Source organism: Podarcis bocagei (assembly GCF_964188305.1).
Source record: "Podarcis bocagei genome assembly, chromosome: 16".
Classification (NCBI taxonomy): Eukaryota; Metazoa; Chordata; class Lepidosauria; order Squamata; family Lacertidae; genus Podarcis; species Podarcis bocagei.
In genome coordinates this window covers 36,481,083-36,622,882 of record NC_138142.1, presented here as the reverse complement: position 1 = coordinate 36,622,882, position 141,800 = coordinate 36,481,083, and the positions used below count along the sequence as shown (strand labels likewise).

The 141,800-nt window shown below is 49.2% G+C and overlaps 2 protein-coding genes across 10 annotated transcripts; both read left to right on the top strand.

Annotated features, from left to right (window-relative positions):
• Positions 1-934: 934 nt before the first annotated feature.
• DENND4B (DENN domain containing 4B) lies at positions 935-57,354 on the top strand. 3 transcript variants are annotated; one of them, XM_081173456.1, is made up of 28 exons: positions 935-1,045; positions 12,965-13,281; positions 15,378-15,630; positions 16,296-16,365; positions 18,139-18,308; positions 19,453-19,694; positions 20,491-20,557; positions 22,578-22,636; positions 24,401-24,545; positions 26,084-26,259; positions 27,612-27,712; positions 29,300-29,515; positions 31,115-31,260; positions 32,329-32,462; positions 34,484-34,607; positions 35,813-36,019; positions 37,011-37,139; positions 38,489-38,642; positions 39,695-39,865; positions 41,190-41,620; positions 43,374-43,478; positions 44,782-44,957; positions 45,689-45,878; positions 46,910-47,155; positions 50,587-50,692; positions 52,495-52,660; positions 54,603-54,667; positions 55,773-57,354. In XM_081173456.1, exons 2-28 carry the CDS (start codon positions 12,983-12,985, stop codon positions 55,916-55,918), a joined length of 4,494 nt encoding a protein of 1,497 aa, XP_081029582.1. In that variant the 5' UTR covers positions 935-1,045; positions 12,965-12,982; the 3' UTR covers positions 55,919-57,354. The 3 variants fall into 3 exon arrangements, with proteins under 3 accessions (XP_081029582.1, XP_081029580.1, XP_081029581.1); XM_081173454.1 differs by having other exon boundaries at positions 32,323-32,462; XM_081173455.1 differs by lacking the exon at positions 935-1,045 and adding an exon at positions 8,818-8,905 and having other exon boundaries at positions 32,323-32,462.
• A 10,863-nt stretch (positions 57,355-68,217) lies between these two features.
• GATAD2B (GATA zinc finger domain containing 2B) lies at positions 68,218-135,236 on the top strand. 7 transcript variants are annotated; one of them, XM_081173593.1, is made up of 11 exons: positions 68,218-68,365; positions 109,529-109,858; positions 117,347-117,479; positions 118,084-118,215; positions 118,953-119,084; positions 121,652-121,822; positions 122,679-122,994; positions 123,563-123,765; positions 125,092-125,205; positions 126,531-126,648; positions 127,537-135,236. In XM_081173593.1, exons 2-11 carry the CDS (start codon positions 109,530-109,532, stop codon positions 127,668-127,670), a joined length of 1,782 nt encoding a protein of 593 aa, XP_081029719.1. In that variant the 5' UTR covers positions 68,218-68,365; position 109,529; the 3' UTR covers positions 127,671-135,236. The 7 variants fall into 7 exon arrangements, with proteins under 7 accessions (XP_081029719.1, XP_081029720.1, XP_081029721.1 ...); XM_081173594.1 differs by lacking the exon at positions 68,218-68,365 and adding an exon at positions 88,185-88,437; XM_081173595.1 differs by lacking the exon at positions 68,218-68,365 and adding an exon at positions 94,589-94,606.
• Positions 135,237-141,800: the final 6,564 nt, after the last annotated feature.

The window sequence follows — 141,800 nt, the reverse complement described above, 5'->3', positions numbered from 1 at the left end:
CCTGCTTATGAGAAACAGTTGCGGGAGCTGGGTATGTTAAGCCTGGAAAAGAGGAAACTGAGAGGAGATATGATAGCCATCTTCAAATATCTGAAAGGCTGTGCCAGGGCCGGATTTAGGTTAGATGAGGCCCTCGGCTACTGAAGGTAATGGGACCCTTTATATGTCCAGCTGTCCTTTGTCAACAACAAATTGTTGCTTTTTTGTGTTGAATATATGCTATATTGTAATTTATGGACCTACACAACACAAAACACTGTGGCTGTATGTAGGTTTTATTTTATTTGTTTTTTTATCTTATATTTTGGAAATGTACATCCAGGTTTGTTTGTTTTTATTTATTTATTTCATTTTATTTTATTTTATTTGCGGCGGCGCAAGACAGTGGGTTTCCTAAGCTATAGCTTGTTTAGCTTATACGTAAATCCGGCACTGGCTGCCCCACGGAAGAGGGAGCAAGCTTGTCTCCTCCTGATCTGGAGGGCAGCACTCGAACCCAGGACTTCCATGTTGCAAGGAAGGAGATTCCGACTGAACATCAGGAAAAACTTTCTGACAGCAAGAACTGTTCCAAAGTGGAAAGGTCTCCCTCGCGAGGTGCTGGGCTCACTCCTTCCTTGGAGGTTTCTAAGCAGAGGTGCGGGGGGGGGGGCGCGTCTGCGATGGATGCTTATAGCTAAGACTCCTGCGTTGCAGGGGGTTTGTCTGGATGACCCTGGGGTGTCCCTCTCTCTCCCCCCCCTCCCCCGCCACTCTGAGATCCTACGCTTCTATGGAGGGCGTCACAGGTCTCTCCCGCCCGGCCGCCCCCCGCCCCTCCCCTCCTGAATCCCATGCATCAAGTGCGGCGGCGGCGGGGGGGGGGAGAGAGCTGAGTTCTCTCCAGGGTCCTCCTCTGCGGCAGGTGGCGCACTTTCCGCCTCTGCGGAGGCGGGGGGAGGAGGAGCGGGCTGAGCAGCTGAGCGCAGGCAGGCCGGGCTCAGGCTATGGCGTGGGCTGGAGGGTAGCAGGAGCGGCAGCGCAGCCACCGCCGGAGTTTGCCCAGGTAAGGAGACGCGTGCACTGGATGCAAGGCAATGCAAGGCGATGCGATGCAACGCGCCTCGCCTTTCGCCTCCTTCCTTCCCCTCCCTCTCTCTCCCTCCCTTAGCAGCGACCCCTTCATTTTCTCTCCCTCCCCTTTCCAAGCCCATCTTTCTCATCCCGGCCCTCCCCCCATCCCAACTTCTGACAGAGACCCCCCCACCCCCACCTCTCCCCCCAATCCAGCCCCTGCGCTCCCCTTGAGGTCTGTTTTTTTTTTGCAGAGAGGAATTTGCCTTCCCCTCCTTCAAAACAACAAGACTCCCAACCCAACTCTGCTTCTCTCTCTTTCTCCTTTAATTTTTAACACCCCCTTTTTTCTGCGGGCACACTTTCCTCCTCCTCCCCCTTCCCCACCCCCCTCTTCTCCTCCCCCACCCCACCATAAATAAGAATAAATTGGCAGTCCCAGCCAGTGATTGCATCACTTCTTCTCCAGACAGGGGCCAATTCTGCTAGGAACTGGATCCTCTGCCGGTTCTGAGTGCGTCTTCCTGGGATTGATCCTCCTGTTGTATTTTGACCCCCTTTGAGTCTTATTTATCTCCCCCCCCCCCGGGAAAAAATGCACTTTCAGCCCTCTATCCCCCCCCTCCCAGTTCCTAGTCTGCTTTCCTCCTCTCTGACACAGTAGACAGGGGAGGCGACAGCAATGGAGACCTTGAACTGTTGTTTTGTTTGTCTGTTTGTTTGGGGGGGGACTGCAATGGCTACTGGCTTTCCACCCGCCCACCCGCTGTCAAAACCAGTTAGAGGCCGCAATTCCCAGTATTTCCAAGTCCATCCCCAAATCTCTCCCTCTCACTCGCACATGATTGTAATCTCAGTTCTGGCTCGCGTTCCTTTATACCTCCTCCCCATGATATCCTGAACTAGAAGGCTTATATTTTTTGAAGGTAAAGGGACCCCTGACCATTAGGTCCAGTCGTGGCCGACTTTGGGGTTGCGGCGCTCATCTCGCTTTATTGGCCGAGGGAGCCGGCGTACAGCTTCCGGGTCATGTGGCCAGCATGACAAAGCCGCTTCTGGTGAACCAGAGCAGCGCATGAAAACGCCATTTACCTTCCCGCCAGAGTGGTACCTATTTATCTACTTGCACTTTGACGTGCTTTCAAACTGCTAGGTTGGCAGGAGCAGGGACCGAGCAACGGGAGCTCACCCCGTCGCGGGGATTCGAACCGCCGACCTTCTGATTGGCAAGTCCTAGGCTCTGTGGTTTAACCCACACGCCACCCAAGAGAGGGGAAATTCCACATTTATTTTACCCCCACTCCCACTCTGCAACACCCACAAACTGCCTCGCACCCCCCACACTTTTCCTGGAGCCCCTCACAATATTTATTTCTTCTTTTCTGCCAATTAATTTTTTCTGCTTTTCGAAAACCAGCATCAAATTCATTCAGATTTTCCCCTCGCAATATTTTGACTGGCCTTCCCTCCCCTCCTTCTCTGCTTTCACACACCCCACAGAGCGTCTCCTCTGCCCCCCCCAGCCCCAGTTAGGAGTTTCACAGCCCCCCATCCCTCTTGCTCCACCTCAGAGACGTGTTGTTCCAAATCTGGCAGGTGTCTGTGGGCTGAGGGGTGCGTGTCCTCTGTTTCCGGAGTGCGAATTAGGTTCCGCACTTTCGTTTTTGGACGCTTATTCCCCCGCCTATTATAATATTTTGGTGCTTTTTAGAACATTTCTGGTTTCCTCCTCTGCGGTTCTCACTTCCCGATACTCGGGGCAACACCTGGCTTCTCTCAACAGCTGCCGCAGATTTGTTTTATTGTTATGTATTGAATTTATATATGTCTCACTCCCCTTTCCCGTCTTGCCCAGAGCTGAGCTGTATCCTCTGCACTCCGCTTCTGATGGAGGGGGTGCCGAGACCTCTTCCCAGCTCTCAGCATCAGAATAGAAGAAGCAGAGGCCGGCGGCAGGATCAGGCCTAAGGCCCATCCAGTCCAGCGTCTTGTTCTCACAGGGGTCAACTCAATGCCTCAATGGGAAACTAGCCATTGAGCTCAACTAGCTCAATGGGAAACTTGGCCATTAATATACACAGAACAATAATTATGCATACTTTATCAACCTTCTGAGAAAAATGGAAAACGTTAATAAAAGCCACAAAGACTTGCGAACTACCCAGCCTAAAATGAACTTCTGGTTTCAATATTTTTTTTCAAATGCTTAACTCCGTCTTTTAGATAAGTTTCAGCGTTTTGCACCTGTTCCGCCCTGGCAGTCCAAGTAATCCAAAGGCCGCTGTTCGCCCCGGATGGGGCCCTTTAACTGGGCCTTGCAGGTAGCACACTCCCAAGATAGTTTTCCGGGCTTCTTCAGTGGTCTAATCTCAAAGTCTTGATACGTATATTGATATTCAGTCTTACAGAGAATACTCTTTCTTGGCTTAAGCTTAAGAGACGGATTTGCTTAGCCATTGGGGGTGAACAGTGGTCTCTTGATTACTTGGACTGCCAGGGCAAAACAGGTGCAAAACGCCAGCACCCTGTCTCTATCTACAACTCTACTAGCATCTCTCGGTATTGTGAATATCACTGAACTTACTTTTTGTTGGTATCTTCATGAACTTATCCAAAAGACTGAGTTAAGCATTTGAAAAATCTATCCAAACCAGACATTATTAAGTTCATTTTAGGCTGGGTAGTCCGCAAGTCTTTGTGTCTTTGTTTAAAGTTTTGTATTTTTCTCAGAAGGTTGATAAAGTATGTATAATTATTGTTCTGTGTATATTAATCGCCGACGTGTTGCATGAGTTGCACTACAGCAGCAGCAACACAGGTTGCATTTTTCTAGCATTCCTGCGGTTTCTAGCAACTGGGATTTAGAAGCAGGGAGGTTATGGGATTCATAATGGCTACTAGCCTGCTCCTCCATCCATCTGTCTCATCATCTGAAAGCCATCCAAGTTGGGAGCCGTCTTCCTGCAGATGTGAGTTCCGCAGTTACACGAATAAGTCCTTACCTCTGTTTGTCCTGAAACTTCCCTTTTCAGCTTCAACAGGTGCCCCCCAAATTCTAAGGCTCATGAGATAAGGAGGAAAACTTTTCTCTAACTGCTTTCCCCCTCCGCCAGGCAGAATTCTATAAGCTTCTGTCCTGTCGCCTCGGTTCTCTAAACTGAAATCACTTAACTCCTATCCCCAGCAGTGGCATCTCGCCGTCTAATACCCAGATTAATATCTGGCCCGATCTGTTCCGTGGCTTCTCCCCAGACAGCTGTTGTCTCAGGGAAAATATTGGGGGCGAGGGGGGGGTTGCAGCTGCACAGAGAGCCCATTGTCGTTGTCCTCCAGCTGTGTGTCAGTTTCTTCCCTGCAATTTCTTTATTTCGTTTATTCCATAAGATGCATTTATTTTTTTTTATTTTTTTATTTTTATAAATTTTATTAAGTACAACAGAAAACATACATATTTACAACAAAAGAAAATACAAAAGAAAAAGAAAATACATATAACCAAGGAAACAAATTAGAGAATACTTTGTCTCTTTTCATATTTACAGTTATTTATACCTCTATAAAATGCTATTCACAATAAAGGAATGAAATGAAAGATAAGATATCAGGAAAAAAAGAACAAAGAAAAAATAAAGAAGTAAAAGAAAAAGATCATAAGTGAAATTTTTAAAAAGTAGATAAGTATTCACTATACATTTAGATGCATTTATTTATTTGCCTTTGCTAGGAGTTTCCGAGACGGGATGCAGCAAACAGAAAATGCAGCTTTTGAAACAGTTTTTTTTAAAAAAAATAATAATAAAATGCAATTTTAAAAAATGCATAAAAGCCATTCCAAAAAAATGGAACGGCGTAATATAAATTCAGCAAAGGAGGTGGGTCACTTTTCACAGAGGATGAGGTTTCTTCGCGCAGCGTGTTGTTAAACTGCAGAACTCACTGCTGCAGGGCCACCAACTTGGACGTGAGAAGACGGTGCTGGACTAGACCAGGCCATTGACCTGATCTGTTTGGCCACTGTGAGAACACGATGCCTAACCCAGCTGGGGTTTGGGCCTGATCCTGAAGGGTTACTCTGATGTTCTTCTTTCGTTAATAACGATACGATGAGGAAGATGATTGAGGAAGGGCAGGGGCGGTTGTTCTTAGTGGTTTCCTAAGGGGTTTTTGTACTTCTGCAAACCTCTGGGTTCTCCCCAGGTGCCTCAGCCTAACAAACGGCTGAGAGGAAAGAGGTTCAACCGCCGTGTTAGAACTCAGATATATAAGCTCGGTGCCAAATACAGTGGTACCTCGGGTTAAGAACTTAATTCGTTCCAGAGGTCCGTTCTTAACCTGAAACTGTTCTTAACCTGAAGCACCACTTTAGCTAATGGGGCCTCCTGCTACTGCCACGCCGCAGGAGCACGATTTCTGTTCTCATCCTGAAGTCAAGTTCTTAACCCAAGGTGCTATTTCTGGGTTAGCGGAGTCTGTAACCTGAAGCGTATGTAACCCGAGGTACCACTGTTCCTCCTTAAACCAAGGTTGCAGTTCCCCAAACTGAATGCCTAGTTGCAACATTTTGGGGTAAGACAACCCTAAAGTCTTATTTGTCAAATGACGGACTGGCTGTGATTGATGATCAGTGAAACATCTGGCTAGTTCAGATGACCGCCTTGAGTGAGGTTAAGAGCTTTGAGAAAGGAAAGTCATGTGATCCAGGGACAGTCCACATATATATGGGCCTATTGCGACCTCTTTTTCTTAATGGTGACATTCATAACGCAGGGATATTCTTCACAACCGTGAACAGGGCAGAGGAGTGAGGTGAAGACAAGCGACCACAATTAGCTATAAGGCTTTTCACTGCTCCTGCTCAGGCTGCACAGAAGAAGCATTTTGGTTCCCGAAATTCATTCCGATTGTGCAGATAAAATATATAATGGATAGAATTCTACAGGATGGGTTGCTAGTGTGCGAAAACAGTCAAGATCCAGTGATCCCCAGGGCTGCACCTCCAGATGGGGGAGATGTCAGCCCCAGGAATCTTAACTTGGTCACAAGCGGACAATAGCCAGGTGCAAAATGCGCCTAAAGGTAAAGGGACCCCTGACCATTAGGTCCAGTCGTGGCCGACTCTGGGGTTGCGACGCTCATCTCGCTTTATTGGCCGAGGAAGCCGGCGTACAGCTTCCGGGTCATGTGGCCAGAATGGCTAAGCCGCTTCTGGTGAACCAGAGCAGCGCATGGAAATGCCATTTACCTTTCCGCTGGAGTGGTACCTATTTATCTACTTGCACTTTGACGTGCTTTCGAACTGCTGGGTTGGCAGGAGCAGGGACCGAGCAACGAACCGGCGACCTTCTGATCGGCAAGTCCTAAGCTCTGTGGTTTAACCCATAGGGCCACCCGCGTCCAAAATGCGCCTAGCGCCTGGCTAATTTCGAACACTGCCTGTTTGTGGAGTTCTTGGCTGCTTGGCCTGATCCAGCTATAGGACTCTCACGTAGAACCTCCAGGTCCAGAGTCAGTCTATCCTGGGTGCTGAGGGGCAATTGTCTGCTGTGAGGACAGGACGCTGTGTTGATGGGCTCCCTTCAGCACTTTGCAAGGCACGATTCAGGCCTCTTTTGAGTTGGCAGGATCCTGCCTTCTCTCTGGGCGCGAGGGAGCCTTCCGTTCGCACTCTGCTCAGCAAGAAGCAGAACCGGGACTTCCCAGTTTCTTCCCCCTCCCTGGCTTCTGCTCAAAGAGGGTGTCTCCCACCCCGGTCTTCTCCGGTCACACTTCCCTTTCCCAGAGCTCTGGGAGTTTTCGCTTCCTCCCTTCTCCCTCACTTTCTCTGCCCTCATCCTGGCACTGCAGACGGGAAGTGCAAATTCTTCGCTCCCTTCCTGAGTTGGAAGGCGGCACTGAGTGTTCCTCCGCTGGCTGCCCCCGCACCCCCCCCCCGCTTTCAGCAGTGTGATTATCACACCTACAGTCCCGAGACTTCGAAGGGCCGGATCCTGCAGCAAGTCGCCCCTGTCGGAAGCCACATCCCTGCTGGGCGAGTGCTTCTCTGCGTCGGACGGCTCGCTCCCTGTTCAGGAGGGTTGTTACAGCTGGGAGAGGGGCCGTTGAAGGCTGGATGCGGCCCTCTGGATCCCCTCTCCGGACCTCGGGAGCCTTCTCAGGCCGCACCCCTCCCTAAGCCACGCCGCCTCCCTGCCTATTAGCACCGCCCCCTGCCTAGAATGTAGCCTGTAATATGGAGCTGTTACTCTGCCCACCCGTGGCGTGTGGCCTCCAGAACGTTGCTTAGAAAGGATTGTGGCCCTCGGGCCAAGAACGCTTCCTCACCCTGTAGTCTGGGGGTGCTTATGGGACATCCCCTACTCTCTTCCAGGATCACTTTCGCTCTGAAAGTTGGCATAATTTTTCCCTTCTCTATATTTTTGAATGCACATATTGAAATATTACGGATGTTTTTGCTTGCACCCTGAGGCTTTTGAGGACCTGGCAGCGCCGCTGCTGTTTGCGGAAGGCACCTTAGCTCAGTGGTTGGGCCCCTGCTTTGCTGGCAGAAAGTCTCCCAGAAGCTTCAATTCCCGGTGTCTCCAGGCAGAAATTTCCCCCTGCCCAAAATCCTGGAGAATAGCCACTGCCAGTCAGTGTATACAGTACTGAGTGACCTGGCTCAACCATCTGGCTTCCTGCAAGGCAGCTCCCTATACATTCTTTTGCTCAGATTCATGAGGACTAGAACCTTGCGTTGCTTTTTTGAGACGGAGGCTGCAGTTCAGTGTGGAAAGTTCTGCGTGCAGGAGGTCTTAGGCTCCAACATCTCCAGGCCGGGCTGGGAGAGAGCGCCGCCTTGGAAAGGCGCTGCCAGCCAGTGTATGCAATATTGAGCTAGGTGGGCTACTGGCCTGACTCTGTTTCATGCATTTTCCTGAGGTCCCGTGAGAAGGGAGCTCAGCCAAAGACTTTAAGTGGTGCTTTCGACAGCAATCTGGTGAATGGAAAAAGCAAACCAGGAACACCCGTCTCCTGCTGTTTCCTGTTGTTGCGCTGGGTAGGTTTTTTTTTTGTCCTTGGGGGTAATGGATGGGGGACGGTTGTCAGAAGCAGAGTAGAAACAGCAGCTTTGCAGGGCAGCTGCTGCTTGTTTCCATTAACTGGCCTGCCGGGCGCTCCCTCCCTCCCGCGTTCAGTGCTTGCCAAGCCTTTTCCTTGACCTGCTAGCTTTCTGCATGCAGGGGCTTTCCCCGCTCTATATGCATGCCTGCAGCGTGGGAACATTAATAGATTCCTAGAACCGAAGAGTCGCAAAGGGCCCGTTGCAATGCAGGAATCCCAGCTGAAGAATCTCCGACAGATCCTGCCTCTGTTGTTGTTAATTGAAATTATATAATCTGTTTTAAAATCTCCGGCGCAGGAGAGCCCACGGCTTTGAGAGGCAGTCCGTTCCACTGTCTGTTCAACAGTTCAGCTCCTCTTCCTCCCCCAAAGTGGTACAGTCCGGGCAGGCCTTTTCGCCTTTTAAGAGGACCAGAGAGAAAGCAGTTCTCTGGAAGGGGGCAGCGGTAGCAAATGGACAGTTGACCCCACACCCTGATTTGACCCAGCCGTCAAATCCTGGCGGGCCCCCTCCTCGCAGGTCAAAATGTGGTTTAGAAACAAAAAAGGCACTTCCGCAGGGGGAGTAGCGTGTGCGAAAGCCGCCACAGCTGTGCCGGGGGGGGAACGGGACAGGGGACCTTTCACCCGAGTTGCGAAACGGCTTTTAACTTTCAGTTTTAGGGCAGAGGGATCGTTAGCCGCGTGCTGCCGAGCCGTAAACCGGTGTGTGTGTCCGGTCTTCCCTCGATCCTAGTTGACAGGCGGAGAGGTACGTTGGGGGGCAGCGAGTGTGGGGCAGCCCTTGGTAGGCCGGATCCAACTTATTGGCTGCCTGCCTATCTAATGGCATTCAGAGGAGGTATGTCCTTTCGAGGCCTCGTCCAGAAGAAAAATAAGGAGAATCGACTGCCCCCAACCTCGGCAGATGCTTCCCTAGCCCCACACCGGCCGCCTCGCAAGGGCATCGCATTCAGTGGGCACAGCTAGGTGGTGACAGAGGTGGGAGTCGTGTGTGTGTGTGTGTGCGTGCGTGTTTTTGTGTGTGTGTGCAGCCAAATCTAAAAATAAATCAGCTGAGCATTGGAGGGAAGGCAGGAGAGACCAGCTCCTGCGTTGGAGGGCATTTGGGAAGGACGCTGAACCCCTGAGCAGCTGGATATCAGCCAGGCGGGGAGTTGTGGGTGGGGGGCTCATCTAGGTCCACCTTTCCCACGCTCCCCCCCCCCAAATTTCTGTACAGGAGAGAGCAGCTGCGAAGGGAAGCTGTCAACCCATGCATTTATATGCATGCCATCTCAAAATGTGTTTTTTGCCATGTGTAAGGGGGAGTAAGGTAAGGGGGGGTTGCAAAAACCAACACACACCCCTGCAACAACAACAACAACAAAAGCATCTCTTTATTTGGGCTTTTGACCCTTGGCTGTATTTCTCATTGAGGTGGCAAACCGGCATCTTTGACAGGCACCAAGTTCAGGCACATGGAGTTCCCGCAAAAGGGACGGTTCCCACGTGTGTTGATAATAATAATAAATTTTATTTATACTCCGCCCTTTCCAGTTCAGAAAACCAGGCTCAGGGCGGCTAACAACAAATTTAAAGCACTTAATTGTGATACAACAAAAAGCACAAAATACAGTATTAAAGCGTGAATAACAATAAATTCAAAGTTCTGAAATCAATTTGGGGAAAATCCATCCGATAAACATTAGATCATCGCCAGGACTAGCTGGCTAAATTAGTCCTATTTGGGCCAGCGAGGAGACCAGGGGAGAAGTAGCTGTGGGATCCCAGAGTGCGTAATCTTCATAAAAAGAGGAGAGGGAGGGAAGGAAGAGGAATAAAAAATCAGGCGAAATTCAGATTAAAAGCCAGGTGGAATAGCTCTGTCTTACAGGCTCTGCAGAAGGAGGTTAAATCTCATGGGACAGAGCATTCCACCAGGTCGGAGCCATCACTCCGATGGGACTAGAGGCGAAGAATTCCCGCGCACGTGAACGCTAGCATTTCTGGATGGAGGGCGTCAGAACAGTGCGGCGCTCCGACGTCATTTGACCCGGCAGCCAAGTTGCGGCGGAGAAGTGCCGCCTTGCAACTGCAGTTGCAGCAGGAAGCTCTTGAGTTCTCCCTTCCTTCCTCTTTCCTCTCTCTCGGCACACAGATCTTGGGTCTGTAATATGCCTAAGAACAAGGTCATGGAAGCTGGAAGGGGTGGAATGAGACCGTACCACTTCAGGCTGTGGGTGGGAGGGGGCGATACCACTTTTGAATGCTCCTACAATTACTGATACTGGTTTTTTTATTTTCTATCCTGCAAGCAGAAAGCTAGCACATCGGGGGGAAGGCTGGCTGCTATACTAGCTTTCTGCTTGTAGGGAGGTTCGAGGGCGTGATTTCCTTACTGTCACCTACATCTGGAAGTTGGGGGGGCATTCTTACCATGGGCAACCATTCCAACCATGTTATAGCCAGTGTTTATGCTTGTGTTCTTGCTTGTCTGGATGCTGGACGGAGAGAAGTCTGAGTGCAGAATCTAGCCTGCTGTTGTCCCGCCCACTTTTGACCCTGGCCCCTCCCACCACCGCCCTGTGTCCCAGACCGCCACGCCCTCTCTGAGCATGTGCAGAGTTGTCACACCGCCACCCCACCCCCCAAGAATTAGCACAAAGGTCGCCTGCAGGAAGTGGCGTTCGTGGAGAGTCCCTCTTGGGATTTTTTAAGAGCTGTGAGTTGCACCCAGTTCCTCCTCTTTGCTTCCGTGGGCCCCAGCACCCGTTTCCTCCCGAAAGAGCCCCCGCCCTACGGGTTCCACCATATCAGCAGAAACGTGACTGCTGACACCCCCTTCTTCCGCTTCCTCCTTCCCCTTTCGACCTCAGAGACCCAGATAGACACGCAAATACACAAACACATATGCACACATATGAACACCCACACACAAACCTTTTTCACTCTCGCTCTCTCTATATATACTCTGTAGCTGTGAATTATTATTATTATTTTGTTGTTATAACTTACACCCCACTCTTCACCGGGTTAAGACAATGTAAAGGTAAAGGGACCCCTGACTGTTAGGTCCAGTCGCGGACGACTCTGGGGTTGCAGCACTCATCTGGCTTTACTGGCCGAGGGAGCCGGCGTACAGCTTTCCAGGTCATGTGGCCAACATGACTAAGCCGCTTCTGGCGAACCAGAGCAGCGCATGCAAACGCCGTTTACCTTCCCGCCAGAGCGGTACCTATTTATCTACTTGCACTGGTGTGCTTTCGAATTGCTAGGCTGGCAGGAGCTGGGACCGAGCAACGGGAGCTCACTCCGTCGCGGGGATTCGAACCGCCGAACTTCTGATCGGCAAGCCCTAGGCTCTGTGGTTTAGACCACAGTGCCACCCGTGTCCCTAAGACAATTTAAAACACGTTTTTAAACGTTTTAAATTGTTTTTAAAGACAATTTAAAGCACAACGTTAAAAACAATTTTGAAAACTTAACAATTACAGAAATGCATGATCACACACACACACACACCCCGCTAATAAAAATAACGACACCTAATGATAAGTCACAAAAGTTCATGCAATTGCCTATCCTAGGTTTAGCTCTCCAGTCTTTTTGCATTAGAAATCATCAGAGAGAGAGAAGGGGGCAGGAACCCCACCCTTCCCAGAGGCCTTCTCCAATGTCTGTCTCGAGACTTTGGGTGCTGTGGGTGGGGGACCATTTCTGGCCTGGGTGCTTCCACCCCCGCAGGACACGTCGCCGGTTTTCATTCTTTTAGGGAAGTTTTCTACAGACCACTATTCTGCGCGGACGGCAGAATCGAGGACTGCCCCTAACGCGGACCAAATCGGTCAGTCGCCTTGGGTGGGCCTTTGGGGGTGGCGATGGTTTTTGTCACCGTTGGCATGGCAGAGGCTCCCGGCTGACACCCTTCCCTCCTGAAACACTTCCATTTCGCTGCCCTGCCGGTTTGTTTCGCTGGTTCTGGCATTACGAGAGACGGGGGACACGACCCAAGGCTGTAAAATGGCGCACGGCAGAGGGGAATTCCCCCTCCCTCTCTCCTATCGCCAGAACTCGGCGGCATCTGATTCAGAACAGATAAAAAAGGCTGTCCTCTTATCTGTTCAACGGCGGAACTCCCTGCCACAGGAGGCGGGGTGGCTTCCATTTTGGATGGCCAAGTCACAGTCTGACCTCCTCCTTTGGTAATCCTCATAGAACTCTAGCCCAATGGTTGCCATTAATTTGATTCTGAATTGATTTTAGAATGAATTGATTTTAGAATGTATTTCAACTGATGGATTGTGATTTTATGTAAACTGTGTTACTTTTGTTGTTGTTAGCTGCTCTGAGCCCGGCTTCGACTGGGGAGGGTGGGATAGAAATAAAATTTTATTTTATTATTACAGTCATACCTCGGGTTGAAGTAGCTTTGGGTTGAGCATTTTCGGGTTGCGCTCCACAGCGACCCGGAAGTAACAGAGCGCATTACTTCCGTGTTTCACTGCATGCGCAGATGCTCAAAATGACGTCACGCGCATGCGCGGAAGTGGCAAATCGTGACCCGTGGACGTGGGTTGCGTTCGCTCCAGAACGGATCCCGTTCACATCCAGAGGTACGACTGTATTATTATTTTAGAAGAGCGGTGGACAAATTCATGCAGGAGAAGCCTAGCGATGGTACACGATGGCCATCTTCTGCCTCCACAGGTTTCATGTCTCTCGCCGCGGCAACAGGCCGCCGAACATTCTGTGCAGGCCGCCATTGGCTGGGAGCTTCCGAGGAGGCGGGGCTTCTCACACTCCTCTTCTTCATTTTCCCCTGTTGCAGATGCCGTGAGCCGCCGCCATGACGGACGAGTGGGCCCCGCAGCTGGTGGACTACTTTGTGGTGGCCGGCTTGGCGGACACTTCGGCGCCGCTGGAGGATGAGAGCCAGCCGCCTCGCCCGTCCCGGCCCAGCGAGCCCATCGTGGACGTGGCCGTCATCGTGCGCTCGCAGGGCGAGGAGGTGCCTCACGGCTTCACCTGCATCGACCGCACCACCTCCGGGAACCCCGTGGAGCTCAACGCCGGGCTGCTCAACAACCCCCAGATGTACATCTGCTACAGGAGGGGCCGGGACAAGCCCCCCATTGTGGAGCTGGGGTAGGTGACTCCAGTCCGTTTCACGTAGGGCCGCCTCTGAAGAGGGTTCGGAAACTTCAGCTGGTGCAGAATCCGGAGCAAGACGGTTTGAGCCTATTGCACTGATCCCGGTCCGAATGCACTGGCTACCGATCAGTTTCCGGGCCCAATCCCAAGTGCTGGTTTTGACCTATAAAGCCTTAAATGGCTCAGGAACGCAATACCTCAAGGACTGCCCCTTTCCGTATGAACCTGCCCTGACCCTGAGATCACCTTCTGAGCCCTCCTTCATGTGCCTCCTCCTTGAGAAGTCCGGAGGGTGGCAACTTGAGAACGGGGCCTTCTCTACAGTGGCTCCCCGTCTGTGGAATGCTCTCCCCAGGGAAGTTCGCCTGGTGCCTTCATTGTACACCTTTAGGCACCAGGCAAAAATGTTCCTTTTTAACCAGGCCTTTGGGTGATCTAATTTACATCTTACGCCCTTTTAAACGGTGCTTTTTTGAGGGGAGGGTCTGTTCTGTTGTTGTTGTTGTTGTTGTTGTTGTTGTTGTTGTTGTTATTTTTTTATTAGGTATTTTGTGTTTTAGTTCTTGATTTTATTCTGTGAACCACCCTGGGTATAAAGCGATAAATACTGTATTTTTCCGTGTATAACACGCCCCCACCAATCGCCCCTCCCACATATGCACTATCCATGTATAAGATGCGGACACCCCCCCCCCCGCGATTTTTAACATTATTTTATAGCAGCCTTTCTCAACCTGTGGATCCCCAGATGTTGTTGAACTACAACTCCCATCATCCCCTAGCTAGCAAGGCCAGAGCTCAGGGATGATGGGATTTGTAGTCCAACAACATCTGGGGACCCACAGGTTGAGAACTGCTGTTTTAGAGTAAAAAAAACCCTCGTCTTCTACACAGAAAAGTACGGTAAATTCAATATATAATAATAGGTTGGGAGACAGTTGGGAGAGCATGACACTCTTCATCTCAGGGATGTGGGTTCGAGCCCCACGTTGGGCAAAAGATTCCTGCATTGCAGGGGGTTGGACTAGATGACCCTGGGTGTCCCTTCCAACTCTGCGAATTCGCAGAGAAAGCTATCGACAGCTACTGTCTCGGGTGGCTGTGTTCTGCCTCCACTGTCGCTTCTGAATACCAGTGGCCGGGAATCTCAAGGCAGGGAGTCCTCCTTGAGAGTTTCCCAATGGTTGTCCATTGTAGGCTTGGTGAGCCCGTGGCCTCTTCTGATGTCCTTAGGTAGGGTGGTTGGTTGGGTATGTGGGCGTTCAGCACGCATGAGATGGGCCCCAATATATTTCAGAATGCCTTTCCCCTTATGAAAGCACACGGACCCTGTTAGATCTTCATCTGAGGCCCTCTCCCCTTCTTGAGAGAGGTTGGCAACAAGGGACGGGGCCTTTTCAGTGGTGGCACCCTGCTCGTGGAAAGCTCTCCCTATCAATAATGTCCTTTCAGTGCCAGGGCATCTGGCAGATCAGGGCAATTTGCTGTCTGGTATGTTTCCCACTGAGCTCCTTGGAGGAAAACGGAGCTATAAAATGGAAAACGATCGCGGTCCCAACCAAAGAATGGCAGCATAAGTTGACAGAATATGCACAATTTGCAGACTTGACATATAGAATAAGAGAACAAGGAGAACATATCATTAAAGAAGATTGGAAAACATTTATTGAATATATGGGAAATAATTGTGTACAGCTAAAAACGCTGGCAGCGTTAAGATAACTTCAACAGAGTAAATTGATGGATGCAGTAACGGAAAACCGATTGTTATAGTTTTTGTAAAACATGCAGGGATTTAAGATATGTAAAATGAACCGTGGAAAGAGGAGAAGGGAAGTCGTTGCCATCTTAAGGATGTAAAATGTTTATTTGAAATTCTTGAACAGGAAATTTAATAAGAATTATATTAAGAAAATAAACGGAGCTGTAAACACAATAAATAAAGGGAAAACGTGGAACTGAGAGTACCGCAAAGGACAGGTCCTTAGAATCGTATCGTTGGTAGGGGGCTCCAGGGGTCATCTAGTCCAACCCCCCGCAATCCCTGTTCCTCATAGTGAAACGCACACTCTCTTTTGCCGTTTGCCTAGGGTGCACTACGACGGAAAGGACCACCCGAAGCCCGGCTACAAAATCATCGACACGACTCCCTATAGCCATTCGGCTAACCTGGCCTCGGGGGCCCCCGGACACCAGCGCACCTTCCTGACGTACCGGCGAGCCAGCGAGAGCCAGGCCTACAGCACGCTGGGCATCACCGACATCTGCCTTATCATGCCCAGCAAAGGGGAGAGCCTCCCGCACACCTTCTGCCGCGTGGACCGGAACCTCAACGCGGGCATGGTGAGTGCCGGAGCTCAGGTGCTGCCCTGACGCAGTGGCAGAACTCATGGCTTCGTACCCAGGAGGTTCCAGGTACGGTCCCTGGCATCTTCAGGGAGGGATGGGGGTTCCTCCCCCCCCATCTGAAATCCTGAAGTGTGGCTGCCAGTCAGTGCACGCAGTACTGATCTGGATGGAGCAAGGAGCTGGCAAATTGTCCCAGCTCCGCTCAATTCCTGTTTTGTCCTGTATTCATAGAGTTGGAAGGGACCACAAGAATAATCTAATCCAAGTCCCCTTCAATGCAGGAATCTTTTGCCAAATGTGGGACTCGAACCCACAACCCTCAGATTAATAGTCTCATGCTCTGCCAACTGAGCCATCTCATTGCTCAGAACCAGGAGGGCTGGAACCTTCCTGTAGGGGAAGGCAGCCGAGTGCAGAAGGTCCCAGGATCAGTCCTTGGCGTTCCCAGTTGAAGACCCAGGGAGCAGGTCACGGGGAATTTTTTTCTGCTCTTCTTAAGACCCTGGAGAGCAGCTGTCAGTCAGTGTAGCCAACGTTAGGTTAGTTGGACAAAAACCCTTGACTTGGCCTGGGCAGATTTCTCTGTTCCTGAGGCTGCTTTTTCTGTGGTCCAGCCAATTGCTTTCCTCCACCTTTTCTTGCCTATCTCTTTTCTGCAGTGGGGACCAGCCCTCTACATCTGCTACAAGATGGCGTTGGCAAAAGGGAACACTCTGGTTTACCAAGCAGGTATGTCTCGGACAGAGGACACGGGGCTCTTGGGGGCCTTACTGAGCTCCCTGTGTGTGTTGACTTATCGTTTTTAAGAAACTGCCATCCTGTCACCCAGCTCTAACACAGGGGCAGGGGGACATTTGGCCCTCAAGGTGCCAGTGGATTATAACTCTCCTCCTCTCCACCAAGGATGCTCTGATCAAAGCACTGTAGCTCAGTGTCAGAGCATCCGCTTTGCCTCCAGAAGGTTCCAGGTTCAATCCCCAGCCTCTCCGGAGAGAGCCCCCTGCCTGAAACCCTGGAGAGATGCTGCCAGTCGTGCAGGCAATACTGAACCAGGTGGATCAGTGATTGGAGCACTCGCTTTATATTGCCAACTTGTCTTGATATACAAGGTGTGACCGGAAAGTTCGGTGAACGGTCACAGAAATCGGACAGCGAGAAATATTCGAACATAATCAGTCGGCATCGGAAACCCACAAAATGCTCACAATTGTGTACAGTGATGAAGCTGCAACTCGAAAGACAGTGTGTGAGTGGTTTAAGGGTTTCCGTGAAGGGCGGCAAACCATCAAAGACGACCCTCAGTCTGGCAGACCGTTGACAAGCAGAACGGCGGCAAATGTCGACAGAGTTTGTGAGTTATTGATGTGGGAACCACATTTGTCCGTCCGAATGATGGTGGAAGAATTTCATATTCCGCATGAAATCGTTACTGAGTTGTCCCACCCTCCATATTCTCCCAATCTGGCCCCACCGAATTTCTTTCTTTTTCCAAAACTGAAATCTTCGCTGAAAGGGCACTGATTTTCCAACATTCCAAACGTCCAAGCTGTTGTGACGAGGGAACTGAAAGCAGTACAAAAAGAGGACTTCTCCAGAAGTTTCCAACAGCTCTATGAACGTTGTCAACAGTGCATTGTATCGGAGGGGGCCTACTTTGAAGGCCTGTAAGGCATGTATGTTCTCGCTGTCTGATTTCTGTGACCAATCACCAAACTTTCCAGTCACACCTTGTATATTGGCCACCACAATGGAGTTGGTCCTGATTTTTGAGGAGCGTCCCTGCCGGGAGAGATGGCGTGGGGGGAGGACGTATTTGAGATGTGTGGGTCCTGGGATGCTGAGTTTCTCAGGTTAAAACCAGCACCATGAAACTAGGCCTCAAAGCCTGTGAACTCAGGCGAAATCTGATTGCACCTCCCCAAGGTCCCAAAGGAGTCACAGAAACATCTGAGTAGTCTTCAAGGGCAAGTCCCATGTAGCGCAGAATGCAGTAGTCAAGCCGGGAGGTTGCAGGGAATCATGGATCAGTGGAGCAGGATCCCCTCTTCCTCTGAATGGGTAGACCCTGAGGGATAAAGTTAAAGGGACTCCTGACCATTAGGTCCAGTCGTGGCCGACTCTGGGGTTGCGGCACTCATCTCGCTTTACTGGCTGAGGGAGCCGGCGTACAGCTTCCGGGTCATGTGGCCAGCATGACAAAACCGCTTCTGGCGAACCACAGCAGTGCATGGAAACGCCGTTTACCTTCCCCCCAGAGCGGTACCAATTTATCTACTTGCACTTTGATGTGCTTTCGAACTGCTAGGTTGGCAGGAGCAGGGACCGAGCAACGGGAGCTCACCCCGTCACAGGGATTCGAACTGCTGACCTTCTGATCGGCAAGTCCTAGGCTCTGTGATTTAACCCACAGCGCCACCCGCATCCCTTACCCTGAGGGATAGTTGTAATTAATTGACAGGGAGGGACTGAAACAGCTTTCTCCCATTTGTCTTCCCCTTCCAGGTCTCCTTAGTCGCTACCCAGAGGAGGACAACGAGGCGTTCCCCTTGCCGGAGTCCGTGGCTGTTTTTTGCCTGCCCATGGGAGCGACCATCGAGAGCTGGCCGGCCGACACGAAATACCAGCTTCCTGTCTTCTCCACCTTCGTATTGACCGGGGCTTCGGGAGACAAGGTAGTTGGATTGCATGGTGGTGGGAACTACTTTTTGGGCTCGGTCAGAGAACCTGGGGTGGGTGATAGATAGATAGATAGATAGATAGATAGATAGATAGATAGATAATTTATTACGATCAAAGACCAGCTCGCATAACACAATAAAAACAGCGTTCATAAAGATAAAATATGCAATCAGAGCAGATTGCAGCAATACCTCATGAGTTAAAATTGAGATACCATAGATTCCGGTGTATAAGAGAGAGCCAGTGTGGTGTAGTGGTTCAGAGTGGTAGATTCGTAATCTGGGGAACCGGGTTCGCTTCTCTGCTCCTCCACATGCAGCTGCTGAGTGACCTTGGGCCAGTCACACTTCTCTGAAGTCTCTCAGCCCCCCTCACCTGACAGAGTGTTTGTTGTGGGGGAGGAAGGGAAAGGAGATTGTTAGCCGCTTTAAGACTCCTTCGGGTAGTGATAAAGCGGGATATCAAATCCAAACTCCTCTTCTTCTTCTTCTTCTTCACCCCGGAAAAGAGGTTAAAAAGTTGGGGGTCGTCTTGTACACCGGGTATGGGCAGAGCGGAGGCCCCCCCCCTGCTGCAGCGGTGGCTCCAAGGCGGCGGTGGCTGGCTCCGCTTCGTGCCGGGAGAGAGCCGTCAGAAGCAGCAGCAGGGGCGGAGGGCTCCACTCTGCGCTGGGCGGCTTTCTCCTGGCGCAGAGCTCCCCACCGTATTAGGCGACTGGGCTTAGAAGACGAACCCCCAAATTGCAGCTTTAAAAGACCAGCAAGTGAGCTATTCTGGTTAGCGTTCATTTTTCATGTTAGCATCAATATTATTCTGGCATTCGCTCCTTCACCATGTGTGCACAGCGTGGCAATTGGCAAACAAGTCCGCAGATGTTTCTCGTCCGCAATATTTATTACAGAAGCCTGTCCCGCACACATAACACACCTATAAACATAACAGTGGCAAATACCCTTTGTTTGGCCAGCTTGACAACAATAAGAAGAAGAAGCATTATCCCTGTTCTCCAAAGATTCCCTTCCAGGTCGCCTGGAGTTACTCCTCACTCACCCCAGTTGAGCGACTGTTTCACCAAGGTTGCACAGGACTCTGACTTTCCTCCTTCCCTTCTTTGGCTTCTCTTGCTCTCACTCCCAGGTGTACGGCGCTGCCATCCAGTTCTACGAGTCCTTCCCGCGGGAACACCTCTCGGAGCGGCAGTGTATGTGGCTAAACCTTCTCACCGTCGTCGACCGGCGCCCCATCACCAGCAAATCGGTTCAGACGCGCAAGAGCATCTGCGTCCTGTCCCACTGGCCCTTTTTCGACGTCTTCCGGAAATTCCTCACTTTCCTGTACCGCTACAGCATCTCGGGGCCTCACGTTCTTCCACTCGAGGCGTAAGTTGGGGATGCGGCCGATAGGATCGGGACCTCTGTGTGTGGTTGCAAAGCCTGAAACGTAAGCAGAACCTTAGCTAGATAACAGCCACAGCTCCCTCTAATCTGATATGGTAGATGGCAGAATGTCTCGCCAGAGTGGCGCATGCTCTATTTATCTCCCGCATGGACTACTGGAATGCGCTCTACGTGGGGCTACCTTTGAAGGTACCTTTGAACTACAACTAATCCAGAATGTGGCAGCTAAACGGTGACTGGGAGTGGCCGTCGAGACCACATAACACCAGTCCTGAAATACCTACATTGGCTCCCAGTACGTTTCCGAGCACAATTCAAAGTGTTGGTGCTGACCTTTAAGGCCCTAAATGGCCTTGGCCCAGTATACCTGAAGGAGCGTCTCCACCCCCATCGTCCAGCCCAGACACTGAGGTCCAGCGCCGAGGGACTTGTAGCAGTTCCTTCACTGCGAGAAGTGAGGTAGCAGGGAACCAGGCAAAGGGCCTTCTCGGTAGTGGCACCCGCCCTGTGGAACGCCCTCCCATCAGAGGAATAGACAAATTCCTGGAGGAGACGGCTCTCAGTGGCTTCTAGCCACAATGTTTATGCTCTGCCCCCACAGCTGGAGGGCAGTAATGCTTCTGAATCAGGCGGCTCATTGGCCTGATCCAGTAGAGCTCTTCCTATGCCTGTAAGCTGCTGTTACAGGGCAGAGATGGCGATTGTGGTTTTATTTGGTGTGGGCGGGTGTGTGGAAGGGTGTTCTTCTTCCCTGTGACTTCTCTGTTGCTCTTTCCAGGCACATCTCTCATTTCATGCACAATGTCCCCTTCCCATCTCCACAGCGGCCTCGGATCCTGGTTCAGGTAAGCAGAAAGCGGAGGAACCCAGAGCCTTTGCTCATCCGGTTGTTGGCAGCGGGGGGGGGGGGAAGGGGTTGCAGGTCGCACCTTCCCCGGGTGACGGGGAATCAGCTGGGCAATTTCATTGTGTTAGCAGTAGTGTTGTGGCTAACTCAGAGGTGCACATTGCATTCATAATAGTCACAACCGCACTTCCTTGGCACCGTACCCCCTTCTAAGATTATACATAAATATGCATTATTATTAGTTGTTGTTGTTATTGTTATATTATTTCAATTTATATAATGCCCAGGAGGTCCCAGGATGGTGTATAACGTTATAAAAACACATTACAGTACATCAGTGATAAAAACACAATGAAAAGCATACCGACAGACAGCCTAATAATAAAATAAGTCGTCATGATAACAGTCCTCTCCCCCACGGTTTCACAGGCCATAGATCAGGCATAGGCAAACTCCGGCCCTCTAGATGTTTGGGACTACAATTCCCATCATCCCTAGCTAACAGGACCAGTGGTCAGGGATGATGGGGATTGTAGTCCCAAACATCTGGAGGGCCGGAGTTTGCCTATGCCTGTCATAGATGGCCATCGGCCTAGGTAAAGAGGAATGCCTTCGCCTGGCACCTAAAGACATGTAGCGATGGCAGCAGGTGAGCCTCTCTCCTCAATTGGGGAGCCACCACAGAAAAGGCCCTCATAACTAGGGATGTATTGGAACAATCAGTGTAGGTCTCCATGTGTTTGCCTTTCAGTTAGGTTTACTATTTTCTCCACATCCAATAATTTGGACTGCTCCAATATCTTATTATGTTGTGTTTTCCTTGAAGTTCCACTGTACACAATGGAACTTACATGTCGTCCTCTTGAAACTGAAGCACCTTGAGATTTCAGTGTTCCTGAATGCTTAGCTTTGGAGCATACGTTACATCTCCTCCTCGGTGTTCTTCCCGCACTCCTCCAGAGTGACCCTGAGAGCCGATCCTCAGGGGCCGTCTTACCTCTTTCCTCTCCCGATTGGCTCTAAACAGTACAAAGGGTGAGAAGACTTCTTCTCATTGGCTGAAAACAGGCATGGCCAAACTTGGCCCTCCAGCTGTTTTGGGACTACAACTCCCATCATCCCTTGCTAACAGGACCAGTGGTCAGGGATGATGGGAACTGTAGTCCCCAAACAGCTGGAGGGCCGAGTTTGGCCATGCCTGGAGCCTTAAAAGCTCCCCTTTTCATGCTGGTTGGGTGCCTCTAGGGTGCTGTGAATTGACGGACCTTCTGCTGAAATAGTACTGGGCCTTTGACTCCCCTGCAACACTCTGTCTGTTAGGCAGCTGAAGAACGAGCCATTGGTCAAGCCAGGGCCTTCTACGTAATAACCATTTGCTCAACCCCTGAGTGATGCTTGGAGAGAGGCCCTTCGCTCTTAGCTGGTCAGTCCGCCTACCTTGCATCAAGGAGGTCCCAGGCATCTCCAGGTCAGACCAGGAATTGTCCCCCTGTCTGAAACCCTGGAGAGCTGTGCTGCCAGTCTGTATAGGAAATTCTGAGCTGGATATATATTGAAAGTACCGTATTTTTTGCTCTATAAGACACGGCCGACCATAAGACGCACCTAGTTTTCGAGGAGAACAAGGAAAAACAAATATTCTCTCCCTCTCTGCGAAGGGGCTCTGTTTCTCCTCCCGCTTCACTGAAGGGGTGCTGGCAGCTGCTTTCTGGCTTCTGGGATAGCTGCGCAGCCTGCATTCGCTCCATAAGATGCACACACATTCCCCCTTACTTTTTTGGAGGGGGAAAGTATGTCTTATAGAGCGAAAAATACAGTATGAAACTGGGAATGTGAAGATTATGGTTCATCTGGGGTGAAGAATTGAGAAGCGACGTCCGACCTCTGGTGGACATGCATGTTTTGCAGTAATCTGAGTGTCACGCTGATAAAGGACAACTTTTGGTCTGCACTGCTGATTGTTTGGGCTGTATCTCAAGCTGTGTTTTCTCCCCTCTCCCTTCTTTTTGCCTGTCCAGATGTCTTCCTACGATAACATGCTCCTGTGCCAGCCTGTTTCATCTCCTCTGCCACTCAGGTATGCTCTTCTGAAGTTATTAGATCCGCTGCTAGCTAGACGTTTCGCCCAAGGGAACTTCTGCCTGGACCAGCGTGTCACGTGAAACTACGGTCTGGCTGATGCGGGACCATGTTCAAAGTGTAACTCTTAGTATATAAACAGCTTGGGATGAGTTTGCCTGTGAGGTCGATTTATCCCATGCATGCCTACTTGACCACTGCAATCTGAAGAACTGGGGCTATTGCAGGTGCCACGAAATACCACTTTGTGTTTATAATAAATTGATATATCATCGTGGCAGCACACAAACCTTAGAACTCCCTGCCTATTGACAAGCACCATTGCTAGATTTCTTTCAGTGCCTGCTTAGGAATGCTTTAAGGCAAGCCTATCCTAGACATGTGGAACACGGGTGGCGCTGTGGGTTAAACCACAGAGACTAGAACTTGCCGATCAGAAGGTCGGCGGTTCGAATCCCCATGACGGGGTGAGTTCCCGTTGCTCAGTCCCTGCTCCTGCCAACCTAGCAGTTCGAAAGCACGTCAAAGTGCAAGTAGATAAATAGGTACCACTCCGGCAGGAAGGTAAATGGTGTTTCCGTGCGCTGCTCTGGTTCGCCAGAAGCGGATTAGTCATGCTGGCCACATGACCCGGAAGCTGTACGCCGGCTCCCTTGGCCAATAAAGCGAGATGAGCACTGCAACCCCAGAGTTGTCCGCGACTGGACCTAATGGTCAGGGGTCCCTTTACCTTTACTATCCTAGACATGTAGTATCCTGGCATGTGTTTTAATCTGGGTTATTAAAAACTATTTTAACTATTAAAATGTTTCAAATAACTGCTTTTAACAGCTTTTGTTTCCACTGTGTACATTTAAAGGTAAACTTAACAGTAAGCAAAGATGAAAACATATCGGCCTTCACATGGCTGCATAGGCTTCCCTAAACAAAAATGCTTTTGTGTAGGTGCCAAAAAGTTAAATTAAATTCAGTACAGTGGTACCTCGGGTTACATACGCTTCAGGTTACAGACTCCGCCAACCCAGAAATAGTACCTCAGGTTAAGAACTTTGCTTCAGGATGAGAACAGAAATCGTGCTCCGGCAGCAGCAGGAGGCCCCATTAGCTAAAGTGGTGCTTCAAGTTAAGAACAGTTTCAGGTTAAGAACGGACCTCCAGAACAAATTAAGTACTTAACCCAAGGTACCACTGTAGTAATTTTTTAATATGGAATTACTGGGGGGCTGGTGGAAAAGCTGCCTTGATCTTCGCCTCAGGCGTCAAAATGCCTTGGCCGGCCCTGTTATTTGTATATACAGTGGTGCCCCGCAAGACGAATGCCTCGCAAGACAGAAAACTCGCTAGACGAAAGAGTTTTCCGTTTTGGAGGTGCTTCGCAAAACGAATCTTCTATGGGCTTGCTTCGCAAGACGACAATGTCTTGCCAGTTCCTGCTGGGTTTTTTCCCCTTTCCCCCTCTTTTCTAAGCCGCTAAGCCGCTTATCAGCTGATCCGATCAGCAGATAAGCCGCTAAAAGCAGCTAATAACCGCTAATAGCACTAATCCGCTAATCCTTCAATGGGCTTGCTTCGCAAGACGAAAAAACCGCTAGACGAAGAGAATCACAGAACGGATTCTTTTCGTCTTGCGAGGCACCACTGTAATGTGGGGGAATGTAACCAGACTAGCATTCCTGGGATAGTGGAACTGAGCGAGTTGGGATCTTAAAGGGCTGGGGGAGTCAGTTGCCTTTTCACCGACCAAGACCTTCTTTCCTTACAGTGGTGCCAGCTTCCTCACCCTGCTGCAGACACTGGGTCCCGAAAACGCCGTGGCCCTCCTTGTGGCGGTGCTGACGGAGCAGAAGCTGCTCATCCACTCCCTGCGGCCGGACGTCTTGACCAGCGTGGGCGAAGCCTTGGTCTCTGTGAGTCGGGGCTCCTGGGTGGCCTTTGGGGGTTCAGGTGGGGCGGAAGACAGGGGGGCAGCAGTAGGCAAAGCCAGTAAGAGGTGGAGCCAGAGACCTTGACAGGCAGAGCCAGCTAAACCCACATTCACCCCATACCTTTAAACCAGCTAAACCCACATTCACCCCATACCTTTAAAGCTCTATGATGCTGGTTTCAACCACTATATTCTTCCCCTCAAGAATTCAACCATGATTAAATGGGCCGGCCCAACACTTCGGCCATAACATAGATATGAGCCAATGGAAAGAATGGAAAGAATAGAATAGAATAGAATAGAATTTATAATTTATTCCCTGCCCATCTGGCTGGGTTTCCCCAGCCACTCTGGGCAGCATCCAACAAAGTATTAAAATACAGTGGTCTGTTAAACATTAAAAGCTTCCCTAAACAGGGCTGCCTTCAGATGTCTTCTAAAAGTCTGGCAGTTGTTCTTCTCTTTGACATCTAGTGGGAGGGGTGGGTGGGAAAACTTATGGAAAGTAAGCTGGAAATTTACGGTGTGCTAAAGCAGTGAGCCTCTTGGACTTGACAATCAGAAGGTCAGCAGGTTCGAATCCCCGCGGCGAGTTGAGCTCCCGTTGCTCGGTCCCTGCTCCTGCCAACCTAGCAGTTCAAAAGCACATCAAAGTGCAAGTAGATAAATAGGTACCGCTCCAGCAGGCCTTTCCGTGCGTTGCTCTGGTTCGCCAGAAGCGGCTTAGTCATGCTGGCCACATGACCCGGAAAAGCTGTCTGCGGACAAACGCCGGCTCCCTCGGCCTGAAAGCGAGATGAGCGCCGCAACCCCAGAGTCTTTCGTGGCTGGACTTAACTGTCAGGGGTCCTTTACCTTTTTTATACTCTAAGGGACAACCTTTTAAAAATGTTATATTGTTGGTATTTGACCCCTGGAAACTATAAAAAATGTATAGAAGCATCCCCAATACCTGCTGGTGATGTGGAGAAACATGCGGTGCCATGTATCATATGTGGTGGGTGTGTAAAAAGATCAAAGCCTTCTGGAATGATATTTATTTAGAACTTTAAAAAATGTTAAAAGTAAAAGGTGAAGGGTGGCTTACAGCACTTAAAAAAATTTCAATACCCAGAGTGGTTTAACCAGGCGTAGGCAAACTCGGCCCTCCAGATGTTTTGGGACTACAACTCCCATCATCCCTGACCACTGGTCCTATTAGCTAGGGATGATGGGAGTTGCAGTCCCAAAACATCTGGAGGGCCGAGTTTGCCTATGCCTGGGTTTAACAACACTTCTTCCCAGGAAACTCTGGGAGTTGTAGCTCTGTGAGCGGGAATTTTCATCACCCGTAGCAAACTACAGTTCCCAGAAATTTTTTTTTGTGGGGGGAGAGAAGCTTGAAGTGGGATAGCACTGCTTTAAATGTGCAGTGCATATGGGCCCCCGGTTTCCTCCATCTAGGCCTCGCAACGTATTTTTATTCCCCTGCCAGATCCTTCCAAGGCCCCCAGCCCTCACCTCTGCGTTTGCTCCCCCCAGATGATATTCCCGCTGCACTGGCAGTGCCCTTACATCCCCCTCTGTCCGCTCACCCTGGCCGACGTGCTGTGCGCCCCGGTGCCCTTCATCGTCGGGGTCCACTCCAGCTACTTCGACCTCTATGACCCACCGCACGACGTCATCTGCGTCGATCTGGACACCAATACCATCTTCCAGTGAGTGCCGCAAACGGATGGGGGGGCGCGACCTGCTCCCCATCCCCCTTGCAAGGACTCCCCGCCGCCCCCTTCCATAGCTGTCAACTTACAGATTTGAAAATAAGGGACCAGCAGCCTCGAAAATAAGGGATCGGCAGCCAAAATGAGGGATCAACAATTACTTTGATAAAATACATATTTTGTTGCATGCAAATGGCTTTAGATACCTATTAGGTCCATAAATTACCATATAGCATATATTCAACACAAAAAAACAGCAACAATTTGTTGTTGACAAAGCACAGCTGGAAATAGAAAGGGCCCCATTACCTTCAGTAGCTTATTTAAGAGACATCATCAATAAGGGACAGGAGCGAGACATGGCGCTGGAATAAGGGACTGTCCTGCCAAATAAGGGACGCTTGACAGCTATGCCCCCTTCTCTCTCTTTTTAAACTTGTTCGTTTTATTAGATTTTAAGAGATCGGCACAAATCGTATCTGCATCAATATAAATGACTTTCAGGGTTTAAGATCTCCCTCGTTCGTATTACAGTAATTAGCGAAGGGTGCCCCCCCCCCACTTCGTGTGGAGCAGTGGTTAGAGTGTCGGGCCAGGTGCTAGGAGACCAGGGTTTGAATCCCCACTTGGTCACGAGGCTCACTCCCTGGGACAAGTCCCTGCTTCTCAGCCTAAGCTACCTCACAAGGTGGTTGTGGGATTAAATGAAGAGAACCGTGCGGCCATCTTGAGCTCTGTGGAGAAGAAAATGAGGTGGGATATAAATGCTACAAATAAATAAATAATAATTATAATTATAATTATAATTTATAATAATTATTTATTATTTATACCCCGCCCATCTGGCTGGGGTATAAATCATACTTTATGGGTTAAAACAGTTGTTTTTTGTTAATTCAAGGTTCTTCAGCGGCCATTCCTCTATAGATAAATCTGTGGGTCTCTCCATTAGTATCCCACTGTTCCTCCAAGGAGCTCAAGGTAGGGAATACGGCCCCCTTATTTCCCCCCCTCTGTGACGTAGGGTAGGCCGAGAGTGAGCGGCTGGCCTGAGGTCACGCCCAGCAAGTTTCATGGCCCAGAGGGGATTCGAACCCTGCTCTCTCCCAGCTCCTCATCCAGAAGTCTGGCCACACTGGATCTCACTCCCCGCTTGCTGTTTGTCTTCGTGCAAGATTTCCCTGATGGGGAATCAGTGCAGCTGGGGAATCTGTTTTCAAAAGAGCAACTCTGGGAAGGGGTCCTCTTTGCAGGTGGGGAGCAGGCAGGGAGGGGTGGGGGAACGCCGTGGCTGCAGGGCGGGCTGGCAGGAGGCACTAACCGTAAAGGCAGCTTTGCTCCATGCGCAGGTGCGAGGAAAGGAAGCTGCTGTCGACACGGTCGCTGCCTCGGAAACCTTGCAAGGTTCTCTTAGCTTGCTTGAACTCCCTGTACCGTCAGCTGGATGAAAGTGAGTAGTCAGTGCATGCAGTGGAGGGAATTAGGATCGGAGGGGATGCAAATGTTGTGACACGAAACCATGGCTAACGCTCCTCTCTTTCCTCCATCCAAACAAGCATGGTTCATGGGCATATTCCACGCCGGTAGAAGCACTCAGGGAAGGGGTGCAACAGGGTCTGTGTGGGAATCAGGCCAGGGGAAGTCCAGAGAAAAAAAATAGAAAGGCCCGGAAGGCCCTCCCCTAGGTCTGCGGTTCCCTGTTGTTAATGTGAGCCAAGGTTTATAAACCAACAAACCGTGGTTTAGGCCTCTATCTGGCCCTTGGTACTTTCCTCAGGCCACACCTCTCAGAACTCCTCACTGCCACGCCCCTCTCCAGGCCACACCCCTCAGAACTCCTCACTGCCACGCCCCTCTCTCCAGGCCACACCCCTCAGAACTCCACGCTGCCACGCCCCTCTCTCCAGGCCACACCCCTCAGAACTCCTCACTGCCACGCCCCTCTCTCCAGGCCACACCCCTCAGAACTCCTCGCTGCCACGCCCCTCTCCCCAGACCACACCCCCTCATCAGTTGTTCTGCCTGGCCTTTGGCTTGGAATCAACTTGATCCCCTCCCCCTCTTTCCTTTTTCCTTTCTCCTTCTGTGATGAAACTCCTATTTGGGGACTTCCCTGGCTTTTTCTGGCCCACGTAGGACCAGTCTGGATAGCTGGCCTTGGTGAAGACTTGATGTTTTCATCCCCCAAAAGTTTTTGATTTGAGTTTCTACTGAAATGAGGCTGCATCTTAATGTTGTATTTTAATCTTGTTTTTCAGTTTTTATTTTAATCAATCGTTTTTATATCTGGTGTTAGCCGCCCTGAGCCCAGTCTTGGCTGGGGAGGGTGGGGTATAAATAAAATTTATTATTATTATTATTATTATTATTATTATTATTATTATTATCATCAACCCTGCTTCACACCCTCTTTGAGTGTTTTGTCCTGGCTGTGGATGTGCCCCTGAGCTCTGATCTTGTCTCTTTGCTTGCCTGGGTGGATGATAGAGAGGCGGCCCCAAGACCAACATTTTGGGGGATTTTACAACAGGAAATAAACTGCCACAAGGGCTGGATTCAATCAGCAGGCGCTCAGGATTAGGCCCTCAGGCCGGACTTTGAACATGCCTGGCTTACAAACGAATTTTATTGCAACCTTTTCAGAATAATAAAATTTGGGAGTGATACCCATACAAAGATGGGTCCGAGCCCCACATTGGACAAAAAAAACTTCCCATATTGGACTAGATGAACCTTGTGGTTCTCCTTCCAGCTCTACAATTCTATGATTCTGTGAGGTAATCCTGCTGACAGGATCCCTGATAGGTTGGCCACCCAACCTCCTCTTAGAAACCACGAGGGCAGCCTTTCTCAACCTGTGGTTCCCCAGATGTTGCTGGACTACAACTCCCATCATCCCAACTAGCAAGGCCAGAGCTCAGGGATGATGGGAGTTGTAGTCCAACCACATCTGGGGACCCACAGGTTGAGAACCGCTGCACTAGGGTAAGAGAACTTGAATACCTCCTTAACATCCTTGTCGCCCTCTCCTCTGCAGTGTATAACCGGCCTGTCGAGGAAGCCACCCTGGAATTCCTGCTGACCGACTATGACCTCATCTACGGCCGGCGGAAACAGCTGGAACTGGACATCCAGGGGGCTTTCCTGCGCTTCATGGCCTGCCTGCTGAAGGGCTACCGCTGCTACCTCCTGCCCATCACACAGGCACCCTCCGAGAAGACCCGCGACTCCAGTAGCCTCTTCAACCTCCAGGGTACGGCAAGAAAAGGGAGGGAGCTGTTGCGGCACCCGGGTCCTGTTTGGGGGGTTCCCCTGGAGGAGAGGATGCTCGGCTAGAGGGGCCACGGGCCTGATCCACCAGGCAGGCTCTTAGAACCGTAGAATTGTCTGGCCCAGCTCCCTGCAATGCAGGAATCTTTCGCCCAACGTGGGGTTCAAACCCACGACCTTGAGATTAAGAGGCTCATGATCTTCCGACTGGGCTATCATCTTATGTTCCAGTGAGGGAGGGCATATTCATGGAGGATATCAGCAGCTTCTGGTCGCAGGGACTACCGTATTTTTCGCTCTATAACACGCACCAGACCATAACACGCACGTAGTTTTTAGAGGAGGAAAACAAGAAAAAAAATATTCTAAATGAAATAGTGGATATATGATTTTTGTGGTTCATGCTGTGGCCACAGACATGTGATCTGATAGTGAGTTTGGAGTAGCCCAATGCAAAAATCCTGAGGATCCATGCTTTGTAACCACGGAGGAGGGAAGGAAGGGGAACCATGGATCCTCTGCTCACGACTGCAGCAGATCCCCCCCATCACCCGCAGGCATTCGCTCCATAACACGCACAGACATTTCCCCTTACTTTCTAGGAGGAAAAAAGTGAGTGTTATGGTGCAAAAAATACGGTATATTCTGCCTCCCAAGATGACATAGACCATCGAGACGTATAAAATGTAGACGTGTTTTAGTCGGATTTTCAGCTTTGTCGTTGATGTTTCCTTTTGAATTCTTTAAAGGGTTGTTTTTCTGATAATTTGGTCGCTTTATTTTTGCAAAACCTCTGAGGTTTTTTGCTTGTTTTCTTCAATCATACGGTAGATAAATTTTACGATGCGTACATAACAACAACCAATTGTTTGAGGCTTTTTGCTTTTTTTATAAGCGGTATACAAAGCAGTATACACAACGGGTGGCACTGTGGGTTAAACAACAGAGCCTAGGACTTGCCGATCAGAAGGTTGGCGGTTCGAATCCCCGTGATGGGGTGAGCTCCCGTTGCTCAGTCCCTGCTCCTGCCAACCTAGCAGTTTGAAAGCACGTCAAGAGTGCAAGTAGATAAATAGGTACCGCTCCGGCGGGAAGGTAAACGGTGTTTCCGTGCGCTGCTCTGGTTCGCCAGAAGCGGCTTCGTCATGCTGGCCACACGACCCGGAAGCTGTACGCCGGCTCCCTCAGCCAATAAAGCGAGATGAGCGCTGCAACCCCAGAGTTGGCCACGACTGGACCTAATGGTCAGGGTCCCTTTACCTGTTTATACAAACTGTATGAAATGTGTTTTATGACGCGTGTTTTAGCCTGGTTTTTAGCTTTGCCGTTGATCTGAATTATTTTTTCCAATGTTTAAAATAGCTGTTTCGTCGCTTTATTTTCTTGCAAAACCTCTTTGAGGTTTTTTGCTTGTTTTCTGCAATCATACACTCCATAAATTTCATGAGATGAGTAGATAACAATGGCAACAACAACGGCAATATCTTGAGTGCAGATTTGAACCTGAGTCTACCTGGCCCTAGTCCAGTGCTCTAACCACTACACCACCACTGCCTCCCATTCCCCCCTCTCCTCAATCCAGGCTTCCTGAAGTCACGTGACCGGGCGTATCACAAGTTCTACGGGCAGCTCCTCCGCACCCAGCTCTTCACGCAGTTCATTGAGGAGTGCTCCTTTGTCAACGACCGCCACACGTCCCTAGAGTTCTTCGACTCCTGCGTGGAGAAGGTGACAGGAAGGGAGCTAAATGTGGGTTCAGCTGGGGCCCAGGAAATGGGTGCTGTACAGATCAGTTAAAATGAGATTTGGTGAATTTCATCTGTCGAGTGTGCTACTTAAAGCAATGGGAGGATACTTCAGTCAAGGGTGGGTGGCTGTCCCCGCAGAACTTAATCCAGTCCCAGTACAGTGGTACCTTGGTTCTCAAATGCCTTGGTACTCAACTTGGAACCCAAACACTGCAAACCCGGAAGTAAGTTTTTTGAGAAGCGAACTTTTTTGAGAAGCCAAACGTGCTCCGTTTTGAGTGTTACGCTTCCGATTTGAGTGCCACGCTTCCGTTTTGAGTGTTACGCTGAGGTCTGTCTGTTTTTGCTATTTATTTTGCATTTTTGTTTTTGCGGCTCTTTTTGTTTTGTTTTTGTGACTGTCTGGAACCCAGTTCAGCTACTGATTGTGTGACTGCAGTACATTGTTCATTGCTTTTATTTTATTGAGCAGTGGTCTCGTTAGATAGTAAAATTCATGTTAAATTGCTGTTTTTAGAAGTCTGGAATGGATTAATCCATTTTGCTTTACAATTAAATTAAATTCAGTACAGTGGTACCTCGGGTTACATACGCTTCAGGTTACAGACCCCGCTAACCCAGTAATAGTACCTCGGGTTAAGAACTTTGCTTCAAGATGAGAACAGAAATCGGGCGGCGGCAGCGAGAGGCCCCATTAGCTAAAGTGGTGCTTCAGGTTAAGAACAGTTTCAGGTTAAGAACGGACCTCCAGAACGAATTAAGTACGTAACCAGAGGTACCACTGTACTTTCTTTGGGAAAGCATGCCTTGGTTTTGGAACGCTTTGGTTTTGGAACGGACTTCTGGAACGGATTAAGTTTGAGAACCAAGGTACCACTGTAAGGCTTTTGCAGTCTACAAGAGCTCCCTCAAATGGTCATTAAATTTAAAAAAAAGGACTTTAAAAAGTGACCGCTTCCTAGATCCCTTGATGTGAGGCCATGATGCCACGTTAATGCACTTCACAAGATCTCTCTCTCCTGCCATTGCTGTTCCTGCTCAGGTGCAGGTGGACCTGGAAAAGATGGAGGAATCTCCCCTGATCGAACTAGACGACACTCACGGCAGCGAACACACCGTCTTCATCATGCCCCCGGAGGAGCCCACCGGACCCAATGGCGCTGAGCTGCCACCGCGCTACCAGTGAGTTCTGCTGGAATCACAGCATGGCAGAGTTGGGAAGGGGCCCCTCAGGAGTCATCCAGCCCAACCCTCTGTGATGCAGAAATCCCATCTAAAGAGTCCCTGGCCGAACAGCTCTTACTATCAGGACGTTCCTCCTAACGTTTAGTCAGAACTTGTTTTCTTGCAACTTGAATTCCTTGGTTCAGGTCCTGCCTTCAGGAGCAGCGGAAATCTAGCTTTGACGTGACAGCCCTCCAAGCGTTTGAAGAAGACTTCTGTGTCACTTACCATAACACACCTTGATTTTGTGTGTATAAATTGGGGTGTGGGAGAAACGTAAACGGTTTAAATAATTTTGTTCAAACGTTGAGAAGAGAGCATAGCTTGAGATTTGGTTTTTTGGGTTGCATCAGAATGTTGACCCTACTCAGATAAGACCCTTTGGAATTAATTAGTGGGCCTGCAATCATCCCGGTCCCACCTTGAGGTGAGCAGCAGAAACCAGGGTGGGGCTGCGCAAGTAAGCCTGTTGGTACATCAACTCTTGGCATGGAGAGGAGAGCCTCTTTGGGGAAGGGTTATAACTCAGCAGCAGAACAGCCCCTGCCTTGCAAGAAGAATTCCATCCCAAAATGTCCAGAAAAGTTTCCTGCCTGAAATCCTGGAGAGCGCTACTGCCAGTCTGTGTCAGCAATATTGAGCTAGATGCACCAACCGTCCAACTCAAGTGACCTATTTTCCTATTTATTGAGAACAGTGAGGACTAGAATCTTAACTTTCCTTTTGCAGGAAGGGGCTGCCGCTCAGTGATAGAGCATCTGCTTTGCAAATTTGCATGAAACCCCGGAGAGCTGCTGACCGTCAGTGTGAGCTAGGGGGACAGCGATCTGACTCTGTATATGGCCGTTCCTATGTGCCTGTTTAGAACTATTCAGAAGCAGGAGGTCTAGAAGCTTTATTTTAAGGGGGAAGGCCACAACTCAGCCGACCGCCTCCTTCTCTCTCTTTTTTTTTTTAAATAAAATTTTTATTGGTTTTACAAAACATTTTTTATAGACACATACAAACAAACAAACAAACAAACATGTATAATTTCATATCCTTTTTTTCATAAACCTTACTTCGTCGACTTCCCCAAACCTCCCCTTTCTACATCCCAATTTCCAAAATTATTTCAGCAAATCCTAACACTTGATTTTATCTGATTTATCCCTTATACTTTTCTTTTACTTAATCTTTTACAGCTGTAAACCCCTTTTTTCCCCCCTAAAACCTCGACATTTTAGCTTTCATTAATTTTACAATGTTTCTTAAGATAAGTTTTAAATTTCTTCCGGTCTTCTTCCGCCGTCTCTTTCCCCTGGTCACGGATCCTGCCAGTCATTTCAGCCAGCCCCATATAGTCTATCACCTTCATTTGCCATTCTTCCAGAGTGGGTAGATCTTGGGTCTTCCAATACTTTGCAATAAGTACTCTTGCTGCTGTGGTGGCGTACACAAAAAAAAAATCTATCTTTCTTTGGCACCAATTGGCCGACAATGCCCAAGAGAAAGGCCTCTGGTTTCTTAGGGAAAGTACATTTAAGCACCTTTTTCATTTCATTATATATCATTTCCCAGAAAGCCTTAATCTTCGGGTACGTCCACCAAAGGTGATAAAAAGTACCTTCAGTTTCTTTGCATTTCCAACACTTATTATCGGGCAAATGGTAGATTTTTGCTAGCTTGACTGGGGTCATGTACCACCTATAGATCATTTTCATAATATTTTCCTTTAAGGCATTACATGCCGTAAATTTTATACCGGTGGTCCACAACTGTTCCCAGTCAGCAAACATAATATTATGACCAATGTCCTGTGCCCACTTAATCATAGCTGACTTAACTGTTTCATCTTGTGTATTCCATTTCAGCAACAAGTTATACATTCTAGACAAATTCTTAGCATTGGGCTCTAACAATTCTGTTTCTAATTTTGATTTCTCCACCTGGAAGCCAATTTTCCTGTCTTGTTTATACCTTCTCTCTCTTCACTCCAGGTACGATGGCTTCCCCAGGCTGCAGGCCAAGCTCTTTGAGCGGCCCCAGGACCAGCTCATGCCCTCACTCTGCCAAGCCCGGACCAGCGCTCCCAGCAGCCCAGCTCCACGCAGGACCAAACAGGTAGGCTTTGCGCCTGGGCTTGCAGCAGTGGCTACAGGTGTCCCCAGCCACTTATGGCACATAAAAAAATTGTAAAACATGAGACATAAAAAATTTCCCAATATAGGGCTGTCTTCAGATGTCTTCTAAAAGTCAGATAGTTGTTTATTTGCTTGACATATGATGGGAGGGCATTCCACAGGGCGGGCACCACCACTGAGAAGGCCCTCTGCCTGGTTCCCTGTAACCTCACTTCTCGCAGGGAGGAAACTGCCAGAAGGCCCTCGGAGCTGGACCTCAGTGCCTTGGCTGAACGATAGGGGTGGAGTCCTTTAAGGGCACTTTCACATTGCACATTTAAAGCCCTGTGTGTGAAAAATCGTTTAAAATAGACATGGCTTCCCCCACAAAGGATTCTGGGAACTCATTTGTTGAGGGTGCTGACAGCTGTTAGGAGACCTCATTCCCAGAGCTGTTTTGACATTCAATCCCTCTTCCCAGGGAACTCTGGGAGTTATAGCTCTGTAAAGGGAATAGTAGTCTCCGAACTCTCAGCACCCTTAACTGACCACAGTTCCCAAGAGTCCTGCGGGGGAAGCCATGATGGTTTGAAAAGATACCACAGGGCTTTAGTAGTGTGGTTCGGATGTGGCCTAACCCTGGTTGATTAACTTCAGCAGGTCTGCTCTGGGTAGAAATAACCCTGGCTAATCCCTGTTGACCTTGGGCTACAGTGCAGTTGAGAAATAAAATTTTCAAGTCCAATTGTGACCTTCTCCCTTTCTTCTCCCCAAAACCCCACAAATCTTCCCCACTCGAGGGACGATTCCAACAGATTCCACACAAAAAACGCTTATGTCCCCGTGGAGATGGCAGGACCGAATCGGTGGCGCATGCCCTCCTGGCTTGCGCTCTTTATAAAGACTTGAGGAATGAGATTATCACCTTTCTTTTATTGTCCATTCCGGGTCGGCCAGCCACTGCCACCGTGCCCTTTCTCTTGGCAGATCGTCAAGATGAGCAGGTGACAGCAAAGGTTGCAGGTTTTTTTAGCTGAGGCAATGAGAATAAGATCCACTATTTGACTATTGATTCAAAACCCTAAAATGTGTTTTATAGAATTGACTTTTTATTTCTATTCTTTGTCTATCGTATTGTTGTTTTATTGCTACGGCCGATGGCTGAGGCAAATAAAGATTCATTCATTCATTCCCCACCCCTTCCAGGAAATGAAGGTAGCCCAGCGAGTGGCTCAGAAGTACTCTGCGATGCCAGATATGTGGGCTAAGTGCTTGCTTGGGCACTGCTACGGCCTGTGGTTCATCACGCTGCCCACCTACGTGCGGGCTGCAACCTCTAAGGTGCGGGCCTTGCAGACGGCCTACGAGGTGCTCAAACAGATGGAGACCAAGAAGGTGGTGCTTCCCGATGAGGTAGTTGCTGGAGCCTGATGCCGTCTCCCCGATGTTTACTGTACAGAATTGGTTCAGTCCTTTGAGTTCATCTGAATCTGCTGCTTATAATATATAATAATAAATTTTTATTTACACCCCACCCTTCCTGGTTCAGAAAACCGGGCTCAGGGCGGCTAACAACAAATTTCAAACACTTAATTGATGCAACAAAAAACCAGCATAAAATACAGTATAAAACGTGAATAACAATAAATTCAGAATTGAGGGGGGAAATCCATCCCATAAACATTAGATGATCACCAGGGCTAGCTGGCTAAATTAGTCCTATTTGGGCCAGCGAGGAGACCAGGGGAGAATTAGCTGTGGGATCCCAGAGTGGGTAATCTTCATAAAAAGGGGAGGGGGAGGGAGGGAAGGAAGGGGAATAAAAGATCAGGCTAAATTCAAGTTGAAAGCCAGGCGGAATAGCTCTCTCTTACAGGTGCTGCGGAAGGAAGTTAAATCCTGCAGGGCCCTGGTCTCATGGGACTGAGCATTCCACCAGGTCGGAGCCATCACTGAGAAGGCCCTGGCCCTAGTGGAGGATAATCTGACTTCCTTAGGGCCCGGGACCTAAGGATTATTCATGGACCTTAAGGTCCTTTGTGGGGCATACCAGGAGAGGTGGTCCCGTAAATACAGGGCTGCCTTCAGATGTCTTCTAAAAGTCTGGTAGTTGTTGTTCTCTTTGACATCTGTTGGGAGGGCGTTCCACAGGGAAGGCGCCACTACCGAGAAGGCCCTCTGCCTGGTTCCCTGTAACTTGGCTTCTCAAGTGAGGGAACCACCAGAAGGCCCTCGGTGCTGGACCTCAGTGTCCGGGCAGAACGATGGGGGTGGAGACGCTCCTTCAGATATACTGAATTGTAGGTCTGTGGCGTGGGATTCTCCCTTGGCACGGGGTGAGGCAGGGAAGGGGATAAGCAATCCACAACCATTCATGCCATCTCTTTGCCCTCCCGCTTCTCAGGTGTGCTACCGAATCCTGATGCAGCTGTGTGGTCAATACGGAGAGCCTGTCCTCTCTGTCCGAGTGCTGCTGGAGATGAAGCGGGCCGGTATCGTGCCCAACACCATCACCTATGGCTACTACAACAAGGTACCTCGCTTGCAGACCTCCCCACTTTCCCTCGGCTCTGTCAGGGGGCATTCTGCTTCAACAGGGCACAGGGTATAAGGATGTGTGTCCGGTGTCTGCTGTTCCCCCTGGGGCTCAGGGGACCTGCAGAGAGAAGTGGCGGTGATTATGAGAGGTTTTCTGGCCCAGAGTCAGGAGTTGAAAAGACAGATCAGGACCCTGGAGAGCTCCGAGCAAGCCCAGCTGGCGGAGCTATGGGAGATGTTGTCTCAGCGCAAGGCTGAGAGGGCTTGGAACTGGTACCTGCAATCCTGTGCTCCTGTGTAGTTCTGGAATGGAAGAGGCTGTAGGGAACTCTGCCCAGGGGACTCTGAGGATGATAGAAAGAGCCACATATTCAGGCCAGGGAACTGCAGAAGGGTGCTCATGCCTAGTTCCGCCCCTAAGCATTATTTCTCACCCAATTTAGGGAGGAGACAAAAAGTTTATAACGGGGGATCAGAATCCCTTGCCGATATTCGGCAAATTACCCTGAAATCTACCAGTAGTAATAATAATAGTAATTCATTATTTGTACCCCGCCCATCTGGGTGGGTTTCCCCAGCCACTATGGCCGGCTTCCAACAAAGATTAAAAATACAGTGGTGCCACGCAAGACGAATGCCTCGCAAGACGGAAAACTCGCTAGACGAAAGAGTTTTCCGTTTTGGAGGTGCTTCGCAAAACGAATCTCCGATGGGCTTGCTTCGCAAGACGAAAATGTCTTGCGAGTTCCTGCGGGGTTTTTTTCCTTTTCCCTCCCTTTTTCTAAGCTGCTTATCCGATAAGCCGCTAATAGCGCTAATCCGCTAATCCGTCAATGGGCTTGCTTCGCAAGACGAAAAAACCGCTAGACGAAGAGACTCACAGAACGGATTCTTTTCGTCTTGCGAGGCACCACTGTACATTAAAATGTCACACATTAAAAACTTCTCTGAACAGGGCTGCCTTCAGATGTCTTCTAAATGTCAGGTAGTTCTTTATCTCTTTGACATCTGCTGGAAGGGCGTTCCACAGGGCGGGCACCACAACCGAGAAGGCCCTCTGTCTTGTTCCCTGTAGGTTAGCTTCTTGCGATGAGGGAACCGCCAGAAGGCCCTCAGCACTGGACCTCAGCGTCCGGGCAGAACCATAGGGGTGGAGACGCTCCTTCAGGTATACTGGACCGAGGCCATTTAGGGCTTTAAAGGTCAACACCAACACTTTGAATTGTGCTCAGAAACGTACTGAGAGCCTATGTAGGTCTTTCATGACCAGTGTTATATGGTCCCGAGATCTCCCTTCCGCCTGCCACTTGCTTTGTTGCCCTCTCACCTCCTGCTCATCCATAGGCCATTTTGGAATGCAAATGGCCGTCTGGTACCCAGGGAGGCCGCCTCCGTTGGGCCAAGCTGCGCAACGTCGTCCTGGGGGCCGCCCAGTTCCGCCAGCCCCTGCGGCAGCGGCAGCGCGAGGCAGAATCGCAGAGCGTCAGTAGCCAGTCAGGTATGGAAACCTTGCCTTATGAGGAACGGTTGAAGGAGCTGGGTAGGTTTAGCCTGAGAAAGAGGAGAGTTGAGAGGAGACATGATGTGCTGGTCCTGGGGGGTTGCTGCGGTGTGGTCCGAGTCCAGTCCGAGGTCGAGGGTGTGGTATGGGGGCTGTCCATCAAGGCTGAAGCGGGGTCCAAGGCAAGGAGTCGGGTGAGGTGAGGAACTCTGGCAGAAGAGCAGGACAAGGTGCCAGCAGGAACAGGTTACCAATGATGTTGCTCCCGCAACCTGGGACTGGGCTGGCTGGCTTTTATCTCCTCTGAGGCATAGGGCAGCCCCGATCCTCAGGTGACTCGCATCTCCTGGCCTGGAGGCGAGCACTCCTCCTGCGGGAACTTAGTTCCCTCCGCCTCTCTGCCCTGAGCCTCTGCAGCTCAGGAGAGGCTGGAGGGTTACCGGACCCAGAGGCAACCTCCTCTTCCCCTGATGGGGCTGAGAGTGGAGCACCTGCAGGCAATGGGTCCTCCATCATCTCCGGAGCCAGAGCAGATTCAGCTGGTGTCTGCTCCTGAGGATCCGGCACAGGTGAGGGCCCTTCAGGTTCAAGCCCCAGCCCCGGCTCAGCCGGTCCTGGAGGCGGAGACTCCTTTGCAGGCTGGGATTCTTCAGGTTCAGCCTCTGAATCAGATTCCCAGGCCATCACACATGATAGCCATCTCCGGGCTGTCACATGGAAGATGGGGCAAATTTGGCAAGCCGATGGAAGGGGCCTTGTACCTCAGGTGTTGCCTGGGAGAACGGCCCCTGGCGGAGGCAGTTCAGGGAGAGAGAAAAACGTTTAGGAGGGAGAGTGTTGATGGTTGAAAGGTGCCTTTGAACGTGCAATTTGATTTCTGCGAACTGCTTTGAGGTGGGGTCTCGGTGGGTAAGCAGGTCCAGAAAAGTGTCATCTGGAGGTCATTGGGATGGATATGCTAGCAGGTTAATCATGGTGCAAAGGACTTAAAAGGTTTGGTCCGAGCTGGCTGCTGGAGACGGCATTTTTCTCCCTGCTTCCGTTGGCAGAAGGCAGAGGCATCAAGATGCCAGGCTCCCGCTCCCGCTCCCGGTCCAATCTGCAGCGGCAGACGACTTGGTCTGGGGGCAACGTGACCGAGAACCTTCCGTCCACGTCGCTGGTGAAGAGCGGCAGCCTCAGTTTCCCTCAGCAGGAGCCAGAAGCTGGAGTGGCTCGTGGTGAGTTTTGGAGGCGGGCGGAGAGGTCCTTGGAGAGGGGCAACATCTCCTATTTCTTTTCTTCCATCTTTTTTAAAATGGGAGATGGGCAAAATGTGTTAAGGATCTTGAAAATAGTTGCAGCAGGATCAATATATCCAACGGGGGGAGGATGGAGAACCTAATAAGAGCCCTTGGATCAGTAGGACCTGAGTACAAGAGCATCGTTCTCTCTTGTGGCTTCCTGCAACTGGTATCACTGCCTCCGACTGTGACAGAAGCATCACTGCCTCCGACTGTGGAGTCAGAAGACCGCCGTCGTTGCTATTGGCCTTGATAGCCTTCCCCTCTGTGAATTTGCCCAGTCCCCTTTTAAAGCCATCCACCTTGGTGGCCGTCACTGCCTCCTGTGGCAGGGAGTTCCACAGTTTAACGCTGGATGTCCCCGAGCTCTAGTGTTCCTCTTACTCGCTTTTTCTCGAAACTAGGCCAACACTTCAGCAATACCTTTCTGCCCCGCTGTACCTGCCGAATTCTCTCGCAGGATTCCTGTGGCCATGTGCTGGTGGCGGGTGGGGCCAGAGGCAAAAGTAGGAGGGGCAACGAACATTCCAAGGGCCATGTGCTGTGGTGGACGGGGCCAGAGCCCAAAGTGGTAGGGGCAAGGAGCATGAATTTTATTTCTTACAGTAGGACACTTCCTTACACACATTTGGACACCCCACCTGCTTTACCCGACATTAAGGCAGGCCAAGAGGCACAAGCAGAGTCCACGGACAGGTTCCAGCTAGGCAAAAACCATCAAGGAGGGTGCAAAGCAGGGACAGTGCTTGATGTCCCTGAGGGCTGGATAGCATGGCTTGGAGGGCCGCATTTGACCCCACGCCCTGGCCTAATAATAATAATAATAATTTATTATTTGTACCCCACCCATCTGGCTGGGTTTCTCCAGCCACTCTGGGCGGCTTCCAACAAAGATTAAAAATACATTAAAATTTCACACATTAAAAACTTCCCTGAACAGGGCTGCCTTCAGATGTCTTCTAAAAGTCATATAGTTGTTTATCTCTTTGACATCTAGTGGGAAGGCATTCCACAGGGCAGGTGCCACTACCGAGAAAGCCCTCTGTCTGGTTCCCTGTAACCTCACTTCTTGTGGGGAGGGAACTGCCAGAAGGCCCTCGGAGCTGGACCTCAGTGTCCGGGCAGAATGATGGGGGTGGAGACGCTCCTTCAGGTATACTGGACTGAGGCCGTTTAGGGCTTTAAAGGTCAGCACCAACACTTTGAATTGTGCTCGGAAACGTACTGCTGTAACCCATATCAGTCCTCTCCCGCTTTGCAGCGACCAAGGGCCTGGGTGCCACAGACCACGGCGGCAGCAGCACCCTCCCCGCCCTGCCCCACTGGCTGCAAGGCCGGGCCGGGAGCTCCGAGGACGGGAGCCTGTCAGACGTCAGCAGCTTCTTGACGGACGAGAGCGACAGGTTGACCCTGAGCAGCGTGGACACTCAGCCGGGCCCGGGGCGGTTGGAAGGCTCTGCCACAGGGTCAGAAAACCGTGGCATAGGGAGCGGCACACCGCGCAGAAGCCTGGCCGCCAAACTCCAGCAGCTGCTATCGCCCATCAAGCGGCCGTCGCTGAGACATGGCGCCACCGCGGAGCATTCACACGCACGCTGCGGGTCTGAGCAGCGGGAGCTCCCACCTCGCCGCAGCCCGCTGGAAAGCCGCTTGTTGCTTCCTCGCGAGCGCCCGGGCTCCACTGCCTCCGAGGTAGGGAGGCCTGAGCAGCAGGCTGCACGGTAACCGTGCCAGAGGTGGTTCTGGTGTAGTGGCCAGTGTGGTGTAGTGGTTAAGAGCGGTAGTCTCGTAATCTGGGGAACCGGGTTCGCGTCTCCGCTCCTCCACATGCAGCTGCTGGGTGACCTTGGGCCAGTCACACTTCTTTGAAGTCTCTCAGCCCCACTCACCTCACAGAGTGTTTGTTGTGGGGGAGGAAGGGAAAGGAGAATGTTAGCCGCTTTGGGACTCCTTCGGGTAGTGATAAAGCGGGATATCAAATCCAAACTCTTCTTCTTCTTCTTCTTCTGGAACAAAGCAGGTTTTGGAATAAAGGCTTCCGGCCTGTTTAGGCAACTCCTCATTTATATAAAAAAAAATTTTTTCTTCCTGTAGCACCTTAAAGACCAACTAAGTTAGTTCTTGGTATAAGCTTTCGTGTGCATGCACACTTCTTCAGATACACGTGTGTATCTGAAGAAGTGTGCATGCACACGAAAGCTTATACCAAGAACTAACTTAGTTGGTCTTTAAGGTCCTCATTTATATGTGTTCAAGGGCTAAGTCTCGCCATAATAATAATAATAACAATAATAACAATAATAACAATAATAACAACAACAACAACAATAATAATAATAATAATAATAATAATAATAATAATACATTTTTTATTTATATCCCGCCCTCCCCGGCCGAAGCTGGGCTCAGAGCGGCTAACAGCAGTAAAATGATACAACATTCTAAAATCAATTCATTCTAATATCAATTCAGAATCAGATTAATGGCAACCATTGGGCTAGAGTTCTGTGAGGATAACCAAAGGAGGGGGTCAGGCTGTGCCTTCGCCAAAGGCCTGGTGGAACAGCTCTGTCTTGCAGGCCCTGCGGAAAGATGTCAAGTCCTGCAGGGTCCTAGTCTCTTGTGACAGAGCGTTCCACCAGATCGGGGCCACGGCCGAAAAAGCCCTGGCTCTGGTTGAGGCCAGCCTAACCTCCCAGGACCTCCAAGATGTTTTTGTTTGAAGACCATAAGGTCCTCTGTGGAACATACCAGGAGAGGCGGTAAGAGAGACGGTCCCGTAGGTACAAGGGTCCTAGGCTGTATAGAGCTTTAAAGATTAAAACCAGCACCTTAAACCTGATCCTGTACTCCACCAGGAGCCAGTGTAGCTGGTATAGCACTGGGTGAATGTGATCTCGCAGCGAGGAGTCTCGCCGTGGCATTCTGCATCTGCTGGAGTTTCTGGGTCAGACTCAAGGGCAGCCCCACATAGAGCGAGTTACAGTAATCCAGTCTGGAGGTAACCGTCACCTGGATCACAGTGGCTAGGTCAGGGCGAGAGAGGTAAGGAGCCAACTGCTTGGCTTGGCGGAGATAAAAAACAAACCCGGAAGTGGCATGAAAAGGGGCGAAAACGGCCCTGAAAGAGCGCAAAAATGGCGCAGAACTATGCTTTAGCAATCCCACAAGCCTTTACAAGTGCAATCCCGCGAGCCCTTGCAACAACCTTTGAGGCCCGGGGAGTCAGAATTTGAGCAATTTCGCTTAAGTGTGCGCTGCCTCAGGACTTAACCCCCGTGTAAATGGGGAGTTGCCTCTACCCGGGTTCCTATTATCGCCCTTCCTCCTTGCTTGGTTACTCGATTCACTGTCTCCATTCGAGGTGTGCGTTATTTCTTGTTACGGTTTGTGCTACAAAATTCAATAATTATTCCCCACCCCACCTCACTTTTCTTTGCAACAGAGTTCTGTGTCCCTGGGCAGCGAGTACGATTATTCAAACAGCTCCTTGTGCAGTTTCAACCTCCGGAAATCCACCGATCTGCTGACAGAGTCTCCGGCGGTTGAGGTATATTCCAGCTTGCCGTCCCTGACTCGTTCTGCCTGCATCCCTCAAAAGCTCCTCTCTCCACCATTTAACGTACCGTAGGTGTACTCTCCAAGCAACATAATTAAGCCTCAGTTATTTGCAATGCAATCAATGTGGGGCTGGGGCGCGGGTGGCGCTGTGGGTTAAACCACAGAGCCTAGGAATTGCCGATCAGAAGGTCGGCGGTTCGAAGCCTCGCGACAGAGTGAGCTCCCGTTGCTCGGTACCTGCTCCTGCCAACCTAGCAGTTCAAAAGCACATCACAGTGCAAGTAGATAAATAGGTATTGCTCCGGCGGGAAGGTAAACGGCATTTCCGTGCACTGCTCTGGTTCACCAGAAGCAGCTTAGCCATTCTGGCCACATGACCCGGAAGCTGTACGCTGGCTCCCTCGGCCAATAAAGCGAGATGAGCGCCGCAACCCCAGAGTCGGTCATGACTGGGCCTAATGGTCAGGGGTCCCTTTACCTTTAATGTGGGGCTGCTTTCGGGGGCTTGATCTGGAGACTCCAGCTGGTTCAAAACACTGCAGCTCGACTGTTTAATTTCATTTAATTTAGTATTACCGTATTTTTTGCTCTATAAGACTCACTTTTTCCCTCCTAAAAAGTAAGGGGAAATGTGTGCGCGTCTTATGGAGCGAATGCAGGCTGCGCAGCTATCCCAGAAGCCAGAATAGCAAGAGGGATTGCTGCTTTCACTGCACAGCGATCCCTCTTGCTGTTCTGGCTTCTGAGATTTAGAATATTTTTTTTCTTTTTTTTCCTCCTCTGGTGCATCTTATAGAGCGAAAAATACGGTACATTTCTACTGTGCCTTTTCTCCCTAGGAGATCAAGGTACATGGTTCCCCCCTGCCCCAACTCCAATTCATCCTTGCAACAACCCCAGGAGGTGGGTTAGTCTGAGGGCCTGTGAATGGTCCAAGGTTAGCCGGTGAGCAGAGAGACTAGAACTCCGGTCTCGCAGGTCCAAGTCTGTCACTGTAACCCTTACACAACACTGTCCCCCACCTTCTTCTGAAATACGAGCTCCATTAGGTGCCTCCCGCTCCTGAGTTGTTCCTGTGCCACAAATAAGAACCGGTTCTTCAAGAGCCAGCGCCAGAGCTTGCTTTTTTCCTCTTCCCTCCCTGATCCTTTGCCCTTGTGTGCCGTGACTTTAAGCTTGCAGGCCGGGAACTGTCTTGTTTCAACTGACAGTCTGCAAGCCACCCTTTGCCCTCTGTGAGTCTATGGGCCTTTGCCAAGCAACTTTTTTTCCTGATCTTCCGTCCTGCTCAGGTCCTGCTCTCCAGCTGTTCCCGGTGCCAGGCCTGCAGCTCGCTGGTGTACGACGAAGAGGTGATGGCCGGCTGGAGTTCGGACGATTCCAACCTCAACACCACCTGCTCCTTCTGTGCCCGCCCCTTCGTGCCCTTCCTCAGCATTGAGATCCAGGATTTCCAGGCGGCCCCCAGGTCAGAACCCCGGACGGCTCCACTCCCCTTTCATTATAGGGGTGGCCCGGTCAGCAGCACCGGCTGCTGTCCATTGGGACTGGTGGGGCGGAACTTAGGGGGGCCCACCACTTGGTGGCACCAGAGGCAGTGACAGGCAGTGGTTACAACCAATGAAAGGCTCCTAAGACTGGTGGGGCGGAAGTCAGGGAGCCACCAGTAGGTGGCGCCAGAGCAGATGGCTGGCAGTGAATTAGAGAACTGAGACTGTTCTTAACAGCAAACTGTGGTCAGCCCGGAATTGTATGCAATGCTGGGCCTTTTTTCAAAGGAGAACCATTGAAACTAATTTAGGTCCATTTTCAATAGGTCTACTCTTGAGTAGAGCTCGGTTGGATACAGCCCTATGTGTCTGGGTCGTGCCTTTCTGACCTTCAGAGGAGAGCTCAATTCCTCTTTTTTTAAAAAAAAAGTCCAAAAAGCAAAAGCAAAAAAACCCCTCCAAATATTCCATGCACCTAGAAATCTAGTATGTCAGGATGATGGAGTCCAGCAGCATCTTCTCCAGCATTCTAGTTTTCTAGGTGCAGGGATTTATTTATTACACATATGGACATGTGGTTTTCCCTTTTTTTAAAAGTAAGGCTCTAGTCCTCATGTTTGCAAAAAAAATAAAATAAAAAGAAGGACTAGAATACATTGGCATATATATTGAGTAGATGTTTTTCTCTCCCTCATTTCCGCCTCCCCAGCATCGCTGACACCTCGGACACCAGCTCTATCTCCTCCGACTGGCCGCGGGACAGCGAAGCCCCCGCCCCAGGGAGCCAGGGCCCCGTCCTCAGCGACCGCTCCCACTGCCTGTCTCTGGATGAAGCTGAGCCGGAACCCGGAAGGGAGTCCAGGGCTGGGTCTCTGTGCAACGGCTTCACCGAGTCTCCGGTGCGGATGGGCTTGGGGGAGAACCTGGCTAGAAAATGGAGGAGTTGCGATGAGAGGAGGAGCAACACGGAGAGCCCAAGGGCCTTATTCCCATTTGGGCAAGCTCTCGAGGGCCGCGTGATGCTAGTGGTGGGCGGAGCCAGAGGCGGAAGTGGGCAGGCCGACACATGTAAATGGCACCTTTTCACGGTGGGCTAGTTCCTGCTACAGGCAAGAGACTCATCCAGGGAAGCCAGAGGGCATAATCAGGGTTCAAGGGAGGGTAGGACTCGAACCCGTGGCTTCGATCACAGGGGGAAAACACTTAGGGTACAAAGCAGGCCTGGCGAAGGGTGTATATGGAGGGCCGCATCTGGCCCCTGAGCCTGTGGTCCCCACCCTCCCCTCCCCCCATTCTAGCTAGACAGGCCTATTTTGAACCCGGGCTCACCCCCTTGGCATTAAATGCTGCGGACTTGCTTCTGGGACTTTTGAAGTTGGCTTGATGCCGTATGGCCACGTTCGATCCCTACCAGGCATGGCGCCGGGCCTTCGATTTAGCTTCTTTAAAGTAAAATTCAAAAATCAACTTTCTAGTCCTCACCAAAATCTGATACTGCCTCTTGCTTGCCTGGTGTTTGTATGAGTGTGCATGTAGAAATTTATTCATACCCCACCTTTTTACCTGATGGGGCTTAAGGCTGCTTACAGTTAAGAATAAGAACTGCCAGAAACATACCAAGGTGAAATTCAGATTAATCTCTTGTCTTCCTGTTGCCTCTGGCCCTGCCCATTGTTGCAATGTGGCCCCCAGAAGCTTGCCAGGAGAGCAAGTGGAAGGCGATTCTCCGTCCAGAGCACTGATCCAAGCATTCCCCCTCTGTATAAGTCAGCTTCCTGTTTTCCTACCTATCCATTTTTTTATCCTGGCCCCTTTTTTATATTGTGGGGTCCGGCAGTAAAGTTGAAAACGGGCGAGAGCAACTCAAGGGTTGACGTAAGTCGCGACGCCTTCCTTGTTCTTACCTGTGCTTCGTTCCCCCCGCTTCCAGGTTCCTCAGGGTCCGGCCCCCGAAGTGGAACACCTGGCCTTTGCCTACCTGAGCCCCTTAGTCCTGCGGAAGGAGCTGGAGACCCTCCTGGAGAACGAGGGAGGGGACTTCCTGTCTCAGCCGGAGCTGGTGGACAACCACCCAATCATCTACTGGAACCTGGTGTGGTACTTCCAGCGCCTGGGTCTGCCCAGCAGCCTCCCCCAGCTGCTCCTGGCTAGCAAGCACTTCCAATCAGCGCCGCAGGTGACTCCTCTCCCCTTCCCTCCTTATCCTTACGGGAACAACCCTGCGAAATAGGTTGGACCAAGAGAGGTGGGAACCTTCTATGTGTTACGATATGAAAGCAATGCGGCAGCGAGCTGCAGCTAGCTGGAAAGCAAAACATGATGGGAATGTTGGGACTGTTCCGTGGGAAGCAGAGGGACAGTCTATTGACTGTGCGGAGCACCGGAATTAGCTCAGAGTGTAATATGAGCTGTACAGGAAGTACAGAAGGTGGAGTTTTAGTCTCTCGCCTGTTGGAGTTTGAAGGGAGCAGACGTGTTTTCTGCAACGCTGCAAGGACAGAAATAAAGACATGTAAATACATTTCTGTCTATCTCTTTCCCCTCCCTGGGGGGGGAGCAGGGAAGAGTGGTGTGTCCTTCTCACGCTGAGGAGGATCGCCGATCGCAACCTTGCCTGGATCCTGCCGGGAAATGCAGACAGGGAGGTCAACCGGAGATTCGAGCCGGGTGCCTGGAGAGTGGCCAGTTTCCTCTGATAAGGCTTGAATCCCGACACTATGGCCCTCCAGCACATTGTTGGACTCCAACTCCCATCAACCCCAGGCAGCCTGGCCCAATGGTCAGGGGTGATGGGAGGCCATTGAGATCTAAAGGACCAGAGACTCCCCTGCCCTGGAGACACATCCCAACCAATCAGGGATCATATACTAAATACAATTGCAGAGGTGTAAAGCAGGGGTACAGAGCCTGTTGCCCTCCAGAAATTGCTGGAATCCCAACTCCCAGCAGTCAGGGTGATGGGAGTTTACACCTCTGAAAGTGCATAAAAGCCATGCGGCCTAGGACCTACGTACCTACGGGACTGCCTCTCCTGGTATGCCCCGCGGAGGACCTCAAGGTCCACAGATAACAACACTTTGGAGGTCCCAGGTCACAAGGTGGTTAGACTGGTTTCAACTAGGGCCAGGGCCTTTTCAGCACTGGCCCCGACGTGGTGGTACGCTTTGTCACAAGAGACTAGGGCCCTGCGGGACTTGACATCTTTCTGCAGGGCCTGCAAGACAGAGCTGTTCCACCTGGCCTTTGGTTTGGACTCAGTCTGACCCTTATGTTTCCCTCCCCTTAGGGTATTGATTTATCAGCTATTTTAAAATGAGGCTGCATTTTAAATTGCATTTTAACCTGTATTTTACATTGGTTCCCGCCCCCCCCCCTTTTCCCCCTATTATGTTTTTATTGTGATTTTATTGGTGTTAGCCACCCTGAGCCCAGCTCTGGCCGGGATATACAGTGGTGCCCCGCAAGACGAATGCCTCGCAAGACGGAAAACCCGCTAGACGAAAGGGTTTTCCGTTTTTTAGCTGCTTCGCAAGACGATTTTCCCTATGTGCTTGCTTTGCAAGACGAAAACGTCTTGCGAGTGTTCCGATTCCCCCCCCCCTTTTCCCCCTTTTTCTAAGCCGCTAAGCCTTTAATAGCCGCTAAGCCTTTAATAGCCACTAAACCGCTAATAGCGCTAAGCCGCTAATAGGGTTGCTTCGCAAGACGAAAAAACCGCTAGACGAAGAGACTCGCGGAACGGATTAATTTCGTCTTGCGAGGCACCACTGTAAATAAAATTTATTTTTTTATTATTATTATTTGATAAGTGATCTCTAATTGGCTGGGACATGTTTCACACAGTGAGCCTGTGGCCCTCCAGGTGTAGCTGGACTGCCACTCACATTAGCCCTGGCCATCCCTGGTGATGGGAGTTGTAGTCTAGCAACTTCTGGTTCCTACCCACTGCCCTAAAGCAAGTTGTCCAGAAATTGTCCTGTGACTTTCCAACCGTAAGAGATCTGACAGGAAGATCTGCTCAGTAGTGGAACCGTCTCCCTCAGGAGGTTGTGGACTCTCCTTCCTTGGAGAGATTGGGTGGTCATCTGTCCTGGATGCTTTATCTGAGATTCCTGCATTTCGGGGGGGTTGGACTAGATGACCCTCGGGGGTCCCTTCCAACTCTACAATTCCATGATTCTGTTACCAGGGTTGGGAGGAGCCAGGGTGTGGCCCTCCCAAGTGTTGCTAGACTCCAACTCCCCTCATCCCTGACCATGGGCTTCTCAATATGGCTTGCACTGCAGCTGTGACACTTGGCTTATATTTCAGCTGCCGCCCCGTTAATAACATCGCAGTTATTTTACTGACCGATTGGTTAATTACGCAACGTGACTTACCGTATTTTTCACACCATAGGACGCACCGGACAATAGGACGCACTTTGTTTTAGACGGGGGAGAACAAAAAACAAAAAAATTCTCCCCCTCTCTGCCCAGCGCCCCTTCAGTGAAGCGGCAGGAGGCGCTGCACAGAGAGGGGGAGAACTTTCCCCCTCTTGTTTTCCCGCTCTAAAACAAGGTGCCATTTAAGGTGCGTTCAGGCGGCTACCTTGGAAGCCTGGAGAGCAAGAGGGGTCGGTGTGCACTGACCCCTCTCGCTCTCCAGGCTTCAGGTTCCTTTCGACCTGCTCTTTGGGGCTGGCGGGGGGAAGCCCACCCCCCCAAAGAGCAGGTCAGGGAGCAGCGGAAAGGCGCAGCGGAGAGGCTCCTGCCATAGCCGCGCATCACCTCTCCAGCCGGGAGAGGGTCGCGGGGGGCTGCTTTAGCCCCGCGCGCGCTCTCCCAGCTGGAGAGGTGACGCGCGGCTATGGCAGGAGCCTCAATAGCCGCGCGTCACCTCTCCACCGGGAGAGGGTCGCGGGGGGCTGCTTTAGCCCCGCGCGCGCTCTCCCAGCTGGAGAGGTGACGCGCGGCTATGGCAGGAGCCTCAATAGCCGCGCGTCACCTCTCCACCGGGAGAGGGTCGCGGGGGGCTGCTTTAGCCCCGCGCGCCCGCTCTCCCGGCTGGAGAGGTGACACAGGGCTGTAGAGGTTCCTGCCATAGCCGCACGTCACCTCTCCAGCCAGGAGAGGGTCGCGGGGCTATGGCGTCTTCGCTCCACAGGACGCACACACATTTCCCCTTCATTTTTGAAGGGGAAAAAGTGCGTCCTATAGAGCGAAAAATACGGTAAGTTGTACCTGCGGTGTTTCATTACGCCATTGTTATTTATTGTCGGTAAGCCACTTTGGGATCGGTATGAGTGGACAGCAACATAGAAAGACAGAGTACAGTGGCACCTCGGGTTACATACGCTTCAGGTTACATATGCTTCAGGTTACAGACTCCGCTAACCCAGAAATAGTACCTCGGCTTAAGAACTTTGCTTCAAGATGAGAGCAGAAATTGTGCTCTGGCGGCATGGCGGCAGCAGGAGGCCCCGTTAGCTAAAGTGGTGCTTCAGGTGAAGAACAATTTCAGGTTAAGAACGGACCTCCGGAACAAATTAAGTTCTTAACCCGAGGTACCACTGTATTTGTTTTGTGCTCTCTGACCTTCCCCAATGACCACCCTCCCTCTCCACAGGGCTTGCCTCAGGAGGGGCTTCTCGTGAACGTACGTTTGGTCTGGGATGTGTTGACGCCAGACCCCGACAGCTACCCCCCGCTTTACGTCCTCTGGAGGTTCCACGGTAAGAACGGCGGGTTCTGGGAATAGCAAGACCACGAGTTACCTTTTCATGGGGTTGCTATGGGGAGGGACCATACCAGGAGATGGCCTGCCCCCGCCACGTCCTGTTTGTTCACTGTGTGGACTGTTGAGCTAGATAGGTGTGATCCCATTTTGCCTTTCACCAGCTGTGTTTGTGAGGAGTGGAGCTTCCATGTTCAAGAGCAGTCTGCTTCTCTGTCCTGGGGGCAAACAGCAGGGGAGGCCTAATCCATCCATCCATTCATTCATTCAACTTGTATAACCACTTCGCATTTCAGCAGAAATCTCTCTTACCTATCCCACCACCTCAAAAGAAGAATATACGGGCAACTCCCGATTTACTTGAGGGTTACATAACGAGGCAGGTCAGTGAAATCACGAATATTTGAAACACTATTGTAAAAAGCCTGCAAGCGCCACAGTTGCTCCCTCTAAGCCTCCTTGCCCAAACTCCCACTCCCCACAGGCCTTAACAGTCGGTGCAAGGGCTTCCTGGGATTGAACCTGCAACGGCTCATGGGTCGCTAGGCACAGTTTCTATGTCTTTTTTTTTTTTTTTTTGCCCTTTCTACGCTCTTTTTTAGGGTCCTTTTTTTGCCACTTCTGGGCTTGGGGCGATGCAAGCTCACGCATGCCTTGAACACACATATTGATATATTGCAATGTCAGAAATAATGATGGAGCTATGTAGAGGCATCGGCTGGCTTCATAGTTTTTCCCACACTGTGATTTTTGCATCACACACACACACACACACACACACACACACACACACATCATGATTCGTGATATATTGCCAGGTCAAAAATTATGAAAGCAATATCGCGATATGGACTTCAGACCGGTTTTGGACGATATATCGCCCAGCCCTGACATGCATAATGATTTGCGATATACAGTCCAACCTTGGTTCCCAAATGGCTTAGTTGCCGAACAAATCAGCTCCCGAATGCCACAAACCCAGACGTAAGTGTTTCGGTTTGCGAACGTTTTTCAGAAGCCAAACGTCAGACGCGGCTTCAACTTGAGTGCAGGAAGCTCCTGCAGCCAATCGGAACCTGTGCCTTGGTTTTCGAACCGTTTCGGGAGTTCGAGAACCAAGGTACCACTGTATTGCCAGGTCAACAATTATGAAACCAATATCACGATATGGACTTCAGACCGGTTTTGGACAATATATTGATAAATATTGAGACCTCCGGGTATAGGGCGGTATATAAAGTCAACCAATAAAATAAATATCGTCCATCCCTAGCGCGGCCACCCGTCAGTTGGATGTGCATAAACACAGTACATACTTAGGCACACACTCTCTGTCTCTCATACCCCGTATAGTGCAAAATTCACAGAGTACCAAATACTGTTACAACTATTAATAACAGGAGGGAATCCACATTTTGTGCAACACAGTTAAGCAGCAGCAAGTCATAGAATCATAGAATCATAGGGTTGGAAGAGACCACAAGGGCCATCGAGTCCAACCCCCTGCCAAGCAGGAAACACCATCAGAGCACTCCTGACATATGGTTGTCAAGCCTCTGCTTAAAGACCTCCAAAGAAGGAGACTCCACCACACTCCTTGGCAGCAAATTCCACTGTCGAACAGCTCTTACTGTCAGGAAGTTCTTCCTAATGTTTAGGTGGAATCTTCTTTCTTGTAGTTTGGATCCATTGCTCCGTGTCCGCTTCTCTGGAGCAGCAGAAAACAACCTTTCTCCCTCAAAGCAATATGCATAAGTCCGCTTGCAGACACGTAACCGCCTTTCTTCGCACCCCACCCAGGTAACATCCCCACCCGCCTCCAGTCCTGGCGCCGACACAACCACCCCTTCTCGCTCTCGTTCCTGGAGGCTGTGTTGAGCTCGGTCGGAATGGGCGAGATGCACAAGGCCATCTCTCTGTTCCTGGACACGGTGAAGGAGCAGTCCGGCACGGCACACATGCCCAGGTACGGTTTCTCCTCTCCTGCCCCTCTGCCCACCCACTCCTGCACGTCCCTGCGGCAAGCTTGGACCCACCTGGCCCAGTGTTGCCTACACTGGCTGGCAGAGGCCGTCTGGGGTTTCAGGCGACAGTCTTTCCCCAGCCCTGCCTGGGCATGTCAAGGAATTGAAACTTGGGCATTCTGCATGCAAGGCAGGTGTCCTGCTACTCTGCCACGGCCCTCTCCTCTAAAGATAAAAGTAGGATTCTACTTCCCATGCTTCTGGATGAAGGGTATATTTAAATAGTCACAGAGGAAGACGCCTTATATTAAGTCAGACTGTTGGGATTTGGGGCAGACATACCTGGAGATGGCGGAACCAGAGGCCTTCCTCGTCCAAGTGCCCTGTTATTTTGCCTTGATCCTTTCCCTAAAGGCAAGCCAAGATTCCAGTCCTCATGAAAAAAGGGGTGGTTTAATAATAATAATAATAATAATAATAATAATAATAATAATAATAATAATAATAATAATAATAATTTATTATTTATACCCCGCCCATCTGGCTGAGTTTTCCCAGCCACTCTGGGCAGCTCCCAATCAAGTGTTAAAAACAGTACAGCGTTAAATATTAAAAACTTCCCTGAACAGGGCTGCTTTAAGATGTCTTCTGAATGTCAGGTAGTTGTTTATCTCTTTGACATCTGATGGGAGTGCGTTCCACAGGGCGGGCGCCACTACCGAGAAGGCCCTCTGTCTGGTTCCCTGTAGCCTCACTTCTCGCAATGAGGGAACCGCCAGAAGGCCCTCGGCGCTGGATCTCAGTGTCCGGGCTGAACAATGGGTGCGGAGACGCTCCTTCAGGTATACAGGGCCGAGGCCATTTAGGGCTTTCAAGGTCAGCACCAACACTTTGAATTGTGCTCGGAAACGTACTGGGAGCCAATGCAGATCGCTCAGAACCGGTGTTATGTGGTCTCGGTGGCCACTCCCAGTCCCCAGTCTAGCTGCCGCATTCTGGATTAATTGCAGTTTCCAGGTCACCTTCAAAGGTAGCCCCATGTAGAGCGCATTGCAGTAGTCCAAGCGGGAGCTAACTAGAGCATGCGCCACTCTGGTGAGACAGTCTGCAGCCAGGTAGGGTCTCATCCTGCGTACCAGATGGAGCTGGTAGACAGCTGCCCTGGGCACAGAATTGACCTGCACCTCCATGGACAGCTGTGAGTCCGGAATGACTCCCAGGCTGCGCACCTGGTCCTTCAGGGGCACAGTTACCCCATTCAGGACCAGGGAGTCCCCCACACCCACCCGCTCCCTGTCCCCCCAAAAACAGTACTTCTGTCTTGTCAGGATTCAACCTCAATAGGAACATAGGGAGCTACCTCTCAGTCTGTTGGACCATCCAACTCAGTGCTGTCTGCACTGACTGACAGCATCTCGCCACAGTTTCAGGCAGCCATACCTAGAGATGCTGGGGTTTAAAGTGGGGGCCTTCTACAGTGGTGTCCCGCAAGACGAATGCCTCGCAAGACGGAAAACTCGCTAGATGAAAGAGTTTTCCATTTTGGAGGTGCTTCGCAAAACGAATTTCCTATGGGCTTGCTTCGCAAGACGACAATGTCTTGCGAGTTCCTGCTGGTGTTTTTTTTCCTCCCCCTCCCCCTTTTTCTAAGCCGCTAAGCCGCTTATCAGCTGATCCGATCGGCAGATAAGCTGCTAAAAGCCGCTAAAAGTCGCTAATAGCGCTAATCCGCTAATCCGTCAATGGGCTTGCTTCGCAAGACGAAAAAACCGCTAGACGAAGAGAATCACAGAACGGATTCTTTTCGTCTTGCGAGGCACCACTGTACATGCAAGGCAGGTGCTCTGTTGCCAAGCTACAAAATTCCCCGTGGTCCCATGGGCGCCTTCACAGGGACTTTTGCGCTGCTCTGATTCCCTCTCCTCGTTCTCTTCTTCTCCTTAGGAGTGTTTACCACGAGATTCTCTTCCTGAAGCTGGCAGCCCTGGGCAGAGACCACGTGGACATTGGTAAGTGCAAGGCCCCTGCGTCCCGGAGGGGTTTGAATGGCACAAGCTACTTGGAAACAGAGGATGTCTGGAGAGCTGCTGCCGGCCAGTGTAGGCACTGCTGAGCTGGTTGGGCCTGTGGTCTGTATAAGGCAGCCTCTGAAGTTCCTAAGCAGGAAGGGGAAGTGAGAAAGAGATCTCCACACCCAGCAATTTCACAAGTCATTATCCACACAGGCTACATCCATGAGGTCTAGGAACTTGCTTGTATTTCTTTCCCCCAAAGGAAAAAGGCTAACGTTCTCAAGAATCTTTTTGGCACTGTCTTTGCATCCATGAAGTTTGAAAATTTTGTTGCATTGTACATTTTTGAGATCTGTTTTTCCTTACCCTCTTAACAGTTTGATTTCAAAGTCTTCTCTTCGTTCTGCATATCTATTTTTAAAAAATATTTCATTTACTTGACAATACTGAAACCAATCGCATATCCATTCTCTTCTTGTTTTTTTAAGGTTTACAACCACCTTCAGAAAAATTTGATGTAGCCCATTATGCCCCCATATTTATTTTCTTTTGTGGGAAATAGCCCCAGGGGCGTTTTTCTTTCCAGTAGGTTTTTGTGCCCGGTCCACACTCCATATAGACTGCTTCTTACAATAGGATTAAAAAAATTCTTTGTGGACTTTTACCTCCTAAATCCTCACGATGCTTAAGTGCAAATTCGAGGGGCTTTCTTTGTGTCCATGAGGCCTAGAAACCTGCCTGTGTTTATTTAAAAATGAAAGGAAGAAAAAAGCTGAAATTCTCAGGATGCTGAGTTCCACAAGGTCTAGAAACCTGCCTGTGTTCATTTAAAAATAAAAGGATGAAAAAAGCTGAAATTCTCAGGGTGCTGAGATCCAGCTGTCAGGTCCTTCTGCTTCTCCCACAGCAGTTCTCAACCTGTGGGTCCCCAGATGTTGTTGGACTACAACTCCCATCATCCCTAGCTAGCAAGGCCAGAGCTCAGGGATGATGGGAGTTGTAGTCCAACAACATCTGGGGACCCACAGGTTGAGAACCGCTGTAAGAAGAAACCTGGAGAAGAGGGAGCGCCTTCACTTTCTGCCTCTTCCCCTCTCTGCAGCCAACTTCGACAAGAAATACAAATCTGCCTATTCTAAGCTGGCCAGCAGCGTGGGGAAGGAGACTCTGAAGCAATGGAGAGCCCAGCCGCTCACCTCCAAGGCCATCGACTGCCGGAAAAGCTTTGGGGCCAACCTGGAATGCTAGCGGGGGGTCACTCGTGCCGTCGCCGCCAATCTTCCCCCCCCTGCCGTTTCACCTCTGGCACCCCCACCCTCCAATTCCTGCAACATAGGAATCGCCAAGGACACAACGGGAGCTGATAACCAAATCGTGGCGGGAGCCGGTTGCTGCCACCACAGGACCTCCTCTGGGGCAGACTAGGGGACCCCGGAACGAGAGGCCTGGCACCGTCCTCTCCTCAGAGACCCCTCTGGTCCCCATACCCCCCAGAGCTGGGGCGGGGTATCCCAACGCCAGCCGGCAGTGGGGAGACGGCAGGTCTCAGGGACCACTTGCATATTGAGGTTTCGGGAGCGCCTCTCCCCATCCCTTCTGTCCCAGCACTGCACTCTGCACGTGCATGAGAACACCCAGACGCCGTCCCCTCCCTCTCCCGTCTCCCCCCTTCCTCCCCACCCGGGTCGACCCCTCCCAGAGCTCCTCTATATTTTTGTGCACTGTGTTATTTTCTGGAAGGCAAGTCCGCCCGTTTCTTCCCGCGACACATCAGGGTTCAATTCAGGAAGAGGGCAACCCATCTCAAAGCCAAGTTGGGTTTTTGTTTTTTGTTTTTACCATCAGTGTTCTTTTTCCGGGGTTGGGTGGGGGTGGGAAGGGGGGGGAGAGGGAGAGAGAGAGAGCTATTTTATAATTTATTTATTGTTGAGACCTTTTTCGTTGTTGTCGTCGTCGCTTCTGCTTTAACTGCCGAAAAGAGGAGCCCGCTAGCAGGTGATGGGGTGGTTGGGGTTGAAGAGCCCTTTCTACAAGTCCACCTCCCTCTTTCTCTGCTTTGCCAGCCCCTTCCCCAAGGGAAGGGTTGTCTCCAGCTAAGTTCTGCTCAGGCTTGTTGAAATTAAAGAAGTTGGGCCCCATCAGCACTACACATTTAAAGCAGTATCATACCGCTTTAAACAGTCATTGCTTTCCCCAAAGAATCCTGGGAGATGTAGTTCGTTAAGGGTTCTCAGAGTTCTTAGGAGACCTCTCTTCCCCCTCACAGAACTATAATTCCCAGAGTTCCCTTAAGGAGAAAGGTTGATGGTTAAACCACTCCGGGATTTGTAGCTCTGGGAAGGGAACAGGGGTCTCCGTGCAACTCTCTGCACCCTTAACAAACCGCAGCTCCCAGAATGCTTTGGTGTGGGGAGCTGTGATTGTTTAAAGTGGTATAGTAGGGCTTTAAATGTATGTTGCGGGTGCAGCCTAGCTTAGGCCCATTAATTTCAGCGAGTCTGAGCAGAACAAACGTTCGGTGCAACCCGGCGTGTCGTCCCGCCACCCCACTTTCTCCTCAGGGCTCGGATTGTGCAATATGGAGGCTGATCTCCATCAAGACCCTATTTGTTGTATTCTTCATTTTGTTGGTTTGTCCGTTTCGATGTTCCCGGTTCTGTAAATAAAGAGGCTTCTGTATTTTCCTTCCGGGGTACTGCACACGCGTCTTCGATTGGGGCACAAGAGGAGGCCGGGCTCAGGTTCACCTCAGAAACCCAAGTCCGTAAATACGACAACAGAACGTGAAGATCTGCTTTAATGTGTGATCCCTGATGGGTTGGGATGTGTGTTTGTGGGCCCCCCATACATTTAAAGTGCTGCGAGACCACTTTAAACAGTCACGGCCTCCCTTAAAAGATTCTGGGACCTGTCGTTTCTTAAGGGAGCTGAGAGTTGTTAGGAGACCCCAGCTCCACACATAGAACTGCAATTCCCAGAGTTCTCTGGGAAGAGAGATGGACTGCTAAACCATTTTGTCTGAAATCCCACAGAGTCAGGACAGACAGTAGTAAACTACATTGACCCAATGATCCAAACTGGAGGTATAAAGCCACTTCCTACGCTCTTCAGGTCATTTGGAGCCATGAGGACTGGAATCTTAACATTCGTTTTAGGGGGAAAACCACCGCTCAGTGTTGTAGCACCTGCTGTAAGTGCAACAGAGCCCAAATCCCATCTCCAGCTTCTCAAGATGGGATGTGTTCAAACCCCAGAGAGCTACTGGCCAGTCCATGCAGAGCAGCGATGGGGAAACACTGCCCCTCCAGATATTCCTGAACTTCACCACCTCACTCAGCATGGCCAATGGTCAGGAGTTGTATTCAAGGAGTGTCTAGGGGGAGACAAACTGTTAAGTTGTGGGTGAACATATCAGACGACACAGCGATTCTTCAAACAGCTCTTGTTTATTCACAGGCCAGAACAGAACTGAACTGAAGGACTCAGTCAGCCTGCTTATATAGAGCTCCAGTACCACGTTACTGTAACAACTTTCTAAAACTATCCAATCACTGAACTTCACTTTCAATCCTTCATTTGCATAACTATCTACAGTATCCCCCTGCTGGCCCAGGGTGAGAACTTCAGTACATAACGCAAACATTCCCCCTCCCTGGTATAGACAGTCCTAAACTAGATGTACTGGCAGGTCTAACTCGGCAAATGGCAGTTTTTTAATGTTTCTAAGGCCACATCTGTGCCATACATTTAAAGCCATTTTAAGAGCCATGACTCCCCCAGCCACACCCCCAAAGAATTCTGGGAAGTGTAGTTGGTTGAGGGTTGAGAGCTACAATTCCTTGACAAGAGGAATTGGTTGATAAGAGCCAACTGATTCTGGTTTAGTCCTCGCCCTCCCTCCACAAAGGCCACGTAGAGACTAAGGAGGTTGCAGGGAGCCAGGGTCGCCCACCGGAACGATGGCAAGGCCACAAGTGCACCATCCATTTAAAGCACTTTTAGCCAGTCATGGCTCCCTTCGCAGAATTACGAAGGGTCCTGGGGATTTGCTAGGAGACCCTTCTATTCCTCTCCCAGAGTTGCAGCTCTGAATGTGACTTCATTAAGGAGGTGGACAGGTGGAGCGGCCCCAATGGCCTCCACTATCTGGTGTCAGCAGTGGGGGATTCAAAATGGCGCCCCCAAGAGCATTATGGGAAACATGAAATCTTGGCTCACAGACCCAGGGCAAGTTCTGGTGGAGTCTCCTCGGCTGCTGAGGCTCCAGACCTGTCTACCAGCACAACCCTGTGCAAGTTTGCTCAGAATTCGCCCCCACTGTGTTTAATGGGGCTTCCTTTCCCCACGTGCGTGGAGGACCGCTGCCTGAGACCAAACACTCCACGTTCTTATAGGGCGGAGGACGTCACACCAGGAAAACGAACCTCAATTGTGTTGTTTTGTTCTTTAACGGGACGGAGGAAATCGGCCAGGAACTGAATCGCCAGCCTCCCCTGGGATGACCTTGCCAGACTTTTGGCGCTGGGGCTTGCCAGAAATAGCCTGTTAAGGAAATCAATACTTCCCTCGCTTTCTGTTTTGGGTGGCAGAAGCTTATTGGCCCCCGCCGCTCCACCGTCATCCGTACTTGTGGGGAGGGCCCGGAGCCTGTCAGTCATACGCCGCCAGCCAATGAGGGGCAGAGAAGCAGAAGGAAGCCATAGATCCAGGCCGGAGTCCCAACTGGCGCCGTGCCATCTTTCCTTTTGTAAACTGGCAGCCATGTTGAGACCTGGCGATATCTGGGCTTCGGGGACTGCTGTACAGGGTGTTTTTTTTTAATTTATTTTAGGCTTGCCGCTGCCGCCACCTGTTCTTTTCTCCTTTATTGCATTCTCTTTGATGAAGAGCCACAGCTCTAGGCATGCTTTCCCGCCCAAAATTTATTTATTTGGTTTTCGAATTACAGAGATATATCAAACATAAATCATAAAAACAAGGTTCCAAGGAATCTCTTAGACTTCCACCCTCCCCTTTGTGGGTCTGATTATTAATCATTTCCTCCCAGATCTTTTATGATACTCCAAATCCTTTACCTCTTCCAGTATGACCAGAATTCAACCTTAAACTGCAAGTGTTACTCCAATCCTCCTAACGATTTTAACTGTTTACAATGGTCTTTAAGATAAGTTATAAATTCTCCCCGTTCCTTATTAAAATTTTGGTCTTCCTGATTTCTGACTCTTCTGGTCATTTTAGCCATTTCAGCAGAGTCCATTAATTTCATTCTTCTCTGGTCAGGACTTTATCTTCTTTCCATCTCTAGGCCAGTAACATCCGTGTAGCTGTGGTCGCATACATAAATAGTCTTTTCTGTTCCTTTGGGATTTCGGCACCTAGAATTCCTAAAAGGAAGGCTTCAGGAAGGTTGTTTTAAACATTTTTTTCAACTCATTATATATCATTTCCCAAAATCCTTTTAATACCTCACAATCCCACCACATATGATAAAAGGTGTCTTCTAAAACGCGTGTTTTTCATGCAGAAGGACTTGGGTTCGATCAGCAGCAAGACTTGGACACAGCCCATGGACACTGAACTCCTGGAGTCTAGACAATATTCAGAAAGTTGGACCAAACCAGATCCTCCAATTGTCCCTATTTTCCAAGGAAAGTCCCGGATTTATAGAAGCTGTCCTGGTTTCTTATTTGATCCCAGAATGTCCGGCTTTTCCTTAGGTAAGGGTAAAGGGACCCCTGACCATTAGGTCCAGTCATGACAGACTTTGGGGTTGCAGCGCTCATCTTGCTTTATTGGCCGAGGGAGCCGGCGTACAGCTTCCGGGTCATGTGGCCAGCATGACTAAGCCGCTTCTGGCGAACCAGAGCAGAGCACGGAAATGCTGATTACCTTCCTGCCGAAGCGGTACCTATTTATCTACTAGCACTTGACGTGTTTTCGAACTGCTAGGTTGGCAGGAGCAGGGACCGAGCAACAGGAGATCACCCCGTCGCGAGGATTCGAACCGCCGACCTTCTGATTGGCAAGTCCTAGGCTCTGTGGTTTTAACCCACAGCGCCACCCGCATCCCTCGGCTTTTCCTTAGGATGTCCCTATTTTCTTTGGAGAAATGTTGGAGGATACAAAGCTCTGACTCGGAGTAAGGCAGCATTGCATGTTTAGCATTTAAAACAGTTTCAGTCCCCAGTAACTCCGGGTAGAAAACTCCCTGCCTGGAACCCTGGAATGCCACTGCCAGTCAGTGTACTGGACTGAATGGGTCCATGTTCTGACTCCATGTAAGACATTTTCCTGTGTTCCTTTCCGAAACATATTGGTTTGGTTTGAAGGCAGAACCTTTGGCGGGGTATAGCTTAGGTGGGCAAAGGTCCTGACTAGGAAACAGCTGGTCCTGGGTTCAGTTCCTGCTGGTGCCAAAATCCCTCCCCTAATAATAATAATTTTTATTTTTATTTTTATTTATACCCCGCCCTCCCCAGCCAAGGCCGGGCTCAGGGCGGCTAACAAACAATAATAAAAACAAGTTGAATGAATACAACTTAAAAACAAGATTAAAATACAACATTAAAATATTGAAACATTCAAATATTAAAATGCAGCCTCATCACAGGAGGAGAAAGGAAAAAGGAAAAAGAAAGAGGGGGAGGGAATCAAATTGGCTCCAAGCCAAAGGCTAGGCGGAACAACTCTGTCTTACCGGCCCTGCGGAAAGAAATCAGATCCTGCAGGGATCTGGTCTCATGAGACAGAGCGTTACACCAGGCCGGAGCCAGTGTTGAGAAGACCCTGGATCTGGTTGAGGCTAATCTGACTTCCTTAGGGCCTGGGATGACTAGGGTGTTGCTATTTATGGACCTTGAGGCTCTCCGTGGGGCATAGCGGGAGAGGCGGTCCCGTAGGTATGAGGGTCCTAGGCCATGAAGGGCTTTATTTATTTATTTATTTAAAAAAAATTATTGGTTTTTCACCTTTTATATAAACATAACATACACAAAAAGACAAAGACAAAAACATGTATAGTTTCAGAAAATCCTGCTTTCTTAACCTTGTTCCTTGACTTCCCCCCACCCCCCTTCATGCATCCCAATTCCCATGATTGTGTCAGCAAATTATTATTTCTCCTCTTAACCATCTTAATATTACCTCTTTTATAAAAAATAAGTTTTTTCTAAGTTGGACTCAGATTCCCTTCCATCGATTTCCCATTTTGTCTTGTATAAAAGTCGTATTAACTAAACCCAAAAGTCCTGAGTATTTTTAGAGTTCTATTCTTCCCTCCCTCCCATCCCCGGTTTTCGTCCCTTCCCCAATACATGTCCAGAACAACAGTTCTTAGCCTGGATTCCTCACATCCGAGGCTTTCAAGTCTCTTTCAGTCCCTCTCCGCCGGTCTTGTTGGTAGTCCTTTATGTTGGTCATCAAATCTCGAAGGAGTTCTGTCCCCATCAAACCAGGATCGCTTCCCGCAAGGGTATTTAGGAACAACTGCTGCAAAAGTTCCACAGGCCATGCATCTTCAGAGTCAGAGTGGAGGTCCCAATCATATTTCTTCTTTATTTTAAGTTCCTGTATTCCATATACTCCAAGGGCCTCCTTCTTCGTCTTTTGCATCTTTCGCAGATTTGTAGTCGATGTAATCCAAAAGTCTCCTTGCTTATACTCCACTGGTGTAAGCTTCTGGTTGGTACTTTCCATTTTTGCTTTCTCTTTTCCTTGTTTAGTCTCCTCCACTTCTTGAGATATCATTTCCGATTCAGCTGCAGATTCTTTCTCATTCAGGTCCTCAATACATTCAGCAGAGCTGCTTATTCCAGAGGTCAAGGTCATGAGTTGTTTATTCATAGCCAGACTCTGCTCTTGTAAGATTCCCACCAAATAGAACGTTCTTTCAATTTCCACTAGTAACTTTCCATCCACAGCCATTGTAATGTCACAGAGTTCCCCCTAGAGGGAATCTGGTTACTTAGTAATCTTTCTCCAACAAACCTCTGACTTGTTATTGTTACTTTGTTTCCAACGATTTTAGTTCAATTGTAACTCATTTTAATCCAAAGGGATCTTAGATAACAATTTTTCAGCTTTAAACTGTCCGTTTGACAGCTTTGACAGCTGTCAAACTCCGTATTCCTCTTCCACAAGCTCAAAACACAGGACGCTCCCGGGCCCGGGAGGGGGGGTTGTATACAACAGAAAGAAAACTTTTAAAATTCCACTCTTTCACTCCAGCTCAAAATTTCTTTTTGCCAAATCTTGGAAGTTAATGTCTTTTTTAACTCACCCCGCAAAGGGTAGGCTCTCCAGCTTAGTTCTTCTATTGTTGCTTTAGATCGTCTGCAAGGGGGGGGTGCGGACTTCCCTTTAACACACACCCCGGTCGTACCGAATTCACAGGTAACTATTTTAAAGTCCCAATTCCACTTTACTCACGGGTTGTTTCTTTTCCAGCCGAATTCAGGGAAAAAAGTCAGCGCTCTTCAGCCATGCCACGTGGCTTCGCTCCACTGGAGTAGCGGTCTACTCCCAGCACCGCGCCGCTCTCCGTACCCTTTCCGAAGCCTTTAAAAAGGCTCTCCGTGGGTCAGAGGGGGCGTTTAAGGTGCCCACTGAGTCACCAGGTCCGCAGGCATCCGCGCCTGCAGTTTTTGAGGGTCCCCGCGATGCCGTCGCGGCAGGACCCGTCTCCAGCGGAGCCGATTCCCTCCGGAGCTCGGAGGGAATCCGCCATTAGCTGTTCGCGCTAACCCGGAAGTCCTAGGCCATGAAGGGCTTTAAAGGTCAAAACCAGCACCTTCGGACCCTGTACTCCACCGGGAGCCAGTGCAGCTGGAAAAGCACTGGGTGAATATGCTCCCATGGCAGAGACCCCGTGAGGAGCCTCACTGCTGCATTCTGCACCCGCTGGAGTTTCTGGGACAGCTTCAAGGGCAGCCCCACTTAGAGCGAATTACAGTAGTCAAGCCTGGAGGTGACCATCGCATGGATCACTGTGGCCAGGTCGGGGCGGGAAAGGTAAGGGACCTAGGAGAGGCAGAACCCTCCCATGGCAGAGGTGCACAAAACCTTGCACTATAATCTAATGGGGAAAGCTTGCACCATTTTAAGTGCAGAGAAACTAGGTGGTGACCTGACAGAAGTTTACAAGATTATGCATGGCATGGAGAAAACGTATAGAGAAAATACTTTTGTCCTCCCTATTTCATAACACTAGATATCCAATGAAAGCTGGATGTTGGAAGATTCTGGACAGATAACAGGAGTTAACTTCTTCATGCAGCCTAACCTTGTAAAGTGAAAGGATAAGAAAGAGGAATTTATATCTAGATGCTAGGATAGAGATGATAAGGAAAACCGGAAGACATAATGAGAGGTAAAGGAGGTGGTGTGGGATTGGTGGGAGTCAATGTTTGTTTTTCTTTTTAGTGTTTATATTATTAACTTGTAAGATATGGATTTGGTTTTTTTCATATGTTGGTTTTTGTGTATTGTTATTTTTTGATATTTTTGTGGTGGTGGTGGTGTTGTGTGGAAAATACTAATAAAAATTAAATTAAAAAAACACACACAAAACTTCTTCATGCAGCCCAGAGCAGAACTATGGAACTCGCTCCACAGGAGTCAATTATAGCCACCATTGTGGAGGGCTTTAAAAGAGGATTACATACCCTTCAACATTTCTCGGATGAAAATAGTGACATCCTATTCAACAATAACAAATTTTATTTTTATTTTATTTATACCCCGCCAATCTGAACGGGTTGCCCAGCAAATTTGGGTGGCTTCCAACATTTAAAAACATAATAAAACATTAAACATTTTAAAACTTCCCTATATAAGGCTGCCTTCAGATGTCCTCTAGGGACGCGGTTGGCGCTTTGGGTTAAACCACAGAGCCTAGGACTTGCCGATCAGAAGGTCGGCGGTTCGAATCCCCGCAATGGGGTGAGCTCCCGTTGCTCGATCCCTGCTCCTGCCAACCTAGCAGATCGAAAGCACGTCAAAGTGCAAGTAGATAAATAGGTACCACTCTGGCGGGAAGGTAAATGGTTTTCCGTGCGCTGCTGTGGTCCGCCAGAAGCAGCTTAGTCATGCTGGTCACATAACCCGGAAGCTGTACGCCGGCTCCCTCAGCCAATAAAGCGAGATGAGCACCACAACAACAGAGTCGGCCATGACTGGACCTAATGGTCAGGGGTCCTTTAGGCCTACACAAAACCACAAAGGACAAGGCTATGAATGACAACTAGCCATGATGGCTGTGCATCAATGCTTCTGAATACCACTTGCTGGGAGTCACAAGTGAGGAGAGTGCTCTTACACTCAGGTCCTGCTTATAGGCTTCCCATAATAATATTATAATAATTCATTATTTATACCTCGGCCCATCTGGCTGGGTTTCCCTAGCCACTCTGGGCAGCTTCCAACAAAATATTAAAAATACAATAAAACAACAGAAATTAAAAACTTTCCTAACGAGGGCTGTCTTCAGATATCTTCTAAAAGTCAGATAGTTGTTTCTTTCCTTGACATCAGATGAGTGGGCGCCACCACCGAGAAGACCCTCTGCCTGGTTCCCTGTAAGTTCACTTCTGGCAGTGAGGGAACTGCCAGAAAACCCTCGGAGCTGGACCTCAGTGTCCGGGCTGAATAAGGGTGGAGACGTTCCTTCAGGTGTACAGGGCCGTTGAGGACTTTAAAGGTCAGCACCAACACTCTGAAGTGTGCTTGGAAATGCAGTGGGAGCCATAAACTGGAACAATGTGCCTCAGTTAAAACTATAATAAACACATGTCGCAAGGTGGCTGTGGCAGTTGGTTAGGGGACGGGGAGTGGCTTTATTTATTTATTTTGAATAATCTTTGTTGCATTTTTTTTTAATTTACAAGATGAAAATAAATTAATCCATACACCCACTTGTACAAAAAAAGAAAACAATACATAAAAGAAAGTATGAAAATAAACAAAACAAGAAAAGAAAAATATATTTATCGAATACACAAAATTATTTAAGGAGCACAAACCATAATTTGGATATTCTATACACAAAATTCCTAAAAAGACATTACCCTCATATTCCATATTTTCTATTTTCCTTTACCATTACACTCTTTCTGTTCCACTAAGCTGGCTTGAGTCCCGTATATGTTAGTTGACTTCCCTCTTATCTCTTTGCGGTTTCCATATTTCTCTTACATTTAGATAATCTGTGTTCCATTATTCAATATAAAAATTCCCTTATGTCTGTGAAGTTAGTGTAAGCACAACCAAGTGTTGTTATTGGAACCATATTTTGTCAGATGGGGAGTGGATTCTTTCAGGAGCCAGAGCCTATGTGTTTCCAGGGCTGTTTGAAGATTGACTAATACACAATAAAATATTTTTGCATACGCATTTGTGTGTGTGCACAAATTTGCAACTTGTGTGTGTAACACGTTATCTGCTTGAAACTTAAGTGCAGGATGAAATCTACCTGAACCTGTTTACTTAAAATGTTTCATTTTCTGCCTTCCTTAATAATATATTTGTTACAATGTAGTCAAGAGAAGATGCTTCCCTCAAGGAATGATGGGAGCTGCTAAGAGGATCAGAGCTACAATTCGCAAAGTGGTTTCAATAGCTCTTCCCAGGGCATTCTGGGAATTGCAGCTCTGGGAGGAGGCAGGGGGGGTTTCCTAACAATTCTTAGCACTCTTAACTAACTAAAATTCCCAGAATTCCTTGGGGGAAGCCAGGACTGTTCATAATGGTCTCTTCTTTCTTTGGCGATCACTCATAGCCAAGTATGATTGTCTTCCATGGACATGGTCTTAACAGTGTGTCCGTAAATGACCGCGGAGGACAATTCTGGATCCACACATCCTTCCACGGTGGGGAAATAGATTTCCAGACAGGAGTTGATCACTTCTCATTTGTTGTTTTTTATTCGTTTAGCCGTGTCCGACTCTTCGTGACCCCGTGGACCAGAGCACACCAGGCACTCCTGTCTTCCACTGCCTCCCACAGTTTGGTCAAACTCATGTTGGTAGCTTCAAGAACACTGTCCAACCATCTCGTCCTCTGTCTTCCCCTTCTCCTTGTGCCCTCAATCTTTCCCAACATCAGGGTCTTTTCCAGGGAGTCTTCTCTTCTCATGAGGTGGCCAAAGTATTGGAGCCTTAGCTTCAGGATCTGTCCTTCCAGTGAGCACTCAGGGCTGATTTCCTTAAGAATGAATAGGTTTGATCTTCTTGCAGTCCATGGGACTCTCCAGAGTCTCCTCCAGCACCAGAATTCAAAAGCATCAATTCTTCGGCAATCAGCCTTCTTTATGGTCCAGCTCTCACTCCCATACATCACTACTGGGAAAACCATAGCTTTAACTATACGGACCTTTGTTGGCAAGGTGATGTCTCTGCTTTTTAAGATGCTGTCTAGGTTTATCATTGTTTTTCTCCCGAGAGGCAGGCATCTTTTAATTTTGTGGCTGCTGTCACCATCTGCAGTGATCATGGAGCCCAAGAAAGTAAAATCTCTCACTGCCTCCATTTCTTCCCCTTCTATTTGCCAGGAGGTGATGGGCTCAGTGGCCATGATCTTTGTGTGTGTTTTTTTGATAGCGTGATTAAATGCATGCTGTGAATTGGGTGACCTTGGGGAAGTCTTCCAGCCTAGCCTACCTCGCAGGGTTCTTGTGAAGATAACAGGGAGACGACCTCATTGGGATCTTTAAAGAAAAAGCGGGATATAAATGTGACAATGAACGAAGGGACAAACGCGACCGAGAGGGAAACCTGTGGCCCTCTGGTTGTTTCTGGACTCCAATTCCCATCAGCCCTCAACCAGCATGTTCAGTGGTCAGGGGTGATGGGAGTTGTAGTCCAGCAAGTATCTGCCTTAAAACTGCCAACTGAAAGCTTTTTAAACTCTGTGTTTGGGGCCATTCCACACACAAGACTAGCAATATAAACACCTTTATTCATTATAATGTGACTGTTTGGCAATTTTGGAAAGAGCCACTCCTGCCAACCTGACTCATTCCAGCGTGGCTTGAGGCCTAGTGCAGGCCAGAAGCCCAAAGACTACTGTACTTCTTTCCCCTTTTCTTGGCTTATTATTTTATTTTAATTCATTTTCAATGCCAAATTTGAGGAGGGCAACAAAAGCGAGGGTGGCCAATAGGGGCCAAAATGCCCTGAGGGAAGAGGACGGAAGCCAATCAGGCCTCCTTCCTCCTCCCCCGCCCCCGCCCCTTTATTTTTTTGCCCGCCGACACATCCATCCATGAGGCGGCCGGTTACCCGGATGTGGCGGCTAAAAAGGGGACCCATTAAAAAGGCGCCCCGCGGGGAACTCCGCCGCCGCTCGTTGGCCTCACGCGACGCCACTCACCCGTCCGGCGGAGCCAATGGGCGCCGCCGGGCGGGAAACCCCGCACCCGCCTCGCCGGCCCATTGGCCCGAGAGCTCGTCGATCAAATCGTGCCACCCAATGGGCGTCGTAGCTGGCCGTTGGGAGGCGGGCCGTGCCCGGCGGGGCCCGCTGCCCAATCAGGAGCATTGTTTGTGGTGGGTGCCGGCTCCGGCGGCGGCTGCTGGTGGTGGTGTCGGTGGCGCCGCGTCTGCTGTCCGCCGCCAGCCCACCCCTTCCCCTCCCGGCTCCCCGCGCCGCCCTCCGCTCGGCCTGAGGGGCCTCGAACTCCACACGCGAACACCCCGTCAGGTGAGGGGGGAGAATGAAGGGGGCGGGGCTGAGGCGGTGACTGACAGGGGCAGTGCCCTATGGGGGTCCCCCAGCGGGGGGGCCTTCAAATGAGGGGGGTTGTGGACCAGAGTTTTTTGGGGGGTCAGTTCGGATATTAGGGTTGAGGAGTTTTGTCTGCCGGCCTGTAGTGTGGGTGGCCACCCCCGTGGCCTTTGGGCTTGTGGGGGGGTGGGGGGGTGCAATGAGAAAGAGCTTCAATTTTGGAGGGGGGGAGGGGAGGGGTGCCATCTTGAATTTTGCAGCTTAAGGGTGGGTGTCTGCGTGGCGTGATATTGGGGGCGCCACCCACGTGACTGGTGGGGAGGCTGCCCATTTCAAGGGGTGCCTGTAGGGCCTTCCTGGGATTTTAGGGTTCAGAAGAAAGCAATCTGGGTTTTCTAGGCGCGCGGGGGGGTCGCCTATTGCCAAACATCCCTTTGGGGGCTGGGGTCACTTTATTTGTCTTGGGGGAGATGTCATTTTAAATATTGGGGTTCAGTCTGGGGTCGTCTGTGTGGTTTGGGGGATGCCTGTCAAACGATCCCTTTGCTAAAATACGAATTGTGTGCTGGTGGGTGTTTGGAGGAGCCACCCTGGATATTGGGGTTCGGAAGAAGGGGTGTCTGTGGAGCTTTCCTGTTGCAGTGAGGTGAGATGCCGTCACAGTGGCTTTTGGGCCAGGAGGTGTGTGAGCCCAATGAGGTGTTTTTTTAAGCTGGCGCTATCATGGAAATTGGGGATCTGTCTGGCAAGGTATATGGGGGTGCCATCCACGTGACTTACGAAGCTGGAGGATGAGTGCAGAGGTGGCCTTCCTTTGATGTGTCTGCTGTCATGTGTCCTGGCTTTGGGGGTTCAGAAGAGGGGAGTGTCTGGGGCTCTCCTACTGCAACAGGGAGGGCAAAGTGCCATCCTGACACCCTCAGGGTTGTGGTGGGCGGGAGTGAAGCCTTTTTTTTTTTTTTAGGGAGTGCCATTCTTCATATCGGGGTTCAGGAGGAGATTTACAGACGCTCATTTCTTGTAAGGCATTTACATTACGTTAATATCTTGTGAATATTAAGCTAGGTAGTCAATAGGTCCTAAAAGATTTGGGGAGGCGCTCCTTTTGGGGGCAGTTGTTAGGAGCTGCCCTGAATATTGAAGTCTGGAAAGTGGGGGGGGGGTGTCTGTGGGGCACAGCTGATGCAAGCCATGGAGGTACTGTACCTTTCTAGTGACAGGGGTATGTATGGGTCACAGGAAGGGGGTGAGTATCCTTCCCCTGCCATCCTGAATATTGGGAGTTCCAAAGCGAAAGAAAGGTGGGGTGGATTATGAAGGCTCGTCTGGTGTGGGGTGAATATGATGCTGTGGATCCAGTTGAGGGTTCTGTCTTGAATATTGGGGCTCAGTAGTGGGTTATGCCATTCTAGTGGATATCCATCTGGGGTTTTATGTGGGTTCGATGGAGGGTCAGGATCTCATTTCACAGAAGCCTGTCATCCTCAGTCCTTGATACAGAAGGAGATGCCTGTGGGGATTCATCTATTCTGAAATGTGGGGGTGCTGCTATGAGAGGGGCTTTGGCTGTGCGAGTCAAATGTGCAGTGGAGCTGTCCCTTTTATTTTTGCGGGGGTGCTTGGGAGATGGGGGCATTTGGTTGAGAGTGGTGCTCTTTTTTCTGGGATGGGAGTAAGTTTTCAACAATAAAGTTACAGAGGACAACCTTAACGAAGGAAGCCTGAAGTGGGGGGTATTTTAGCCTGAATTTTGGGGGTGGACAGCAGAAACTGGGGGTGGTGATGGAGAATCTTTGGAAGATCTTTTTTGGACTGAATGGAAGAAATGGCAGAGATTAAATACTGATGGGGAGAAAAAGCTGTAAAGGAGTTCCTCTTAGGGAAGGTGAGTCTTCAGGGAGTTTTTCTGTGGCGTTACTTGAGGATGGGGGAGAGAAAATGATAAGCCTGGCCTAGCAGAAAGGCCCTGAAGGGTATCTCCTGCTAAGGGGTGACAGCACTGGCAGGGACAGAAGATAAAAGGGGGGTGTACACCAGGCCTTAACTGCTAGTTTTCCTGATGGGAGCGGATTGAGGTTTTCGGGTGTCGTTGGCTGAGTATTAAATTGGCATGTCTCGGATCGGTAGACAATGCAAGGATTGCAAGGAGCTTGATTTAACGATGAATTAAACGTGGCACCGAGTCAAAAGGGCGGCAGTGTCTGTGTGTGGAGTTGGGGTACCTGCTTTATAAATTGCAGCCATCCTCTCAGGAGAAGATGTGGGGCTTGTCTGTTGCTCCTTTCCACCTTTGGGGTAGGATGCTTGAAACCCTGAACCCTGCTTTGGATTTGCTGTTGGGGAGCGGGGGGGGGGGCGCGAGCCGGAGAAAGCAAATCCACTCTTGTGCCCCCCCTTCATTGCTTTTTCACCTCCAGGCAGGCAGGGGCACGTGGAGAAAGACAAGCCTCTCCCCAAGAGCTTGGGGTGTGTGGTGGGGGGAGTTTGTCATCTGTCTAGTCATCACATAATCCTGGCAAAAGGTTTGAAGCGGGTCTGGGGCGGGATCATTAAAAAAAAACACCAACAACAACCTAGGGTTGTCCTCCCTCCCAAATCTGGACTGTGTGAGTATCTTAGCCCCCCCTCTCTCTCCCTACCCTGCCACCGGTTTCTCATAGTTTAAGAATTGGGAGGGGGGAAGCATGGGCACCCCCTTATGCCTTTTCTCCACAGAGCCTAGAGTGAATCTGCTTTCTCCACCCACTTAGCCGCTGCTGGTGCCGCCACTTCCTCCCCTGTGGGTGGTAAGAGCAGGCTACTTGCATCCTTCACATTAAAATAATAATAACGATGATGGGGAGGGGGCGACTTCTCTCTCTCACCCTGGACGCATCCTTCCTAGCCAGTGGGGCAGAGGTATGCCCTAAGGATGTTTCCTAACTGGAGAGGCACATGCCGGCACTGTCTGAAGAGCCCTGTGGGGACAGCGGGTGATGCGTAAGACTCCTTCTCTCTCCCCCCCCCCTTTCTCCTCGGAGAGGACATTTTATTTGGGAGTGTGCTGCTTTCTTGTTCTTCTGCCAGAGTGGAGGGTTAATGCTTCGGAAGCTTTGACCGGAGATGGTGGAATCGACTGTGGGGGCGGGGTGGAGGAGGCGGCGTCTGGACGGAGATGCTGCCTTATTGATCGCCTCCACCTGACAGTCATCGCCAGTTTTTTTTTGGGGGGGGACACAATTCCACTTTCTCCCCCATCCCGCCCAGCTGGGCTAAGGGGAAGGTTTTGTCAGCACGGAAAGTGGGTGGGGAAGGGGTCCAGCCCCTCATCTGGGATTGCAGGAGGGAGGGGAGGACGCATGGTCGTAACCAGCAACCACTTAGCGAGGACAATGGTTATTAAGCATCATGCGCAGCTGATTGGAGGAAACCAAGTCTAATTTTTTGTGCGTTTTGGGGTGGGGTGGGGGCACTGCTTGCAGCTCCGACTTTCTCGGTGTGCCAAGTGGTGGGTGGGAGGGTCCCAGCTTCGATCCTCAAGGCAGATGGGTTTCAAACTGCCTGAGGAAGAAGCCGCTTTGCTGGATATTGGCGCCTTTTTTACTGGAATGCCAGAGCCCCACCCTAGCCCAGGGCCATAGTGAGGTGTGTGTGTACACCAAATTACTGTGTTGGGCACATAGGTAGGTTCCTGAGCTGAGAGGTTTTTTGGTTCGGCGCTCCCTGGCCTGGAGCCTTGCGGGACGCCTCCTGATGGAGCCGATGGGAGGAAGGGAAGTTGAACGTTGTCTGTATAAACTGGAAAAACCAATAAAAAAGTTCTATATTAAAAAACAAATGCATACACAGTCTGGGCCATTGTGCAAAGCTCTTTAGTTTGCTGCGGCAACAACCTGGTTTTGGAAGATCTCTGGGCATGGCTGCTGAGCCCTCATTGTCATGCCTTGATGCGGTAGAAATCTTATACCTAGTTCTTCGCTTCTGTCGGATTTGCGCCCGCAAGTTCAGAATTCCTTTCCCCACCCCATGTGGGTTGCTTAGGACTGGGCTTTGGAACACCTGATTTGTAGGGCTACTGCCATGAAGAGAACAGGATGTAGCCCAGTGTGATACAGGGTACCTGTTTTGCATGCAGAAGGTCCCAGGTTACGTCTCTGAATAGGGCTGTGAAAGATCTGTGTCTAAGGCCCTGATGTGTAGCTAACATAATAGTGTTATTCAGAAGTTGTTGGACTCCCTGGTCCCAGCAGCCTTGGCTGGGATCGCCAGTACTCAGGCTGCTGAGAGCTGCAGTCCAGTAACTATAAGGCATCATGTTGGTTCCCCCTGGTGTAGAAATTGAGTTTAAAAGAGGATTAGACACATTCACAGAGGATGAGCCTATCAATGGCTACCATCCACAATGACTATGTCCCACCTCCCCTCTTTTGAACACCACTTGCTAGAAGCCATAGGAGGGAAGGGTGCTATCGCACTTAGTTCCTGCTTTTTCAGGCTTCTCCTTGGGACATCCGGATCTGTTTGGCCACTGTGGGAACAGGATGCTAGACTTAGATGGGCCTGATCCAATAGGACTCTTCTTAGGTTTTTGATACTGTGCTAGATGGACCGATTCCCTGCGAGGCAACTTCCTGTGTTCTTAATTTATGTGAAAACCTAGATTTTAAAACTAATTCTCTCCCGCACCCGCCACTTCCCTCCAACCAGTCATGACTGGGATTGGTCCGATGCCAGTGGGCTGGGGCCTTACTGATCTTTGTTGGTGATTTCTTGCACACAGTTGGCTGGGTCCAGCTCAGGGGTAGGCAACCTAAGGCCTGTGGGCCGGATGTGGCCCAATCGCCTTCTAAATCCAGAATGCAGACGGTCCAGGAATCAGTGTGTTTTTACATGAGTAGAATGTGTCCTTTTATTTAAAATGCACCTCTGGGTTATTTATGGCGCATAGGAATTCATTCACCCCCCCCAAAAAAAAAATAATCCAGCCCACCACATGCTCTGAGGGACGGTGGACTGGCCCACGGCTGAAAAAGGTTGCTGACCCCTGGTCCAGCTGAACAATCTGTGATTGGACCCCATGTTGATTTTACTTTTCCTGTTAAAGCAGTTGGAGGGGGTAGGTGGGTGGGCTCCAACCTGACTGGACCAGTGGTGCTGGGGAGCCTTCTCCTTTAAGCCCTGCCATGCTTTGATTCTCCTCCCAAGATGCTGTCAGTCCCCGGGGGACACAATAAGGGTTTCTGGCCCTGATCCTCACTGTTCATCATCCCAAAATGATTTGAGAGGAGGAGATCCTGTCTTAATACAAAGTCAGACCCATCAGTGTTGTCTACTCCAAGGGTGGGGAACCTGCGCTTCCCACCCCCCATTTGCTGCTAGACTACCAACTCTCATGAGTCCCAGGCAGCACATTGCCTCACCCATGGTTTCCCAAACTTCTGGGTTCACTGAACCCCTTCAGTGAGTCATCATTGAGCCCGAACCCAAATTCTTAGGAATGTGCATGAACTAAAGCCAAGAAATAACAATATACAATCAACATTTATTAATCGTTGGTCACCATTACTAGGAATCATAACACATTAAAAAAGAAATATCTTATTAAATTCAAAGCTTCCTCGTTGGCAAGGGAAGTGCGCTCTGTGCATGCTCATGACCTTTGTTCTGAGGCTATTTTTGCGCAATATATAATTAACTTCTTTCCCACTCCTAAGCTGTTTTCAGGCTCTTAAGTTTTTTTATTCCCCCACCTCACAATCCCATCAACCCCAGGGGGTCAGTATTGACCTCTTTGAGAAACCCTGGCCTGGCCAATGGTCAGGGGTTATAGAGTTCCAAGGGAAGCACAACATACGAAGTCAGGCCATTGGTCCATCTAGCTTAGCATTGCCTGCACTGACTGGCAGCAGTTCCAGGATTTCAAACTGGGGTCTCTCCCATCCCTACATGGAGATACCAGAGATTGAATCTGTGACCTCCAGCATACAGTGCAGTTTCTCTGCCATTCCCCAAAGATTTCATGTTCTACTCACACACAATTTATGCAGTGCATCCACAAAATTGGGGTGCTGTTCTCAGTGCCAATGCCTCTAGATGCTATGAGGATTAACCGCAGAGAAGTGCTTTGCTGGTGGATTGGGAAGGCCCAGAAAGCAATAGAAATTTCTGAAAGTGGGTCTCTTTTGCCCCCAGAAATTGTTGGGGAGGGCGAACTTTTGAGAAAAGTTTTTGACAAGGCTATAAATGGCTTTTCCTCTGAATGCCTGAATACCCCTTCTTCCCATTCTGCAATGTGGAGATGCAGTCAGATACTTAAATGTTCCCACAAGCTGCCTTTCCTGTTTCCATAGAATATGATGCAATTCTAAGCTCCTCAAAACATTTGTAGAGCTCAGCTTGCTAGGCAGTAGAAAAAGGGGGGGGGTTACCCATGTAACCTCTCTTTCCCCTCCTGACTGGTTTTCAATGGGGTGGGGGCACCCATATTTAGCCTGCAGGTGCCAGAGCATCAGCAAATGGTGATCAAAGTCAAACCTACCACGTGGGCATGGTGACAATAAAATGGATGGGGAGAATCATGTCCTACCCCTCGAATTCCGTTGGAGGAAGTGCATAATTTTTTTGTTTCATTTTTAAACTCCATTTAAATTCCATTCATTTCAGAGGCCATTAAATACCCGGACAAAAAGAACAGCTTTGTCCAGATGGCTAACTGCTAGCAAAGTAGACATCTGATCAGTAGATATGCAGAAAGTCCTTGTAGTGAGCACAGTCCATTAAGAGCACCCCATCAATTTGTTCCCTATAAAAGGACTCTCTTAAATTTGCTTTTTCCACCATCTGTTGTTCTATTCCCTTTCTTTCTGCCTTAGGTGGGGGTTGCTCTTAACCTCCTTGCTCATAACATGGGCACCCTGGTTCTAACAGCAGAGAGCGTCACAGCACTTTCACTAGGGTCTCCAACCTTCTTAAGCCCATGGGTACATCTTGGATTTTTTAAGTGAGTGCCATGGGTGCCACACAAAACGTGTTCCCTTCTCTCCCGCTTCCCAAGGATGGTGCCCCCCACTTCCAAGAGATAGAAAATGCACATACCCTCCTTTCATTTCCCCAAGAGATCTGAGTAAAAGTCAGATCTGATAGAATTAACCCAAGCCTTGAAAAGCACGCAGAGCTGAAAGAGGAAGTGGGGAAGGACGTCACTCATCCAGCTTCCTCTTTCAGCTGTGTACTTTTTAAGGGAGATGAAGGGAACCACCCACACTACCTGATGACCTAGGGGACAGTGATTAGTAGGGGGAGGCTCAGAGGGTTTGCCAGCACCATGGGAGGGCCTCAAGGCTACCATGGGCACCACACTGACAACCTCCCTAAGACATTGTGGACCGCAAAGCTATGATAATGAAACTATTTCAGGCTTTATTCCAAATGTAGGGATACAGGCAAGAGTTGTACCAAGGGCTTGGGAAAAGCTTCTGGCTATCAAGTCTTAAAAAACATGGAAGCTGTTGTGTGACCCTCTTCCCATGTCCAAAAAGGTGGGTGGGAAATTGAACTGCCTGCTGTTCCTGATGGGGTGGAGAGGACCTCCTGCATGAAAATACCTGTTTAGACTATTGGGGCTTCCCAAAGCTTTTTGATGGCCATCAAAGACATGGGCGTCTTCCCCCTTCAGCCCATTGTGGCCAGCATTGCTGGCTCATATTACCACCACCCACCTGCAGGTAGCCTGTAGGTGGGGAATTGATCAAGGGGCAGGTGCATTCTTATTTATATCCCATCTTTCCTTCAAGGAGGTCAAGGTGACATGCATCGTCCTTTTGTTTCATCCTCCACAACCCTGTGAAGTTGCTTAGGCTAAGAGGCAGTGACTGGCCAAAGGGCGTGCCCACTGAGAACCTCATGGCTGATAAGGATTTGAACCCATGTCTGCCTAGTCTGACACTCTAACCACTCAGGGGTTTGGGGATCTCGCCCCTGCCCCCAGCCCCTTTACAAAGAGCATCAGGATGAAAAGCACCTCCTCCAAGGGTGGGGTCAAAGGGGAAGAGGAACACGTTGACCTTGTCGAAGCGAATGGAAGGGGGATACTTCTCTCTCTTTTTAGCTGAGGATGACGAGCTGTGCCTGGGCAGAACAAGGGAGCTCCAGTGAAGGTGTCTGGAGAGAGCAAAGGGGAGGGAAAGTGCAGAATGCCCCTTTTAACTGCACCATCCCTCATTTTAATGAGGAGGGGTCTCATAGCGATGGCAGCTGTGCCTCCATTTGAAAATACGACAACATGTACACCCTGTTTAAAAAGAACGGGCACGCCTTTAAAATGCTATATATTTTTTAGGATATTAAGACAGAAATGTGCCTCCAGTTAACTATCAGTAGTTTGAGAAACTGTGTTGGTCTTTTGACTTAAGAGATGGGCCCCCACCTTTAAACCCCACTTCTTCCCAAGGTCCCGTGTCCATTTCTCCTCCTTTTAGTCAAGTGGGGGAATTCAGGCCCTGGAGCCGATTGCAGCCCACCCCAACTTCACTGCCTGGACCTTGGGACTCTCCTCAGGTTGCACACTCCCGACTCCTCCCCTCCTGCCCCCGAGTGTTTTTGTCTCACTGGAATGTGCCCTTGAACTCTGATAATGCTTCTTGCTTGCCTGCATAGAGGATTTGAGATGGGGGTATGTGTGTAGAAACAAGCCAACAGTAAGAGGGTAAAATTTAAATTTGTTGCTCCTCCCACTTTTGCCTCTGGCCCTGCCCACCACTGGAACTCAGGCTGAAAAGGGTTCCCCACCCCTGGGCTAAGTTTTGGGAAATCTCAGGTACCCAGTTAACTAGGATCCTGCCTTTCTAGCAAACTTGGGGTTATTTTTCTCCTAGCTTCATTTGGAGCCAGCTTCTAAAAATTTCCTACTGACGGCTTTAAAAATTTGAAGTTGTTTCCCGGCCCTTGCTCTTTGTCCTTGCCAATAAAATACTAACTTTGCTCTTTTGGTAACAAGGCACATTCTGTGAAGTCGGTAGACATTTGCCAGATTTGAAAAGCATTCAGAGTGTGGAACTGGGTGGTGCGTGTCTGTTTGTTTTAGGCCGGGATACTGTCCCGTTGGAGTTAAAGCTTTAGGCCAGTGTTTCCCAAATGTCTTAACCAGCCTAACTTTTTAAAGAAATAGTTGTCAAACAGTAGCCTTCCATTAACATGGGTGTAGGGAACCTTTGACCCTCCAGATGTTGCTGAACTACAGCTCCCATCAGACCCAGCAATGGCATGGGGTGATGGGAGTTGTAGTTCTCCAGCATCCGGAGGGCCAAAGTTTCACCACACTTTTAAGTTCTGTTGCGTCAAAAATGGTGTATGTTTGTTCACTGTTTCTCCAGAGGGCAGGACTAGCACCAGTGGCAGTGAGGCTGCATAGGATACATATATCTATGAGTCTGGACTGTTGATGACTTGACAAAACTAAACCAGTTCCCCACCACACCAAAAAATGCGTGTTAGAAAGAAGAATTGAAGCATGTTCAACCTCCTCTGTCAGAGTAATTACGTGCCTCTGAATGCCAGGTCCTGGGAATCGCAAGTGGGGAGAGTTGCTGTTGGACTCAGGTCCCGCATGCAAGCTTCCCATCGGGGCATTTTGTTGGCCATTGTGGGAACAGGATCCAGCAGGGCTCTTCTTACTGTATGTTCTTAACTTCAGTCTTACTAAACTACCAATTTTATGTGCAGAATGTTGGGGCTTTGATGTACATTTAGCCATGCAGACATTCCCCACTGTTCCAGTTCTGAAGTGGCATAGTCAAAACACAGGTATTTATCACCCCACTGAGAACTAAGATCCTAAGTGGAACAATGTAGAGCTACCTTTGGTTAACAGCTAATTAGACCAAAGGCGGCCATAGGGTAATCTCCGCTACCGCCTCCCCCCAAAAAATGATTTGAAAGAAGCAGTCTGTTGTAGCCAATAAAATATTGTGCTGCTTCAGAAGGTGGTAGGCACTCAGACTACAAAGATTGTCAGGAGAGTTGCCATTGCAACCTACGAGGATCCTGTTTTGAGCAGGGAATCAGACTAGACGAGCTCTTACGCTCCTTCTAGTCTTCTGGCATGCTTTTAGTTTTTACAAAGTTACAACCCATCCTGGGACATTATGGTGAAGGGCAGTGAAGAAATCTGATAAATAGTAATACTAGTAGCCCCCGAACCCAGGGCAGCAACTCATACAGAGCAGTGATGGGAAAACCTCCTCTGTGGGTGAGGTTCCTTGAGTTTTTCTCTCTCTCCCCGCACCGTAATTTGACTTATTTCTCTTGATTGATCATTGATCCCACTGCACACTTTTGAAATTTACTACAGCAGAGCAAGTTCACATGGCAACTCCTGTCCCCCCCCAAAAAAAGAGACCCCCCCAGCTGTTTCTCCACTTGCTTCCTTTCCTGCTCCTTTGTTAGGCTCATTTATGTCACTCGGTGGCACCCATCAACCAGCCACTCGGGGTGGCTCAGCCTGCAGAGTCTCAGTTGGCGGTATTGAATCCTGCTTCCGAGAGGAGCGCGGACGACATTAAGTGAGATGGATAACTGGGAACTGTTCGGGAGACAAGATTTTTACTGCTGACTAGCTCTCTCTCCCTCTCCCTCTCTCACGCTTTGAACGGTTTGCTTGTTGGGGTTTCCATCCTCTCTTCTCTCCCCCACCCCTTACAGCCTCAGTCTTGTTTGTATGAGGAACAAGATAATTCACTTTAATGAATTATAAAACTTGTTTCACTGCAGTGGGTCTTCATTTTTCCCCACCCACCCTCTTCTCGCTGCCACAGATTTACTGTTTGGGAGTGGAACAGTATTAAGTTAGATCTCATTCCACTTGTTTCTAAAGGCCGCATTTCCCTGGCTGGTATGTGCAGTGGGAGCTCCCGTGAGATATTTCACTTGGATGAAGGGATGCTTGCTAGGGGAGAAGATTGGGGTGTGAAAGAGTTTGTCGGCCCTTAGCAAGGATCGGGGCTCGGAGGCCACCAGAACCTGGAGGATTGGGGGGAGAGGCAGAAGGAGGTACATGGTCCTCATCCAGGCAGGTCTCGAGCTCTAGAGAAGGGATGAGGAACCTTTTCCAGCTCGGGGGCCGCATTACCTTCTTGGCAAGATATTGAGGGCCACTTTCCAGTGGTGGGCAGGACCAGAGGCAAACATGGGCAAAACAGGGAATGAAAATTTTCCCTTTGTACAGTAGACTACTACACACACACTTCATTCATACAACTACTGTTATGAGAATTCAAGGACAGAGGGTAGAACCTAGCAGAGTCCCAAGAGTCCAGACAGAGAGGCTTGGAGGGTCGTATTTGGCCCCTGGGCCTCAGGTTCCCCACCTTAGATGTCACTAAAGCTGTTGTGGCTGTTTCAACAGATGTTCTTCCTAGGTTACATAGTGAAACTAGCTGCCACCCCGTTTGCTGCCTAGCAACCCAAAGCCAGGTAATCCCAGATCTTACAGTCCTTGGGATATCTCATATCGGCACTGGGACAGCCTGAGAACGATGACACATGTCCTTTCCCTAGGTCTTAGTTGCTGGTGGATATTACTTGAATATTTGATAATATCCGAGCAGCCCATTTTTTTTTGCAGGGGCGGGATTGGTAAAATGCCAATCCACTCTGGGACTGGGCAGCCATAAGATTGCCCAGTCTCCTAACCCAAAGGCTTTGTGAGCAACTTCCCTTCTCGGACATAAAATCCCTTCCCCCTTGCATTTTTAAGAGCTAACTGTGGTTAGCGTTAACATGTGCACCAATCTCAACACCAACCATGGTCAGTTGCAAATTTAAAGATGGAACCAGGTTTGCAAACTCTTGGTTTGAACTTAACCACAGCTAAGACGAATTGTGCCCATGGAATGCCAACCATGGCTAGCTCTGAATAGGGTAGTTGTTTTACACATGAGAGAAGAAGGGGCATTAAAAAGAGTGTGTGAGCCCAAGGGATGCTGCTTATATTCCCTAAGTACAGTTGGGTCAGCCTTGCATTAAGCACATACCTGTTAACCAGGGGCAACAAGGAATTGTATGCAGGCAAGCGAGTCAGCTGGTGGAAGATGACTCTGGTGCTCTGCCCCTCCTCTGGCATAGAAACCAAGGCCACATCCGCGCCAAACATTTAAAGCACTGTGATGCCACTTTAAACATTAGTGGCTTCCCCCAAAGAATTCTGGGAGCTGTAGTTTGTTAAGGGTGCCAAGAGTTGTTCGGAAACCTCTATTTCTCTCATAGAGTTACAATTCCCAGAGTTCCCTGGGGGAAAAAGGGAAATGCAGCTCTGGGAAGGGGACTCCTAACAACTCTCAGAACACGTAACAAACAACAGCTCCCAGAATCCTTTTGGGGGAAGCTGTGACTGTTTAAAGTGGTATCATACTACTTCAAATGTATGGCACAGATGTGGCCTTAAGTGACGTCCATTGGTGTCAATGGATATACTCTGTGCATGACTTAGTTGGAGACAACCCAAGAATTTTCAGCTCGGTTCCACTAGAGTGCAGGAAAGGCACAGAATATCAGCTTTTAATTTCAATTTTTTATAGCTCTTGTGGGCTTATTTACAAGGCTGGGTTAGGGGACCAGACTGTGTCGTCTACGCTCGGCCTTGGCGGTTCCAAAAGCCCTCTTTAAAAGTTTCCTGTTTTCATCCCTCCAAACTTGGCTTCTCTTCTTGAAGTTGTACACAGAGTTGCAGTGCTTTGATTTTGGCAAACCTGGAGGCCGCCTGTATGGAGACGCTGTTCAGTTACATTCTTCAGACCATCTTAAATTGTCTCGGGAAGCGGTGCAGGTAAAGATGGCTACTACATCTGTTTGCTTGGTTTTTTTAAAAAAAAGATAATTGGGAAGCTTCTGCTGTGTGTGGGGTTTTTTTTTTTTTTTTTTTTTGCCACAAGCAAACTCCTCGCCCGCATTCGGAATGAGAAGCGCTTCCCAATTTTTCCTCCTTTTTGGAAGAAGAAAATCCATCTGTTCCGGATGCTGGCACTCAAAATGGTTGCCTGGAAATGGGCTCCCCTCCTCCCCCCCCCCACTGAACAAGACCGAATCGATTACATATCTCTCTTCCGCCACACACACACACACACACCCCTTTTCACCTCTCTCCCTGAGTCATTCTCTAACTCAGGCAAGTCTCCCATCCTAATTCAATCAGGGGCGGAGTGTGTGGGGGAGCAGACTTCACAGCGGTAAAATACTTGAGGGCCTTCTTTTTTCAATAGCTTATTGTTCAGGTTTTCTCGACCATTATGGGGAAACAAACAGCCACAAGGGGGGCGGGAATCTGGGCATTCAAATGGGTGCTACCCAAGAGAGGTGGGAGAGAATACCTCACATTCCTATGCTTCAGAATCAAATTCTCAAGGCACCTGGGTTTGGGGCTCTTTTCTCCCCCCCCCCCTTTCTTTCTTTCAGCCCAGGTGTCTGGTATACTTACCAGTTTGGCAGTATGGTCGGCTGGCAGAGCTCCACCAGTGCACAGAAAAGTCACAGAATGCCAGTTCTGCAGTTTTATTTTGATTTCTAAAAAGGGTTTCTAGGCCTTATGGCTGCCGGGGTAGACTTGATTGTGTGTGAGCAACACCAGCAGAAGCCTCAGGCTCCCACTATTCCAAAGGTGCCTGAATAAAGGTTGTATCCAACTAAGTCTTACTCAGACCCATCGATATCAATTGACTTAAACGGGGCACATTCACACCACTGTAACAGCACTTTAAACAGTCCCTGAAGAATCCTGGGAACTCTAGTTTATTAAGGGTGCTGAGAGTTCTTAGGAGACACCCCCCATTTCCCTCATAGAGCTACAATTCCCAGAATGCACTGTGAAGAGTGATTAATTGTTAAACCACTCTGGGAATTGTAGCTCTGGGAGGGCAATAAGGATCTCCAAACAGGATTCTTTGGGGTAAGTCATCACTGTTTAAAACGACATCATAGGTCTTGACGTATATATCAATCAATCTCCTTTACAGTGGAACTTTGGGTTATGGTGGGGATCCATTCCGGAGGCCACGACGCAACCGAAAGTGGCGAGTCTGTGCATGCGTGTGCGCGATTTAGCGCTTCTGCACATGCACAAACGGTGTGAACCTGGAAGTAGCCCGTTCCGGTACTTCCGGGTTTGCGCCAGTCTCAAGTCGAGGGTGACGTAAGCTGGAGGCAATGTAACCCGAGGCTCCACTGTATTGGCATAGAAAAAGTGCATCATATACTTGGATCTTGACATACAGGATGTGAATGTGGCCTTTGTCAAGTCCATTGATACCAATGATTCTACTCTGAATAAGATGTAGTTGGAGACAACCTGAGGATTTTTTGCTCAGTTCTACCAGAGTGCAGGAAAGTCACAGAATATCATATTTTAATTTCATTTAAGTAAGTTTCTAACCCTCAGGCCTTCAAATACAGGCTTGGACGTGTGTGTGAAATGCCTGCCTAAACCTCAGGCTTCCCCAAAGGGTGGCCGCATAAGATTTTCCAGCTATCAGCAGGGTTTAAAAAAAAAAAAAGGTAAAGGACCCCTGACAGTTAAGCCCAGTCGCAGACGACTCTGGGGTTGTGGCGCTCATCTCGCTTTACAGGCGAAGGGAGCCGGCGTTTGTCTGCAGAGTACCTCATATGAATGTTTTAGTAACTCCCCTCCCCCAATATCTAATAGTAGCTGTGCTAATTATATGCAACTAAGCATGGAAACAGACATCATTTTATGCAGGTTGCAGAATTAAGGCTTCCTGAGCACAGAATTTGGATTGCCTTGGGTAAGGATTTTGGTTTGTGCTTATGCATACAGGCATGCATAACTTAAGCACAAAGTACAGTATCTACAACCTGTTCTTAGTGCAGAGAGACTCTTTCAGGGAATGTAATTATGTAAAGTGCGCTACAACGGGAAGGTGCCCATTAAGAACACAAGAGCCCTGCTGGATCGCAACCAGTAGCCCTTCTAACCCAGGATCTGGCCTCCCATAGTGGGAAGCCAGATGCTGCTGAAAGCAGAGCAATGAAGATGATAGCTGGCCCCCATTTCCTCCTAGCCTCTGGTATTTGGAGAGAGAGTGCTTCTGATCCCAGAGGTTCCATTTAACTATCACTCCCTCTAATAGCAAACTTAGGGTGCTGAGTGTTGATGGCTTTGTGGTCAATATGAAGTTACTGAGTAACTAGAGGGGAGGTATTAATATGCTTGGGGAGGACCACAGAATGGTATCTCCTGGCAGGGGTTGAGAAATGGAAACCAAGAGGGTAGAGGATTGGAATTAGAGTGTCCTGGAAGACACCTGAACAGGAGCACGCCATACTGCAACATTTTGTTGCAGCTCCAACTTATGGAGACTAGCCATTGGCAGAGTTCTCCATTCATTCGTCCTATCCCCGTTTAAAACCAGAGGCTATCAGCACATCTTTTGCCAGGGAGTTCCACCAGTTAATTCCATGCTGTTAGAAGAAGCGCTTTCTTTTGTCTGTCCTGAAGCTGCTAACTGATGGATTTCAGTGAGCCTCTCTGAGCGTTATACTAGCTTTTCTTGAGCCCGACTGGAATATTTAAACCAGCCTTACAAATAAGAAAGTCTTGATGCTCACAATGGTTGTTGTGTTTGTTTTTAATAGCTGCCCGGCATTGTGTTATTAAAGGAAGGAGGGGGGGGGGATCCAAGATTTTAATGAGGTCTCCCTACCTGTTGCCCGGAGGCAAGTCTGATTCACCATAGGCGAGTGAGCTACTTGCAAACTTGGCATTGGTTGACTGGGATATTCTTGAAGAAATCTTTCTAAAGAGACCCTAATTTTCCTTTTTTTAAAAACAACAACCTCAAGCTGCATGTTTGCTGTGAAACTACAGCATCTATAAATCCATGTACCTTTAAAATAGGCACGTCCAACAGGTAGATCGTGATCTACCGATAGATCACTGAACGTCTGAGGTAGATCACTGGTAGATCACTGGCTTTCCCCCAAAAGACGCTCAACAACTTTGGCTCCCCTAAAAAATCTCAGCTTTTGTGCCCTGCACCCCTAAAAAACGGGCCTTTGTCCTTTTCCTTCCCAAAAGAAGCTCAACAACTTTGACCTGAACCCCCCCAAAAGGGGGGTAGATCACTCCCAGTTTTAAACTGTGTGAGTAGATCGCAGTCTCTTGGGAGTTGGCCACCCCTGCTTTAAAAGAATGGGAATGGAGTCTGCTTTTTTCCTTCCCTGGTTTTTCCCTTTGCTCGCCCTCCCCCTTTTTCCTCACCAGAGCTTCTCCCCGCCAGCCACACCACATTCCTTCATAAACCTTAACACCTTAGAAACAGAGTGAATTATACAAATTAAATGTAATTGACTTGATTTGCATAGTTCTAAGTAGAAAATTCAGAGTGTGTGGAGTGGGAGAGTTAGGATTTCTGAGAATTCCAGTGTAAAACAGACCTGATTTGTACCCTCAAGACTAAAGTGTGGATTGGAACATAACTTTGCCCTTGCCTGAATTTTGTGATGCAGTTCTCGGCTTAAAAAACAAAACTGCCAGGAATGCTTTCAAAATGCATATATTGAGATAAAACCCATTTAGAAATGTGCCCATTGAGATGAACAATGCAAAATTTAGTGGCAAAAAGGTTATTTAAATTTGTGTTTGAACTTGTACTCTAAACATGAATTTTATTGGAGTTTTCTACAAGTAAAATTTACCGATTAACCTGAAGTCTGAACTGGGCTTAAAAAAGAAGCGTGTGTCCGGTAGGCCAGGACTGCAGAGAGACTGATCCATCCATCCGTAGAGGGGAATACACCCTGCCCTCTGCATAATTACCCATTAATTACCTTCCTTGTTTCTGTTGTGGGCCAGTTTGGGCCACTTTTCCTAATAAGCTCAGCTTGGTTGGCACCAGGCTGGAAATTCTACAGTAATTATCAGTTTGAATTAGGGCCACATCGTTTTAGTTAGTTAAGACTAATCATTTGAAAACATCTTTTGATCAACCAAAAAGCTCTTCCGGTTAATAAGCAGGCAAGGTGAAACCACTGCCCCACAGGCTCAAAGGCAGTCTCCCTCCGAGTACCATTGATTGGGGAACAAACAGAGCCGCTCTTTGCTGTGCTAGAGGGCTTCCCACTGTTGGCATCTGGAGGGCCACAGTTGCTCTGTCTTGACCAGTAAACAGGACCCAGCATGATGAAAGGGCTGGATTCTGTGGGACTCATCAAGCAAGATACCATTTTTGGCACAGATGTTCCTGCAAACTGGGGTCATCTAGGGTGCTGTTAGCAACCTTCCCAACAGTGTCCCAAAACTGACAATTTTGCTATCATGTATGTTGATGGGTGCCATATTCCTCTACAGGGGAAAGAGAACCAGGGGGGGACAGTTTTGGTACATGGTGGCATCTTGGTCAACCATCCCTTGTCTTGGATCAGCCTTTAGCAGCAGGCATCCCTGGGGTGGACAGAAGGCAAGCTGCTCCAATAATCAGTCATGCATTCCCAGCTGGGGATGCGCAAGAAATTCAATCCAGGTTGGGTTTTGAGGCGAGCTTGCGTAATTTGCACTGTCCGAAACAACATGAGAACCAAAGGACACAGCCGTCCTCTAAAATCCACACTTCGACGAATTTTGCAGTGCACTTCTCCAGCCTAGCAGCCCAGAAATGCAGGCCCTGGGGTTAAGGCATGAATGAAAATTCATATATCATTGAAAACGCCATTTCATAATGCATTATATTAAAGGAAATTATTTGCTGGTGGGGGGACGGGGACGTTAGGCAAAATCAGCATATAGTAGGCATGTCTATTAGGAGAAATTCGCACTCAGTTACTGATGAATTTTCAGGAGGACCATTTTCTTTGAAAAATCACAAACTGATGGGGAGGGCTCACAAACTGAACTGAACTCGAGAAATGAGAAATGAAATGGGACAACTTTGCCCATCCCTGCTTCCATGTTGAGGCCAGCTTGCGTTGGGGATCATGCTGGTGGGAAGGGGATTCAGCTATTGGAGTCAGCCACGGTAGTACATGTGTTGCATTGCTACCTGCTGCAGTAGAAAACTCCTGCCCACTTACACACACACATTTGTGCATTTGCTCACTTGGAAACATTTACTCTGGGGTGAGCCATTGGGTGCTTTGACTGCACAGCCTCTGAGTTTGGATTAGTCTGGACATATTTGTGATTGACCCTTATAAGGGTGGGGGGCTGGTGGCTTATCTACCATGGATAAGCTCTCTTCAACATAGAGCGGATGTGGGGAACCTTTCACCTTCCAGAAGTTGCTGAACTATGACTTCCATCATCCCTCACCATTGCCCATGGGTGTAGGGGCTGGTGGGAGTTGTAGTTCAGCAACGTCCTGAGAACCTAAAGTTCCCCCACAGTTGACGGAAAAACAAGGGAAAAAGACCTGAGCAACGTGTAGGCTGAACTTTGGGTACTAAATTGAAAGCCGCCATGAATCTTGAGATGGTGTGGTAAGCATGTTGCTCTGTATTTACAACTCTATGGTGAAAGACTGATATTCCTGGCATGAGCCATTAGAATGCCAGCCACTTCCATTTAATACCCAAAGTGCTCCTAAGGACTGGATTGGGACTGGGCCCCTGTCTTTCCACCCTGACCAATGGCCCAGATAGACCTGGTCAATGATAGGTTGACAAAGAGTCTGGACAATCAGACAGGGCATGTTGATTAGATTTCCTGGTTTGTTTGCTTTGTTTGCATTTGGGCATGTGGGAGCCTTGGGGAGAGAGATGTGTCTGTCGGAGCACTCATCATTGCAATAATTCCTCCAATAGCACCTGCTGAGGGCAGGCCGCCTCAGAGCATTGGAGCCTAGCAGCAAAAATTGGTTCAGAGAGCGTCAGACAGAGCGGTTTGCCCAATGGCCGAAACCAGTCTTGGAGGCGGCCCAGGAAAGTTTGAGCTGAGGAGGTTATCTTGATTAGCATGTCTACACGGCTTTCTGGCCTACTTTGCGTGGCCTTGTAGCAAGAACCGAGAGTGTGCTGGCCTTGACACTTTTAGCACTTAGGTCGTCACAGTTGGCCTTGGGTTGGAAGATGGCATCTGCAGCTCACAGCTGACAAGGCGTTTTGCAACAGCAGATTTCGGAGGCAGGTTTTTGACCCATCATACTCAACTGAGCACCCGTGACACATCTTGTGACCAGTATACAGCTGTGAGGGGTGTGCCACGGCTTCTCCCTTAATTGAGTTCTCTTTCACCCTCTCACAATATTGCGCACCTTTTTCTTTTCTTTTTTTACAATAATAGGCTGTGCATTGGTTCCACCTCCCTATTTTTGCATGATTCCCCTCTTCACGAGATGTTCTACCTTGGGTGCTTCAGGTCAAAGGTGCCTCCCGACGGGACATCTTTTTTTAAAAAAACCAGCCAGCCAACCCACACCCACCCAGGGAATTTACTCTCAGCAGCTAAATGGTTAAAAGACCCTTGGAAGCCAATGCTTATGAATGAGAGAGGCAAAGTTTGGCCAGGTGCCAGGATACGCTTTAAGGAGTGGGGGCAACCCAGCGAGAGCGTGAGAGAGACCTGATGATGGGATCCTTGCGGGGGGGGGGGAGCCAGGGAGGGGAAGAGGGGGCGCCCGCACAAGCCACGCAGCCGACTGCCTCCAATGCCACGACCAACTTATTTTTATATTTATTTATTTTTTCTTAAGCGATAATTCCATGTCCTGAGGTTACAAACCGGCTGCAACTGGTTTTATTTTTTTTTCTTCTTCTTCTCTCCCCTTCCCTTCCCCTGCCCCCGCTAAGCATCATGGGTAAAAGTAAGCATCCCCCCCTTTTCTTTTGTTTAATATAACGGCACCACAGATGATTGGCAGGGACGTGCCCGTTCCACGACTGGGCTCCAGCAGGTCCCTGGAGGGGGATGGCACGCCGCGGCCGTCCATGTTCCACCGAGGGGGCTTCTGGTGAAAAAGCACCCTGGCTTTCCCCCCTACCCTCCTCGTGGGCTGGCGAACCGACTCCCCCTCCATCCGTCTGTCTCTCCCCTCCTCTTGACAAGTCGGGGAGGGAGTGGGAACACGCTACCTGTAAGTATATTCCTCCCTTTTTTTCTTTTTTTTTAACCTAAAAAAAAAATTCTCTTTTTAAAATTATTATTCAGACAAAAGGTTCTTTAGGGATTAGCTAAGTCCTTTTCTCCCAAAAAATCTTTCATCGCTCTCGAACGTCGGGTTTTGTATTTTTATTTATTATTTTATTTATTTATTTTTTTAAAAAACACCCTTACTGTCTTGTCTAAATGCGATCATGGATTAATTCATTGATTTTTGGCGTTCGCCCTCCCTGCCCCCCCTTTTTTCACATGGCTACCGGTCTGGAGCCACAGAGGAAGAATATATTTTGTGCTGGGGGTGGCACGGGCGGCGGTAGAGGAGGCGGCAGGAAGGTGGCTTATTTCGGAGGATGTGGCAAAGGCATTCTATTGTCTCTCTGGCATGCTGATAGTTTGATCGAATACCCGAACCTTCTCTCTCTCCCCCGTCTCTCTCTCTCTCCCCCCCTTTCCATCTCCACCCCCCCTTCCTTTTCATGTCAGCTACAACCCCACTCTGTGAATGGAGGCAGCCAGCTGACGAGGGAGCGCGCTGGCACGGTGCCAAGGGCTGGGAGACGCGTTTGCGCGTGTGTGGAGCTTATACGGCGAGCACAAAGCAGTGGCAGGGAGGTGGAAGCGGCATGTGGGGGGGGAGAGAAGAGAGAGAGAGAGGCCTTCCTTGCGGTCTAGGAAATCGCAGCCTATTATATAAGGGAGTCTGCGTCACTCAGGCTGACGGGAGGAGAGTCGGGGGAGAGGAGAGAGAGAGAGAGGCTGGTCTCTTAAACCTCCTTTTGTCCCCCCTACCCCTCTTTTTTCATTCTGTTTACAGTGATCACCGAGTTAATGCTGATATTACCCCCCCCAAAAAAAACCCTTCCTCTGCCCTTTCGCTGAAAGAAGGAACGAAAAAACCTCACAGCTTCTAAGCAAGCCAGTGTTCCTGGAGGATTTATTTGCCACCTTTCCTTGCAGAAGGGAGGGGGAGAGGAACTCTTACACACACATGCACTCCCCACCCCCTAAAAAATAATAATTGCCCTCTCTTTCGTCTCTCTACGAAGTGACCCACTAAATTCGAGAAATGAGGCATGAAAGGTTCCTGGATTCCTCCACATCCCTCTGAGTCAAAGATTTCGTTTGGTGATGTTGCTTTCGTTTGCTATCGCGGAGCGGCTTTCATCGCCTGCTTCTTAATAATGTTGTCTGCTTCGGTTTGTTTGGGGCTTCGAAAGGGATGTGCCACTATGGTGGGTCAGCTCCGGCATGAAGGTATCCCATGTTTATGTTTTGTTTTACTGGTGTGGGTTTTTTTTGGTTTGGTTTGGTTTTTTGCACCCTCCGCTTTGAGAAGCCGCAAAGTTGTGTTGGCCAGCAGGGGTTTCTCTGTTGGCAGGGAGAAAGGCACTCTGTACCTGCTCAGTGTATGTCTTTACGTGCTGCAAGGTTTCTGTGGCCAAGCGCTAGGTGAAAATTCACGCCCAGGAGAACTGAATTCAATGGGAACAAAGAGTTGTGAGCCTGCTCTTGCTCAAAGCCTTCCTCTCTGTCCATGGCTGAAATGAAACCCGAGCCCCTAAGAACAGGAGCGGCTAATGCCTGTTGGGACTGGCAGGGCAGAAGGCAGAGAGGCCAACCGTACCTGGAGCCAGAACCAACCAGAGCCAAAGCCAAGGGCAGGCTGTAATCCTACAGTGAACACAGTGGGGCTTCCTTTGCTGGTAGACTGCTCAGGCAGGGACAACAGTGGTGGCTGGTGCTCATTGGGACTGATGGGGTGGAAGACCAGGAGCCCAAAAGTAGGTGGTGCCAGAGATAATGAGTGGCAGAGCCAACCATTTCAAGCTTTGTCCCCATCCCCTTCTTGCTAAGTTCTACAAGGGTCAACACTGAGACCAAGAAGCTGGCAGGCAGGGCTACTGCCAGGACTGGTTGTTGTAAGCGGGTAGGTGGGGGCTGGCTGACGGCAGATAGAGGTTGGTGGGGCTGTGCATGGTTTGCCCAAGTGGACCACCCTCCACTGCATAAGAAGACCCCTGGATCTGTCCCTTTGGGCATTCTGTTTCCCACAGGGGCTGAGCAGGTGACCTCTGGGAAGGCCCCAAGTGGACCATGAAGGCCATAACCCATTCCTGTACCTGTCACACACACACAAATACACCCCCGGAACTGGTACTGGGGGTAAACTGCCTCTGAACCTAAAGGTTCCATGTAGCTATTGTGGAAAATCACCATCTGATCAGCTTACCCGCTCTGAATGTATCTCATCCTTTCTCAAAAGGATGAGGAATCTCCAAAGGACTCCCATCCGAAGGACTCCCCTCAGCCCCAGCTAGCCATGGTCAGCAGTCAATGGAGGAGTAGCCCTGGTGGATCTTCTTGCCCAGCATCCCCTTTTCCTCACAGCGGCCTGTCAGGCCCTTCTGGGAAGACCACATCTGCACATGGAGGCAGCACCTTCTGTTTGTCTATGGTCGTTGCCAAGCATTTGGAGGAATATCGCTGCTAAACCTGGTGGTTCTGCTGCGTTATCATGGCGAGCACCGATTGATGCTGAGCTTTAACCCTCTATGATGCATGGAGATGGTAGGTGCTGGTAAAGTACCGAGTTAAAGCCCATGGCTGACTGCCGGATGGAGTTGTAGCTCAGTGGCAGAGCAGGCACCTTGCATGCAAAGGGTCTCGGGTTCAATCTCCAACATCTCCAGGTAGGGGCTGGGAAAGGCACCCCTCTTGAACCCCTGAAGAGTCACTGCCAGGCGTGTAAACAGTACTGAGCTAGGTGGACCAATGATCTGACTCTGTGAAAGGCAGCGTCGTTTGTTTGAGGCGCTGAAATTTAAATGAAGTCAGACCTAAAATGCATGTGCTTTCCGTATGAAAGATCCCATTTTCAAACCTCCAGTATCTCCACTTACGAATTGCAAGGACTCTATTCTGAAATCTGGAGAATAAGGTTAAACAATACTAAGCCGGGTGGGCAATGGTTTGGCTTGGTATAAGGCAGCCCCCGACAGAAGTTTGTGTGCCCCCAAGGGACAACTCTATCCACTTGAGACTCCTTGTTTCAGTGGGAGTGAAAGGACTTCTCTGAATGTTGTCTGCAGTTGCTCTCCTGCCTTTCCTTTCTCTCTCCCTCCTCTCCGCTCTCCACCAGTGGGAGTTAGAGGACTGGCCTGTGCTTCCTGGCCTGCTGATGGAACAGAGTTAGGTGGTCGAATCCTGAGCTGGTAGAATAGACTGTACCACTTTGGAGTGCAAGCAGGGGCTACTGCTTTCAAGCATTCCCCATTCATTTATTAAAAATGAAAGGCACCTAGCATCAGAAATGACTGTATCAGAGGAAAAGTTCCAGCCCAGCCTTCCCTGGCTGTGCTTATTCCCCCTGCCATGTAAAAAGCTTTCCAAGATGTAATCTACTCCCTTCAATCTGACTTGGCACAGTCCAGGTTTTTTTTTTTTTTTTTTTAGCCACCACCTTATAAACCAGGCCTGTTCTGTAGAGTAATGTGGTTAAGAACCCTAAGCTGGTAGAACAGACTGTAACGTTTTTTAGACTACAAGTCTGGCAAAGCATAGATCCCCTCCCCTGCATTTAAAGTACAAAAAGAGACTCCCTGCAAGTAGAAAACAAACGCAGCAAGGAGCAGGCTAGGCTCCTTCCTGTTCTAGATTTATACTTTGGGGAATATAGGTGTTTGGGGCTTGGGTAGCTGTTGATGTTTGGGGCTTGGGCATATGTCCCTCGCTCGCAGCCTGAAATGGTGCAGGGACTAAGGGGTGGTCATTAAGAAACCCCCTCCTGAACACTCCATTCTGACTCTTGCCGTCTCCGGACAAGAGAACTGCAAGAACTGATGTGAGGACCCAGGTAGAGTTAGGAGCTAAGAAGGTGAGCCGTGAGTCTGGAAGGTCCCCGATAAAAATGTTTACCCTCTGCTAGGAAGCCTTTGACTGGCCTATGGGCAAAGCTGGCTTTTGTCTAGCAAACTGCTTTCCCCTCACCTGCAATAGAAACATAACAAGAGCCTGTGGGAAATCCTCAGGCGGGACCTGAGCAATAGCAGCTCTCCCCCGCTTGCGGTTCCTAGCTGCTGATAACCAGAGGCCTCCTTCCTTCCCACGGTGGAGTGAGAACATAGCCATCATGGCTGGCAGCCACTGATAGCCGCATCCTCTGTGGATTTGTCTAAATCTCTTTTAAAGCCATCCAAGTTGGCGCCCAGCAGTACCTCTTGCAGGCGTGAATTCCATAGTTCAACTGTGCTTTGCATGGAAAAAGTAGTTCATTTCATCCCAAATCTTCCAACAGCTTCATTGGCTGTCCTCGAGTCCTAGTATTAGGAGTAAGGGGTGTATACAATGATAAATAAATATATGCAATAATTCATGGTGTAGAGAAAGTGGATAGAAAGAAGTATTTCACTTTCTCTACACCATGCATAATTGTATATAGCTTATTATGTTTCCCCACTCCACAGGGGATAATAATGCAAGGGAAGCCCTGCTAGTTCACTTCATCCAGTGCCTGCTGTTCCCCTAAAGGCCCAAGAACCCCCCCCCCTTGCCAATGGATCCCATCCCAGCAACTAGTATTCAGGATTAGGCAGCCTCTGAACAATGCAGGTGCTGCTTACAGCCGTCAAGGCCAGTAGGTATTGATAGGCTGCTCTACTCCCGCAGTTCCTTTGGCTAACATCCATCGCCACAAACAGAGCCCAAGGAAGCTGTCCTCTAGCCCAGTAGTGGTTACTCTGAGTAACAACGACTCTCCAGGGTGTTGGGCAGAGAAAGGTCTTCCATCTGTTACCTGATCCTCTTTAGCTGGTGATGCCAGATACTAATCCTGGCACCTTCTGTGTAAGCACACTCTCTTTGTCATGTGACAGTGAGTTCCGTAGATTAATTCGGTGCCACATGCAACAAGTACTTCCTTTGCGTGCTTGGAATCTGCTGCTAGTCAGTTTTGTGGGGTGACTCCCAAACCGCAAAATTTCTCCATCCATAGTTTTATAAACTTGCTGTGTGTGTTTGTGTCTGTGTGTGTGTGATATGGCATTGTGTTCTTCATCATTGTCTTTTCATCCCTTTTCCCCAGTGTGGAATTTGCCAGCTTCACCCCTGCACACTGGGTTGAGATGTTTTCCATTGTGTGTTGGACCGCCTCATAGGGCTGGTGTAAGGATTAATGTGGCCATACAGAGGAAAAGGCTGTGGAGCCTCCCCCAAGTTCTTTCATGGATGTGAAATGTATACTGCGTATACCTTTTGAAGCAGGATAAACTGCCCTCTGCATGCAGCTAGGTAGTCAAATTTCATGTACTGTTCGTTTCAAATTATTTCACTTTCTTCAAATCCCAGCTAGCCAAAATTTCCCCTGTCCGTCCTCTGTTCATTTTGCTTGCTTGATCCTCCCTGCCCTACCTCTGATGTTCCTCTGGGAGAAACCATGCAGGGGTGGGAATGTCCCCAGTCTAAAACACCAGACGGCCGCTGCCAGTCAGTGTCAGCAGTACTGAGCTAGATGAGCTCAGCTGGTCTTACTTGGTATAAGGCTGCATCTTACGTTCCTATGTTATGGGGAAGGACTGTAGTTCAAGCATCTTCTCTGTATGCAGAAGGTCCCAGATTCAATTCCTGGCACCCCACAAGTAGGGCTGAGAATGTTCCATTCTGAAATCTCAGAGAGCGGCTGCTGGTCTGTGTTGACAATACTGAACTAAGTAGTCGGTATAAGGTCGTTTCCTGCATTCAACAAGCCCACTTTAATGCCGAGAGCTGTTGCAGTGTCTTGCGGGCTGAGCTGCTTTATTACAAGGGGAGCTTTCCAGCATCTTTGGATAATTTGCTTCCGACAAGCTGTAAGGAAGATGCGGGGTGGGGGTGGGAGAGCCATTTCAGTGAGCTTGCGCCGAAATGGCTCCTACGGATAACTGCGCCGGCAGCTGTTCTCTCTGCTTCCTTCGAAAACAAGAGTCCGGTTTGTCTGGGGACATCTAGGTCTCTCTCATCGCCACTTCTCCGTACGCACTTTCTGAGAACCGTTGTCTTGCTGTCGTTGGGGAGCGTGATTTGTAATCCTCCCCCCCCCTCCCACAACTGCAATGGATCGCGGTGGAATTTGGATCGCGGGCTCCTTGGAAGAAAGCTGTGGTTTGTTTGTAAGGCGAGCTTCTTTTCCTTCTCCTCAGTCTCCGAACTCACAAGGCACAATTGCTGCGGAGAGTATCTCTTTTTGCCAAGTTGGGTGCAAAATGAGAAGGGGGGGGGGAGAGAGAGAGAGTGTTGTGCCAGCATAGGCACTGGAAGGAAGAGGCAGGGTCTGAGCCAGTCTGAGAAGGGTGGCTGGGAATGGCTTGATCTTCTCGCATCTCTCCTCCCCGTCCTGCTCCTCGGACCGCCTGGCTGTCAAGTCCCGGTTTCCTTTTTTGGAGATTGTCCTTTTTATAGCATTGTATGGAAACGTTTCGTCTTGGGAGACAGCCATTTTGTGCATGTCCTGTCTCGAAACGCATCTCTCTTTCTTTTCATTATTTTTTTTTTTTAACAGCAGTGACATCCGCTTCGCTCTCGGAGAAGCTGAGGCGGAGCAGCTTTTGATGGTGGTGGGTGGGGGGGAGAGCTGACAGTATTGAGCCAGCACCGACACCCGTTTCTCAGACCCAGAGGGTGCGGTGGGGGCAATAACCTCTGCAGGGTGGGCTCAGAGCAAGGCAGAAGAAACTGTGCCAAAGGCAGGGACCACGTGCACCCGTGTGATTCTTAAGATTGTGAAATTTGGAATCTCGATGATCTTGTACAGTAGAGTCTGTTGTAGGCTGAAGGTAAAGCAGAATGGAGACTGTCCTGAGCAGAGAGGTATTTCAACAGCTTGTTAGCCAGCATGCTACATAGATGGGGCTTTCCGCGTAACAAGGGCAGTGAGCCCCAGAATGCCAAATTCTGGGGACAGGGAGGAAGTGCCCTGCAAGTGGGATTCCCAGGGGCAGCTGATTGGCTGCTAGGGTGAAAATAAGATGTTGCGCTAGATTGGGGTGGGGAACGTTCCACAGCCTGAGGTCCGCATTCCCTTCTGGGCAGCCCTCTGAGGGCCATGTGCCAGTGGTGGGTGGGGCCAAGGGCAAAGTGGGCGGATCAACGTATGTAAATGTTACCTTTGTGCCATAGGTCAGTTTCTGCACATGCTCACACGCCCTTCTCTGTCCTCCATCCAGGCAAGCTAGCATCATAATCGCAGAGTTCAAGGAGAACTTCCAGGCAGGCGATTATGATGCAAGGCTGGTGGGATGTGTGGCCTGAGAAAAGAGGGTGTGGCTCATGGAGAGGTATGGCCCAGGGAGATTCCCGAGGGCCAGGTGCAGAGGCCTGGAGGGCCGCATTCAAACTTCCGCCCCCCGCACTGGGAGGACATTTGGTCTGACCCTAGAGGGCTCTCTTTGTGTTTTCAGATGACCGGGAGTTGTCTCCATGCTCTGAGGGTAACCTTTCAGGGGGACTCCGGCTGTCCAGAGTTCGGAAACAGAAGGGAGGACTAGAGGGCCCCTTGCTCTGATTTGGCAGGGCAAAAAAAAAGCATCACATTTCTACAGGGTATGAAGTGCCCCGTTTCCAGCACTGGGGATCTGCAACTGGCAGTCCCTGGGGACAAATGCAACCCCTGGCGAAGTATTCCTGTCCTCTCATTTGCCCAGCATCAGTGAGGGATTTGGGAATGGAGGGGTTCGATGCTGCAGGATTCTTTGGCGGTGGTAGGGCTGGTGATTGGGCCTTCTTCTCAAAGCAGCCCTCCAGAAATACTCAGTTGCCCACCTCCCTCTAGAACAAGAGATTTGTGAAACCTTGCACGTTGTTTTCCCATAATACTTGCTGTCTTCCGGAGAATGAATAGCAAGCTAGAATAGAATCCTGGGCTATCCATAGATGGGCAGACCTAGCAGATGACCGCTTGCAGTGGAGTAGTGCATGGTCTTCTCTCCAGGAAGTGGTAGCTGAAAGAGTATGTTGCTGCCTCTGGAGCGGTCAGGCTCTGGGACCAAATGTTCAGATCCTTCTATGGATCCCAACATCCTTGAAAGTGCTGCAGCTCAGTGGTAGAGCATCTGCTTGGCATGCCGAAGGTCCCAGGTTCAATCCCTGGCATCTCCTGGTAGAGAACCCTCTCGGAAAACCTAAGAGAGCTGCTGCCAGTCAGTGTAGACAGTACCAAACTAGATAGACCAATTGACTGATTTGTTATAGGGCAGCTTCTTAAATCACCCTGTTATTCAGAAACATGAGGACTGGAATCTTGGTTTATTATTGGGTAAAGGACTATAACTCATAGGGGTAGTCCCAGGCAGACTCAGTCTCTAGGTAGGGCTGGGGAAAGACTCTGGTCTCGAATCCTGGGGAGCCTCTGCCCATCAGTGTAGACAAAATGGAACTAGATGGGGAAAGAGGCAGTTTCTTGGAGTTTCTATGGAATACACTGGCTTGGGAGCAGGAAGAGGGCCTTTTCCATGGCCATGCCTAGGCTCTGGAACTTTCTCCCAAGGGAATCATGTTTCACCCAAAACATAGTCAAAACCTTCCTTCTCTAAAGACGGCATTTGACTCATAGATGGCTGTTTTGTCTTTATTTTTTATTATTATTCAGGGTTTGATCTGCTACTCTGGTGGTATTGGGAGTGGGGGTTGTTCGGTATTTAGTGTCTTAATATCTCTGTAATTGATATTTCAAATTGTGCTTTGATCTTCTTATTAGCCTCCTTGAGTTTTTAAATAAGGAAAGGCAGGGTGTAAATGTGTTTAAAAGAAAGCAGAGAAATTTACCACCACCCAGAATTGCACAATTATGGGGCACTGACAGCAGCCTTCTGGGCACGGCGTATGAAACCCCCAAGGGGAGGAGTGCGTAACATTATTTTAAGGACTCGAAAACATTTCTTCATCTTTCCAGTGAAAACTGCGGGGGGGGGGCACTCTTTTTGTGCCGCACCTTAATTGAAACCCAGTAGGCCCCCAAAGGAGCAGACAGAGCAGGCAGAATTTGCTCTTGTAGTCCATCGCCAACCACAGTGAGGGTAGGAGCAGGGCAGAACAATGTCTTTGTGGATCTTTTATTGCTGAAGACTCTAGCTGGAGAAGGCCTAAATGCCTGCAGTTCTTCTTTAGCAGCTAATTAAAATGAAAAACAAAATTGGAACAGGAGCCAGGAATGTCGACTGCACCCACTGTCTCCCGCACAAACCTTGCCACGGGCACAGGCAATGGGCTCCGCAAAGACCCTCCCTCCTGCTATTGGCTGTAACAGAGTCTCATCTTCATGCACCTTGGCTGCTGGTTTTATCTGTAGGCCGAGACTCAGGATTTGAGTAGCTTTGAGTCATGTAGGAGAAGAAATCTTGAGAACATCTGGTGGTGGTGGTGGTGGTGGTGGCAACCCAGGACAGAGACAATTAAGAGAGTCCTGATCATCCAAAGAAGAGCGTCTGCTAAAGCCTTCATTTTTTCCATTCAAGAACTTGTTAAGATCTTTTGTCTGCGGGGGTTTGGTTGGTTGGAGAAAGAAGCCACAATGAATAATAGGGGTATCCTTAGGCTTTGGGGGCTAGGCAGACAGGGGGCTGGTATCAAGACAGGCATCTGAACTGAGGTTGTCTCTACTTTCCTATCATATGCAGCAGGGATGGGAAATCAGGCCCTCCAACTACTACAGTGGTACCTCGGGTTACATGCGCTTCAGGTTACAGACTCCGCTAACCCAGAAATATTACCTCGGGTTAAGAACTTTGCTTCAGGGTGAGAACATAAATCGTGCTCCAGTGGCGTGGTGGCGGCGGGAGGCCCCATTAGCTAAAGTGGTGCTTCAAGTTAAGAACAGTTTCAGGTTAAGAACAGACCTCCAAAACTAATTAAGTTCTTAACCCGAGGTACCACTGTAAAGGTAAAGGTAAAGGTACCCCTGCCCGTACGGGCCAGTCTTGACAGACTCTAGGGTTGTGCGCCCATCTCACTTAAGAGGCCGGGGGCCAGCGCTGTCCGGAGACACTTGCGGGTCACGTGGCCAGCGTGACAAAGCCGCATCTGGCGAGCCAGCGCAGCACACGGAAACGCCGTTTACCTTCCCGCCAGTAAGCGGTCCCTATTTATCTACTTGCACCCGGAGGTGCTTTCGAACTGCTAGGTTGGCAGGCGCTGGGACCGAACGACGGGAGCGCACCCCGCCGCGGGGATTCAAACCGCCGACCTTTCGATCGGCAAGCCCTAGGCGCTGAGGCTTTTACCCACAGCACCACCCGCGTCCCCGGTACAGAGGTACCACTGTACTGCTCTCCAACTCCCATCATCCCCGACTGTTGGCTGTGCTGGCTGGCAATGGTCCAAGGCAGCATGCGCATTGATTACCCAGTCGTGGAGCCCACCCATGCTAGAACGCTTCTCGCAACAAGGGTTAAGGCAGCTCAACACTCCATTCTGCCGAAGGGAACCTTTTACCCCCCTCTCCGTTGCTTGCACACCATGCAGAAATGTGGTGTGTAACCAACTGCCCTTGGATGACTTTATCGAAGAATTGGACTTGTGAAAGGAGCGCTGGAATGGCAGCAATTGGAGAAAATCATAAGAACGTGGGAGTATCTGGATCAGGCGGGTCCAGCATCCTGTTCTCACAGTGGCCATCCAGATGCTCAGTGGGAGGCCCAAAAGTAAGGCCTGAGTGCAGCAGCAACTCTCCCCTCCTATAATTTCCAGGAACTGGCATTTCCGCCTTCAGCTGTGAAGACACAGCATAGCTGTCATAGCTAGTAGGCACTGCTATCCTTCTCCACGAATTTGCCTAATCCTCTTAAAGCCATCCAAGGACCATCACTACCCCTTGTGGGATTGAGTTCCATAAGTTTAAATCCACATGCCTCTCTATGCATCAGATACTTGATGGAGGTGAACATAAGAGAAAGAGAGAAGGCCACTACCTTCATGTTGTGGTTGTGGGTTTCCAGCAGGCCTCTCTGGTCAGAAGCCCAGTACTAGATAAAGGACTAGGTAGACCTTTCAGTCTGAGCCCAAGGGTGGGGAACTTCAGGCCCAAATGTGGTCCTCCACACCTCTCTCTCTGGCCCTTGGAGCTCTCCCTAGACCACCCCCCTCCCCATCCCATAACTTTTTTTTTTTTTTTTGCCTGGCTGGAATGTACCCTTAGCCTGTGATCATGTCTTGTTCCTTTCCTGCATGGAGGACAGAGAGGCTTGTGCGTGGAAGGCCCTGTCCTTTGCATGGCTGGAACATTGCCCACTACGGAACTCTTCAACCTCAAGTCCTCGGATGCTGTTAGGCTTCAACACCCACAATCCACCGCCAGCTTAAGCAGTGGTCAGGGGTGATGGAAGTTGTAGTCCAACAGTATCGGGGGAGCCAGGGTTTGAAAACACTGGCCTAATCTATACATCCATTGCTCCACCCACTTTTACCTCTGGCTGTCCCTGCCCCTGGCATGCGGCCCCCAGAAGATGGGTCACGAGTGAATGTGGACCTCAAGCTGAACAAAATTCTCCACTCCGGTCTGACCTATAAGGCAGCTCCCATCCTCTTGCAATCAATGGGTCTCTCAGAGCACAGTCTGAGTGTGTGTGTGTGTGTGTGTGTGTGTGTGTGTGTGTGTGTGTGTGTAGCTTGAAACAGAACCAGATAAACGGCATGCCAAAGCCCTTTGGGTGAGATGCTGTCCAGCCTCCTACATGTCAGCCACGTGGCCTCTCCCCATTCCCAGAAGCTTTGCAGGCCACAAATCTATCTGTACGGATAAATCTGACGTATTTGATTTCTCTCAGATTGCTGTGACTCCAGGCCTGCGTCGGATCAGCTGGCTGTCCCTTGGGTTTTGTTCCAACATTCTACTTCTTCGCTTCTCCCTCCTCCTTCCCCCTCGCTCTGCATCTCCATTGCTTTCTTGGTACCGTCACTGCTCCTGTTTGCCTGCTGCGCTCCCCAAGGGTTTTACAAGCCCTCATGGAGCTTCCTGGGGAACTGATTTGGGGAAGGGGAGGGCACAGATTCTGCCTCTGTGGGATTTTAAAACCAGCACCTCCCGCAGACGCAGGACCTGCTGGATCAGGCCAGCAGCCCATCTAGTCCAGCATCCTGTTCTCACAGTGGCCAACCAGCATCCCTAATGGGAAGCGTGAAAGCAGGACTTGGCGCGCAAGAGCACTCTCCCCACTTGCGGCTTCCAACAACTGGTATCGAACAGCAGTACTGCCTCCGACCATGGAGGCATAGCATGGCCATCATCGCTAGTAGCCATTAATAGCCTTCTCCTCTGTGAATGCATCAATTTTTCTTTTAAACCCATCCAAGTTGGTGGCCATCACTGCCTCCTGTGGGACCGAAGTCATAGATAAACTCTGCACTCCACGAAGAAACACTTTTTCCTCTCCTGAATCTTCCAGCGTTCAGCTTATTTGAATATCCTTGAGTTCTAGTGTGGCAAGAGAGGGAGGAAAAAAGCTTTCAACCCTGTCCGTTTTCTCCATTTTGTGCATAGTTTTGTAAACTCATATCAATCCTATCTAATATGTGGTGGTTTACCTATTCACTTTTCCCTAACCATGTTTGCAATAGTTTTCTAGTCTTCGTGTTGTCCCAAAGCATAAACATTAGTGCAACATTGTGGTGGTGGTGTTTTCCCCCTGGGAACCCTGGCTTTCCTTGGAATCTTTTCAGAGTTATACTGTGCAGAGATAGATAATGCTTAAGGCAAGAATGGGGGAACCCAGACCTGTGGGGGATGCAGGCCTGGGGTCCAGTTGTGGTCCTCTGACTTCTCTCAGAGCTTTCCCCAGCCCCTGTGTCGTGCCCCTCCTTGAATGTTTTTCCCTATCTGGGATGACTCCTTGGATTCTGATTATGCCTCTTCCTTGATGGAAGATTGGGGGGGGGTGTAGAAATTAGTCTACGTTACAGAGTTAAATTTTTCATTCATTGCTCCACCAGTTTTGTCCTCTGGCCACGGCCACCAATGGCACATGGCCCCTGGAAGGTTGCCCAGGCACGGTTGTGGCCCTCATTGAAGAAGGTCGCCCAGCCCTGGCTTAAAGAATACATTTCTCTCTTGAGATATACCAGGGAGTCTGTGCTGCACATTCCAACACTGTCCAAAGCAGGGTTGCTGAGCATGTGAGGCAGGGCCTTCTGAGTTGTGGGTCCCAGACTTTAGTATAGCTGTACTCAGGAGGCCTGTGGAACAGTGTTTGGAATTCGCCAGGCACATTTTGCACCTATCGTCCACTTGTGACCAAGTGAAGATGCCCGGGTGCCAGGATGGCGCCTGACATCTCCACCATCTGAAGGTACATGCCTGGGGATCCTTGGATCTTGACAGTTTTCACACACTAGCAACACATCCTGTAGAATTCTATCTATTATATTTTATCTGCGCAATCAGAATGAATTTCAGGAAACATAAAGGTGTATTGAAAAATACAACACTTGAGCCATCTGGCCCAAAATGGGCAACTAGGCATTTCATTTTGGTGACAGTAACCCTGGTTTAGGGATATGGGTGGTGCTGTGGGTTAAACCACAGAGCCTAGGACTTGCCGATCAGAAGGTTGGTGGTTCTAATCCCCGCTACGGGGTGAGCTCCCGTTGCTCGGTCCCTGCTCCTGCCAACCTAGCAGTTCAAAAGCACATCAAAGTGCAAGTAGATAAATAGGTACCGCTCCGGAGGGAAGGTAAACAGCGTTTCCGTGCGCTGCTCTGGTTCGCCAGAAACAGCTTAGTCATGCTGGCCACATGACCCGGAAGCTGTATGCCGGCTCCTCGGCCAATAAAGCGAGATGAGCACCACAACCCCAGAGACGTCCGCAACTGGACCTAACAGTCAGGGGTCCCTTTACCTTTTTAACCCTGGTTTAAGGAGGCATTTGGTGCCTAGCTTATATATCTGAGTTTCTAACACTGCTGTTGAACCTCTTGCCTCTCAGCCTTTTGTAGGCTTGTGCAGACCACCTTGTTTAGATGGGCCTTGGGTTTGGATAAAAACCACCAGGGTGGTTTTCATTTGACTCAGTTTATCTTTTGTTATCGAACTCCCCCCCACCTTTGTTATTCTGTTGTTTTTCCTAAATCTCACCATGAGAACATGGGGAACTTTCTTATGCGCAGCAAAACCTTAGCTCAGTTATGTCTATGCTGGCTTCCCAACCCTCCCTGCATGTAGGTCCCAAGCTCAGTCCCTGGTATTTCCAGGAGGGACCATGAGAGTCTCTGTGCCTGACAGCCTGGGGAACTTCTGCCAGTCAGTGTGAACAATGCTGTACTAAATGGACCAGTGTTCTTAGTCAGTAGAACACAGCTTCCTGTGTTCCTATGTGGCAGGTACACAACCTGGGACCTTTGCCTGGCAAAGCACTTTGAGCTACAGCCCCACAGACTCCTATCTGACACCTCAGAGAGCCACTGCTAATCAGTGTATATATGATACTTATCTGGATGGACCAATGGTTTAACTTGTTATGTCAGGAATGTGGAAAATGTGGCCCTCCAGGTGTTTCCAAATTCCCACCGTCCCCAACCATTGGGCCATGCTGCCTGGGGCTGATGCGGCAGCAGCAGGAGGCCCAATTAGCTAAAGTGGTGCTTCAGGTTAAGAACAATTTCAGGTTAAGAACAGACCTCCAGAACGAATTAAGTTCTTAACCCGAGGTACCACTTTATAAAACATAATGATTGTGGCTGGGTGAACTGACCTGAGGTCTGAATTGAGAGGAGGCGTCTGCCGTGCTTGCAAGAGGAAGAGGGGAGGTTGGGCAGGAGCCAGAGGCCAGGTTAAGTGGGGTCGTGCCAAGTGGGGACTGGGACAAAGGGACGCTTGTGCCAAGGACAGCCAGGTCATCCCTGAGGCCACAACGTTTGATGCAGAGCCTTCCAAACAATGGCTTGTGTTTGGACGTAATGCTCAACCGCAGATCAGCGCCATTGGAATGGGCCTTGGCACGCATCCTCTCTCTTTGCTTCTGGTGCAGCCTCGGGGACCAGATCAGAAGCTCTCGCTTAACCACAGTTACTCATTCCACCCAAGCTGAGTCACTTTGTTAATCCAAACAGAGTGGCAAATAAACCAGGATTGTGAACCACCGGTTGAAGCTGGCTTCTTTCACTAAGCCAGCCTTCCCCAACATCATACCCTCCAGGGTTTCCCACAGCATCCGGTTATAAGAACAGGACTACATGGGCCATTGGCTCTTCTTATGTCCTTGTGACGTTGTTGGACTCCCATCAGCCTCAGCCAGCATTGCCAGTGGTCAGGGATGGTGGGAGTTGGGAGTGAAATCGGGGGGGAAGTGCTCTAAACCATAGTTAAGACTAACCACAGTTTATGCTGGTTTGGGCATAGTGAATAACTATGGTTATTTGAAAACTAAAGCAAATAATTCCTGTTTCCTCATGGCCTTGCCTGAGGAGTGGAAGGGAAGTTCTCAAGCTCTGGAGCTGATGCACAAAACTTCTTGCCCATGGTTTAGTGTTACGTGTAAGCTCGGCCAATCAGGTGGCCAGGATAAAAACCAGTAGGGGCATGAGCCTTGAATGGCAGGAAGCCCCTGTGGCTTTCTTTAATCACTAGGCTCTCCTGTAGGCATTGAAGACCTGAGTGCTGACCTTACCAGGGATCAAACACATGTTTCAAGAAAGTGCATCTGTGGGTTCTTGGATACCTTCCTTGGCATCCCAAGGTCAGACAAAGCAAACAGTCACTTGCCAAGTTCTGGTTTTTTTCTGGAGGGAGAGAGAGAGAAAAACCCTATTTGTATCTCTCCCAGTCCCTGCCAGAATTTTGTCCCTGGAGATCTTGGTCACATTGGGATTAAAGGAGAACATAGGTGTGCCCCTCGCCGCATGCTCCCTAACCCCAAATGATGCAGTCAGAACAAACTTTGGTTGCAATTAAAATAACTTTGCACAGCAGCGGGGTGTTTGTACTGAGGTTTCCGTAGTCCCCATTAAAGCAACGGTTTTCTGTTGGGAACTGTTTCCATAACCATCTCCTCTGGAGTCTGGGAAGGGTCTTTTTCACAGGTATAGAAACTGGCTGGGGGGGGGGGCGGATATTTACCAACCTGCCAAATTATTTGGCTGCAGGCATCTTTGCTAAACAGAAATGAAGGTCACTTAGGAACACAGAAAGTTGCTTTATACTGAGCAACTGTTGGTCCATCTAGCTTGTTATTGTCTATATCGACTGGCAGCTAATCTTCTGGGTTTCGGGTAGGATATTCCCAGCCCTGCCAGGAGATTGAACCTGGGTCCTTCTGTATGCAGAGCAGATGCTCTCTCCAGTGAACTGTTGTGGGTCTCTGAAATACAATAGTAAGATTTCACTCCTCACGGTTGTGAAGAAATGGATGGTTTTAAACCTGGGACCCTCCAGACACAAAGCAGATGGTCTTCGGCCCTTCCCCAGACATTTACCCGGGAGCAACCCCAAGTTTGCAACAACTGAGATAAAGAACTCCCCTCCATGAAAAGGTTGAAGCATTTGGGACATGCTAGCTCAGAGAATAGGCGAGTAAGAGATGACATGATAGAGGTTCATAAAATTATGCATGGCATGGAGAGCGTGGGTACAGCAAAGTTTTCCTCCCTCTTTCGTAAGCCTAAGAAACACGTGGGTGTCCAATAAAGCTGAATGTTGGAAGATTCAGGATAGATAAAAGAAAGTCCTTCCTCATACAGCGCATAGTTAAACTAGGCCCACAGGAGAAAGTGATGGCCACCAACTTGGATGATTTTAAAAGAAGAGAAATCGGTGGAGAATAGGCTTTCAGTGGTTAATGGCCACAGTTGCTGTGCTCGGCTTCCGCTGTAAAAGGCTGATTAAACTTGCTGGAAACCACAGGAAAGAAGCGGGTTCTTGTGCCCAGGTCCTGGTTGCATCTGGCTGGACTCTGCAAAAACAGTGCGTTGGACTAGTTGGGCCATTGGCCTGATCCAGCAGCCAGGCTCCTCTTACGTTCCTAAGACTACAGACTTAATCTGTCATTTAAATTGAGCATGAGCCCCCTTGGACTCAGTGAGAATTGCTTCTGAGCAAATTTAGGATTGATCCAGCAGCGCATTTGCAAGCTTTGAAATGTGTAATACAGTAGCTGAGGTACAATTCTTCTCTGTGGTGCTGAATTTTAGCTTGTGGGGCTGGTGTTAAGTACCCACATGCCAGTTTTGTGAGGCTATTTTTGTTAAAGGTATTGTTTCATTCTAATTCAAGAGTGGTGGGTTGTTGTTGTTTTTTAAAAAACTTAACTTTTTGTTAAGCTTCTTTTTCTTTTTTAAAGAAGGCTTCTGTGTTGGAATTTTTTTGTCAAAAAGGCAACCTTATCAAAATGGAATCAATGAATTGGTTAAACAAGGAGGTGATTAATCAGCAGTGGAATGATTTAATCACCTGACAAGGACTGGTTTCTGAGACATACACTTAAGTGTGTGTGTGTGTGTGTGCGCGCGCGCGCACGCACACACACACACACACACACACACACACACAGTCTGCAATGCACATCTTCCCTCTAAACATGTCCCTGCATGCCTGACTGTCTTCTGGCTCCGGGCTTGTCCTCCAAAATGCGTTCCCAGCCAAGCCTGCTCCGGAGGTGGGGGAGGTTTGCCTTCAGGGCTGTGATAAAAAGTTGTCTGAGGACAGATGAAAGCATGCCAACGTATTGTTTATTGAGCCGGTTTTGCTGCTCATGAAAATTTGTACCTCACTTTTCTCACAGAGGCTCGGCGGCAGCTTTTAATGTGTCCTGGCGCTACCAGTCTGCTTACTGGACCAGGAACAAAGTTATTCCGTTAATTCTCAGAACCCTAAACAACTTGGGAACTGAGTGCCTTCAGGACAACCTGCTTCTGATAGTGGTCACTTCTGGTGGTCCTCCATTACCTTGTGGTTCCCTGGTTTATACCAGGGACTGAGCCTTTAGTGTCATAGCTTTTAGCGTCCGTCTCTCATAACACTAGAGCGGATGGCACATCCTGAATGATGCAAGATTTGGGGCTGATAAAATACCTTCTTCATGCACTGCATCACAGGAGGCAGTATTGGCCACAAACTTTGGCTTTAAAAGAGAATTGGACAAATTAATGGAGGAGAAGGCTTTCAACAGCTACTAGCCATGGCGGCTATGTTCTCCCTCCACTGTCAGAGGCAGTAGGCCTCTGAATACCAATTGCTGGAAGCCACAAAAGGGGAGAGTTGTCCTGCTTTATGGTTTCGCACAGGCATCTGGTCGGCCACTGTGAGAACAGTATGGGGCACTGGCCTGGTTCAGCAGGACTCTAATTATGTTCTTGGGTTCTTATTAATCTCTTACTGCAGCAGAGCTGTGTCGTCTTTGGTCTGGTTGCACTAAGTCATCCATGGAGCCCCCCAGATCAAAGGATGGCAGCCACAATGTGGGAAATCCTGCTATCCTCTGCTGAGGCTCAGTGTATTGTTTTTATTTCTCCCAGCCTTCCCCAGCCCCTCTGGATCTTGCTAGGCTCCCAGCTCCCATCATCATCCCTGACATCTGGCCATGTTGACTGTTGCTGGGACTAACAGGAGTTGTGAGTTCAGCAGCATCCAGAGGGTACCATATTAAGTAAGACTCGGATCAAGAATGAGGATGTCCTGAGCTTCAGCAGAAAACCACATAAAGTTTTCTGAGCCCATTCAGCAACATCAAATCATTAGGAATCTATTTTTTGTTTGCATGTTATGTAATGGGCTTGTAAATGATTGTCAAGTGAGAAACCTTTACTATAGAACACAAAGACATGTGAAAAGTATACACTGAATCCCATCAACATCGGGAGCAAGAGAAGGGAAGGGAGATGAGATAGAAAACGGAGGGACAGGCACACTGCTCAGTTCTGGAGCATAGGATTTGTGTGGAGGAAGCCAAATTCATCCTCTGGCATCTCCATTGAAACAGGCATTTCTGGGAAAGACCTCCAAACCCGAGACTACTGGCAGCTCCCACCAATCAGAGGAGATGGTCTGATTCTCAAGCGGCTTCATATGTTCTGATTAGGGATGTAAGAACGAGGGTGATTTCTGTTTCCACCTGCCTTCGTCACATTCAGCATTGTTTCCATTCCACTGCAGTTCAGTTTCCACCAAATACTATGTTACTTGTCTTGCTGTGCACTGTTTAACATACTTATTTAAGTAATTTATGGATTTAATGTCATTAAGGACTTGTTTCCACATCTTTCTTATAAATGCTAGGGAAACATAATATGAATGGTGAGGGACTGCTCATTTATATATACTTTGTGGGCTGAAAATGGTGAATACTTGTTGGTGTTTGATGGATTTAATTTCTATTCTGGGCATGTGACGAATAAGCAGGCACCAGCCATTTCTGTTTCCATTTTCGATGGACTTCTCTGACATCTCTAGTTCTGATACACCCATTATGAGTCTTCTACACTCCTGTCCTCGAAATCCTGTCTCAAATGTCACTGTAAAAGCAAGCTGCTTTTTAAAGCTACTCATTTATCCACATCATATACAGCCACACACAAAGTAATACAGTGGTACCTCGCAAGACGAAAAACGCGCAAGACGAAAGAGTTTTCCGTTTTTTGAGTCGTTCCACAAGACGAATTTGCCTATGGGCTTGCTTCGCAAGACGAAACGTCTTGCGAGTTCTTGCAAGTTTGTTTCCTTTTTCTTAAAGCCGCTAAGCCGTTAATAGCCACTAAGCCGCTAATAGCCACTAAGCCACTAATAGCCGTGCTTCGCAAGACGAAAAAACCGCAAGACGAAGAGACTCACGGAATGGATTAATTTCGTCTTGCGAGGCACCACTGTAAATGTCCGAACTCCCATTCCAGTCCATGAGGAACCCAACAATTCTCTATAAAGGAAATCAGACAGTGTATCAGGACTAGCGTTCTTCTCAAAAGCTTCTCAGCCATATGTATCACCTTGGCTCGTCTATGGCAAACAAGTGGTTGCTTCCAGCAGAAGCTTCACTCATTTAGACTGCTGAGTGCCTAAAAATATGTGGGAAAGTGATATAGTGAGATATTTTTGTGGATTAGTGTCTTCTAAGGACTTGCAAGCATGGCTGTCAAATGTCAGTACATGTCCGAAGAACTGTATTTTACTTTTTCTGAGGGGAGGGGGGAGTGGCCATTAGTGATGAGGGACAAATTCTGTTTGGTTCGCATTTAAAGGTGAAAGTACCTAAATTGCACTTTCTGAAACAATACGTGAATCAAAACAGCCGTCCTGCAAAATTCACACCTTGCTGAATTTTGCAACACAGTTCTCTGGGCAAGTGGGGTCAAGTGTGCACAAAAATACATCTGTCAGTGAAAATAATATACAGACATGCATATTAGGGGAAGCTGCTTTGCAAACGTGTGTATTAGGCAAAGTTGCATACAAAACTGTATACTGGGAGCAGCTCACACTAGAATTCTGATCAGTTTTCGTGAAGGCAAATCACAAACCAATGTTAAAATAACTGAACTAAGGATTAGAAATGAAAGAAACTTGAAAACTGCTAGTTTCCTTGAAAACTCCTCTCTCCTTATTCATTCATTTTCCTATATTTATATTCTGCCTTTCCTCCAGTCCTGGAACCCAAGGCAGCTTGCATGTGGTTCTCAGGAGGTACCCCATTCAGGCACAGACCATACCCAGGCCTGATTTGCTTCTGCAAAGCGGAACCCGTGCACCTTCAAACCATACCCATGCAAATGGTATTTTGCACGGTGGCCCACCAGATGCCTCTGGGAAGCCAGCAAGCAGGGGATGGAGGTTGACTTCTTCTGCACTTTGGGGGGGGGGTCCATTTTTAGCCATTGTGGCCAATAGCTACTGATTGGTCAGGGCTCAGAAATCTGTTGCCTTCTAGTTGTTCTTGGGCTCCAACTCTCACCCATCCCCAAATAGCATGGCCAGTGGTCAGGAGTGATAGGAGCCGTAGTCCAACAACATCTGGAGGGCCACAGGTTCCCCATTCCTGGCTTTGGAGGTGTGATACTGAGTGTCACATCCTTGCCATCCTTGTTTCCCCCCTGACTGTATCCTATGCTCTCCCTTACCATGGCAGGATGGACCGTATGACAGAGGACGCCCTGCGCCTGAATCTCTTGAAGCGGAGCCTGGACCAAGCCGACGAGCGGGATGACGTCCTGGCCAAGAGGCTGAAGATGGAAGGGCATGAGGCCATGGAGCGCCTCAAGATGCTGGCGCTGCTCAAGAGGAAGGACCTGGCGGGCATCGAGGTGCCCCATGAGCTGCCCGTCAAGCAGGATGGCCTGAAGGTCTATGAGGAGAAGCTGAATGGGAACATGAGGCCCCACACGGACAGCCGGTCTTCGGGGAGGCCGGGGAAGGAGAACATCAATGAGGAGCCAGTGGACATGAGTGCAAAGAGAAGGTAGGAAGCCCTTTTGTGTTTGCGTGTATATCTTCCTATATATATAAATATGTAAGGCTGTCATCATGCAGCCCCAGAGGAGGATTTGTAGTGCCTTATCCTGGGTTTCCACGAAGAAAAACCAAAGAGACCAAGAAAATTGAGTTTGGTGGTTGCATGGGGTAGGAAAGGAAGCACTAGGGAGTTAATGTGGGGGAGTGGCAGGGGGTCTTGGTTGGTGAGTGGAGCGAGCCAGTGAATGAATGAATGAATGAATGAATATCTATTCCACCTTTCATTCTACAGTCATAGGGCTCTGTACTGAAGATAAAATAAAAACTTCAGTACACTGAGTGGGGTGTAGCGGTCAGACAGTGTCGGACTAGGACCTGGGAGAGACCAGGGTTCAGACCCTCCACTCAGCCATGAGACGCACTGGGGTGACATTGGGCCAGTTGATATCTCTCAACCGAGCCTACTTTGCAGGGTTCTTGTGAGGACAAAACGAAGAGGGAGAAACCCACATATGCCATGTTGAGCTCCTTGTGGAGGGGAGAGAGCAATACAAATGTAATAATGAGCAAATAATGGAAATGACAGCAATGGTTTTTTTAAAAAGCAGCACCATAAAATGACAGTACAGTTGGGGGAGAAATTCATCAAATCCATCCAAACCATACTACCCTCTCCCTCCAAATGTTTGGCAAAAGAGGTACGTCTTTGCAAGTCATCTAAAAAGAACAAAGCAGCAAGACATGAATTAGTATGGATGGAGTTTCATATTTGTCATTAAGAAGGATAGGAGCACCCTTGGCTCAAGGATCTATTTATCTCCCCTTTTTGTTCTTGTCAATACTGTGCAACCGTGTGGAATGTCTTAAGACTGTGGACATTACATGTCTGAAACTTTGGCAAGCCACTGCCAGCCTGTGTAGACAGCACTGAGTTTGATGGACGAAAGGTCTGACCTGCCTGATGTGGCAGATTCCCATGTTCCTAACTAGATGAGATTTTTTAATGATGCAAATCTAACTCATCACTTTAGAATAGCCACACTTACAATAATTGTGGTCTGCTTATTTAATTTATTTGCTTTGGGTGCCCCTTCCTAGGCCTTCCCTTTTCCCAAAGGCAATGAGGGGAGTTGTTGCCAATCACATTCTGTTCAGTTTTTTTCTTCTTCAGAGGAACACAGTAATTGACAAAGCAGATGTGTTAATGGATCTGGGTCAGGCTTATTAATTTCAGTGGAACTACTCTGAGTAGAACTTATTTGTATACTGGGCCAAGGGGCTCCCTCCAGAGCCAGTATTTTGACACCCATCCTTTGTCAATTTCACCTGATTCCAATATGCTATGAAATGTCTCTCAAGTTGTGGCTTTTATATAATTCATTTCACGTGGTGTTCTCTTACACAGACACGTGTGCGTGTGTGCGCATGCACATATCTCCAGCCGTACCGTTATTTATTTTATTTATTTATTTATTTATTTTATTTAGTGAATGTCTATACCACCCTTCATCCGAAGATGACAGGGCAGTTTGCAATATAAAAACACAAAAATGCATAGCATAATAAGAAACGAAAACAGTTAAAAAGGACATGGAACAGACTGTCTCAGGCTGGGCAATAGCAGTGAGGTTCTGGGAGGGGACAGAGTCATGCCTCCTGTGTGGGCCACACACTGCACCCCTGAGCTGATGCAGTGCCCTCAGATGGAAGCTGACATAGGAAGCTGCCTCATACCGAATCAGGCCCTTCGTCCATCTAGCATAATATTGTCTCCACTGACTGGCAGTGGCTCTCCGGGGTTTCAAGCAGGGGGCATTCCCGGCCCTACCTGGAGATGCTGGGAATTGAACGCACAACCTTCTGCACAAAAAGCTGGTGCTCCGTCACCGAGCTGCAGCTCTTCCCTTCGCCCCCCAGCCATATCCTGGCTTAGTTCAGTCATGCTGCCAGTAGCAGAGGAAGAGCCATTCCAGTCGGTTTCTCTGCGCGAAAGGGAGACATTGCCACCTTGTCCATTGCCTCAGGCGGCAAAAGGCCCTGGGCTGGGCTGGCATCAGCACCCCTATGCTAGTTCTTCTTTAGCGAAATCTCAGCTGCTCTGGTATTTTGCTGGAAGGGTTTGCTTGAGTTGATTGCTTTGTTTTGAATGCTGTGCTCAGTGGGCATTGCATAAAAGCACGGGCCTTTGCTTGCTGGATCAGGCCAGTGGCCCCTCTAGTCCAGTATCCTGTTCTCACACTGGCCAACCAAACTGCGAACTGTTGTTCTCCCAGGATGCTGCACCCATAGTCTCTTCGCCCCCAGTGCATGGGGACCTCGCTACATCCTTCCATCTGCCCGCCCGCCCCTGCCTTTATCACTGGTCCAGGGGGAGGGAACAGGTGTCAACCAGCCCCAAGGTTTGACTGACATGGGCTCCATCTCAAGATGTGAAATCCTGACTCACTCGCGCAGCTCAGAGGCGCAGTGCCAGCCGTGGGAGGGAGCAAAGAGTCTCTAAGGCAGGAAGCGCCACGGGTGCCACTCTGTTTGGCGGGTGGCAATGCTGATGGCGGCAGCCCAGGCTGCCTGCCTGCCATCTGCTCTTCCGCCCCTGCTCGCCGGTCATCATGATCCTCTTGTTCCCTTTACACTCGAACAGAAGGATCTTCTGGGGAGCTCGGGGTGCGGGGCTTGGTTAGCAGAGGGCTGTTACCGACTGCTCAAAGAAGACCCCCTAAGAACATCAGAAAAGCCCTGCAGCTTAGAGGAGGCAGAGCATAGCCATTATAGATGGTAGCCTCTTTCCTCCGTGAATTTGTCGAATCCTCTTTTAAAGCCATCCACCCATAACCCCTCTCATCAGGCAAGAGGAGGAGGCAGGTGGAATTGGAAGAGCTGGACAGATCAGACCCAGGGGGACTGATCCGCCGCAGAGGATCTTGCTCAGTTGTGTTCCGGTGTTAATCGGGGGTTAGTGGGGTAGTTTGTATTTTCCACCCTAGGTAAAATAATGCCTGTAGCAACAATTCTGCCTACACAACCTTTCCCCAAGACCCCAAAGAAGTGGGGAGAGAAGCTCTGCAGTCTCTTTACACTAGGGGCGTGGAAATCTGTGCACCTCCAGAGGGTGTTAGATTCTGGCCGACGGCAGCTAGCATGGGCAGTGGTTAGGGCTGATGGAAGTTAAGAAGCAGGAGGACAGGTGTTGCATTGATAAAGAACATAAGAAGAGCCCTGCAGGATCAGGCCAGTGGCCCATCTAGTCCAGCACCCTCTTTTCGCAGTGGCCAGCCAGATCCCCGTGGGAAACCCCCAGGCAGGACCCCGAGTGCAAGAGCATTCAGCCCTCCTGCATTTTCCAGGAACTGGGATTCGGAAGCACTATGGCCTTTGGCCATAGAGGCAGAGCACAGCCACTGTGGGTGGTAGCCACTGATAGCTTTCTCTTTCGTGAATTTGCCCAGTCCTCTTTTAAAGCTGTCTTGGTTGGCAGCCACCACTGTCTTCTGTGAGGGCAAGTTCATAGCTCAGCTGTGCACCATGTGAAGAAGTTGTAGTGGAGGGTTGCTTTTTGAACTCAACAATATGGTGCCCTGCAGGTCTGCCTGAAGTCCCATCATCCACAGTGACCCCTTGGCTCATGCTGACTGCTGGGGCTGATGGGAATGGGGACTCCAACGTGCTCCAGAGAGCCACAGTTCTCCCACCCCCTTGCAAATCCTTTGCTTTCTGTGAAAGGCTGAGGGTTACAGAGCAGGTCGGGATCTGTGTGAACCTATGGGTTCTGAAAATAGCCTTTTCAGGCACTCACTTTCAGAGTGGCATTTTCCCTCGCTTGAGATTGATTAAAGTTTAGTGTGCTTGACGCTTTGTTCCACCCGCCCCCCTCCTGAAGTGTGACATAAAGCCATCTGTGCTGGGGGAGAGCTGTGCAACGTTGGCCACACCAGTCCCACTTTCCTGTAGAGAGAGGGAGGGAAAAATCTTAAGATTCCTGTCAAAGGAAGAAATAATTGCAAGGAGTTGGTCCCCCCCCCTCCCCCGGGAAAAAAGCTTCAACAAAAAAATGATGACTGAAAGGCTAAGGACCCGATTACAGTTTTCATAAACCACGAAGTGATTTCATGGCATGAAGTGAGTAGGCAAAGCTTATGACACAGATTGGGATTGAAGCAGGCCAAATCCTACTCAGAGTAAGACCGCTGATAGATTCATCATGGCCGTGATTTTGATGGGTCTAGTCTAGAGTAGGATTTAGCTGGATACAATCCATTATACCGAAACGTAATCCATCTCATTGCTTGTGGAGCTTCAGTGTGGTTGAAGTTAATGTGTCCGTCTTCTGACTGTACGGAGCTCTGTGTGTGCACTGGTGTCGTCTTCCAGTTTCATACCTGAGGCACAGTGTATGCTAATGCCTTGAAGCCGAGGCCTGTTGCTCTTGTCAGGATCCTAAGAAGTGCAGCTCTCATCTAGAGGCTTACAAGAGCCCCTCGGGCTTCCATCCCTCATTGTGTCAGAGAAAAGTTTGAAAAGCATGGTTTGAAAAGTTTGAAAAGCATCATTTGGGCCTCATGGTGGCAGAGGTTTTGAAAATGTATGGCCCCTATATCAGTTGGTAGAATATTGCACTGGGTTCCTTATAACATGGAATTCCACCTTTTCAGAATTCCCTCTTTTGTGGGAGCATGCGCCTAGTCCTCTTGGGAATGCTGCAAATGTGTAAAAACAGAAAAGTTGTGGCTTTCGAGGCTTAGTACAAGGGGAATATGTGGCCGTGTGCACATTACCCTTTACTCCTCGTCCACTGCTCTCCCACTGCTGGTTTCTGAAGCCGAGCACACATGACACAAGCCACATGCCATATGTATCCTGTACTCTCTTGAGAAATCCTGCTGTTTGGTGTGCTTTCCCTCAAACCTGCTTCCATCCGATTTGAAAAAGTAACTCACCGTTAAGCTTGTGAGGTGTGTCCATTTGAGACAGCCATTGAGCATGCTCAGATGACAGCTTCACTTAATAGGAGTTTTGGGAGGAGTTGCAGGCCTAGGGAAACAAATCAGATAATGCACTTCAAGTGAAGGCACCCCTGCCAGCTGCGTATGACAGTGTTAAAATGTGACTTGAAATGTGCGGGGGGTGGGCAGGGAGAGAATGATCTCCCTATGTTTCGGTATGCTAATGTGTACATCACCTGTGTGTCTGATGCTTAGTGCATGGGGGGATATGCGTGTTCACGAGCACGCACTGCCCAGCCCTCCCTCTCTCCTTTAGCCCCATTCCTAGTTGTTCTGCTCCTCCCTTTCAACTGTTCCTCTCTAGTATTTGAGGCACACACACCCTCCCAGCCTTAATTTTACAAAAGCCCTAGTCGTGTGCACAAAATAAACTGTGCCAATAGCATAAATTTACACACAATGCCCATTGGTCAGCCAAAGTCAAGGGCAGAGACAATTTTCCTGTTACAATGCTGATTTTGGGAGGGGGGTTAATTGCCAACAAAAAAAGCCCTGTGTGATGTCATAAAGCATGGCAGCAGCGCTTGGTTACTGCTGGATGACATCGCCCCGTCTCCGAGTGACAGGAAGTGGCGGCCGCTGCTGGTTGCCCAGCGATTCCACTTCCAGGTCACCGTTTGACCCAGACCCTGCTTACAAATCTCTTCCTGAAAGGGAGAATCTTTCCAAGGTTGCGATGAGTATGGAGTTCAGGTATATCCTCTTTCCTTGTGAAAACTCTGGGGCTTCTCTTATATCTCCCATTTTCTTTATTTTGCAGTCTCTCTAGTTTAATATTTCTTGCCACACGCCCTTTCTGGCTTTTCATGGAGCATTCCCCTTAGAATCAGTCTTCCTCATTGCTACCTGCCCCTCTTTTGGTTGTGCAGCTCCTTCACAGGGACCAGAAATATTCATGGTGCCTGGCTTGTTCATCTCCTAGAAAATCTAATTCCCTGCTTGAACCAAATTAATTGGCCAACTACATGTTAATTGAGGATTAGAGGTTGACCTCCTGTCAGTTAATTGGTGGGGTTAACATGCAAACACCCCTGAATTCAGGACACACTGGCTTGTCTCCCTCTTGCACCAAGTTTTAATATAAAGCAGGATCTTGAAAATGTGACTTTTTATTCCTGTTTGAATAAGAGTAGCAGCTAATTTTCCCTCTTTCCTGGTGGAAGGAGCCTGGCTTGCAAACAAATCCACAAGCGTCACTCTCCTACTCAGCTAGGCTAGCAATATGTGGAGTGACAGAAAGGAGCCATTTTTGGTCACACACACGCACACGCACCTCTGATTGCCTGAAGGCCACACTAACTCGCCACAGGTGACTAGCTTAAATGACAGTTTGCAAGGCTGGTTTTCTTTCAGTGCAATGAAATCATGGGCAGCCAAAAATCAATGGAGCTCAGCTGGCAATAGGTTGGCTGCCTGATCCAGCCTTAGGGCTCTTCCCGTGTTATTCATGGCTAAGGAAGGGGTTTCAGCCTTTCCCCCTGATTTGCTAGCTTTCTACATGCAACGCAGGCTTCTGTGTTGTTTTATGGGGAAGGGTTGAACGCTGTAGCACTCACATGGAGCCTGCAGTCTGGAAGTGTACCAGCCCGATATGCCTCTGAATCACAGGTGGGGAAGGTGGCCGTCGAACTAGGGTCCTTATGGCAAGCTTCCCACCATGGCATCTGCTTGGTCACTGTGAGAGTGGGACACTGGCCGAGATGGGCCCTTTTGGCCTGATCCCAGCAGCAGGAGTCTTATTAACATTCTTAGAACCTGTTGTGATTCTGCACAATGTGCACAGGAAAGGTCTTGGCGTCAGAGAGTGTGTGGTGCCTCTGACGTATCCACTGAGAGCATCTCAAGGCTAGGAAGGTTCCCTGTCACGGGGCCACATTCGCTGCACACACAGCCAGCATACCCATGTTGCTTTCACGCTGTCAGATGTTTTCAAATTCAGCCTTCTTGATCAGACCTTCAGTCCACCCACCGATGCAATCGATTATCCCAGTAAGGATTGCAGCAGAGAAATGTAAGGAAATAGACATGGAAGAGAAGGCTATAGAGCCAACGATCTGTCCTTGGTAGAGATGAGCCCCATTGTTTGTTGTCTCCATGGCTTTCTGCATCAGGGTTGGGCAGCCTCGGGCAAAAGGTGACCCTCGGGACTCTTCCCCAGGCACACACCTCTCCCTGTGCATTGCCCTTCTCTGGGCCTTGCTTCACTCTCTTTGAGTGTTTTTGCCCAGCTGGAATGTCTCTTGAACTCAGAAAAATTAAAACAGGGATGGAGAACTTGTGAGGCCTTCCAGGCATTGTCAGACTCCCAACTCCCATCAGCCCCAGCTGATGTTTGGCGATAATAACGTCTGAAGGGCCAAAGGGTCCCCTTCCCTGCGCTACAGACTGTGGGTCACAGAGAGAGAGAGAGAGAGAGAGAGAGAGAGAGAGAGAGAGAGAGATGTGCAGCTCAGCATCTTTCTCATAATTCCCCATCCTTTTCTTTTTTAATTCAGCAGTGACCAGGACAGGGGACGGCTCACCCCCTCGCCAGACATCATTGTCCTTTCTGATAATGAGGCCTCCAGTCCCCGTTCCAGTTCCCGCATGGAAGAGAGGCTCAAGGCTGCCAATCTGGAAATGTTCAAGGTAAGTGGCTCCTCAGGCCAAAGGACTGAGCACATCCTTAAGCTGCGAAAGAGTGTGTGCAAGCTCTCAGGCCACACAGAATGCTTCTTCAGGTGGCTGTTTGTTTCTCATTTTGAAGCTACCACAGCCAAGTGTCTTCGCAGGCCACATTCATGCAACAGGTTTAAAGTGCTGTGACACCACTTTAAAATGGCTCCCCTGGCCCAAGAAGTCTGGGAGCTGTAGTTTGTTGGGGGTCAGTTTGAGCTGAGAGTCATTAGCAGGCCTCTTGTTCCCCATAACAAGAGCTACAATTCCCAGTTTCCTGAGAAGAGGGATTAATTGTTAAACCCCTCTGAGAATTGTAGCTGCATAATTCCTGGCAGGACAGGGGATGTGTCCATTCTCCAAATGGACTGCAAATCCCATCATCCCTGACCATTGGCCATGCTGCCCAGGTCTGATGGGAGCTGGAGTCCCATCATCCCTAGCTGTGGTGACCATGGTGGCCACAGCCGAAGAGTGGTGCTTCCAGACCAAGCAGTCCTGCTTGATGGGTGTGGGCTGGCAGCCGAACTGCAAGGGTCTCTTAATCCTCCTTTCTCCCTCTCCTCCTCCACCACAGGGCAAAGGCATTGAGGAGAGGCAGCAGCTCATCAAGCAGCTGCGGGACGAGCTGCGGCTGGAGGAGGCCCGGCTGGTGCTGTTGAAGAAGCTACGGCAGAGCCAGCTGCAGAAGGAGAACGTGGTGCAAAAGGTAAGGCTTGGGTGGGACCATTCTGGCAAAACGCAGGAGGGCACCCAGACTTCCCACCAGGGCACAACACCGCACCTTGGAAATGTCAGCTGCCGCATTGGATCTGTCCGTCACCCTTTGCTGATTGGAGCAAGAAGACCATGGGTGTGTGACACTGATTTCCCTCTCTGTACACAGAGATTCTCAGAGGCATCACCCAGAAGTGGCCAGGGACCATGGGGGACTGGTAGGGCAGAAGGCAGGGAGCCCAACAGCAGGTGGCACCAGAGAGCTGGTGGCAAGCAGACCCATCAGATTGTAGTTTTGTTCCCCATCCTCCTCCTCTCCCCCCTGCTGTGTTCTACAAAGGTAGAATGGAGATGGGGGGAGGGGACAGGACAACCAAGACTACCCCCTGGGCTTGTTGTGAGGCTGGGGGCTGGCTGAGATTGGGGAGGGGGGCAGTGCCCCATTTGCCCAAGCAGACTAGTCTCCACTGGCATTGCCAGTCCCTGCAATGCATGCTGTCCCGCAGTTTCTGAGACCTGACTGACAGGGCAGTCCAGGGCCCTATTAACTGGGCTGCCCCACCATTGCAAAGTGGGTGCACCTCCCCATTACTCCAGAAGTGTAAGTTTTATCTTTGCGTAAAGTGAACGTTGCCTCCAACTTTGAGCCAACAAAACTCTGCTCCAGAGATGGAGAGCTTTAGAGCATCCCAATTACTCGAGTCCCCCTATTTTCTTTCTCTCCTCTAGACTCCGGTTGTCCAAAACGCAGCATCTATTGTCCAGCCATCTCCTGCCCATGTCGGACAGCAGGCTCTGTCCAAACTTCCCTCCCGGCCTGGAGCTCAAGGGGTTGAGCCCCAAAACCTCCGAACATTACAGGTAAGAGGCGGCCTGTCCCCTTCTGTGTCCCATCTCATGAGCACCTCATTTCTGGAGCCATGGCTGTGTAGCTGTTGTGATGGGAGACGAGATACTCCTAAGCGTTAACAGTCAGAGCAGAGTTAAGGTGTTCACTTTTCTATATACTAAAGCGGTTTGCTTAGCTGCCTGGTGTCGCCATAATCAGCCGCATGTAATTAGCTCGTCCCAAAACTATTAATTCTATATAATAACCAGCTTTGTTAATTTGACTGTTGTCCAAGTGGGAAAATCCACACATCTTCTCCCCTGTCTGTGCATTTTTGAAGACAAAATGCTGTTGCCCCGATCACACTTGTGCAGCCAAAGAACTTTTTATTCCAGTCAGTTTTGATTTACGATGCCTTATGAGGAACGGCTAAGGGAGCTGGGCATGTTTAGCCTGGAGAAGAGGAGGTTAAGGGGTGATATGATAGCCATGTTCAAATATATAAAAGGATGTCACATAGAGGAGGGAGAAAGGTTGTTTTCTGCTGCTCCAGAGAAGCGGACACGGAGCAATGGATCCAAACTACAAGAAAGAAGATTCCACCTAAACATTAGGAAGAACTTCCTGACAGTAAGAGCTGTTTGACAGTGGAATTTGCTGCCAAGGAGTGTGGTGGAGTCTCCTCCTTTGGAGGTCTTTAAGCAGAGGCTTGACAACCATATGTCAGGAGTGCTCTGATGGTGTTTCCTGCTTGGCAGGGGGTTGGACTCGATGGCCCTTGTGGTCTATTCCAACTCTGTGATTCTATGATTCTATGATTTAAAAAGAGGACTGGGCAGAGTCACAGTTAGAGGCAGTAATGCTTCTGAATAGCCACTGCTGCAAGCCACAGGAGAGAAGAGCTGTCTTGTGCTCAGGTCCTGCTTACCAATTTCTCTCCAGGGGAAAAGAATGCTGTACTTGATGGGCCATTGGCCTGATCCAGCAAGCTCTTCTTACGTCTGAGTATCTTAGTGGCTTGATACAGAACCACACAGGTCCCTTTGGTTCATATCTCTCTTGGTTGAGCTGCAGGACATGGAACCTCGAGGCCATGTGCTTATTTCAGGCCCTGTTGAATGTTTTCTGTGCCATACCTACACTGTACATGCCTGGGATGTGGACCTGGCTGTAAATGGAGGCAGTGCCTCATTTGTTCCTGCCTCATTTCTCATCTACCTTGCCATAGAGCAGCAAAGCGGATTTTTCTGTTTAGCGCAGGGGCAACAAACCTCCATCCCATGAGTCTGATTGGGCCTAGACATGCCCACCTGCCCTAGAGCATCTGGCATAAGGGAGGTAAAGGCCTTATACCTTTACCTCCCTTTCCGGATCGACTGCTCCCCTCGTAAAGCAGTTCCCATGAAGCCTTTTGCCTGTGCTGTTCAAACCAGATCAAATCCTTTATTATGCATTCACAGACCCACTAAGAGCATGCCGGAAATAAAAGCATGAGCAGTGAAACATATGCTTGCTTAAAATACAATATAATGCAAGGGATAAAAGCATACATACATCTAAAATACTATAGGCTACAAATGATGAAAAACGTAAGATTCAAATTGTAATTAAAATGAAAGTATCATCTTGCGAAAACTTTGAACCTGCTCAGTTTGATTTCTAACCATGCTGGGGGAGTCTGTTGATTGACAGGTGGGTGGCTCCGCCCACTTGTCAAACTTGATGCACTGGGGCATAGGGGGATATAAAGGATCTGGCCTGCCAGCCAGATCCAATTGCCCACCCCTACTTCATAGGTCTGTCCAGCAGCTTCCAAGAAATCCCCCCCCTCTCCCTCCGGCGTCATTGTCGCAGTTCCCAGAAGTCCATCAGTGCTGTGCTAACCTTTATTTTTCTGTGCAAACTCCACCAAGTTGGAAGAAGGGGCCATGACCCTTTTCACTGGAATGGAAACCGTGCCAAGTCGCTCAGGAGCAGCACAGAGGTGGCTTTCCTGGGAAGTTATTTTTCTTCAAAAGTCAGTTTATGAAGACCTACCTGCGCACCCATGCCTCCGGCTGTCCCTGTAGAAAATGCCACAGTTCAAAGGACTGGAAATCAGTAGCACAGTTTTCATTTTCGGGAAAGGTTTTTAATGGACTTTTGGCTCACGGCCCTGGCCTGGCATGGCGATAAGGGGGTTAGGGCACCTGTCCTATGAGGAAAGGGGGAGGGGGAGCTGCTGTATACCTGAATCTCCCAAGTAAAGCTGAGAAAGAGCTACTGTCCGTCAGCGTCAACAACACTGAGCTGCCTGGATTCAGGATAAGGCAGCTTCTGATTTAAATCATCCAGTTATCCAATGAGGGCTAGAATAGTAGCTGTAGTTTGGATGGATGCACGTGCTTTGCAGACAAGAGGTCCCAAGTTCAGGCTGCCAGTGGGGTATAGATCAGCCTTCCCTAACCTGCTTTGAGCCCCAGGTCCCAGGTACGCCCTACTGGGAATGACATGGGGATGTGCTTTGTAGATGCAGCACCGCAGAAGAAGTTGCAAACCTTGCCTTTGTTCCATGCTCTCCATCTCTCTAAAACACACACTTTTCTCCTCTTTGGAGCAGGGTCACAGCGTCATCCGGTCCGCCACCAACACGACCCTCCCCCACATGCTTATGTCGCAGCGCGTCATCGCACCAAACCCCGCCCAGCTCCAAGGGCAACGTGTCCCTCCGAAACCGGGCCTCATCCGCACCACCACTCCGAGCATGAGCCCCGCCATCAGCTACCAGCCAGTGAGTAAAGCAGCCCGGAAAGGGTGGGAGGGCCAGTGGGTCTGATCTTCTTACACGGCCACCTTGCCCACACAGCAGTTTGAAACTGGGGGTGGGACTTTGTGGAGCCCAAGAATAGCATTTCCACATGGGTAACCTCAGTGGCGGGACGGGCCAGAGACAAAAGTGGGTCGAGCAATGGGTGCATAGATCACCTTTGTACAGCAAGCTAAGTTTTATTTATTTATTAAGGGAAACGGGTGGCCCTATGGTCTAAACCACTGAGCCTCTTGGTCTTGCTGATCAGAAGATTGGTGGTTCGAATCCCCACAACGGGGTGAGCTCCCGTTGCTCTGTCCCAGCTCTTGCCAACCTAGCAGTTCGAAAGCACACCAGTACAAGTAGATAAATAGGTGCCACTGCGGTGGGAAGGCAAACAGTATTTCCATGCTCTCTATTTTCCGTCACGGTGTTTTGTTGCGCCGGAAGCGGTTTAGTCATGCTAGCCACATGACCCGGAAAGCTGTCTGTGGACAAATGCCGGCTCCCTTGGCCTGAAAGCGAAATGAGTGCCACAACCCCATAGTCTCCTTTGACTGGACTTAACCATCCAGGGGTCGTTTACCTATTTATTTATTTTTATTTTAGCTATTTATTTATCAAGTTTGTGTGATCAGTTGAAGGCCACATTCCAGACAGGCAGAAACACTCAAGGAGGGTGTGAAACAGGGCTGCTGGTGAGGGGGGCGTGGCCTGTAGTGAAGGGGGAGTGGCCTGGAGAGAGTCCCAAAGGTCAGAGAGAAAAGCCTTGGTGGGCCGCACACCTTTAACATTTTCTTTCTTGCCCCCTCTACTCTCCTGCGCCTTTCCTCTGCAGCAGTCCAGCTCGGCCGTCCCCTGCCAGCGCACCACGTCGTCCGCCATCTACATGAACCTTGCCTCCCACATCCAGCCGGGCACGGTGAACCGGGTGTCGTCGCCCCTGCCCAGCCCCAGCGCGCTCAACGACGCCGCCAACTCCCAGGCGGCCGCCAAGCTCGCCTTGCGCAAGCAACTGGAAAAGACCCTCCTGGAGATCCCGCCCCCCAAACCGCCCGCCCCTTTGCTCCACTTCCTGCCCAGCGCAGCCAACAGCGAGTTCATCTACATGGTGGGGCTGGAGGAGGTGGTGCAGAGCGTCATTGACAGCCAAGGTAAAGGCCAGTGTCGGGGGCAAGGGCTGCAGCATAGGCAGTGCAACTGGGTTGAAAGAGGGTGTCAGAGGGAAGTGGCTGGAAATCCCGTTTCCCATGCCTCCTGATTCAGGGGACACGGCGAACTAGCCTATTGCTGTTTGCCTGATGGAGCTGTCCTGTCACAGATAAAACTGTTTTAGTTATTGGTACGCTTTTAAGATTTTTTAAATCCAAACACATTATTATTCTGCTCCAGGGTAGCCTGACAATAGAGGCAAACTGGGCCACACTCAGTCGCGTTTGTCCCCCTCCCCCCTTTTTCTTTGCATAAATGAGGCTGCATTTTAATTATTGTTTTTATTATTGGTTGTTAGCCGCCCTGAGTCCGGCCTTGGTTGGGGAGGGCGGGGTATAAATAAAATTTATTATTTATTCTTATTATAAATGAATGTTTAGCTTGTGCTAAAAGTCCTTGAAATTTTGAACCCTGGAGGTCTTCTCCGCACCCCCTTGGCCTGGAACGGTTCCTGAGAGAAAGGTCCCCCTTCCTTTGTGTGATGCGTCTTCTTCTACCCCTCCTTCCCAGGCAAAGGTTGCGCTTCCCTCTTGCGAGTGGAGCCCTTTGTTTGCGCCCAGTGCCGCACAGACTTCACCCCGCACTGGAAGCAGGAGAAGAACGGCAAGATCCTGTGTGAGCAGTGCATGACCTCCAACCAGAAGAAGGCGCTTAAGGCTGAGCACACCAACCGGCTGAAGAACGCCTTTGTCAAAGCTCTGCAGCAAGAGCAGGTACGTCCCTGTTGCCCTGTCGGAGGGAGGGAGGGAGGGAGGGAGGGAAGCCCGGTCAATCCAGGTGAACTGGAAGAGGTGCGTGCTTCCTGTCCCTCTGAAGAAGAGACATAGCTCAGTGTCAGAGCTCTGCAACTAGAAGGTGCCAGGATCATTCCCCAATGGCACCACCACGATGGGCTGAGAGGAGGTTTCCTGAACAAACCTCGGCGAGTTGCTTTCCCTCAGTTTCGGCAACACTGAGCTCAGTGAACTCAGTATTAGGCAGCTTCCCATGTTCCTCATTGCTCAACGAACATTTTGAAGGGCTGTAGCTCAGTGGTAGAGCGTCTGCTTTGCATGTGGAAAGATCTGGGTTCAATCCTCAGCATCCCTGGGTAGGGCTGGGCAAAGATCCTTGTCTGAAACCATGGAGAGCTAGTCAGTGTCAGCAGCACTGTGCTAGGTGGATCCAGTCGTCCGTTGACTCTTTATAAGGCAACTTTACAAGGTCCCTGTTGAATTCTTCACAGGTGTTTTCTCCTTGCACATTTATTCAGCACGAATACAGTGGTACCTCGCAAGACGAATGCCTCGCAAGACGAAAGGGTTTTTTGTTTTTTGAGCTGCTTCGCAAGACGATTTTCCCTATGGGCTTGCTTCGCAAGACGGAAACGTCTTGCAAGTTTGTTTCCTTTTTCTTAACACCTTTAATACAGTTGCGACTTGACTTCGAGGAGCAACTCATAGCACGCGGTGTGGTAACCTTTTTTGAGGTTTTTGAAGACTTTGGTGATTTTTGAAGCTTTTCCAAAACTTTTCCGACACCGTGCTTCGCAAGACGAAAAAAATCGCAAGACGACAAAACTCGCGGAACAAATTAATTTCGTCTTGCGAGGCACCACTGTAAAGTGTTTTGGAAACCAACTTTGAAACAGTCATTGTAGCTTCCCCTTCCTCTTCTCGACCCTGACACCTTGGGGTACTGGGAATTGTAGTTTGGGGAGACAGCAGTCCCCTGAAATGAATGTCCGGGGGTTAGATCGGCAAGATTCACTCCCAAGGAAAACCAGCAGTGGAAAGCTAAGTTTTTCAGGCCTTCTCGAATGCCAGAACTGAGCAAGTGTTAGCTGGAAGAGAGCCCCACCAGCAGGAAGGCCCGTCTCATGCGCTCACCAAACTAGCCAGTTTCAGTGACTGGCATACAAGCTGGGCTGTGGATATTGGACTGCAGGCAGGGTCATCCGAATGCAGGTTGTTTGCGGGGTGGGTGGGCGGCCTGTGTGCTGCCAGATGACAGCCACACGACCCAACTCATGACCAGCCTCTTCTTTTTCCCTCCGGCAGGAGATAGAGCAGCGGTTGCAGCAGCAGGCAGCGTTGTCCCCCACCGCCACTCCCGCCAGCGTGTCCAGCGTTAGCAAACAGGAAAGCATCATGCGACATCACACACTCCGCCAGGTGAGAAGCCCTTCCTCGCCCAGCCCCTTTTGGCAAAGTGGCCCCTTTCGCATCCCACAGCCGCCAGCTGTTCGGCTACCCCCTCCCCTCAAGCAACCTTCTGATCTTGTCTCCCGGGTAGCCCATTCCCTTCCCCTCCAAAAGCAAAAGGTTGTTTTCGTGTGATTCAGCAGCCACAGAAGTTTTGTGGTGTGCTTCTGGAACTTTGCTGGCCGCTCACTGACAGACCCCCTACAAACAACCTTCAGAGAAGGAACGGAGGACAGCAGGCTGGTCCTGCTGTAACGCTAGTTAAACGGACAGGACTAGGTAAAATGAAGTGAAGGAAGGTTTGAGAGATCGTGAGATGCGTGATTTATGATATGTATGAAACAGCAGAGTTTTTTTAATACCACCTCTCTCTGCTGCGATAGTTCCATGTTTTGGAATATTGGAAAAACCTATCCGAAAATAGATTAAGTTTAATAATGCACCGCCTAGTAATACAATTCAATGTATCTAGATTCAGATAGGTAGCTGTGTTGGTCTGATGCAGTCAAAAATAAAAAATACTAAGGTGCTACTGGACAATTTTGTTATTATTATTTCGAATTCAGTGTATGTTTGTTTTTATAATGATGATATAATCATCATTATTCCTACCATATTTTTGTGATTGTCAGTTGTTTGGAACTTGTTTTAATCTTTAATTGTTGTTAACCCACCCTGTGGCCTTAGGTAGGGCGAAGGGCAGGTAATTGATAATGCATTGTGTGTGTGTGTGTGTGTGTGAGAGAGAGAGAGAGAGAGAGAGAGAGAGAGAGAGAGAGAGAACGAACACTGGAGGGTGGTCCATTAAAGTGAATGGGGTGCTGTCCCACCAGCTTCAGCCAGCCCCCACCTGCCTGCCTTCCTTCACAACCGGTCCAGGGGTGGTTTGGCTCTGCCTGCCATTGGCTCCACTTACTTTTGGTTCCCTTCCTTCTTCCCCACCAGTTCCAGCAATCACGCCTCCTTTATTGGATGTATTTGCTAAATTGAGTAGCAATAGTATTATTGAAAAACCAAATGCAGCAGAGCTTTGAAAACCCTGTGTGTCTTATGCAAACATTGATCTTAACCCTCCACACAAAATTACTACACAGTCATCTTATTCATGTCCACTCAAAACACGTCTGGTTGTGTGCTGAGTAATTCTTGTCGGCAGAAAATGAATCTCCAAATCAGCACTGTGAAGCGCTAAACACTGAGTGGAGTTTGGATCCGATACTTTTATTTGTTTGTTATTTGCCCCACTCATTTTCCTGATGTTCTGATTCCTCTGCCCCCCCCCCTTCTCTCTCCAGGCACCGCAACCCCAGAGCACCCTGCAGCGTGGGATCCCCACCTCGGCCCGCTCCATGCTGTCCAACTTTGCGCAGGCCCCGCAGCTTTCTGTGGCGGGAGGCCTTCTCGGCATGCCAGGTAGAGTCTTCCAGAATTTGGGGGGTGGGGGCAGAGATGCGCAGAGGACCCTGCCTCAATATATATCCTGCCCTCTGCCAGACGATCCCAGCAGAGGTCCCACAGGAAGGCATCATTCAGCCCCTGGAAGAGAGTTGCCCAGATGGCGGGGGGGGGGGAGTTTTTGGGTGGCCAGGGGGCATTCATCATAGTGAGGGCCAGATAGTGTTGGAAGGGAAAACCAGTGTATTGCAAGACACACAGAGACATAAATCCCTGTGCCTTGGGGCAAGTGGGGAATCAGTCTCTCTCTCTTACACACAGTGAATAATGCAAATGACGTGGACGATTTTGTTAAAATATCGCATCCTTTTATAGAATACTTTGCCAATACCCCTGAAGAATGGCAGCTACTGCAATCACAGATTGGACTTTAGCAAACTTTTTTTTCTTCCATAAATTTTTATTCATATTTGCACATATATACAGGAAAAACATAAACAAAAAATCCACCACATGCCTTATACAAATTATATCCCCTTCACAAATCATAAATAAAATATATAGCTGAGTTAGTCTTTAGCAAACTTAACTAGATGGATCTATCCTGGAGTGGGGAGTGGGAGTCGAGTTGGGGTTCTTGTATCTTTTTGCTCTTTTCTATAATTGTTATATATCGGAAATTTAAAAAAAATATTCTTTTTTTAAAAAGACAGGAAATGCAAAGGGGCACGTTTCAGCCAGGCAAAAGAAGGGTGGAAATCGGGGCTGGCGATGAGATTGGGGGGGGGTGCCGCATTTGGCCCCTGGCCCTGAGGTTCCCCACCCACGCATGAGACACATTCCCAGGGGAGGAATCGGCTGCCTGTGCCTCATAGCAGAAACGTTCCTACCTCTTCCTCTTCCCAGGTGTCAACATCGCCTACCTGAACGCCGGGATCGGGGGCCACAAAGCGTCGAGCCTGGCGGACCGGCAGCGGGAGTACCTTTTAGATATGATCCCGCCACGCTCTATATCGCAGTCCATCAGCGGGCAGAAATAACGCCAGCTGCGCCCCCCTCCCCACCCTTTCCCCACCCACCTGCCCCCCCTCATCCGTCGCATGCAGTGCCTGTACTGGTGCCTACCATATGTGGAGGAAAAGACAAAAAATGAAAAAAGACAAAAAAGAAGACGACAAAAAAACCACAAAAAATGAGAAAAAAAGACAAGAACATTAAAAAAAAAAAACACTTCAGTGACCTGCCCTCTTCCGGAACCAACTCTCCCTCCCGCTTCTCTTCTCATCTCCGGATTTTGTTTGCGGGGAGAGGCCAGGCGCCCCCGTCCCTCCCTCCTTCGCTCCGTTCTCGAGGTCAGAACGCGTCTGCTTGGATCCTGCACTATACACTATGTTAATGCTTTGTTTTACGCTCCCTTTTATTTTATTTTTTAATTTGTAATGATAACGCGTAGAATTTTTAAACTTGTTGTGTTCTTATTTTTATTTCCCTTTGGCTTAAAATGGACGGCTGAGAGAGAGAGCGCACCTTTTCTTTTTTGTTTTTTTTAAAAAGGAAATCTTTCTTGAGACTTTGAAAGGCTCCTCCTCCCGAAAGCTGATCGGGGCTGACTCAGGGCTTTCGGCAGAGTTGTTCCAGGGGCACCCCAAGGTGGGGAGGTGTAGGCCACCCCCATGGGTGTGACCGACCATCTAGAAGGCACAGCCCTGGAAGCCGACGGCGTCTCAGAGAGTCATCCCTGGTTTGGGTGGGTTTCTTTGTTTCCAAAGGAGTGGGCTAGAGGGGCATGAGCTGGCCATTGGCAGAGCAGGGCACGCGTCTCTGAAACGTCCGTGCCAGGGAACAGACACCGCCTACGCCCTTGGAGACGGGCCTCCGAAGACGAACTCTGCTGGGTGCTTTCAAACGCTCTTTGGCTCTCTTCATCCCTCTGACCTGTCGGCTTCCCCCAAGCCTGCCACCCTGTCCGGTCTCTGTTAACCACCCCTTTCCCAGACCAAAGGAGCTCCAGGCATCACGTCGGTTCCCCAAAATGTTTCTCCGCAGAGCCATCTCTTCGCTCGTCTCTCCTGTGCCGCTCGTGCCGCGAAGGCTGCCGTTGACAGGCCAGGAACATCTTGCAGTGTTGTGTCGGCGGAGGATACCAGGACGTGTAACCGGCCTTCTCTGACCACCCTTCAGTTGCCGGGGGAGCTTCAGCGAGAGAGAGAGCGCCAAATGTTTCAAGGTCCGCCACTGCCACCCGAGCCCTCGAGATCAGCCCCAGAGGCATTTCCCTGACATCGGACCCTCGCGAGCGGAGAGCGAATTGCTCAGTCACACCCCAGGCGGCTGTAGGAGCTCTTTGAGCTGTACTCCACCCTGCTCTGCTTTGTTTAAATTTTCTGCTTTTTCTGCTCTGCTCCTCCAGTCGTGTCTCCAGTCTGAAGCGATGGGGAGGGAAAGGGAGCGTCCCTCTCTCCCTCTCGGGGTTCCCCCTCCCCGCCGGTCTTTTTTCACTCACGTCCCCCTTTCGGAAGCACTGAATCAAGGACCCCAAAGCCCCCTGAACGCGCGCACAAAGGCATCCCAGCCGGCACTCCCCACCAGGTCTGTGGTATCCCCTCCCCACACGCCTGTGCTTCCTCTCTTCTCCCCCCCTCCCCCCAATCACTGAGCACTTAACAAAGAAACAGAGGTGGGGGGAACCGCCCATGCGTTGGGAGGGGGCGCAAGATACTTTTCAGAAGCTAGCAGCAGGTTGGCATTGCAGGCGTGTGTGTAGATCGGGATAGCTAACTCTGGGGTTCCCCCGCTCTGATGTTGCCAGGCCAATTGTCCCATCATCCCTGGGTTATGGTCCAAGCTCCTTGGGGCTGGTGGGAGATGGTGTCTGGCCGCATCTTTGAGGGCCACAAGGTTAACTATCAATACATACATGCATATGTACACACACGCTAGACACGCAAACCCATAGTTTCCGTTTCCGTTTTCGCTCCAGGATCCTTCCGACTGTCGCGATGCCGGAAGGAAGGTTTCCTTTGGAAACGAAGAAAAAAAAGGTTTGGCTGCGTCTCAAGATATCTCCTCCACGTGCTACACCCTTCCTTGCCTCCTTGAGGACCCCGACCCCTCGCCCACCCTCCCCAATTTGCTTAAATTGGATCTACGACCTTCCCTCACCCCAAAACAAGTGCCATTGTCCTCCCCGCACCCCTTCCCCCTTTAGAATCGGGCGTTGCCAGGTGTAAACCAGTTCCAGCCACCTAGTGTTATTGGGGAGGGGGCGGGTATCCTTTTGGTCTTGTGTTGTTGTTTTCTATTAAAAAAAATAATAATGCGGTGATGTAAGAAATGTGCAATAATTATTGCCTCTGCCTTTCAGGGCCCAGGCAGAGGCTTTGTTGGCAAGCATTGAATGGTAGCAAACCAGCCACTACTTTGGAGTTTTGGGGGTGGGAGGGCAAGGATTAGCCACTCCTCCCCTCCCCACCGCCATCACCACACTGGGGTGGCATATATGGCTTTGGCAGTAGGGCAGAGGACTCCCCCCCCACCCGACCCCCGGAAGAATCCTGCCTATTGAATCAGTGCTTCTCTCATTCTCTGGCTCCTGCCACTCTTTTCCTACCCCAAAGGGTGACCCCCAACAAAGTTCTGCTCCGATGAGGCTCCTTGAAATGAATGAATGAACCTAAGTCATCTCCCACCCACCAGGGCTGTTCTAAAAACTAGCAACGACCCAAAGTTTGCTGTTGTAGATCATCCAGCCAGAACTTGTTCTCTTCCACACTCTTTCTGTTGGGACCACCTTTTGCCCTGCCTGCAAAATGTCCCTCTCCAAAGGAGCTTTGAGTCTGCTCAGCAGACCAGCCACACTTGGAGTTTTTTCACCTTCCCCCAGAAGAGGGTCTTCCCAGTGGGATTAGCAGTCAGCCTCCTTGCAGAATAAATTCGCTCCTGGCTCATAGTTTCCAGGTTGGCAAACATTTTTCTTTTTTTGGAAGCAGGTGTTTTGGGATGAGGGAAAGGCACTGATCTAGGAAGGATTTCTTCTTCACCTCTTTTCTCTCTCTCTTTAGCACAGAGAGGGGAAGAATGGAGCGGGGCATTTCTATAGGGGAGAGTGGGGAGACTGCCCTACTTTGCGCACTCAGGCAGGTAACTCCACTTTCGCTTCCCCCAGGAGCGCGCCTCTTTAGCATAGAGCAGGATCATGGCCCTTTGGCACTTCTGCCCGGTGGCTGGACCTACTCAGCCAATTTGGAGCAGGTTGGGGGGGGGCTTGGCTCCCCACCCCCTCAATCCCCCTCTTTACAACAACGTCCCTTCCCAGGATGCAATATTTGCCTGCGGTGGACACACAACCTCCCTCCTTTCCAACCGCCCCATAAATCCCTTACTTTAAAATTGATTCCCATCTTCCTGCTTTCCTAAAGCCGACAAATGTCTTTATCTCACATATACACACACAAACCCATTTCTCTCTTTGTTTTTCTGAGGGGGCGGGGGGTGTAATGTAGAAAACCATCCTTTTTCATGGTACAGAATTAAGGGTTTCCTATTCCATCTTATGGGTTTTTTTCCTCTCTCTCTTTTCCAGATTAGTCATATGTGCTTTGTGGTTGATGCTGTTTTTATTTTTCTCCCGCTTTTCTTCCATCGGGGGGGGGAGGTGGGAGGAGAAGCGTAACTCGCCTCCCTGGCCCTCTGTTTCACTCCCCCCGCCCCACAACCTCGGTTTCCTCTCCTTCCCCCCATTTTTTTCCGCTCCCTTTCTCCTCCCCCACCCCCGACGAGCTCTTCTTAGCTTAACAATACTTGCTGCCGAAACATTATAACTAAAGACTTTTCTTCGTTGTATATAAGCTATTTCTTGACACATTTAAAAATAAAAAAAACGAAAACTGAAAAAAAAAAGTTTGGGGGCGGGGGTACGGAAAAGCCGACAACAAAAAACAAACAAACCGGGGTGGGTAAATTGTACATTTGTGTAGAGAAAACAAAAACGACAAAAAGAGAAGACAGCTTAGCCATGAATATTGTGAAAGTTGTTTAACGTCCTTTTTGTAGTGTGACCTTCTTTGTGTACGGCGTTTAAAATGTGCAAAAGGCAGTTTCCTGGAGATCGGGGGGGAGGGAGGAGGCTGGGGCGGGGCGCTATGCAGCTCATGTCACCCGCCCCACACGTTACCCACCCGCACCCCCCCAAAAAAGCTGAAACGGACTTGGTGGTAGCCATCATTTCCCCAAAAAGGTGCCTTTTCTTTCCCTTGTGTCAGAAGCAAGGAGTCCCACGAACTACCAGCATGCACACGGACTTTGAGCCTCGGTAGAGGCCACAGGCCCAGGGGCTCCCTCCCCATCCCTGTAACCCCCCCCAACCCCAAGTTTTCACAAATGGGGGAATCAAAACAAATACTAGTATTAAACTATCAATGTATTTGCACTGTTTGTAACGAATGCTTTAGGCTTGAGACAGCATACACTTCTCTCGACTGTTCCTCATCCGGCGTCCAGACACTCAGCTCCCACCGACCCCAATTTCCAGGGGGAGACAGTACTTCTCCCGGCATCTCCCCTTTCAACTATTTGCTGATCCCTCTCAGCTTCATCACCTTTCATCCCTTCCGCCTCTCAGTCATCCGTTTGCTATCATCCCCGCCCCCCAAAAACCCCCACTCTGAAATATCAGTGACATTTTAGGGACTGTTTGATATTCTTTCCCCTGTGTCCCAAGAAAGTGCATCCAGGATTTGAGTTCCTGAAAATCTTGGTTTGTTTTTTTTAATTATGTGGACCGTGCATCTATCCCTCATGGTTCCAGCACACCTGCGAAGGTTTCCACTGTCCAGGCGGGCAGAGATTGTGCTCTGCTTCACTAAGCTTTTCATCCATAAGTGTGAGTGTGCATGCCTGTACATACAGGAAGGGAGAATGTGACTCGTTCCACGTCAACCGGCCAATGCCAGACAAGTTCAAAGCCCATCAGCGCAGTGGGGAATATCGGGCTTAATGTCTCTCGTACGAAACCTCCGTCAGCTTCAGCTTCCTGGGGGTGGAAAGGTGCAATAGATTCTCTACGAAAGGCAAGCACTCCAGTATCTTTGAGATCTGTTGAGTGTGAAGAGAGACGCTTAAAGGTCTTGTCCCATCTTAATTGGGAGCCTGAAGTCTTTGCATGCCAGTACCTTCTGAGTAGAGTCTCTCCTTAACTGTCAACCCCACCAATTTAATTGAGGGCCATCCTTACCAGCTGTCTGACCCTCTTATGGAGGGCTCTTCAAGAAATGGGCCTTGTCTCTTATCTACTTTGGAGAACAACAGTTCCAGAAATGGACCAAAGTGTGCTGCTTTCGCATCTTGTTCGGCCCTTCCTAATGCCTTTTGTTTATTTGCCCTTAAGATTCCAGGGCGTCTGATTCCTAACACTCCGGGGAAAGTTTGGCTCCTTTTCCCAATGCTATTTCATTTCCCTTTGGACCAAGTCAGGCATTTGGGTGTAGCTTTCTGACTTCTTGGTCGGTGTGCTCACTTCTTGATTCTTTTTATAAAGCCAAACTTCTAGTCTTTATGACATTACTAAACTTAAGAGGACTCCAGCATTTAAGGGCTGTAATTTTTGCAGCCTGCCATTACGTTTGCGTTCTTTGTGACCTTCTGTCATGCATCCCAGTATCACCTCTCTTGGAAATCTATATTCGAACCCCCAGGTGCAGAGGCTTTGAGGAAAATCTGAGCAAAGCTGTTGTGAAACCAGAATGTGTTCACCATTGATTTGAAGGATCGTGTGTGTGTGTGTGTGTGTGTGTGTGTGTGTGTGTAACCTGAGGAACAGTATCACGTTTTTAAATTTTGGTGTCACATGACGAGCCCCCAGAGCTGACTTAATGATCCACCCCACATTTGATCTGCAGGATGCTGGATAACATTGACTGGACTTGATGGTAGCCAAAGAGCCCTTTCTCACCTTCCCATACTTCCTGGAGTGTAGCCCTCCTGGTGTGCAGGTTGCATGCAGTGCTGTTCCTACTCGGAGTAGACCCATTGAAAGCAATGGACATGACCAACTTAGGCCGCTTTTCATTTCTGCGGGCTTGCTCTTGAGTATACCTTAGGTGAGCACAACCCTGCATCTTCACATCTCTGGTCCTAGACCTCTCTCCCTCAACCATTCAGCCGATGGCGTGGTCCCAATTCCCCCCTCTTCTGACTCCTGGCCTGAATTCAGAAACCCGCACCCCCAGTTGAGCAAAGTATGCAGAGGCTTCTCCTGCGAAGAGGGTGGGAGAGTCAACCTGATGAACATCAGGTGGTCCCTTTGCCGCCTTAGGGGTGGTTCTGGCTGTGTGGGGAAGGAACGTGTGGGAATCCTTCGTCCCTCCTGATGTTGCTAAGCAACAGCTCCCATCCCTAGCCATTGACCATGCTTGCTAGGGCTGATGGAAGTTGTAGTTCAGCAACATCGGGAGGGCCAAAGGATTCCCACTTGTGGGGTGTAGACTCCTGGTGCCCTCCCTCACCTGAGCACTTCTTCCTTGGCCAACTCTTTTTCTGTACCCTCTCAACCTGCAGCCATGCTCACCATTCCTCGCACCAGGCTGTTGACCATGAGTCAACCTTACTCTAGTTCTTGGGAACCAGCCACCACCTCTTAATACGGTCATAATTTCCCCCCTACTCAACCTCCACCTTCTCTTTCCCCCCACACTCCCATTGTGGATCCTGTATCTTGTTGGGGTCGTCCCCCCCAGCACAACATGATATCTCCTGCAAGGATCACAGCAAATCCGGGGAGGTCAGTTGCAACCGTCCTACAGCCATATGTTACAGAGACAGGGTTCAGCTTCACCCCCCTATCCCTTCGGGTCAAGAGCAATGGTTGTCCCCTTGCTGGGGCTGCCGGCTATCAGATCAAGGGCCTAACTTGCCAGAGAGGCCCTTCTTCCTCTCTTCCCCACCCCCCAAAAACATCTCATTTTGCCATTCTTCCTCTTCAGCCTTCAATTCCTCTAGCTCAGGTGGGAAGCTCCAGATGTTGGGAACCTGTGGCCTTCCAGATGTTGCTGCAATGCAGCTCCCACCATCCCTGGCCGTTTGGCACACGGGCTGAAGCTGATGGGAACTGGAAGTCCGGCAACAGCCAGGGGGGGCCCACCGATTCCCTGTCCCCACAGCACGAGGGGCTCACGGCACCACGAGTCGTTCCGTTGCAGGAGCAGGGTGTGCGTGTGTTAAAAAGACAAAAAAATCACGAGGCTTAGCACACACACACCAGTTTGAAACCCGGGGCAGCGAGAGAGAGCTGAGCTCAGGAGGGGTCAGAGAGAATTGCAGCTGCAAATTATCGGGGTGAAGGGGGGGAACCTTGGTGGAAATCGGGCCTTTTGCACAATTTTAAGAGGGCTTTTAATTTTAATTTTCCGCATTGTGTTTTTGAAAATCCGGTTTAAAAGGAGAAGGAAGAAAAAAAAAAGCTGTTTAAATATTGCCAATTGATTATGCAGTGACCTGATTAAAAATAATAATAATAAGCTAATTTTTGGAGAAAGGATTAAAAAAAAAACTTTGTAATATTTATCACTTGCAAGCTATGTTTAATAAAGAAAGGAATGGTTTATACATTTTGATGTGACTGGCGCATTTTGGATTTGCTGTCGGGGAGACCCGGGGAGAGGTCTTTGGAGGCAGCACCATAGAACTTTTTAAATGACTACTTGTGTTTGCATATGGGTCACCGATCAGCATCCTTGGGCCGGGGGCGAAATCTTCAAGGATGACTCGGCCACTCGCCCAACTCCTTGGGCTACTCCCCCTAGTGGTGAGGAACAGCTAACACTGCCCTTCTAGCATTTGGGACTTTCTGGTTTAGAGAAAAGGTGAGTTAAGAATCTCCGGCCTGCAGGACCTCTCTTACAAACTCGCCTCCGCCAGTTGTTTGTGGATGGATTTGTGAGCATAGGGTGTGTGCATGCAAGTTTGATGTGTGCACAGCTTTGACTCCGCCCATGGTTGGCTTTGGCCCCGCCCACCACTGGCACAAGCCCCACCCATCTTGGGGCTGAAAAGGCTCCCCCTGACTTAATCTGTATTCTCCCCCAAGGTCATGGAACCAAAGTCCCTTCCCAGCCTTGCAGCTGGAGAACCTCTTAACCGGAGGGGGAAATGGGGACCTTCAAAAGAGGCAAAAGCCTCTTCCCCATAACTTCAGAATTGTGTAAAAAAAAAGTATCACCCTTCAAATACTATTTTTAAAAAGCTTTTCTCATCTCAAGGCATATTTTAGTTTGTGGACGTTGCATTCCAAGCAAGGTGAGTGAGCAGTGAATGCCAGCTTTTTCAGGAAATCCTCCAGAATTTGCTTGGGCTGATTCAGTTACGAAGGTAACTGATGGGCCATTATTATTATTATTATTATTATTATTATTATTATTATTAGTTCCTATCTCACCTTTCCTCCCAATAGAGCCCAGGCTGGCAAACATACAGTGCATAAGGGTTAAAAATGAAATGTTTAAACACTGTCAAAACATTTATCTGGGAGCAAACCACAGGGATGTTTTTGACACTTGAAGTGTATTTTTTTTAGGCCCCAACTTACGGTTGTAAGTGGTTTTAATACTGTGTTTTAGGGCTGTAACCTGTCCAGGAACCTTAGGGGGAATGTCAGGAAATAGATGATTAAAATAAACTTAGGCTGCAGTCCTATGCTATGTGTTTTATACAGTGGTGCCCCGCAAGACGAAAAACTCGCAAGACGAAAAACTCGCTAGACGAAAGGGTTTTCCGTTTTTGCGTTGCTTCGCTAGACGAATTTCCCTATGGGCTTGCTTCGCAAGACGAAAACGTCTTGCGCTTTTTTAAAAAAGCCGCTTGAAGAGGCGCAGTTGCGACGGACTGTGCTTCGCAAGACGAAAAACATCGCAAGACGAAAAGACTCGCGGAACGAATTCTTTTCGTCTTGCGAGGCACCACTGTACATTTAAAGCTGTATCATACCACTTGAAACAGCCACAACTTTCCCCAAAAGAATCCTGGGAACTGTAGTTTGCTAGGGGCTCTGAGAGGTATTAGGAGGACACCCCACATTTCTCTTACAGAGCCACAATTCCCAGAGTGGTTTAACAATCCATCCAAGGGAACAGTGGGAATTGTAGCTGTGCTAGGAAAATAGGGTGTCTCCTGTAACAACTCTCAGCACCCTAACAAACTACAGCTCCCAGGATTTCTTTGGGGGAAGCCATGACTGTTTATAGTGCTGCAGTGCCTTAAATGTATAGTGCAGATGGAATCTACTCAGAATATCCATTGCATGTCCCGTCAAAAAACAATACTAAGAAAAAGCCAGACTCATACTTTTTAAATTTCATTCTGTGTGTCGGTTCAGATTCATTGCCCAATGTCAATCTCTGCTAATGGGTGGAAACTTCCATTCCTCCTGCCCCCTCCCACAAAAACAAAACAGTAGAACCAGGGGTTGTTTTGCACATTGTTTTTTTTTTTTAATTTTCAACACAAGACAAGAAAGATTTCCAGACATCAACCCTGCATCCTTGAGGTTTTGAAACCTTCGGTGGCTACCTCTCTTTGAACCAAGCTGTAAAATTGGGGCCGGTGCAGAAGGTGCGATACAAACGAGTTACTCTTGGGTAGGAATAGGAGAAATCTCTCCTGGCAGTTCATTGGTCTTGTTTGTTTTAAATCACAAAAACAAGGGGAGAAGTTCACATGATGATGTAACTTGAAATTTAAAAAATCAGGGGGGGAAATCATTTTCAAATTCAGAATGGAGTTTTTTTAATTTTTTAAAAAAACCTTCAATAAGGTGAGTTTTTAAAATGATGCTGTATGGTACAACATACGGTATTTTCAGTTTTTCCTCCTTAAAAAAAATTCAGCAGCATCAAAAAAGGGAAAATTTAGAATTAAGTGAAATTTTGCAGGCCAATTTAAAGTGAGGAGAATGTTCTGCCAATTCCAACTTTCCCCTTCCATTTACACATTAAATTCCCCCGTGGTGATGGGAGGGAGTTCAACATTTGGTATCCTCCCAGTTACTTTGGGTGCCTTGTGATGCCAGTTAAAACTGTCTCCGCACCCTCTTGCCTTTTAAACCCCGATCTTGTTGACACCTAGTTAATTCTTTGAATCGGCTGAGGAGCCCCCTGGAATTTCAAAACCACAAGTTGCCTTTCCGTTTGTAACCACCAAGCATTGAACAGTGATGGAGAAGATTTGGGGAGTCCCTCCTGCGTCTCTCCACCACACCCCCCAAACAAACATTTATAATGGTCCCACTTCTCTGGTCCTCTCCATCACCTTTGGGCCGTACTCTCTCTCTCGCATAGGACGTTAGCTTTTCCGCAGCCAGGGAGTCTCCCTTCTCCAATAATTAATCTTCCAGGAGGACCCCGGGCCGTGGCTTCTTAAAGCTTGTTTACTTCGTTTCACAAAACACAAGTTTTTTTTCGTAACAAATTTTAGGTTCAAAAGCATTTTCTTGTCTCATTGGTAACTAGCCATTTCCCCCCCCCTTTACAAAGATGGGCGTAGTCACAGTGGTTCGTCGGAAACAGAGGTCAGGCTTCAAAACTAGAGAGTGCTGTTGCCAACCCAACAAATATCTCACGGATATGTCTTTGGGGTGTGTTAAACTTTTCAAAACAAGGGATGTTTTTTAGGATGTTAAAAGCTCCTGGCTGGGTGTACTCCTTCAGCTCAAAATATCCACCGTGATGAATGCGTATGGGTTGCTTTTAAAATGGGTTCGTGTTCTGGGAGCTGTTGAATTTTGGGTCCGAAGTGTCTGTGCTGGATGGTGACCTAACGTCATAGACTACACTTCCTCAACCTGATGCCCTCCAGATTTTCTGGACCACAGCCAAGCATGGTCTGTCATCAAAGTTGGTGGGACTTGGCTGGACCACAGCCAAGCATGGTCTGTCATCAAAGTTGGTGGGACTTGGAGTTACCCAACAAGGCAGAAGAAGAGCGTGACAAGAATGTTAATTTTTAATATGTCATAGCACTGGGAATTTGGTTTAAGTTAAGCAAGGTCAACTAGTCACCTATGGTGAGCCAGAATCCCAGCCAGATGTGGAACCTTTAAAACAGGACAAAACCTGACTCTTTTTTTTAAAAAAAAGTAATAAATGGGTAACATTTTATATGTAAACAGGTAAGACTTTGCAATCCAAAGCGGCTACCACTTTTTTTGTAAATGACATTTTTTTTAAAAAAGGCAATATTTATTTGCCAGCCTGAAGTAGAACAGAGTGGGGGGGGGGAAGGTGGGATGGTTAGTTGTCGGAGAAATAATGTTCTATCTGGAGGGAAGCTCTAGAAATGGGTTGTCTTCGCTCCAACCCTCCAGATTTTCACAAGAGAAAGGACCTATTTTTAGTAGATGTTCAGATATATATTAGGGCTGCCGTTTTTCAGCTGGTTAATCGGTTAATCCAGCTTGAGAAAGAGGAAGGAGGATGCCTCTTCTGAGATGGTGTGGGAAGAGGACTAAGAAAGGATGCCTCCTCTGAAAGCATGCTAGGATACCTTCATCTGTGAACTGAAAGGTTGGAATACCTCTTCTGAGATGACATTGAAAAGCGGATTCCTTCCTGCATGAACAAGAAGGACGGATGCCTCTTCCAAGAAGATACGAGAAGAGGGATTCCTTCCTGCGTGGGGAAGATTAAGGGCAGGTGCCTCTTACTGGATAGTGCATGCTATTGTAGTACATGTATCACCTTAGAAAAACAAAACAGGTTTGGGGAGGGCATTAGGGTTAGATTTAATTGGTCGATTCATGTGTTCATGGTCTTTAATCATGTGATACCCCTGATAACGGATTATGGCCGGTATCCACAGAATTCTGAAACGAGCCAAAGGAGGCTTTTGACTTTGCTTATAACAAACAGGTTTTGAAAAAAGGTGTTTTGTCCTCACATCAGGCAGTGTATGCTGACTTGCTTACAGAATGGAATTCATCAGTTCCACAGAGCCCAACATGTCCCAGATCTGGGTCTAATTTGTTTGCATGAAGCTCTGTGGGCCGATATTTACTGGAGGGTTCCTTATATCTGATTTTGCCACCACTCTGTGTTTGTTAGGGGAGCACTTTTAGATCCCAGGGCACTGGAGAAAAGAAAGAATGGTTTTTGTAAAGAAACTTTCGATGTGAACAGGTTATTTTTTATAAGCTAAAGGCAGTGCTTCTTGAAAAGCTCGCTGAGTTGCAAGCAAGTATTGTATATTTCTTGCTGCAAGACCTTTGGGGTACAAGATTTCCCATGATAAAATGGGGAGATCAGGCAAGATCCATTCCTGAAGAAGTTTTTCTATGTCTGTGTCCATATGGAAAAAGTATTTTGTGAAAATACAGTTGGAACTCAGCATACCTAGTGACATTATGTCACATGGAGATATTTTAAACCTCTTTGATTTGGAATATAAATTTCATTGGCTGTGTAATTCCTGCAAAACAGATTTGTGCACATCTGTGTTGTGGGTAATTTGAAGGATGTTTTTCAAAGAGATAAAAGTTATTTCAGGTGTTTGCGTTTGCTGTTTGAGCCTGGCATTGTGCATTTACTGGCATAACTGAACAAATTTGTTGGCAGACAGCTCACTAGTCCTCAAGGTTATCAGCAAATCCAGATTAGCTGATAGCTTGCTCAGAAATAAGTTCAGTGTTGTTTTTTAAAGAGTCCCACAGTTGGCCTTGTTCCTAACATGTGTGGATTTCATAATGTGCATTCTCAGAGTTAAGCTGTACATTTGTGCTTGATGAAGCTGTGGCACATTGCCCTGTTGGTTCACATTCAGAGGTAGCTGACCTCACACTTGGAAACATTTAAAATGGTCTTTCCCAACCTCGTACCCTCCAGATGTTCCTGGACTACAAAACCCATCATCCCTGACAGTTGGCCACGCTGGCTGCAGGTGATGGGAGTTTGAGTCCAACAACACCCAGAGAGTGTCAGGTTGTGGAAAGCTGGCTTAAAGCAATAGGAGAAGTTGTTGTTGTCTTCTAAAACTTACTTCAGTGAATATTTCACTGTATATTGGAAATGCGTGAAGTTAAATATTTGTTTTCTCCTGTGTTTCAGTTTGTGCCGCTTAGATTACCCTTGACTAACGTCAGTCTCCTCCATTGTGCATCTATGCCGAATGTGCAAAAGCCACTGGAGAAAAATTCTTACTACTTCTGTTGGTCAAGCTCTGCCAAAGTTCAAGATTTCCCTGGCAAATCTGTTGCCAGAAATGGGATTTCCTTGGATCCCTATGTCACCTTGCCTCTAAGGTTACCAGACTTTTTTCAGTGAATCCGGGGACACTTTTCAACTTCAGTTGGAATGATAGTGGACATGATAGACTGATTTGTAAATCCGGGGTCTGTCCCTGGGAAACGGGAACATCTGGTAACCTTACTTGCCTCCATTCTCCACTGCTTTCCCAATTATTTAAGTCTCTGGTGGTTCTCACTACAGCGGAAGCTTTGGGTGTTGTAGGTAGGTAGGTAGGTTGGTTAGTTTATTTATTTATTGGGGGTGACGTGTTATAAGGCAAGTGTGACTTGGTATAAGACAGCTTCCTCTGTTCCTGCGTCAGAGCTGTGTCATGGGTTTTGTAGTCTTTAAAGCTACGTCAAACTCAGCATCATGGATTTTGTGGTCTGTAACAGGGGTGTCCAGATCCCAAGAGACTGTGATCTACTCCCACTATAAATAAACTCCATATACCCATAAATCCAAAATAAATTCAATACCCATTGGATTGATCAGAGTTGTTGAGCTTTTTTGGGGGGGAGGGGGTGATCGCTGGAGATCACAGGATCGACCAGGATCGACCAGGGACAGCCCACAATCTACCGGTAGATTGCGACTGACCTGTTGGACAGCCCTGGTCAATAAAGCTGTGTGAAAGCTTAAGTTATTTTTTCACATTTATATTTGGCCACAATTGTGCTGCAAGATTGGGGGGTGGGATGTAGTTTTAAAGTTGTGTGATGAGCCAATGGATCAAACATTCCCATATTTTAAATAGGTGCAAAAAGGTGATGCTTGAACAATTCTTCAAGAGGTGGCTTGTTTTGAAAGTTAAAATAGTTTGAAAAGTGGCTTGTCCATAGTGTAAAGTGAGCTGGGATTGGGCGATGCTGGATATGTGGGTTTCTCAATATGGGACATGTT

Excerpts from the sequence above, each read along its gene's own strand:
- DENND4B (XM_081173454.1), top strand. The coding sequence starts at position 12,983 with ATGACGGACGAGTGGGCCCCGCAGCTGGTGGACTACTTTGTGGTGGCC. Across the intron at positions 13,282-15,377 it reads CCCCCCATTGTGGAGCTGGG|GGTGCACTACGACGGAAAGG; the intron begins GTAGGTGACTCC and ends CCGTTTGCCTAG. Across the intron at positions 31,261-32,322 it reads TCGACTCCTGCGTGGAGAAG|GTGCAGGTGGACCTGGAAAA; the intron begins GTGACAGGAAGG and ends GTTCCTGCTCAG.
- GATAD2B (XM_081173593.1), top strand. The coding sequence starts at position 109,530 with ATGGACCGTATGACAGAGGACGCCCTGCGCCTGAATCTCTTGAAGCGG. Across the intron at positions 109,859-117,346 it reads GACATGAGTGCAAAGAGAAG|CAGTGACCAGGACAGGGGAC; the intron begins GTAGGAAGCCCT and ends TTTTTAATTCAG. Across the intron at positions 123,766-125,091 it reads AAGCTCTGCAGCAAGAGCAG|GAGATAGAGCAGCGGTTGCA; the intron begins GTACGTCCCTGT and ends TCCCTCCGGCAG.